The sequence below is a fragment of the Vanessa atalanta genome, chromosome 8 (genome assembly GCF_905147765.1).
Source record: "Vanessa atalanta chromosome 8, ilVanAtal1.2, whole genome shotgun sequence".
Classification (NCBI taxonomy): Eukaryota; Metazoa; Arthropoda; class Insecta; order Lepidoptera; family Nymphalidae; genus Vanessa; species Vanessa atalanta.
The window spans coordinates 2,997,500-3,126,410 of NC_061878.1; the positions used below are offsets into that span (position 1 = coordinate 2,997,500).

The window sequence follows — 128,911 nt, forward strand, 5'->3', positions numbered from 1 at the left end:
TTACTTCAATTAAAATTAACTGTTGCGATATTTGTTTCGATTATTGAAGAGAATTTGTTTCCAATCATTGATTTTTTTATAACATATCAGTAGGTGAACTGTCCGTTTAATGATAAATGGCAGGATTTCCCATATACATTGGTACCGTAAGAAATATTAATCATAAGGACGATATGTTGGAGTTGAGGATGATATGTTAAGTTCTTTGTTCCTGTAATTACTCTGGCTCACTCACCCTTAAAACTGGAACGCAACAATACTGAGCATCGCTGTTTGGCTGCAGAATACATGTTGAGTTATACTACTAAGATCAGGCCGTTATCTGCAAGTTATAGTTTTAGTTATTCTATTTTATTTATTCTTTATAGCACTTAGAACGTTAAGTCTTTTTTTTTTAAATAAACACACCTTCAGAGAGCTGTTGTCCCCGTTTATGTATCTACATACATACATAGTAGGTAGTTTGTTTTAGTTTATTTGTGTCACGACGTGGTTGGGTTATACAGCGTCAACTAAGAATGTATAGGTACGTGGAATTTAAACGCGCGCCTGTACACGCTAAATTATCGGCGTTTATTTGTATTGTGTGAAGCTTGTGCTTACGAGATGTAAGATAAGACATCTCGTATGAGTAAAGACAGGGAAAATTTATAAATTAGATTATATAATTACCTTCGTTTTTATGCTTAACGTGGAGGAGCGCAAGTGAGTTCCTGAGAGAATAATGTTGATGTCTAGCGAATTGTTTATCAAGGTAAAAAAATATTCCTTACAAAATAAACACATCTCAGTTTAAAAAAATGTCTCAAGTACCTTTTAGGTTTATAGGTTTGTATATGTTTGTATGTATTCGTAATAAATAAATTAATAATACTTAACATCAATAATTTGAAAAGCTGTTTTCGTGGTATTTGAGCAAGTGTGAGATGAGTATAAGTGAGGTGCGAACCTTTAGGCAAAAGGGACATAACACTTAGTAGGTATTGTTTGCAGTAGATGGAATATTAATACATTTTGTACGGGTTTAATATATTATATGTACGACGCGTCGTCTGCATAACGTCTACATAAATTAAACTAAAAGAAGATGCTACGCAATACTAGTATATAATACATAAGAAATGTACTTAACGTAACGGAATTGAAGGACGTAATGGGAAACTTAATAACACAGTACCCAAGTTCTTTATCAAAATGATTTTATCAATAACTCTTAAGAAGTATGTTTATCAAATCCTGTTCCTTGTCCGGTTAGAAATGCTTTGTTTTTGCGTGTTATCAGTATAAATGTAATTATTAGGAAAAAGGTAAATTTTGTAAGATCGATTTTCCAGGTTCACGAAGAAAGTAATCCGAAAAAAAAAATCCGAAGGATATTAAATTTTTCTTGTATTTAGAAAAATACAATCAGCAACAACGACATTGATGTTGCAAAAAAAATTTTTCTAGTTTTGTTTGTCAATCTGTATTAAAATTCCGACGGTATCCTCGTGGGAAATAGAGAAGGATTTCTATGTCATTTATTTTCTCGTGCAGCTTACAGACAATACTCAAAATAACCGGTATAAGGGTAAACACTAAAATAATTTAAAATTTATAAATTAATTTGACCTTTTTATTTAGATCTCATGACAAAAAACAACACAGTGATAAATCTCTTAATAGTATAAAACAAAGTAGCTTTCGGTTTCTATCTCCACGAACTCTAAACTACTCAACGGATTTAATACGACTTTCACTAATAGAAAGAGTAATAAACGAAGAAGGTTTGTACGTATAATTTATAAATATTTTATACAAAATGCGTGAATTATGGCTAACGCTGGCTAAACCTTAGGAAACAATAGAAAATAATGTACTAAGAGTTGGTAGGCCTCTAAAAGGTCTACAGAAGAGTCAAAATCAAAATATCATTTATTCAAGTAGCACAAGCACTTAGGAATCGTCATTTTACTAACTATATTAAACGTAAAGCTGCCACTGGTTCGATACATCGATTATATTTTCTCGGTAGTTAGTTTCTTTCAACATTTGAAATAAATAATCGCTGTAGCAGTCATCTACTACAATGTACCTTGAATTCGTAAAAAATATTTTTATCTGTAACAAATTATTTAAATTTACTAACGAGACGAAATTTACTAATCGGTAAACTCGAAATCAAATCCCTTTGTTCAATATAGAAGCTTACTTATTGATTGTTAAATTAAACACTACCATGATACCGTTATTAATGTTTTTTTCAGAAAAATATTTTTACCTTTTACATTTAATATAGATTAAAATTGTCTTTTGTTCTATAACATTTGAGAATATTTTAGATGATCCACCTAGTTTCTTAAGCCCCAATGACGTGATGGCATAATTTATTACCATAGTATGATGTTACCAATGTAACAATTTAATACCAATTATTACGCATTATGATCATTAATAACCAAACATTTGAAATAAAAACTATCAAGGAATAAAATATAAATAATAAAATATGAATAAATCTAAGACAACATTATGAATAAAATATATTTTTTACGTATTTTTAATGCAAATATACATTAAATTTAAGTACAGTAAATATAATATACGTATAATATTTCTTAAAAATAATAGATAATTTTAAAAAATGCTTAGTCCTTTGCCAACCCCAAGACTGCCTTACACTTAGTACTTTCCTATGCATTCTGTTGTTAATATTTTCGAAACTATGGATATTGTTTTTAAAGATTACCCATTTTCATCTCATCTTTCTCTCATCTCTCAGCCGAAGAATGTCCACCACTGGCCATAGGCCTCTTCCAAAGATCGCCGCAACGACCGGTCTTGTACAGCCCGCAACCAGCGGCTTTCCGCGACCTTCACCAGGTCGTCGGATCACCTTGAGGGGGCCAGCGCTGCGTCTTCCGGTCCGTGGTCCCCACTCGAGAACTCGTCGGCCCCATCGGCCATCGGTTTCTTCGATTGTACGCAAAATACAATCGAAGAACCGATTGTACGTACTCGCAATTAGTTAATGATCTTTTTGTTGTGTTTTTAGAAATAAAGATTACTAACCAGAAAAGGTCATGCACGATTTCAAGGTCGCATATTATTATACCCTAGGGTCCAGGAACGGGCTAAGACGGTCCTAGAAATATTGATCTTACCCCGCAACTGGCAATACAGTTCGAATTTATAGAATGATATCGGCTAAGCGGGGGATCTATCGAAAACCGAAAAATATAACAAGTGGTCTTGAAAACAAACAACTTGGAGACCTGTAGTCTGATTTGACAAGATTTTTTTTATTGTATATTTGTTTTTAATGTAGATTATGTAGATGTAAATATAAAACCTTTATGTGGTCTACATGTTACATCCTCATAGAGAAGAGAATGATTCGAAATTTAAATAAACTGGTTACGTGTCAAATTTTGTTTAATCTAACGTCATTGACTGAATTAACAAAATGACCGAGATCATATCATTCAGTGGGTTCAATGTCAAAGACCGTATAAATATTATTGGTCAATTACATTTACAAAATGGTTAGCATTCATCTGCATTGATTTTTGGATAAATTGATTTAAAAACAATTTCTATACAAAATTTCATATCCATGCTGTTGATCGTTGGGAAGTTCCATTGTCTGGAATCAAAGCTGGGTGTAGAATCGGTCATGGCGGTAATAAAAAAAAATGTATTGTCAACTTAACTGAACCAACGTGTACAAGTTTAACAACGTAGGATAAGAGAAAATGGTACTTTATGCTTAAAACATAATATATTTATAAAATATGCATTTCTGAGGTTCGCTTAGCGATGTAATAATCATTGTATAATTAAATAAAAAAGAATCGAATGATAATTAGACATATATGTGTCAGAAACATTAATAATAAAATTAAAAAAAAGAAAACAGAATGTTCCTTCCACTTTCAAATTTTGATATTTATAAATACATAGACGCTACCGGATGCTTCATTGACGCGAATACGCTACTTTTATTTTAGTTTGTAGTAATTAAAAGCCATCTCGGCTATCATTAAAAAAAAAAAACTATTTCCCGAGTAATAAAAAATATACACAATTATCATTACAAAAGTAAATAAATAATGATAATGCATATTATAAACATTATATAAATATCTTGATAAATTTAATTGTAATCTACAGAAATGATTTTATATCGTATTAAAACGAGCTAAAATTGCGTTTATTATCTAAAGTGATCCGCACCATAAATACATGCAGTTTGTGTTGCGTTTTAGCGATTTTATTTGCATTCGAAGTGTATCGCGTAGTGAAATGTAAATACAATTTAAAAAGGTAAGATTTTTTTATATATTTGTCGTGTAATCGTTGTATAATTATTAACTCAGACTAGAAGTAAAGTTGCAGTATTGAAGTTTAAAAATTTCATGTAATTAATGTTACATTTTGTATATTTTCAATAGAGTAGTCGTTAATATTTTAGTTTAATATTTCAAATAAGTATTAGTTATTTTAAATATTATATAAATAATATTAAACTGATAATAAAACGCTTTGAAAATAGATTAGGCATTATTAATAAATTTATCGGTTAATGAAAATCATAGAATTTTAAAAATATGTCGTAACGTATATATACAAATATTATACCTAATTACGGCACACAACCATTTATACATATTTTCGTAATGTGTTTGAGCAAAATATAAGTAAAATATAAATGATAGTCAAGGAAATCTTGCTTTAATATAACAGAACCTTTTTTTAAATTTATATAACAACGGACAACGCATTTTTATAATAGATACACTATGTATTCTTCACATAAACATTCTGATTTTTCTCATAGATGATCTTACTCATATGGACCGTTGTGCTGGTAGTGGTACTGACACTGTTTTTCCATCAGACGTACTCGAAGTTCAGTAGCCATGGAATCAAGCATTTGAGGGTTGTCCCATTTTTCGGCAATATGCTCAAAATATTTTTACTTAGGGAACATCTCGTTGTGGAAATGGAGAGACTGTACAATCAATTCTCAAATGAAAGGTAATAAGATAATTACTATCAACATTATAAATATAATAACAGTATAAATAAATCCCTTATCCTTTGCTATAGCACAACCCTATAGGGTCGTCACAAATGTTTTCAAAACCTGCTGTAATAAAAGAAAAAAAAAGTAGACATAAAAATATATATATAAGTGGTTTTGTTTTCACAGATTTGTTGGACGGTATGAATTTATCAATCCTGTCATTGTAGTACAAGATCTTGAACTAATAAAAAAGGTCACTGTAAAAGATTTTGAATATTTCCTTGATCACCGAGGCTTTACCGACGGTTCAGTTGAGCCGCTGTTTGCAAGAAATTTGTTCTCGTTAAAAGGTACGCATTTTTGAGCAACATATAAGTAATATCGCTAAATTGATGGAAATCATCCCAACCAACCGAACCCACCAGTTCAGTATCTTGGCAAGCCTCATTATTTTTAAGTTAAAATATATTTATGAAACGAAAGTTACTTGTTTTTATAAAAATATCATAATAATGTACTCATAAGATACACTCCTCTGCGTTATCAGCTAGTATTCACATTTAGAATAGATGAATATACACATTGTAAATTACTTTGGCATCATAAAACCCAATAATTTGAAAAAAAATTACAGGACAGGAATGGAAAGACATGCGTTCAACTCTAAGTCCCGCGTTTACAAGCTCAAAAATAAAACTAATGGTACCTTTCATGGAGGAAGTTGGAGAGCAAATGATACGAGCGATTAAGAAAAAACTTGAGGAATCAGAAAGTACGTTGATTTTATTTAAAACATACTTCAAAGTAATTATAATCTCATATTATTCATACATCTGAAATAATTAGTATAATACCTGAGTATTTGACTATCGTCTTTTAAGAATGTCCGCCATGTCCATATTTTTATAATAAATTAATGTATTTATTTTTAGGTGGTTCTATTAATATAGATGTCAAAGACCTAACATCGCGTTTTACGAACGATGTAATCGCTTCCTGCGCATTTGGTCTGAAAGTTAATTCCCACACCGATGAAAAAAAACAATTTTATGAAATGGGAAAGACAGCTTCTACATTTAAACTTCGACAAATGTTGTTCTTTATTATTCTTTCAATTTTTCCGGTTCTTGTAAATGTAAGGCTTTATTTATTTTATGAAGTATAACATTATAATGTATACGTATTTATTTAAAATAAAATCGTTTGTTCTTCGTCCATTGCAGAAAAGTGTATTACTAATCAAAGTGCCTTCTGTTCCAGATATTAAAATTGAAATTAATGTCAAATGAAACTAAGAACTTCTTTGAAAACCTAGTAATGGGTACAATGAAAGACAGGGAACTTCGTAGCATTGTCAGACCTGACATGATTCATCTACTCATGGAGGCAAAAAAAGGTCATAAAAATAATACTATCTTAGGAGTAAAATTTCAATAAATTATATTAAAATAAAAACAAATTGAGCCGACATGGCCCAGTGGTTAGAACGCGTGCATCTTAACCGATGATTTTGGGTTCAAACCCAGGCTGGCGTAGTGCCTGAATTTTCATGTGCCTAATTTGTATTTATAATTCATCTCGTGCTCGGCGGTGAAGGAAAACATCGTGAGGAAACCTGCATGTGTCTAATTTCAACGTAATTCTGCCATATTCCAATATGCTCCAAACCTTCTCCTAGAAGGGAGAGGAGGCCTTTGGCCCAGCAGTGTGAACATTTACAGGCTGCTAATGCTAAAAAAAGGAGTAAAATTTAAAAAAAATGATAGGACCACGTTCATTTTTTTGACGAATTTGCAACATGTTGTTACCCTTACTAATCCTCGTCTTTATCTTATTTGTCTACGGAATACAACACATTTTTTACATTTTTACTTTATATAAAACAGGTCGGCTATCCCACAATGAAAACAACGGTGTTAACAACGAACAAGATACAGGTTTTGCTACTGTAGAAGAATCGTCTGTTGGCAAGAAAACCATCAACAGAGGTTTGTGAGATTTACTATTTTAAATTACATTCTTAAATATTTTACAAGGAAAAATAAAGTCAATTTTTAAATGATTGAAGGGTTGAACCATATATTTAATTACTCTTAATCTTTTAAAGTTACTCAAATGAACTTCAACAACGAAATCTGAAAATATCTTGTGTGGAAGAATATTTTCATCAAAAAACTTTTGTAGATTGTATCAATTATAATGATACAATCTACAAACAATCTTCTAACTATCCAGTGTGGTCTGACAACGATCTCATCGCTCAAGCTGTTTTATTTTTTATTGCTGGATTTGAAACCGTATCAATAGCGATGTCCTTTACTTTGCACGAGCTGGCAATGCATCCTGAAATCCAGGATCGCCTGGTAAAAGAGATCAAGGAGTATGATGCCAAAAATGGCGGAAAACTAAACTTCAGTTCCATCCAGAATATGGCATACTTAGACATGGTAACGTCCGGTAAGTAACGATTTATTATTTTTGTGTTCAAAGAAAATTTTCACGTCAGGAGCCTTTTGACAGAAACTCTAAAGTTTTTAAAGTTAAATATTTTTATTTATAATATGGAATTTAAAATACTTATCGGATATTTTTTTTTCGCAGAAGTACTTAGATTATGGCCTCCAATTTTAGCCCTAGATCGAATTTGTGTTAAGGATTATAATATGGGAAAACCTAACCCTTCGGCGATCAAGGATTACGTTGTAAGTACTATATATAATTAAATTAATCACACTAGCTTCTTAATCTTGTTCTTAATTTAAAAATATTTTCTTCTTTAACATTATATTGATTGCATATTTTAATGACAGATGCGTAAAGGAGAAATACTTACAATCCCAGTTTGGAATATTCACCGTGATCCTAAAATATTTCCGAACCCAAACAAATTTCATCCTGAACGATTTTCCGAAGACAACAAGCACAACATTAATCCCATGACATACATGCCCTTCGGTATTGGTCCACGAAATTGTATAGGTAAGTTATTGTCTACATGTTTGTTTAAGAAGATGAATATTTACAGATATTTTCATATAGTGTAAAGCTGATCTACGAAATAATTGAAGGTCGAACTATATTTTCAAGGAGATATTGTTTATTACACAAATACCGAAACTTTTACAAATATGAACATTCAAAACATATGTTGAAAAACATTATCATATAAAAAAGGGTGGAGTTTTAAAAAGTTAAAATTCATTATTTTTTTTAGAAAGATGTTATATGGAAAATATATGTGGTAAAATTATTTGATGAGTGATTAATGAGTTGAGTAATTTGATCGCTGAAAAGGAGTAGCTGCTGAGTTTCTGGCACAATGCTTGTCCTAGAATTTATAATATCCATTGCTAAAGTTAAATTTGAATTTAATTCCTTGAATTTAAAATTATTTCAATATCTTTACATAAAATCATAAAACTATATACCGTTCAATTGTTCACGATCAAAATAACTAACTAATAATGTTAATCTCTTTTCTAGGTTCAAGGTTTGCTCTATGCGAACTAAAGGTATTGCTTTACCAAATTCTGCTTCATAATGAAGTATCAATATCAGAAAAATCTCATTTTCCTGTGAAACTGGCACCCGAATCTATCAATCTTAAAATTGATGGCGGTCATTGGTTAAAATTTAAGGCCCGTAATTAAGTGTTATTTGCATGTAAATATCATGATCGTCATCATCAGTCTGCGTTCCTCTACTGCTGGAAATATGCCTTTCATTGAACACATCATTGAGTCTGATCCACAGAATTTTGTTTTCCAACCACGACCATCGAGATTTTATCACTTGTCACTCCACCTAGCCTATAATATAAGTAAATGTGTTTAATATTATTTTTATAAAAGAAAATTTAGTTAAACTTAAAGGTGTTTAATTTGATTGTCATTTTCAGCTGTTATTTACACAAGTCTATACACTATTATTATTATTCATGTAATTATCCAAATTCCTAAAATACTCATAAATTATCCTTAATCTGTTACGATTGTTGAGCTGAAGGGCTTTCATTGAACGGGCTTATCTCAAGATCTAACAGTCCAATTTGTATAAGTATTTTTACGTTATAGCCCTTTTATTTAATAAGCTTATACACTATACATACATATATCGTCACGATATAACTTACAGGAGCGAAGATGTAACGATAAATACGAATGAAACATGTATAATATATTTCATCTTGTGTTTACAATAGGACGAAGGCTATTAACTAAATTGATTTACCATTATTACAACGATTGATTGATAGGACTTTGTGCAAGCCTGTCTGGGTACCATCCACTCATCAGGTATTCTGTCGCCAAGGATGAGTGAGCCAGTGGAACTACTTAGTTCCTAAGGTTGTAGTAATATAAATCTCTATCTATTGGCAGTGATGACCACTTACCATCGTATGGACCATTTGCTCGTCCTACGTTTCAATAAAAAAGAAATGTCGATCGTAGTGCCCAGTTTTATCTGTTAGGAATTACTAACAATGTCGTCGGTTTGCCGTTATTTTGGAGAATATTACAATTTATGGTATTTAATCTATTAACATTTTAGCTATATCTTGCCAGTGAAGGTAATTAGCTCGATGTTTCTACCTAGTCGAAAGGGAGGCAAGCAATCAATATCAAAGGCCGCTATCATTTTCCCTACGCTGGGGTAGGCTTAGCCAAATGTGTTCCCGGATTTTGGTTATACTTACAGTATATAAATTTTAAGATTTTGTATAGTATATACGGATTGCAGCATCATCAACTACTATTGAGCAGTAATTTGTAGTATATTGTTATGTTACAATGATGGAGCTGGTGACAGCACAGTCGTATATGACCATGTATATAGACGGATCACAGTTGAAATTACACTTCACGCGAAATTGCTAGCGATGAAACAACTGTGAATGGTTTATAATTGACAAAGTAAACTTTTTTGAGCTACGCTTTACGAGCCAACAACGATTACCTCAGAAATGAAATATTTTAAATCTACTGCGTAAGACTTAAAAACTCTGTACTTAAATTTTATTTTAATTATTTTATTTTATTAAATTTGTATCTGTTTATTATTGTCAGAGCATACACCATTGAATCAACTCAAGTATAGTTTTCTGTTATATATGTCACCGTAAAATTACAAACATCGTTATATTACAATTTATCTCGTCAGATTGTAAACTGTCGAAATATTGTGAACCGTGAAATATGATTGCAATTTAACGTGTTATTTTTCGCTATATTGTAATAAAAAATCGTTAGATAACGATTTTTGTAATCTTACGATGATATAATATATATAGATGCAATTAAATCAATTATCTACATGCTTTAAGTATCTTTGCATCAATTTTATAACGTCTCAATTTTTTCAAAACTAAATTAATTTTTATCAACGAATAATCAAATCAACCAAATGTAAGATTACGTCAGTTGTATAAAACACCTCAGTGAATCGGCACGCGTATGGTGTTTTGTTTATATTACGTTTTAAAATAATGAGTAAACAGTTCTATTAATATTTCAATGTGCGAGTATTCATAGTTCAATGTAAGCACAACAAAATTTATTAAGTGTCTGGTTTTTTGTTCGTGTCTAAGACATGAAAAGATAAATTTGTTTTTGTTAGTTTTATAATTTGATTGTGTTATATGTTTATATCGTCAGACAATATTAAATTTATCATCAAATTAAGGATCAGTTGTATTGATTCTTTTAATTTTAGTATATAAAATAGAACGCAAAAATAGGGTCCCCAATCTGACAATCAAGATTTTATCTTGATTATACAGTCGACAAGTCGAGCCAGCCTTTAATTACATAATTAGTTCAATGTCGCGACTATGCTTACTCAAAACTAAGCTAAATATACTATAAAGAAATCTTCAAATACTATACGGAACTCTTTTATCTTTGTTGGAAATCTATATTTTAAACAAATTACGGCATATTCAAAATGAATAATGCATTTATGACTTTATCTTTTTGTCAATTTAAGTGCATTGGCCGCGATTGAGTTGAATCACTTGTATGTGTATTGTGTTTTGGAATGATAGTAAATATTATCGCGGATTCCGGTGTTACTAAATATAACCATACTTTTATATGACATCAATGACCTCCAGTAGAGTTAAAAAATTTAAGTTTTAATTTTAATTACTATGAATTTATCATAAAATACTAAAAAAAAAAGAAAGATCTAGTAAATTCAATTCGAAAGAAGTAATTATAAACTATTTTTTTTGTTTATTCAGGACATAATAAGTGATAAGTTGATGGTGTAACTTTTCCAATAAATAAATATAATGTTGGTGTTCAAAAAAAAATATTTTAGGTTCATAGATATTATTAATTATACTCTAACAAAAAACCCTAATAACACTCTTAACTTACTCATTGTGCTGCGGCTATTTTTTCTTATTAAATCATATATTTTATAAATATATCAAATATAAGTATGTCTCTTAAAATTCAATATGAACTGTCAAAAAATATAGCATACGTTCAAGATATTAGACAAGTAGGTTGTCCATAGAGCTGGAAAAATGCGAACTAGAATTACCTTTCTATAATATTACTTTTTGACAACACAGATGATTTTACTCATATGGAGCGTCGTGCTGATCGCATTGCTGGCCCTGTATTTCAATCAGATATACTCCAGGTTCAGTAGCTATGGAGTCAAGCATTTCACTGTGGTTCCATTATTAGGAAACATGTTAAGTCTGGCTCTTCGGAAGAGATTTTTCGCCGAAGAAATGGATCGACTGTATAAACTCTACCCAAAAGAAAGGTACTGAAGTTTTTTCAACATATTACGAAACAGAAATTTAACTTCAAACGTCTTAACGACTAAGGTCAAGGATCAATTACCTAAAATATTGTAATAACGATCTATCCGACAATTTGTTTGTCTGATTTTTATTTATTCATGACACGCTTTTAATGTCTCTTAATCTTGCAAATGTTTTAAGAAAATTAAGAAATTCCATATATTTAAATGATAATACGCAAAAATGACAACTTGTTGAGTATTATCCATATTCCACTCCTGATCTCTTTCTCTTCTCTTAAGGAAAAGCAGTATGTCCACTGCGCTTCTCCAGTGTTTGTTGTTCTATGCGTGTGCAAAACTCTCGTTTTTTTCCTAATACTTAAAACTACTTTAAGGTTTGTTGGAAGATATGAATTTATGAGACCTGTTTTAGTTCTACAAGATCTTGAATTAATTAAAACCATTACCGTAAAAGATTTCGAACACTTCACCGATCATCGCCAATTTATCGATGAGGAAGTCGAACCATTGTTTGGCAGAAATTTATTCTCGTTAAGAGGTATTTTTTTAATACAATAATTGACTAATAGTTATATAATCATAAATCAAATATAACGTTTATAAATGGTTTTCAGGTGAAGAATGGAAAGACATGCGTTCAACTTTAAGTCCAGCGTTCACGAGTTCTAAAATAAAACTGATGGTACCTTTCATGGAGGAAGTGGGCAAGCAAATGATTCGAGCATTGAAGAAGCAAATTCAAGAATCTGATTGTAAGTTGAAATTTAAAAATAAGGTGCAAACAAAACAAAAGCAGTAGAAAACATAAATTAAGGAAAGCAAGAAAAAAAGAGATCTTTTTGCTATCTGGTCTGTTAATATTAGATTTGAATTTAATGATATACAATTGAATCAAAAATATGTAGTTTTTTTTATTATTATTATTAGGCATATCTAATTACAATAGCAGGAGGAGTCAAATAAATTTGACCTGAAATCAACAGCTAAATCCTCATCTCCTTCATTCTCAAAATAGATAGATTTATTATTACACATTTTTACGTTTTGAAAATTCCATGCGAATACTGAATAAAATAAAGCTATTTCAGTTTATGTTTATGTAAATTTCATATGTTTCACTATATACATATGTTATATATTGTATTTATAATATTATTTTCTCGACGTTTCGACAAACTAATACCTATAACTCCATGATCATTACAGTTTTGTTGTTCTTAAATTTCAAATACTTCGCGTACTTTGGGTCATGGAGCGCCACTGGTTTGTTTTCGAGTTTAATAGGTGAATATTGCGACGATGGATTTAATTTGTCAACGACGTAGAAACCGGTGCTACATAAATTTCATTAAATTAAAGTGCTTTGAACAACGTTAGCGCGGTCCAATTGTATTAGTGTAGTGTTTTCGCAGCATTATAGTAGAAATAAAGTCAATATAATGGCAACAGACGATGAAAACTCGCGCAATCGACGTCGGAGACGACCAACTCCTTATCCTGACAAGTACAAAGCTGTTGAAAAGCCAGGCAAAAACATGTGAGATCGTGATGAATCCCCAGTAAACATCGAATCTAATGGATTATTATTTTAAACTACAGTACTTATTAATAATTTTCAATTCTCTATCATACTAATAATTTTCCTATTTTTAGCCGGCTATATCGATGTGGATGTCAAGGACTTGACATCGCGTTATGCAAACGATGTAATTGCTTCCTGCGCGTTTGGTCTAAAAGTCGATTCGCATACAGACAAAGAAAATCAGTTTTATAAAATGGGAAAAGATATTTCATCGTTCACTTTAAAAAAGACTATGAGTTTATTTATTATTTCCATTTTTCCCTATTTTGCAAAGGTATGTTATTAATTAATTAAATTAATTAAAAAGCACCCTTATTTATAATACATATAAGGATTTCTATAACGTTGAATTATATATTATTATTAAACCGAATATTGCTCGTTGTAGAAAATTAACTTGAAATTGTTCAATAATGTTACGAAGAACTTCTTCATTGATTTGGTAATGAGGACAATGAAGGATAGAAGTAGCCGTAATATTTTGAGACCAGATATGATTCATCTCCTAATGCAAGCTAAGAGAGGTAAGCCTTTCAAAATATAAACGTCCCTATAAATAAACGTTAATAAGCGAGAGCTTAGTTTGACGCTAATTTATCTCTTTTTATCAAAATTGATTCTATGTTCAAACAATGAGAAAACTGTAATCATAGTTTAACTAAGGATACCCAAAAAAAACATTTATAAATATAGGTAAAACCGTGTATAGAAATTGTAACACATCAGCTACACACATATTTAGAAAATCATAATTATTTACTACTTTTAGCTGTTCTGAATCATCCTTATTGGCAATTTATTATTTTATTTTGGTAAACATTCATTAGTTTTCTCCAATCTATATATCTTATCTAGTATAAATATTTTATAATAAACTCTCATTAGTATATGCAAACAACATTCGCCAATTACAAATACCCTTCATTTTTAATCTTTATTTAAAGGTTTTAGTTTCCTCGTCTAATACTTAAATCACTTATGTGGCGTAATTTTAATGTAAAACTGTTAAAGATTTATTTAACCGCTAAATTAGTGAACGGTATATAGATCTTTATTTCATTAAGATATATGTATTCCCAATTAAATCTGATCTTCCAAGTGACTTATTATATTCTAGGTCAACTTACCCACGATGACAAAAATACAAATCATAATCAAGATACTGGCTTCTCTACCGTTGAAGAATCATCTGTGGGCATGAAAAAAGTCGACAGAAGTGTGTATATTATTAATTATTTACAAATTCTAACCGTGGCCTATGACATGCTTTGTCTTTGAGCTAGCCCATCTGGGTAGGTACCATCCACTAATCAGATATTCTACTGCCAAACAACAGTAATCAGTATCGTTGTGTTGAAGATTTAGTGAGCCTGTGTTACTACATGCACAGGGGACATAACATCTTAGGTCCCAAGGTTGGTGGCGTAAAGAATTTTCATTAGTGTAAAGAATGGTAAATATTTTTTACAGCGCCGTTGTCTATGGATGGTGGTAACCATTTATATCATAAAAAAATGTATATTAGAAGTTCTTAGAAGTGTCTTAGAGCAGCATATCTGTACATATCCTTTTCGAAAAGTAACAATACAAAAAAGTTGTTTTAAATCTTTCAAGCAATGTGGCTTAAGGTATAACGCAGCTGGTGTCACCACACCAACTAAAATCAAAATCTATAAATTACCATTCTACATAATATATTATGATAATTATAATATATAATTTTGAGTACAGTGAAGAGGTAGTGAAACTCAAAAATCAGTCAGAATTATGACTCTTCATTCTATTAGTCTTGTAGTCTGTGATTTATGTGAAGCTTCTTTTAAGTAAATCTTGGAATTAAGTATTGATTGATTAGTTTCAAACAACTAAAATACAGATACCTATAAATTCAAATTAAAAAAAAAAAACAGGAAAATAAAAATGTAGAATAATCTTCATATAATAAAATTATTTTTATATTCCAGTATGGTCTGACACCGATCTTATTGCTCAGGCAATATTATTCTTCATTGGTGGTTTTGATACAATATCAACGGCGATGACTTTCGCACTTTACGAACTGGCTCTTCATCCAGATATCCAGGATCGCCTAGTAGAGGAGATCAAGGAGCATTATCAAAAAAATAACGGCATACTGAATATTAATTCTATTCAGAATATGACGTATATGGACATGGTGACGTCAGGTAAAACTTGTGATTATTACCTCACAGTTATCTTGATTGAAGCCATTGGAATTAACTTAAATCATGTTGTAAGATGATATACATTCAAATTTTACCTATAAGAGAACATATGAAATCTGATTAAATAAAAAAGGCCTAAGTAGCTTCTGGATAAAATAACTTTCTAATGATGAAATAATTATTAAGTTCAGTTCAGTACTTTCAGGGTTAATCGATTACAAATTTACAAATATTTCCTAAAATTTTGAAAGTATAATCAATAAATTATATTGTTAGTATTTCAAACAAATACTACGGCTAAGAAAATACCTGAACCAGTTTTATATTTTTGAAACGCGATAAATCTTAATAATCTAGCTTTAATATGACATTTTAAGACATAGTTCGACTGGGGTTTCATATCAGCACTGCCCTTCGTAATGGCTAGTAGACGGTGTGGGGAAATATTAGGGTATCCTTTTTTTCTGTCTATATTATTTTCCAGTAAAACACGAAACTGAGTCAATCTTCATAAATTAATGAAGTGAATTGCATTATTTCGAATTACTTTAAAAAAGAAACAAGAGGGTGGGAACCTAAGTAATTTTACCTTAACAGACCTAATATAGACCCATCGATTGAGGTAATTATCATTTCGGAATTCCTCAAATGAGGATTGTTTTTGCAGAAGCACTAAGACTGTGGCCACCGGTCGCGGCTTTGGATAGAGCTTGTGTTAAAGACTATAACATGGGAAAACCTAACAACGAAGCAGATAAGGATTACATTGTAAGTATGACATGGCATTCCTTATAAATTAGCAATGCAGTGGCTCTGTAAAGTTGCACTTGAATGGTCACCACCGATTCACCATTATTTCCCGAAACAGTGTCCTCCTGTTTGAATAGTAAATAAGTCAGTTTATTACGACCAAAGACATACCATCTTATTTTTCATGGTTTTCAAAGCGAAGTATTTTATATTTCATTACATTATGTTTAATTTCACAGACATGTATGTCCCTGCTTTTTTCAGCCTTTTCCTTTTTTTATTTACTGGATATATTATAAAACCTAATATTCTTTACAGATACGTCAAGGAGAACTCGTTTCGATACCGACATGGTCATTTCTCCGCGATGCGAGCATTTTTCCGAATCCAGAGAAATTCGACCCTGACCGCTTCTCCTATGAGAACAGACAAAATATCAACACCTTAGCTTATATGCCTTTCGGATTAGGACCCAGAAATTGTATAGGTAACTTCAACCCATCGTTTTATATCTTATGTTACGATTTTTATTCAACTTCACATGGTAGTATAGATCTTGGTACTTTCAATCATACGACATATTTAACTAAAATTTTGTACCCTATTTTGATGCTTATGATATTATTTACAATTTACCAAAGTTATTGACTAGACAAATGCTTATTTTTAATGTTAAGTGTTACCTACACTTCTTGTTTCTTATAATAGCACTGCTTATACAATTAAAATGCAATTATAATATTATAAATGATTTTTTTACGATAGATATTTAATAGTATTTAAAATATAGGTTGCATAGAAGTATTTAATCTGAGATGGTCCAGTGGTTTGAACACGTAAATCTTATACGATTTATTTTTTTATGATATATGTACACGGACTGACAAATCAGCCACCTAATGGTAAGTAGTCTCCATTACAGACATTGGTGCTGTAAAAAATATTAATCATTTCTTATATCAATACGCCACCTTAAACTTTGAAAACTAAGATCTTTGTCTCTTGTGGCGTGCAGTAACATTCGCTAACTCAACCCTTCAAAACGGATTGGGTACCTACCAAGATGACGTTGGACAAAGCACTAATCGAAATTTGGAGCATATTCCACCACGCTGCTCCAATGCGGGTTGGTGGAATACACATGTGGCAGAATTTCGTTGAAATTAGACATGCAGGTTTCCTCACGATGTTTTCCTTCACCGCCGAGCACGAGATGAATTATAAACACAAATTAAGCACATGAAATTCAGTGGTGCTTGCCTGGGTTTGCACCCGAAATCATCGGTTAAGATGCACGCGTTCTAACCACTGGGCCATCTCGGCTTTTTTGAGCCTTCTCGGCTTTATATTACTTAGCAATCCTTTTAGTCATACTCTCATGTTATTATAACATACTCTTATGTTGTTGTAACTAATTTTGTAAATTGGTATTAATTAGGTTTCTCGTAGAGACTTTGACTATTGATTTTTATTTTGTATATATAACATTTTATTTTTTCTCCAGGTTCCAGGTTTGCTCTCTGTGAAGTGAAGGCTCTTCTGTATCAGATTCTTCTCCATATCGAAATTTCACCATCAGAGAAAACTTGTATCCCCGCAAAACTGTCGTGTGACTCGTTCAACCTTGCATTAGAAGGTGGTCATTGGTTAAAGTTTAAGATACGTAATTGACATAAAAGATACATAAATATATTTAAAGCAGTTTATTTTTAAGAATCTAGTGTTTTATTTAACTATCGAGCCTTTTTCTGTTAACTAACACGTAACATATGTATATAGATGACATTTTCATTATGATACACTGAAATATGAATCAAAACATCGCCCAAATTAATTAATATTAAGGGCACTCGAGCGTATAGTGCAATAATATGAAACTTAATGAAATAAATTGGTAGGAAGATTAATTATTTCTGTTATAAAAATGTGGTAAATTACTCTAAGACTCAATAGCGGAATTTACCATTCTTTTTTCAAATTTTCTATGCATAAATCCTCTTTGGTCTTTTTAATAACTTTTCGAGGCGATTATTTCATTCTCATAATCTTAGATTACTACACTCTTTCACTCACACTGACACTCACTCTGACACTCTTTCTAGATATATATCTAGAAAGAGTGTCGCATTACAAAAGAACTAAAACAAACGAACCAACATTATTATCTTGGTATACGTGATATACGCTTGACACTCGCCAAACGTCATAATACTTTACTAGTGTCCGTGTATTTAGTGGCCTAGGGTTTGACATTATTTTGAGACATATAGAGAGATAATCATAGCCCATGAAGTTTTTTTTCTTAAAGTCTACATAATAACACTTTCCACAAGAATGTCCTCCCACAATTTCTTAGTTTAAAAACGGAAATATGTTTGGGATATATTCTTATGTTTGGGATGCGGATAAATTGTAAAATCATATACACACACACTAAAAAAAAACTTAAATACTGTATGTAGTTTTTAGGGACATTTACACTACAATTAGACAATATTTATAAAAAAAATCGTAATATTTCATAAATATCTGTCGTAAACTATAAATTTATGTCTAAACATAGTATTACGACAGCACGCTTGGAACGTTTTAAGCGTAATTTCAGGTTTGCAAAAGTTAATAAAAGTTAGCTTGAAACTCATGTAAGCGTACTTTTAATTTCCATGCCTTATTTATTAATTTTGTCATTCTCATATTTCTTTATATTCACGTATACGTATATATATAGGTGGATTATCGTATATTGATTTTTACAATATTTCATTGGCCACGACAACATCTGTCTTATCCTTCTTGACAACTGCCATTTTTATGTTTTTCTAACGTGACAAAGAGTGATTGACTTCACTGGCCATCCAGAATCAAATCTCAAACTAAGAGATTACAATCAAAGTATTTAATTATCTGACGCTGCGACATATATATATAATGCTCAATTCTTTATAACCTTAAGCATGATGAATTTTACTTGATGCGAATGAGTTGCTTGACAAATTAGAACGAATTTAGAGTTTGCGAATTTGTTTTACAAAAATTCACGAATTGCGTAAAGATGACGATGTCTAATGACATTTTTCTTTATTGCCGAGTACAATGATACACATAATAGGCACACGTATTCTTGGTGATTTTGGGATTTGTACCCGCAATCTTCTGTTCAGTTCACGTTTTGTAACTAATATTTGGCTTATGCGTCGTTTTATACATTCATAGCGCGTGTATAGGAAATTACCATATTGAAAATGGCGATAATTCATACATATCTATATGTTTTATTGTTTATTGTATTCACAACTACATCGCTATCCCACGATTCTAAAAACGTTTGTCAACAACCAATAATAACAACAATGAGAATCAAAATATTATTTATGAAATTGAATGAATTTGAATAAAATCCCATATTAAATGTCACGTTAGGGGTTACAATTATACGTAAAACCACCGGTTGGTAATGTAACTCTTGTATCCGTAAAAGAACCAGTATCTTCACCTTTTTCTTACATGAAATACACAAACAGTCATCTATAAATATACAATCAAATATATTGTATATGGTCTGTATGGTAATCAACGAATACAATTTTTTATTATGTATATTCCTGTATTGTGTAATATGCCTTATCTCCTAAACAAATTTCGGCCAAGGCTGGTCGGTTCAACGGAGGAATATTATAGGGACAATATTATTGGGCATAAAAATATATACGCAAACACAAGATGTGGATTATCCATTTCATTCTGTCAATACAATGGGATGAAAATCTGATAATATTATGTGATCGTAGAGGTTAAGCAGAACCTATCATACACTTTTCGATTATTAAAATAGTTTTGTAATAGAGAGAGCTTCTATTATAAAATTAGTCGTGTATGACGTCATTGATTAATGGACAATAACGGATAGTCAGATAGACGGCTGGCAGGAGCTGGTTGCGAAGAAAGATCAGTGGCGTGCAATTGAAGAGGCCTATGTCCAGCAGTGGACGAATACGGGCTGCTGATGATGAACGGATAGTATGAATTAAAATCGGCAGTTTAATTTTAGAACAGTTTATTTTGTAGATAAATATTTAATTGTATATAGAAAAGAGTACGTATTGAAATCAAACTTCTATGCAAAGACGAGTTTTTATTTACTATTGTCTCAGTCGATTATATTGTTTCGGAGAATAAAGACGTATTTTTTTTTTATTCGTGATATATTTTTTACGTCACGATATAAAAGTTTAAAAGTATCACGCAGATAAACACCGTAAGTTTTTTAAGCCTTAACGAATACCTACTTTCAAAATAAAATTAATACTATTCATCAAAATAAGCGTGAAGCTTAAAAACTAGATCAGTTCAAGTGCTCAGGATTGAATCTGCGAATTCCACATTGCTAGACACCCCGTTTAGGTTGAACTGTTATAGTGTTTTTTTTATTTTTTATTTATTAATATTAATTAATTTAAGCACTCAGATTAACAATAAGAGTAACAATTCATTTATAATAATACTATATACTTGTTTCAACTTAAATCTTACTTTAGTTTTTATTTTAAACAACATTATTTTTTATGTGTCTTATCGGTTTACGTTCGAGAAAAAAATTTACATCGTATTTATAAATAATATTTTATAGTATGATAAGTACAAAAGTAACGCTAGGCTAGCAACGTATTATATATGATGTAAAAAATACAAAAAAAAAATAATTAAAAATGACGTCAAAAATAACAGCAAAGGCCCTTAAAAGTGAAAAATAGTAAATTCTTTATGTACTAAAAGAAATGTACGAAAAGTGTTTTCCAAGCATAAAGATTTTATAAATCCACATATCAATATAAGCAACTTTAATTATTATTAATATTTTTAATTATTAAAATACATAAGTACGTTTGAAATTAGTTAAGTGTCTGTTAAGTTTCGAAGCTTAAATAAAGTTTAGACATGAGTATAAGAATATTAAATTTTTGTTCCATCGTAAAAGAAAATTCTAGAATTTAATGAAATGCCACTTTATACGTCAAGCTTGAGTTGTATTAATCAATTAGAAAACGATTAAATATTATTAATAAATAAATTAAAATTGGTCCACATACATTGTTATCATCAAAGCATATATAAAGTCAATGATAGCGTTCAGTATTAAAAAAAAAATGTGTACAATTAAGTACTGGATAAAGATAATTAGTTTTAGTTATTATGTATTGAATTATTAGATTTGTTAATCTAAAGTTTGTTATTTAGAAATCTCTATTTAAATATATACAATGCAATATTGCTAATATCAGAGTCATATATTAGAGAATATATTTTTTAAATGAAAATATACAAAGTAAATACATAGCTCTGTCTTTCTTTACTCTGATTAACTGCGCTTAAATACATTTAAAAAAAAAAGAAACAGTTACTTTAAGAGTTATTTTATAAGTTCCGATTCAAATATTTTTGTATAGAGTTTAAATATGAATAATCATCGACATAGTTATTTTCCACTAGTTATTTTTAATTTAACTAAGAAATAATGGGTATTTATTTATAACATAAAAAAACGGAATATCATACAAAACTAGTTTAATGATAAGTTTTTGTTTCATTTGTGATAAAATATTTTTCAACATTAATTGACATAATCAATTATGATAATTAGTAAAGCTATTACATGAGAACAAAATATAAACTCACCACAAAACAATATCGCGAAAGAACAAAACGTCATATGCGTCATTGGCTATTAAAATTATAGCGTTTTAAAGATTCATCAAATGGCGTATCACGGTAAATTGGTTTTAAAGATTTGACGTATAAGACACAAAGCGATTCCATTCTGAATAATAGTAGTGCATACTCTGCTTATTTTGCTGTTGAATCATAAGCAACGCTAAAAATTGATAATATATCAATACATGCCATTTATCTCTTTAATGTATAAGTCACTGGAATGGTTCCATGAAATATTTCATAGAAAAAAATTACTTGAATGTTCTATCATGTTACTACGTTACTTGAATATTGTATCATATCCGGTTGTCTCCATGCGTGAATGCCTATGAATGATATTTTTTTTATCTCAGGAGATGAAAGCTGAAAGTCAGAAACTCTATCCAAACCCCAAATAATGAAGTCGTGTGAATAAAAAAGTGAATCGATTTTCAAAAACGATTAAGAACTTATTATTAATTCGTATTTGACGTATGCGTGTTGTTGTGAGCCGAGATGGCCACTGGGCCATATATAACGCGGTTATAACGCGTGTATCTTAACCGATGATTTCGGGTTCAAACCCAGGCAGGCACCACTGAAATTTCATGTGCTTAATTTGTGTTTATAATTCATCTCGTGCTCGGCGGTGAAGGAAAACATCGTGAGGAAACCTGCATGTGTCTAATTTCAACGAAATTCTGCCACATGTGTATTCCGCCAACCCGCATTGGAGCAGCGTGGTGGAATATGCTCCAAACCTTCTCCTCAAAGGGAGAGGAGGCCTTTATCCCAGCAGTGGGACATTTACGGACTGCTATCTTTAATTTTCAGATGATTTATATTTTAATATGGACCGCCGTTCTTCTGGCGGTTCTGACTCTATACTTCCGGCAAACGTACTCCAGGTTCAGTAAGTATGGCGTGAAAAATATGAAGGTGGTTCCCTTCTTTGGCAATATGACGAGGATGGCATTCCAGATGGACCATTTGGCTGAACAATTTGATAAAATATACAAAGCCTTCCCGGACGAAAGGTAAGATAATAATCAGACGTCTTAAAATATATTAATATTTATTTATAAACTCATTTTTATTATTATAGTTTTTTTTTTTAAATAATTAAGACATAGCGTCATGTTTAAGGTTCGTTGGAAGATTTGAGTTCTCAAAACCTACGTTATTTATACATGACCTTGAGCTGGTTAAGAAGATAACAATTAAAGATTTCGATTATTTCCTCGACCATCGCGGATTTACAGATGAAAAAGTTGAGCCTCTGTTCGGAAGAAATCTCTTTTCATTAAAAGGTTTGATTCTCTTTTCATTAAATGGTTTAAAATAAAATTTGCAAAATTAAACGCAGTTAATCCTATATTATTATGTATACATAGGTCAGGAATGGAAAGATATGCGTTCAACTTTGAGCCCAGCGTTCACGAGCTCGAAGATAAAACTAATGGTACCATTCATGGTGGAAGTAGGTGAACAAATGATAAGAACGTTAAAGAAGAAGATCAGAGAATCAGACGGTACGTTGATGAAATTAAATCTAGTTCAGTTAAATATCACAAAACCCCCGTATTCTCACTAGATCACTATCTCTCGTCTCATCGGATTATAAGAGAGAGGAAATATAGAGAAGATTTGTGTTAACTCATATATCTGTACTGTGTTATATCTCCTGCGCCGTCTAGCCCAGCAGTGGGAAATTTTGAAGAGCCTGCAAAATTTCCCACTGCTCCTCTCCTTTTGAGGAGAAAGTTTGGAGTATATTCCACCACGCTGCTCCAATGCGTCTTGGTGGATACATATGTGGCAGAATTTCGTTAAAATTAGACACATGCAGGTTTCCTCACGAGATTAATTATAAACATAAATTAAGCACATGAAAATTCAGTGGTGCTTGCCTGGGTTTGAACCCGCAATCATCTGTTAAGATGCACGCGATCTAACCACTGTGGCATCTCGGCTCTATCAATTTAAAATATGTGACTGAGAATTTGCGCGTAATGATAATCTTGTTAACTTAATATTTTTATTTAACGTAACAGGTTACATCGATGTGGATTGCAAGGATTTGACATCGCGTTTTGCTACTGATGTGATCGCGTCCTGTGCGTTTGGCCTAAAAGTCGACTCACAAACGGAAAAAGAAAATCAGTTCTATTTGATGGGCAAAGCCGCTTCTACTATCAAATTCCGACAATTGTTTCTTTTTTTCGCGTTGTCTGCTTGTCCGTCTCTTATTAAGGTGTGCCTCTAAGCCATACGTGAAATTTATAATTTTTTATTGCTCTCTATTAGACAGAGACTTGCTCTTCTCTTGAGAATCTTTGGAAAGTCCGAGCAAAGTAATCAATATATTATTATAAGTGGCGTTCAAATTAATTTACATGTAAATGACTTTTTTTAGATATTAAAATTAACGATGTTTTCGAACAAAACTAGAGATTTCTTCATCGACCTGGTACTAAATACAATGAAGGACAGAGAAGCTCGTGGCATTTTTAGGCCTGATATGATCCATCTGCTTATGGAGGCTAAGAAAGGTGACTATTATTTTTCATGCGATCATCTTTTGTTCTTCATATACATTTTAGTATAAAACATTATTCTAATTATCAAAACGGTTTTGTTTGTGTGAGACATCTATTCGAACCTCTTGAGGGTTAGATACATATACGTATACGATAGATACGTGTACAGAGCAGCAATCTACATGAGGTTCTCTAACGCCGTCATGCCCCATCTCTTCTCTTGCCTGTTTCTGTCTTTTTAATATATGATAATTTAATTCAACAATATCAGTATATGTATATTAGTAAGCAGACTCGGGCTAACATTTTTATATATTATTAGGACCGAACGAGCAACAACAAATACATTCCTCGAAGTTTCAAAAATAAATTATGGTGTTATTATGTAATGTTCTAAGAATGATAATAACATTTTATCATTAATAAGTAACAATCTTTGTATAAGTCTAAGCAAATCAATTTTTTTGGATTTTTTTTTGGAATTTATTGGAAAGACCAAGATTTTTAATTTAAAATATTATATATTACGCTCGATAATGATGTGTTGTACTGATTTTTTATCCTTAACAGGTAAATTATCGCACGATGAAAATGGTAGCGACGACAGTTACCAAGACACTGGGTTTGCTACTGTTGAAGAATCGTCTACCGGCAAGAGATCTATCGACAGAGGTGTGTATTTCATTACCATGTACGCTCATTTGCGCCTGAGTTCAATTTTTGAAATATATACTTGGTGGTAGGGCTACTAAGGCGATTAGGGCACTCATTAGATATTCTACTGCCAAATAGCAATACTAAGTACCGTTGTCTTTCGGTTTATTGGGTGAGTAAGCCAGTGTAACGACTCTTTCCTTATAGGCGCATTGGCGATGGAAGGAATGGTTTATATTTCTTATAGCGCCATTATATATGGTTGTTACCACTTACCATCTGACGCCCCATTTTCCCGTCCACCTGTGTATAAATTTATCAAAATAGAGAATTTTACGATCAGTGAGGTTTGAAGTAAGTTATAGAATAATGCTGCACAGGTATAAGCAAGACATGCGATTACGCAGCAATTTAGAATTAGTTAAGTTAAGCGAGTTTATTGTATGTATATTATTGTTGCAATTCAATGCTATTTTAAAATATATTCCGAGTTATCCCAGACATAAAATAAGTCAGACTTGAGCGTTATTATCCCTTTGTGTACCACTATTTATTCATATATTTAATTTCTATACTTGTAATAAGCATAAGTGATGTCTGGACAAGCGCCCTGTTTTTCTAAATATACTAGATTTGATATTAAACCGAAAACTTTCAATGCGGAGGGCATTCATCTCGTTATAACTACTGAACCACTGAATATATTTTGCCTACATGATTAATATGTTATATTCTTCATCACCAGCGTGGTCTGATATCGATCTCGTTGCCCAAGCTGTCTTGTTCTTCATCGGAGGCTTCGAAACAATATCAATATCAATGTCTTTTGCGCTGCGTGAATTGGCCCTCCATCCTGAGGTACAAGAACGACTCGCAAAAGAGATCAGGGAACATCATGCCAAAAATGGGGGAAAATTGAACTTTAATTCCATACAGAATATGACGTATATGGATATGGTGACTTCAGGTAAGTTTCAATTATAAGTGCCTTCCAAATTAGTTACAAATTTTTTTGGGAACTATTAAAGGGCGTTAGGTTAGGTTTAAACGTAAAGGTAAACACCATACAATCGATTTATAGGAAACTTAAAGATGGCTTAAAACGAATCCCTACCTTACTTAAGTCAAATCCCCATATCGCTTTTGAGATCTAAAGATAAAAAAAAAAATAACTCATGATATTTTGAATTTTACAGAAGTACTCCGCCTTTGGCCACCAGGTATAGGCTTGGAAAGGGTTTGTGCGAAAGATTACAACATGGGAAAACCTAATGACAAAGCTGAAAAGGATTTTATTGTAAGTTATGAAATTGACAACTATGATTGATTCTGTTACATTTAAAATTTATTTGAAATATTTCCAGATGCGAAAAGGAGAGCTTCTTTGGATTCCAGTGTGGTGTTACCACTATGACCCTAAATACTTTCCTAATCCTAATAAATTCGACCCGGAACGTTTCTCTAACGAAAATAAGCATAAAATCAATCCCATGGCCTACTTGCCTTTCGGTCTTGGACCCAGGAATTGTATTGGTAAGAAATATTTAAAATCATTATTTAATGTCTATAAACTATAATATTTAATGTGTATATAAATTACATATAAGTAAATAGTAGGCAAAGGTTACTTCTGTATATACATATCTAAGAACTATGAAAACTATTGATATATTCAACTAGTATTAGCAAACTAGTTTATTGAAATTTATGAAATATTTATTTACCAATAATTAATATACCATAACAATAAAATTTTAATTTATTATTCTCTTGTAATTTTTCAGGATCAAGATTTGCTCTGTGTGAAATGAAGGCTCTGTTATATCAAATTCTACTGCACATCGAAGTCTCCCCATCAGAAAAGACCGTTCTCTCCAGAAAGTTAGCTACAAATTCATTTAACATAAGACTTGCAGGCGGCTATTGGTTTAGATTCAAAATCCGCGACTGAGATTTTACGACACCATTACACGTTTTTTTTTTATTTGTGTCTCCATGAATTTCCTTGCTCAAGTAGTAATTATACTCAAAGTTAATATAAAAAATAACATCACAAGCTTTATTTAGATATGATCCCTTTTCTCACGCAGATGTTGTATTTAGCCCTAGACAAGTTTGAAATAAAGAAAATATTTCTAAAATTCGTAGTTGTAAAAAGACATTTATCGCGTGATAATTTTTAGTGTTATCTATGTTATATACCTATAAGTAAAATCGTTTCTTATGTTTAAATTACTTGAAATTTAACGAGTTAGCTAGCTCGCAATACAAGCAATCAAAAATTTGGTACAATATTTAAAATATTATCTTTTTTAATTCAGCTTAGGCACAGAGCCTGTCAAAATCGTCCACAGTTTATATAATTCGTCACAAACGCGATGTCTGTTTGCAAACGCTCGCTGGAACGTGAAATGCCGAAGGCAAATTGTAAAATGCATCGTCGTTTTGTGATAGTCCATGAAACCCAAATAACGTTTCGGATAGCGTTTACAAAATGCAGCGGCAAATTTTATGAACTAGTTCTATTTTCTAATACCTGTGGCGCTGTTAATCAAAACTATTAAAATCATGGCCTTAACTCCTATGATAGAGAAAAAATTGAAAATTTTAAAACCGTCGGCAGAGAAGATAATGTATCAGGCTGTAAACTCCTTAAACTAAAAACTCGCTGTCTAGGAAAAATGGCGTTTGACGGACTCCAGACAGTGTAGATAAGGCTAATTTTTCCTGTCTTGACTGATACAAACAAAAACTTTCCAATACAGATTTTAGCTTTACATTAAATTTAATCAATTTAAAAGCCGGCGTCTAAAGTGGAAAATTTTTAAACAACATTAAAATCAGGACCTTAAACAAGTAGGCTTTTACGAGCTTTTGCATCATAAGATAAGTTTGTTTTTTTTAAATGAAGTACATCACTAACTACGTAATGTAGTTGGAAATGTACTGATACACTTTTTAAGCTTTCTGATTATCGTGTTTGTCACAGGAGTTTTCTAACACTGAGTACTACTAACGATAAGAAAGCCTAATAACCGTTATTAGTTTGACCCGGGACTGGGGCCATAGTAGACCAAGAGACAATTAATTTCTATATAGTATAAAGATAGACCTAAATATGTACCAATAATTTTAAGAGCTTATAGTCACTTTTGTGTATAACTTTTTAATTGCGAAATAAATTCCTAATGTTTACTTACAAAATAAACTGCCATTAAACCCAATTATTGAGTTGTATTTATTCAACCCATCGTGTAGTTTTCACCGATCAACCAATTTCAAAAGCAACGAATCACATAATAATTGTACAAGTATGTTGACTAAGTTCTGTGTTTGTATCTAATTGATTTTTGTTTAAACAACATTATAAATGTATATTTGTCTCAGTTGATTGTATTGTATCAGTGAATAAGCACGTGTTATTTAATCGTAATATATTGTTTTTTACGATACGAACTACCTAACACAAAGAGAGACGTCGTAAGTATTTTATTTTAAAACGTATAATCATTTCATTTACTTGGTGCTGGGGCTTTGTGCAAGCCCGTCTGGTTAGGTACCACCCATCAGATATTCTACCGCCAAATAACAGTACTCTGTATTGTTGTGTTCCGGTTAGAAGGGTGAGTGAGCCAGTGTAATCACAAGCACAAGGGACATAACATCTTAGTTCCCGAGGTTGGTGGCGCATAGGCGATGGAAGGAATGGTTAATATTTCTAACAGCGCCTCTGTCTATGGGCGATGGTGACCACTTACCATCAGATGGCCCATATGCTCGTCCGCCAACCAATGACATAAAAAAAAATTAATATCCCCAAAAAAATGTGAACTCGTATATAGTTTTAAGATGTCAGAAGATGAAAATTTGAGTCGGTTATATTTTTTATTTACCAGATCATACCTACACCGTGCATTCCTCAGTGTTACAGTTTACCTTTCAGTACGAGTGGGTCAATTTTACACCTAATTTAAACCAATTTTACCCAAAACCCACCCACCTATTTAGCTAACAATTTAGACTATTTTTGTTAATGATAATTATATTTAAAAAAAATTACTTTGTGACTTATAATAATTGTTTACACTTAAGCTTTATTTAAATTTCAGATGATATATATTTTAATATGGAGCGCCGTGTTACTCGCTGTTCTGGCTCTATACTTCCGGAAAACGTACTCGAGGTTTAAAGACTGTGGCGTGAAACATATTGAGGTGGTGCCCTTCTTTGGCAATATGACGAGAGTGGCTTTTCGGATGGACCATTTTACTGAAAACTTTGATAAAACATACAAAGCTTTTCCTAAAGAAAGGTTTGATAATGAGACACGTTCAAATGTTTTTATAATTATATTTACAAAGGATTTCCCTTTCGTACGCTCATTTTAATGATTACAGGAATTTCAGAAATATATCTTTTGAGATATAATTTATAAATGTCGTCATGTTTAAGGTTCGTTGGAAGATATGAGTTCACGAGGCCTACGATATTTATACAAGACCTTGAGTTGGTTAAGAAGGTAACAGTTAAAGATTTCGAATACTTCCTCGACCATCGCGGATTTACAGATGAAAAAGTTGAGCCTCTGTTTGGACGAAATCTCTTTTCATTGAAAGGTTTGAGTCTAATTTGTAAATACATTTTGACACTTTTGATTTATTTAATCCAATATAATGTATGAATAGGTCAGGAATGGAAAGACATGCGTTCAACTTTGAGCCCGGCGTTCACGAGCTCGAAGATAAAATTAATGGTGCCCTTTATGGAGGAAGTGGGTGAGCAAATGGTAAGAAATTTGAAGAAGAAGATCGAAGAATGGGAAGGTAAGTTGATGAAATGAAATCTACTCTAGAGCTAAATATTATAAATAAACAGGAGCAAATGTTTGTCATTCAGAATGTTTTAAAACATTCAATCAATTTTATGGTTGATACTTTATTCAAAAATTCCTAGAACTTAATGTAATCAAGTCGTTACGTTTTTATATTTTAATATTGACATCGGTAAGCATAATAACTTCCCAGAATTCGAATAACAACTATTGAATAAAGTTTAAAAAATCTCAGATACATCAATCATCATTAGTGTTCAAATCGTGTTCCGTTTTTGCGTGTGGGTTGCCTACACTATCATACTTATAATATTAATAATTTATTTATTCAAATAGCAGAGAATAAATTAAAAACTAACAACACCCATCTTATGTTAATCAAAAAATTAAATATATTGACGAATATATTAAATACTACCTACTGCTACTGGAGTATAAACATTACAGTAGTAGTTTACCTTTAAACTTACGACTAGCATTTATGCTTAGGATTCAACAGCGGCTAACCCACACCTAAGGATGTCCATATTTTTCGTATCGAGCAATATTACGTAACAGTTGATATTCGCTTTAGTAATAGTATCAAAACTGTAACCCAATAAAATATTTAGTTCATCTTTCTTAAGTACCATGTTTAATGTATTTTTTATTTAGTACTAAATAACATATAACATTTCGATAATTCGACTAAGAAACTGCACAAAACGACGATCGTGATAGTATAATATTTTTATTTAATGTAACAGGCTTCATCGAAGTGGATTGCAAGGATCTGACATCACGCTTTGCTACTGATGTGATCGCGTCCTGTGCATTTGGTCTAAAGGTCGACTCACAGACTGAAAAGAAAAATAAGTTCTATGAAATGGGCAAATCAGCTTCTACTTTCAAACTCCGACAAATGTTGCTTTTCTTCACGTTGTCTGCTTGTCCATTTCTTGTGAAGGTCTGTTCATAATTTCTATAATTTACAACTTTAAATTACAAAATTTTTATATGTTGTTCCTACAGTGCGTCGAAAATAATACTTGATAAATAGCTGGATTGTAATCCACAATCAAATTTTCTAATCTAATTTTAGGTTCATACCATTATTCTGGTAATCCGTGGTAGCTCACCACATAATAACATGTGGCTTATATTTGACTTTCAGTAACACTCGTCTTAATCTTAAATGAGCGTTTACACCTTCGCGATTACTAACAAATATATGTTTGATAAGAATTGGTTTTATTTCCTCTAAAAAAATCGCTTCGTAGTGTAAGGCTAACGTTAAAATGCTTTGTGTTTTTGTTGCTAAGAACCTTATTCAGCCTAATACTGACATTATATTTATTATTGGCGATTAAACAACATAATTTTGTTTGAGTTAGAAGTTTATATCTTAATAATTGCTTTATAAGTAGTAAATTAAACACTTAACGTTCCTTGCCTAGTTTAAAGAGCTCTCTATTATATTGAATCACAAGACGTTAAGTATCTTTGTTGTATCTATGATAAATTTGAGTGGGTGAAGTATCTTAACATATGTGTTTGATTGCTTTAGAAATCTATAATAAGGAAATAATGACAAGAAACTCATACCTTATGGTTCGATATTGCGTTTGCAAAATATCTTCAAAATAATGCAATAGTTTAGAATTTGATTTAGTTGATTATAATCCGAATTTCAAGTATTAATATTCGAAGTGAACCCTTTCTACTTTATTTAATTATGATAAATGTCAATATAACATACAGACAATTAATTAACGTATGATTATTTTAAATAGTCCTTGGATACATTTTTTGTATGTTTGTTATTTTATACTTAATCTTGATTGGTTGTTTTTTTTCCAGATATTTAAAATAACGCTATTTTCGAACGAAACTAAAGATTTCTTTATAGATCTGGTGCTTAACACAATGAAAGACAGAGATGCTCGTAGCATTATCAGACCTGACATGATTCATCTACTCATGGAAGCTAAAAAGGGTAATGATGATATAGATTTATTAATAAGACATATTCATAACAATTAAACGTGTGTCTTCTCCATCCTACGTGACATTGGCGAAATAGTCTGTGCCCTGTGGCACAACTAAAAGCCATTAAACTAAGAATTGAATTGAGTTGAAAGTCTTATGCCTTTAGGCAGCCTTTCCCTCTCTTTCTCTTTCTGTCTATCTCTTTAAAGTAAATACAGTTTCATCTAACATAATTTTTTATTTCATTTATTATACACAAAAGTGTTGTCAGTCTGTTAAATACATGATATATAACGAAAACCACTTCGTTCCAGTGTGTGTCCCACGTCACATCTGTTTTTTTGATGTAGATCGCCTTTTGTTTTGGGATTAAGAGTTGTATGCCGTGGTCTCGAACGACATGATGCCGATTACATTTATCACTTATATATATTATACCTATTGAGTGGCTTGTCATAAAACAACAAACAACTTGAGATAACATTAATTATGTTATTTCTTTATTATTCAATGTTTTGAAATTGGTGATAATATTTTATTATTTATATAACATTGAAAATAACATTATAATATTTGAACATCGAATCATGGCTTTTTATTATATATATTTTTTTTAAAGAACGCGATGGACTATGTTAAACCAAGAATATATATAATATAGATAATACATATAGATTTAGTAGACAGAAAGGCAGATCCCTATAAATGGGTATTTGAAGAGAAATCATATACATGGTGCTTTTTTTCAAAACCTTAAATTGAAATGAAACACAGAAAAATTGTTTTTATGATGGAGCATAAACAATTGTCTTTATTTGGTTCGGGCAGTGGTTGTCGTGGCTGATACGTTCGTGGTAATCTTGTAGGTCTTACTTAGGTCTTTACTTAGGTAAACTTGAAAGAAGCCGTTGTGGAATAAAAAAAATAATTAAAGTCTAAGCAAATCAAACATTCATAGACAAGATCGAAGATATTTCCGCTACTGGTTACTGTTACTTATTATAATATGAATTTGATAATATTGTGCTGATGTACTTTGTTATTGTTTTGCTTTTAATAGGTCGATTGTCGCACGAAGAAAAAGGTAGCGGTGACAATTACCAAGATACTGGATTTGCTACTGTTGAAGAATCGTCCATTGGCAAGAAAACTATTGATAGAGGTTTGTTTTTTACCATATCGCTGCCTTGCGCATCAAAAATTAAAAAAAAAAAAAAATATTATATCAATCAAATATAAATGTTCGAAAATCTTTTTCAATTAAAACCTATTTTTTTCATAACTTACAAACAAAATACAAATGTAGGTACAAAATGACTATAATATATGTACCATGATAGGTAGAGTTTATTTTTAGTTTTTCGTTTTCTATGGTAGACTGGTGTTTCATGAAACAAAAGTTTTTGTAAGATCATACTTAAATGTAATTAATGTAATGACTTTGACGGCTCGCTACTCAAAAATAATCGGTCACTGATGTACAATAATGATTTTTTAATTTTTCTTGTGTAATTAAATTATGTCTTCGAATTGTAGTCCGAAGATTCAATTTAATTATTTCATCCTCTCGTTATAAATACTGAACTACTAAATGTATTTTGTCTACATGATTAAAATATTATATTCTTCATCACCAGCGTGGTCTGACATCGATCTCGTTGCCCAAGCTGTCTTGTTCTTCATCGGAGGCTTCGAAACAGTATCAACTGCGATGTCATTTGCAATGCGCGAATTGGCCCTTCATCCTGAGGTCCAAGATCGACTTGCAAAAGAGATCAGGGAACATCATGCCAAACATGGCGGAAAATTAAACTTTAATTCCATACAGAATATGACATATATGGACATGGTCATTTCAGGTAATGTTCCTGATAACTTAAAGATGTCCCAATTTTCTAAGGGTTTTCTAAAGAACATCGGAAATAAAATTGGTAAATATCAAAATTAAGCTTTCATATACAAATATTTTAATTTTTCAGAAGTACTCAGACTTTGGCCACCAGCAATAGCCTTAGATAGGATTTGTACGAAAGATTACAATATGGGAAAACCTAATGACAACGCTGAAAAAGATTTTATAGTGAGTTTTCTACTTAATCTTTATGATTTAATGTGTTACATTAAAAGTAATTTATATATAATTCCAGATGCGAAAAGGAGAGGTTCTTTGGATTCCAGTATGGTGTTTCCATCATGATCCTAAATACTTTCCTAATCCTTATAAATTCGATCCGGAACGTTTTTCAAACGAAAACAAGCATAAAATCAATCCAATGGCTTACATGCCTTTCGGTCTTGGACCCAGGAACTGTATTGGTAAGACATATCTATTACTATGTTATTTAAGATTTTACCAACTAACGACACGTATAAAAGTTAAGTATCCACGAAATAGATTACAAGCGATGAAGAAATAAGATACTTTGTGTTCGAATTTTAAATTCTTTCTATTATACTATGGTGTAAGATTTTAACGACTTACTCCAACAATTGCAGTAAGGTATTCGCCAAAATGGTAATATAGAGAAAATGAGATTTAATTCTTACAATTTTCTCTAGACTTATCTCAATTAACTGAACTTATTTCTTTCCTCTTCTCTGCACACCTTTGTTTTGGTGTATATCTGGCTTATAAGTGTACCGATTTTAACAAATTAGATACTTAAATACTTAAAATTAAGGTTTAGGTAGGTATTACCCACTTATTATATACTCTATCGCCAAACTAAAGTAGTATTGTTGTGTTCCGAATTGAGAGTTAATTAAGCTAATATCACTACTGACACTAGGAAAATAGGATTTTGTAAGGAATGGTTAATATTTCTATGAGCGAAGATAATAAATTGCAATCAGATCTAAACAAAAATTTGCCCGTCTGCCTATTATATAAATAAAAACAATTAAAATTTTGTATATTATTTTTATTTTACAGGATCGAGATTTGCTCTATGTGAAATAAAGGCCCTGTTATATCAAATTCTTCTGCATATTGAAATATATCCATCAGAGAAAACCGTCTTCTCTAGAAAGTGTGCTAATGATTCCTTCAACATAAGACTCGCTGGCGGCTATTGGTTTAGATTTAAAATTCGTAAATGAGATTTTATGACACCATCAACGTATTTTATTATTATAATTTTTACTTTAAATTGCTTTTATTAATATTTACATCAGAATTCTATGCGAAGCCATCACAACATAGGCCCAACATTAACCATACCATAATAATAAATGTTATATATTATTGCTACGGTCAGAATCACTTTGCCAAATGTCGAAGGTTTAGCGAAATGTCATGTTGTCTCCTAAGGTACATAATTACATTAAACTCAAAGTAGTCAATAGCCAAAAATTTCAAAGTTAAAGGTCAATTAAGCTAGTCATCAAAATGAAAACAAAAGACACGACACGAGAGATATGATTACACGATAAAAAATTGATAAGTACTCAAAATAAATTAGTTACCTGTTTTTCGTAAAAAAAGTTGATTCAATAATCACCATCTTTGATTGCAGTTGTTCCGGGATGGTTATAAATATATGGATACAGTTTCGAGGCAAATTGTAAAATGTCTAGTCGTTTTGTTTGATAGTCCATGAAACCCATATAATGATTCAGATACCGTTTACGGAATGCAGCGGAAAATTTTAGGAACTAGTTCCATTTTATGCCACCTGAAATAGCATAAAATAATGCAAGCCTTGTTTGAAAATAATGTTTTAATACAAAAATGTATCGAAAAATATTTAATTATATTTACTCGTGATAAACAGATTATTTGTGAAACTATGAAAAACAACTAACAAGGAAAAGTGAATAACCGTAGATTAAGTGTTTAAAGTTACATGGTACGGAAAAACTGCTAAGCTGTCGGAAAATGACGTTCGACGTTTCTGAACAGAGTAAATAGTTTTTTCTTACTTTGACTGACACTTACTTCAAAAATAATTGATAGGTACCGTGTTGTATAAAATGTATGTAACTTAAATATAACCTATATAATTATTAATAATTATATTTATATAACTGTAATGATAATATTAATATTGTACATATAAACTTTTGTTCTGCGTCGGTTGTTATAAAACATTATTTCTAATTTTGGCAGTCAATAAGTGATTGAATAGTTCATGTATTATAAAAATTTGGATAAGCTTTCTAACAAAACAAATTGAACATCCAATTTTGTAGTTAAAATAACTCAATGATTTTAATTGTTCGACCAAGTGTTTAATTCCAGCTGAAGCCTTATTAACTAGGTACTAACCTAACGAGGCAGTCAAAAGTAATAAAGTATTATGAACGGATTTCCTCTTGTTTCATTTAATCCTCTATCACTTTGGGCTTAAATAACAGTACCTCTTATTCCCTCATATTATAATACATGATCCACAACAGTAGGAATAAACCTAGTAAACATATCGGGTGACCAATTTGACAGTCTGCCATACCTTACACAAAACAAAAAAAAAAACAAATACTCAGTCGAAACGATTAAAATTTTTAAAAACACTTTTTATACAGAGACTTAATATATCAGAGATAGCTGTGTTTGAATATATTAAATTGGCTATTTAAATTACTTGATTACAAAATAAATATTTATTTTTAAATGTATTTATCAATTATATTAATTGCGTTGTTTTGAAACGTTATCTGATATTATGAATGTTGACATAATATTAGCAAATACCGTCGGACTACAAAACTGAAACGGCCTCGTGAGTAAGTCATGTGCATTTTGACTGAAACTCGCACTTCCATCTCTTATGCTAGGATCCTGATAAGATAATTACACCATGGTACTAATGAGCTTAAATTTGGGCTTATGAATTATTCCATAAATACTGCACAATACCTCTTGTTAGACTAAATTCAAATTATTCTTTTTAAGAGGTAAGAATGCCAACGGGAATCATGAGCAATTACTGGCATAATTTTAACTTACAATTTTTAATCATTGCTTCTAGAAAATTATGTCTTTGATATAAATCTTATTAAAATTCTTCCAACAAGATATTCATGTTATCCTGAAATGGACTATATTATTGTAAATGGTATGTATAAGCTGTACCTAAAAAAACATTGTATAGAACATATTCTTTTCGTACATGATTAACGCAAATAAATCATAAAAAAATTAAGATAGTGATAGGTACAATAGCGGTTACTTATTTTAATTTTCTCTTTAACGCATTGTTACATTTCTGAAATTACTAAAACTGTAAAGTGAAAACGGCAAAACAGATGACAAATGCAGCGTAGGGCCTCTCTAGCCCAGTGGCCCGATGACCAGAAGAATGTGGCGGGCCCTACTGGATGAAGGAGAAACCTATGTCCAGCAGTACATTACGATTGGCTGATGATGATATAAATATAGAAACATTTACTTTCTGATTTAATAAATAATTGGACGTTATAATTACTTTAATTTATACTAAATAATACAGTGCTCTGTTTAAGAATATATTACTAATGATTTTAAAGTACTGGTACCTCTAAAGACAGCAGTTAGGGAGTTATTTCTGAATACGATGAATAGCTTCCATGTACTCAGTAAAACATGATAAGACATGGTATAATCATCTTGACTTGTAGAATTCGTTCTATTTAATTTTAGAGGAAATGGTGAAACAAGGTCTATGAAATATGGGTATATGAGATACTAGCCTATCTGGACTCCATACGCGAAAAATTCAGAATGAAGTTAACTTAAGATATAGGACTTTCCATTAAATATCAATAGTCAAAAAGGACAAACTATTTTATTAGGAAAAATAATTTAAGTATAGTAACAATTTGTACGTTCCCAATGCTAGTATAAGACATATTTTTTTTTAACAGAAGCTTATGGTAGGTAGGTTACGTGAATGTTTACCGATATTTATGAAATTCCACCATATGCCATCCATATATTCTATACCAGAATTACATACATACAATGACTGTACTATGATAATCTAACATGTGGGTTGGTTATATCATTGCATATATAATATAATATACTTACCTATGAATACATAATTGATGCACGTTCAACGCGTCTTCCATAAAAACATACGCAACGTAAGATATAAAAAGAGTATTTGCTATGAAAATTTTGTAGATTCTAATTCGATCCATTATTTCCTTCTGCTCTTAAATAATGGTACTTCGATAGGACGCGGAATCCTCGTGATCAACATAACTTCGGTACAATTTCAGAGCGTTTAAGTTCACTGTAACTATCGTTTAGGTCTTAATGGGCGTGAAACAAGACTAATTGTGACCACAACGACAGCTTATAAGCGAATTTCGAAATTAGAATTAAAGTTGTGTTATAAATACGAACACATTATATCAATTACTTTAATAAATCTATCAATATTTATGAAAACTATTTTTTTATGTCATACATTTTCACAGTTAGGAAATAGGAAGTTTTCACTTAATACACTTACGACTACCGATGCCAATAGGATGATTGGGATTTGTTAATAATTCAATATGGTTTATACAATTTACTTCATTGGGCATGGGCATAAGGTACTTTAAATTAAAAGTAATGTTAAGTACAAGAGGCCAAGCTAAGGAGCATTTTAGATCATTTTTAACAAGTTGCCTTATTGTAGGTTCGGTAGGTTCGCGGAACCTGGGACATTGATTGACTGCACACTTCCTCAAGATGCTTTTCTTCTCCTTTTAACACTATATGTATACATAACACACGTTAATAGCTAAGGCGTCCTCTCCCTTTGAGGAGAAGATTTTGGAGCATATTCCACCACGCTACTCTAATGCGGTTTGGTGGATATACATGTGGCAGAATTCCGTTGAAATTAGACACATAGAGGTTTCCTCAATATGTTTTCCTTCACCGCCGAGCACAAGATAAATTATAAGCACAAATTAAGCACGTTCTTACCACTGGGCCATCTCGGCTCCTGTATTGTTAATTAACACTTAATGTTCCAATGGGCTAACTCGGATGTATATATTACTGCATATACATATAACAGCTACTATATAAAGCAATATAATATCTATTTGATTATGCTTTTACATTTCATCGTTCATATCAATCATTTTGATTTCAATATATTATCATGATATAGATTTTCCAAATAATATATATATAATAAACTTGGAATTTAATGATATCTATATGAAAAATATTTTGTATATCGTTTCATTCCTACATATATATTTAATAATAATTTCAATACCTCCTATTCTGTGTATTACGTCTGTAAATGGCGGCGAAGGTATGAGGTAACATATTTAAAATTCGATAATACTTGATGCACGTCTATAAAATTCTATAAAATTGAAATTTTTTAAACTTCCTGAAAGCTTTTCCCGTGACCGTACGCAGTAAATATTTGTCCTTAACTTTTAGTAGGTTAATCAGTTTTCCTTCACTTTGAGGGCCCGCCTGGGTAGGTATATATTCTACCGCAAAACTGCAGTATTTGTATTGTTGTATTCCAGTTTGAAGGGCAGTGGTGAGAGGAGGAGGTGGTGAGAGGAGCACAAAGGACATAACATCTTAGTTCCTAAGGTTGGTGGCGCATTGGCGATGTAAGGAATATTTAACATTTCTTTTAGTGAAATAGTACATAGGTGGCGGTGACGACTTACCATCAGGTGGCCCATTTGCTCGTCCGCATATAGGTATATATCATAAAAATAAATAAAAATCACTACATTTATTATACAAACATGAATAATGATAGTCACGTCAATAATCTAAATTTAAATCGGATATAACTGTGAGGCGTAGCTTCTTATATGTATACTAAAATTATTTACCACGACCTACTCCACGCCCTACATCTTTTGGTATAAGTTGTATATACGTACATATCATATTGGTTTATAAGATTTTGCGGTTAGGCATTGCAAAAAATGTCTATAATTAATAAAATTATTGATTAAAGTTTGCTTGCTGCAATCTGATAAAAGTATATTGTAATCGTCTAATAATATCGCTCAAATATATTAATCAAAGTCAAATTATATATACAGCTATTAAAATTAAATGTATAAAATCAAATCAAAATAAAAATATTCTTTATTCAAGTAGGTTCTTAAAAGCACTTTAGATCGTCGTGTTACAGTGTTGATTGAAATGTAAAACTACCGCCGGTTCGGAAAGCAGACTCTATCGAGAAGAACCGTCAAAGACTCAATAGTGACTCTTCCGTCCCAGAATAATCTCGGTTACCTTTATAAAACAACCTGTAAATATGCCACTTTTACCCAAATGACTTACTTCCCGCAGAAGAGGGCTTGGAACTTATTCCATTAAAATACCTCAATGCTAGCGGGCAAAATTCCATAATACACAAGAAGATTCCTTGTGATGCTTTATTCTAGCACCAAGCATGAAAATAATTTTAGCACAAATTAAGCAAATTAAATTTAGTAGTATTGTCCGAGTTTGTACTCACAATTTTCGGTAAAGGTTCAAATGTACCAGCTGCTAGACCACCTTGTAATAACGATATTGTATGACTGTTTTAATTTTCTCCGTTTACCTTCATGAACTTAAAATTTTATTGGCGATACCGACGTTTAATGAGCTGACATATTTTTATTGATAGCTCATTATCTCAGATGTTTAATTTGGAGTTTTATTGATTAAAAGTTTTTCTATTATCTATTATATTCTCTCATCGATTCTTTAATTAATATGTTTCAAGATTATGTTAAGGAGTATGTATATGTATAACGTGGGAGTACGTTGACAAAAAAAATCTGTACATAAATTCAGATTAATCGGAGGTATGGACTTTTCTAAAAAAATTAACGTCTATTAATGAAAAGGATAAAGTTCTTTTCATTAATAGACGTTATTTTTTTAACCTTATTTAGTTTAGAAAAGATTATCTGCTTATTTTTAGTCTAGACTTTCTGTTAATATAACAAAGATAACCACATAAATATGTATGTTGTCCACAACTTGGTATATACCTTGGTCATAAAATTTCTAATTTTTCTTTTGCCAACAAAATTAACCAAATGACTCAACATATTAACTAAGAACTAATTCAATTAGATCTAAAACGACTCCGAGACAACCAAGTAAGGAATGTTACTGTATTTTGTCACTTCAATTTAACGTGTAGTCGTAGTAGTCGTTAGTAGGGCTTTATAACGCCCACTCATCAGATATTCTGTTGTGCTCCGGTTTGAAGAGGTAACAGTCTAACTACAGGCACAAGTGATATAATATGTTAGCTCCAAAGGTTGATGGCGCATTGGTGATGTAAAGAATGTACAATTTTTCTTACAGCGCTGATATCCATGGGTGGTAGTGACAACTTACCATAGTGTGGCCTATTCGCTAGTCTGCCTGTAGTATCAGTATACTAGAAAAAATGTATTCAGAAAGTTATCATATTTTTTTATGCTAAAGGTGTCAAACGGGCATAAGGCTTACCTGATGGAAAGTGACTACCACCCCCCATGGACATCTCGAAACAATTCCTCGGAACACTCCCCGTGTAAGTGCGGCAGAAGATGCAGAATGATCTGAATTTGCGCCTTGTATAATTTTAAACACCAAGCTTGCCTTTTGCTTTTCTTGATGCCAATTTGTGTTTGCCATTCAATGGACCGCGAAACTGAATGAGGCGTGAAACATCAACACCAAGTATTCCAATACTAGCTGTGGTGGCAATGGGAATGTTCTCAAATCGTGGAGATATGACAAATGGTTATTTTAGCGGTTAACGCGTAAACCTGTGTCTTTTTGGGGTTGAATTGGAGTAGGTTTAGCCGGCCCCAGTCCGAGAATTTGTTTAACAAAGACTCTATTTCAGACACAAGTTTATTCCGGTGTTCTTCGACGTTATCCCAAGAAATATTAAAAATAAAACTATTCCTGGTCCGCCTTCTATCGTTTATCTGATTGAATTAGAATGTTGTACACTTGTTTGCACTTTCATTAAGGTTTCTACATACTCCTGGTATATAAAATTACCTAAAGGCGTGGCGTGAGACTCGCGTCGGATTTACTTTTTTTGAAAATAAAAAAAACTAGCTTATAATTGCTATTTTTATTTACAAATAAAATAAAAATAGCTACTGAAAATGAGTTTTATTTTGTTAATCCAATATCCAGAATTTCATTAAATAAAGTTGTGGATATATGTTTATTTGTAAACAACATAATTACGAAAACATACTTGACATACTTTAAAGCAATCCTTTGACTTTCAGAGTACCAGGCAGTCATGAGCGCAATATAGACTATAGGTACATTGGTATGTATCAATTTTCGATTACAGCAATCAAGCATTCGATAACGTTGACGTATCGCTGTAACGTCGCCTAAGCGAAGCGATCTTTTTATAATTTATGATAGCCTGGTATAATATTATTATTATAACAATTACTAAATAAACAATTAAAAAATTATATAATTTTTTTATTTTAAATGAAAAAATCCTTGACATTTTTTCTTATAAAATGTTTTAACCAAAAAAATATGAAGGTTAATAAACTAGTAAACAATAGAAAAAACGCGAGTCTATTTTTTGAAGATTAATTTTTTTAAGCCGATGTTTGTACACAATATATATTTATCATTATTATTTATCTTTTATCGATAACTTGAAATCAAACGTTATTGAAATGCTCTATAAATTCAAAAGTTTTAATTGGTTATCAGTATAATATGATTGATATCCGTGAATTGGTGCTTCTATCACAATAAATGATGAATTTTATACTGATAACCATTCGCAGAATACCTATGTTTTTAAGGATAAGAAGTACGGTAACTCCAGTACGCTACCTACCACTAAGCCATTGTTCTTTAAGCATCACATTTTTTTCAAATCTAGTTTCACAGAACTATCAGGTGGTTTGCTATTTGTCTGCACTCTCACGCATACCTGAAGTTTAAGACAATAAAGCATAGATTAGGTACAGATCGAAGTTCACAGGCAAGAAGCACTTAATTTTTTTTTCCTGTTTAATTTGTGTGTAATCATTTAACGTCGTAGTCGGAGTTGAAAGCAAATCGGAAATAAACATAATTGGTGGTAGGGCTCTGTGCAAGACTGTCTGGGTAGGTACCACCCATTCATCATATATTCTGCCGCCAAGCAGCAATTCTTAGTAATATTGTATTCAGGCAGTCTAACTCCAGGTTCAAGAGAAAAAACATATTCTCGTTTTTCAAGTTTGGTGTTGCATTTTTTTATTTCTAATAGTCAAGTGAGCTGTCAAATTTACCGATGGTTACCACTGCCAATACACATTGGTATTGCAAGATACAAAAATCATTCCTCTTATCAGCAATGACCCACCAAATTTGGGAACTAAAATGTATATCTTATAAGCCTGTTAATTACACACACCCTCCAAACCAGAACACAACAAACTTAAGTATTGCTATTTAGCGGTAGAATATATGATGGTGATACTACCCATAAGGGCTAGCACAATGGTCTAGTCTCTCTTAGTTCGTTTTATCTGACATTCCACTATCAATAAATCTCCTACCGAAACTTCCACCCTTTATTGAGAAAAAAAACAACATGAAAAATGCTCGTTAATTGTCTTTTAAGGATTAGTCGGAGTTAATATTTGAAACTGACTTTTTATGACTAAGAAATACATCTACGATCAGTGTTTTCGATAACTTTATAGACTTACTATTTAAATAGGTATATAGAATAATCCAAAATAAATTAATTTTAATAATATATTTATGATTAAATCATACAGCCTTATATTCATGGTTTAAATGGACAACTTCGTGCGGGTTTACGAGGCATTATTACGTAAAATAGCACTCAAGAGGCGCGTACAACTACCGTACGGTAGAGTTTACGACATTTTGGTAGATATTGCCATAAAAACTGGAATGTAAACTTTATTAATATTTAACAAACTTTACATTCGCCTTTGGTTATAAAACGTGTACAAAATAATGAAGCGGTTACAAGCTAATATCGCTGATGTGTATAGTAATCCAATCATAAAACGAATTGGAATTATCTTAAACTTTGAAACAAATTATCAGTTCTTAGGTTTCTTATAAATTATAATTTCGTATAATAAATTCAGACTTTATTTTGTGTATTCAACTGATAATATAATAATGAAAGCTACGTTTTTTTTTATGTTTGTAAAATAATATTTTCGTAAATAATATCTTAAGGTTCCTTTCACTCGATTTTCGTCCGAAATTAATATTAAATATAAGAAAAAGTATCTTGATTTAGAATCGAAAATTTAATCCATATTTCAGAGAGATGAGATTCATTTTGGCTTAACATTATTTTTATAACAAAAGATGTTTCGATCGTATTTTTACGCTATACAGGATAATATTAATAATTAAATTTAATCTTTAACAGTTTACCTACTATATTAAATTTTTTTTTTCTTTAAATTCAGACAAATTATTTATTAATATTATATTAATTAGGTTTAATCTTATAACTTTATAAGTTGCGGTCAAATATAACCACGGCGTTTTGTTAAAAAAAATATGTTTTCATACGCGTACATGGCTAACGCTGGCTAAGCCTTAGGGGATACTTCGAAACAATTTACCTAAAAATGTACATCATAAAAAGGCCTACAGAAAAGTCCTCGATATCATTTGTCTATTTTCTAAGTTACGCTCACAATATATTTTTTATCTCCCATAGATTAGTAAAATTATATACCTATTTTATCCTATATATATTATTAATCCTACAGATAAATATTTCAGTTTCCTTGGTCATTCAATATAGATAAAAACAGTCTCTTACACGATTGAAAATATTATCAATTTCAAATTACGTGAAACCATAAAAAAATCGTTCAGTTCGATTTAGGCTGCAACAATAAAATTACTATATCCTTGAAAAATTATCCGAATTCGAATCTAAAACCCATGACGAAATTTTGATCTATGTTTCACAATAGGACTATGATTCAAACCATATTTAATATTATATATTTTTATGTATACATGAGACACTTAAAAAATTAAAAAATAAACGCTATAAATAAATAAAACTCCTTCATATTTTCTATTACGTAACACAGTACCCCATTTCTTTATTAACAAATTACATCCCTGTGAAACGTATGTCGGTAGTTTTAAATAAAATAATTATTAAAATTATTTATAGAATGTTTTGTATATTATATAAAGTCGCCGATAAAAACTTTAGAAATGACCAAGCTATTAAATGATATTATTAAAAAATGGTCTCGGTACACAGTACAGTGGTAGCACATACGAGTATATTTGTATAACATAGACAATTATTTGCGCCGTAAATTTCATGCAACTCTAGCCTTCAACTATTTGGGCAAGGCAAATAAGTAACTCATAAACCGAAACAGGCAAGTAAATTAACGACTCAAATGTAATATTATATTACAGACGTTTACAGATTCTGAATTAGATTCTTAGCTAGCATTAAATAACGGCACGATTTATATTAATGAGTCAACACGCATTACGGGTTTACGGGTAAGGTGAAAAATTGCTCCAACGGAGATTACCGAGGATTACTCCCATTTATCAACATCATCTGACGCGAGGTTGGCGGTGGATCTGACACGCCAACTCTGATAACGTTGGTGGAAGATTTTAAATGAAATTCGTTTTAAATTGTATCTTTTTTATTGATGGTATTGGTTTATCTGATTTGTTTTTAAATGGGGATGTATTTAGCACCACTATTATTGTTACTGGTAAACAATTTTACAATATTATCTTTATTATAAGCAAAACTTAAACTCATTTAGATTAAATTTTAGCTTAGGTTAAAACATATCATACATCATATATCCTTATTTTTTTCCAATATACACAAAAAACTGTACGAGAAACTGCGCTAGAGTAGAATTTGAAGACTTATAGAGCTTAGTACGTATGGAAAATTTTATCGACAAATGTAGTTTTTTATCCACCAAATCGCATTGGAATCCACCATGCCGCATTGGAGCAGCGTGGTGGAATATGCTCCAAACATTCTCCTCGAAGGGAGAGGAGGCCTTAGCCCAGCACTGGGAAATTACAGGCTGTTAAGTAATGTAAAAAATGCAGGTTTCCTGACGATGTATTGTGAAACTAACTAAAGTACAAGATGAATTACAAATTAAGTACATGAAAATTATGCGGTACTTTTATGATTTCAAGCTGAAATCTAGAGGTGAGATCTTTTACCGTACATACCTTATTAATAGGAAAACTGTCTCACACTTAACACGCCCTTATTCTCCCTTACAGTATAATGTGTTTTTAGCGCAACATGAAATATTATTGGATTCTGGATATGAGAAGAAAATCTCGACCGTCACGTTTTAATTCTGTATCCATTTTAATGATTATTTAAAATATTGTCTATCCGATAACGAAAGAACGTCGTTTGTTGTACCAAAACCGAATTTTAAATTTAATTATAAATGAAAAATGAACGAGATCTGACAGGGATTTATTTTACAAGTTTAATACACCGATTTTAATGCTAGAAAAACCATAATATATATTAAAATAAGGATATATTTTTAAATTTATTTGTACTTATCTTGTATAATAAATAACGGTATGATTGAAACTGGAGACACAAACTGGTGCATGTCTGCGTAGGAAAATATTATAAATGATTTCGATTTCAGTCATGGAAATCAATCTCGAGCGAGATCAACCAGTTACCCAGGTTATATTATAGTGCACAAGTGTGAGCCAACACACGTGCACTTTTCATTCCTTAACTCTTATAATCCGATAGGACGGCAAATACGTCACGACCGAAAAGAGTTCAGAGTTCAGAGGCATGAGATACCAATACCCCAGCTTCCATACTCCGGGACATTGCTGAGAATATGTCGACAGAAAATCTAAAAACGTTTCGGCTTTGTCTGGAATTTGAACCCAGAATTAGATCCTTGGCCTTACATATAGACCAACGAGGAAGTCAAATAAGCTAACCAGAAATTAGGCGAGGTACTTTTTATAACGTCTTTATGTAAGTATATATTTAGTAAAGTCCAGAATATTATAAGATATTTGGAGCACATAGTTCGGAACTGTTCTCAAGGGAGACGTTCCCATTTTGGCGAATATTTATGCAATCGATGTTCCGTTACATGACCTTTTTCATTTTCATGTTAATTATGAATAAAATATATACTAAAACATAGTTTAAAGCAAAAAATATTATTTAGTAACATAAACGATATTTGTCACTTATCACTAATAATTTATTCTAAAGAAAATATAAAGCGTTGTAATGACAATAAGTACGTTACGCTGATCTGCAGTGGTTGCGACTGAGATTACAAGAAATTACAGAGATATACTCTAGTACTAAGGCAGACTTAATGAGTTCACATTACAAGATATAATCTACGTTTAGGTTAAGAATTATAAATGCTGATCCGTGATTAACCAATGTCGATCTGCGCATAGATACAATCCATAGTTACAATAGTTATAGCATCTTATGCCTTGCAGTGTCCAAAATCTTTTTTGTAAACATTATACCCGTTGCATCTCGCCCTCCTCTTATTGTACATTATTTTTTTATTTTATTTTTGTTATAGGGGGCAAACGAGCAGGAGGCTCACCTGATGGAAAGTGATTACCACCGCCCATGGACACCTGAAACATCAGGGAGGTTGCAGGTGCGTTGCCGGCCTTTAAGGAATAAGTACCCCCGAACAGTGGCGAGCGCAAATTGCCCCCGCCCCAGAATTCGGAGGGCAGCCTGGGCATCCCTGCTCAGGTGGTGTACGTCCTGTGCATGGATACCCAGAGAGGGATTCTCCACCGCAGTCGCTGATGGTACCCTCCTGGGGTAATATAACCAAATTCTGCACAACCATCATGTTTGGGGGGGGAGATCGGGCCTCTCACATACCAGACGAAACGCGGTAGCATAGCTTACCACTTTACGCCGGTTTTAAGTGAGAGAGTGGTACTTTCCCGGGCGTACCGTCCCATTCGGCTGCAACCCGAAGGTATGCAGTGTGGCACTACCACTCGAATATTAATACTATATATATGAATATTAATAATATTAATACCACAATTGTTCGATACAATCTTTTACGCACTTACAGTGTCATTTAATTGATTAAAAGAATCCCGGATGTTAGTCAAAACGAACAAAATATTTATTAATTAAATTACAAGTTTCCATGTAACACTTATATATGAAATGTAGCTAATAATTACTTTATAATAATATTTCCGTTTTTCCTCCTCCAAATATTTTAATTTCTATTTTAATATAAGCTTTAAATTTATCAAATGTTAACTGTGAAAACATCCTCTACTTGCCTAACCTAAAACGATGCAGTTCACGAATTCTGGCATATATCCAATGCCTAGACTGCTAATGTTTTAAACATATTGCCAGTAGTCTGACAGATCTAAGAATAAGTTTCTCTATTTACTCGTTGGAAATGTGGTTCTAACCTCATGGTCAAACATGAATTAACATCTAAGATTTTTATGGAACTACTGTGATGTGTAGGACGTGGGTTAATTTGTGGTCGTATTATGCTAGTCATTTATGTGTTAGTACAGTTAGTACGGCCAGATGTTCATTTTTTAGGCCAATTTCGAATTTTAGTTTACGCAAAAAAAAATAGCGTCTTTAGCGTCTTGTTTTATTTTCATTTTATTGTATGTACATTTATTGTAGGCGGATTTTGAACCGCTGAATTTATATTTTGCATTTCGGAATCTGTTGTGTAGGCAAACATTGTACGAAAACTTTCACCAAACGACAATGGAGCAGCGTAGGTAAAGCATGGATAATTGATTAGATTAAACTTTCCCTCAACATAATAAATAGGTCTTTGTTTTGTCCAAAAGTATAATATTTACAGGCTAGACTTTTTGTCACATTATATATAATGACAAATATATGTCACGACACTGAAACCATCAGATCGTTTCAAATTTTGTTGAGTTTTAATAACATTCTAAAAATAATAATAATAGAGTTGCTTTTACCAGTTATTTTTAAACGTAAGCAAGCCTGTTTTCTAGAAGTTATTTATACTTCTCTTTTTCTCTTCGATTAGGCGATACGTTTATGTCGCTTACATCAGAAGTGAGACAAAAACAGCGGTAAGATCAGTGGAGGTTAGTAACACTCCTGTAACCAGACCTCCGTCTGGTTCCTTTTTCACAAATAGAATGGGAAATTGCAATTCAACCACGCAGTCATAATTACAATCACTTTTTAAATTAAGTACTTTGTATGTAAGGTACATAAATTTAATTCTTAAAATGTAAAAATATTCAGAAGGTCAAACATGTTTAGACTGCAAATAACTTAATAAAAAACATGGTTTTATAATTTATCAGTGAACATATTCTGTGTCTAGCGAAGCTGCTTACTAACAGCAAAATATCAATAATTACATTTCAGAGCATGACCGTTGCATGCATATAGAATAATTAACTTTATAGACAGAACTTATTATGGCTTCCATTCGACGATTATCAAGGACAATTACTCGCTATGGTACATCAAAGTATAAGTTACTAAGAATAATAAGTAATCAAACAGCGACGACATATATTCGAGTCCGGAATTTAATGTTTCTAAGTTAATCGATTATTTGTTTGAAGTATGAGGCGTGGAAGGTTACGTTGGTTGAATACGAAAAACAAAAATGCTCATAATATTTATTTTTACTAAGCAACTGGACAGAAATACACTTTAAAGGATTTTATCAGTTTCTATCAGTATTACTAGTAGGTATGTATTGTTTCTTAATATCAATAATACTTTGTCCCATAGTTAAAACCTTATCCTAAAGATGGCCGATTATCATAAGGAATGATATTTAATATACTTATTTTGCACAATAGTGTATATATTTAATTAATTAAATAATTAAAACAACATTGTTAGAAAATGATTACTGGATACTACTGGAATGATATTAGAGTACAGAAATCTTGAGATGGAAACTGTGTTAAAGTTATTTGATTTATTATTAAATGGTTGAATCATAATCTGTTATTTTATTAAATAAATAGTAATTATTATTTATATTGCTTCTGTGTTATACTTTCTTTTAATATTTTTGTTATTATTGATTTCACTGTTATTAAAACACTTCACACTTATCGCAATGACCGACCGACTACGGTCACAAAGATAAAAAAATATTGTAACAATAACGTCAATTGTAATAGTTAGGTAAACCTTTAATATTAATAAAATAACTATAATCCGAACCGATACGACTTGGGAACCTTCAAGAAAAGAGCGTACTTATTTCTTAAAGGCCGGCAACGCACCTGTAACCCCCCTGGTGTTGCAGATGTCCATGGGCGGTGGTAATCACTTTCCATCAGATGAGCCTCCTGATCGTGTGCCCCCTATACCATAAAAAAAAAAAAACTTGTCTTATTTTTCAGAATTTCAGTTTCGAAACCATATTGCAATTTTTTCTTAAATCGGCTAATGATAAAATCAAAATTAAAATATACTTATTTAAGTATATGGCGTCATTTCACGGAACTATAATATATTAAAACTTAAGCTACATTATACCGAGAAGAACCGACAAACAAGAAAAACCGTAAATACTCTTTTTGAACATTTGACTATACATTTTGTTAGTTAAAAACATTTACGTATAATATATAATGCCTAAAAATTACCAAGTATTAGCTTCACGCTTTTTAATTATGTATATCATCTGCGTTGTTATTATTTGTATAATAGAATCATAATTGTTGATAATTCTATTTTTTTAAATAGTTATATTTGGATATGTATTGAATTCATAATTCACAATTTTACTGTATAACATGTTAATTTATTTTATTTTTCAACTTTATTTTAATATTTGCACGTCAGCTACTGATGAAATACGGAAAGACATTTTTTTTAATAGTCACCTAAATACACAATGTTCCCAGTAAGTATACGATTATTCTTATCATTATTAATTATGTACTTCTTTTTTTTAAAACATACTGTACAAATATATGTACAACTGTTGGCATGTAAATTTTGCGAGTGAAACTATGAAATTCCATAAGAAAGAAATGAAACGGTTCAAAAATGCAAGCTACTAAGTACGTAAGTAAGTAGAAATACTCCGATGACGAACGGTGTTACTGACACCTGACATGACACCTGACATCTGACACTTCACATCCCTTGTGTCCTATAATTGCGGCCACAAGTCCGTTCAGCAAAACGTCACGCTGTGCGCGGATTTAAAAGGGGTTGCATCTCGATTTGTGAGTATCGATTACGTTAAAATATCTTTAATTTTTTTATAAAATATGTTTTGCAAAAATAAACCCTTCCTTCCCTTTCCCTTAGTAATAGGCTACTTAATGTTCCAATGTAAATGAAAAATCTCGTGACAGACAGTCAAGGGAAAAAAGCAAATAATTATGAATTCAGACTGTACTTTTCATATTAATTTCTATCAGTTCTGATTTTTTTAAATATTATTAGAGAAGAAATAATGCTGTATAATGTAGGTTAACATATATTTTTTCTCAAGTTTTTCCTCATTTGACATATATGCATGTAAGATACACTTAAGCATGTAAGATACATACCCTTAAGCACAAATGAATCTTGACGCAAACAATCGCTTAGTCTCTCTCTTACTAAATATATATTAGGCCTTTACATGTTAGGCCTCAAAAATAATTTCAGATTTAGGATATGAACAAATCAAACGTTAAAGTTTTGTTAGCACTAAACTACTTTCAGATAAAATTATATATAAATCTTTTTTTTTTCTATATTATCATTTGCTAAATTATTTCTCATTACATGGCATTCATTTTTTAAATGAATTTCTTAATCTCAGATTACTCATAAAGTTATAAATAATATTAATAGAATTGCCGAAAACTGCTACATTATCTCGTACAAAAATACCTTTTTTTATAAATTACTCTATACATTGAAATAATTTTTTAAATAAATATTTGTAATTTAATTATTTAAATTTTAATAATTTAATTTACTTAATGTAATGGAATATATTATTATTTCAAATTTTAAGCCTCATATTATTTGTTTATTTATCTAACAGCTTACATAAATAGCTTGTACTTTAAGTATGTTATACGTTACCAAAACTAAAATAGTATTTACACTATTCGTTTGATATAAATACATTTATTATACTTGCATTCACGTAATATTGGTTTTTACAACTAATAGGATTAACTAAAAAGGAACATTAAAACTATAAACTCGACAAGGACCACAAAAAATACGATGATGGCTTTTATCACAAACTAAAGTGCCACGGTTGATAGCGTATATAAAAAAAGTTTACTCACGTTTCAAATCAGTACGTTGTTGCTTTTAACACGGTCAACATGGATCGAGAGGTTATGGGAAAAATTGTCGCTGTAACAGGCTCAGCGGAGGGCTTAGGACTAGCTATGGTGAATAGCTTTCTGGAACAAGGAGCGAAATTAGCGATCCTCCTCGATTTAAATGAAGAGAAAGGAAAAGAATCATTGAAAACTTTGAAAGAGAAATACGGAGACGATAGAGCGGTTTTTTACAAATGCAATGTTTTAAGTGATTTGAATGAAGTATATGAAAAAATTATAAATAATCATAAATATGTTGATATCCTTGTCAACAACGCTGGTGTTCTAGATGAGAAAAACATTAAGAAAACGATGAATATAAATGCAATAGCCGTGATGGAGTGGACGATGAAGTTTTACGAGAACATGAGATTAGACAAAGGTGGTCGAGGTGGTACCATCATAAACGTGTCTTCGGTATTCGGTTACAGGATAACAGCCTACATACCATTCTATCACGCTTCAAAGTACGCGGTACTCGGATTCTCGAAATCCTTAGGTCATGAGACCAACTTCAAAAAAGGGGGCGTTCGTGTGATTACGCTGTGTCCAGGACTAACATTTACAAGTATGGCTAACAATCCAAATGTATGGGAGGATGAAACGTTAGACGTATTCCTTGAAGACGTGAAATCTTATGATTGGCAGCATCCTAAAGATATCGGTGATGGTACGGTAGAAATATTCAGAAAAGCTGATAGTGGTACTGCCTGGCTTGTGGAAGGTTCTAGACCGGCTGAAAAGATAGACATTTAAGTATAAACAGTGAAGTTAGATATTCAGACACGATTTTTAAGAGTTTTTATACGTATTATGTATATGTGTGTTTTTCAATTAGTTTATTTTGAAATCAAGTGAGTCTTATGTTTATTAAATATAACGTTTTTATCGTTGTGGTTTTTTTATTTATATTTCGTTTATATTCTCACTATGTTAACCCTATAAATTTTGATTCATATTTCTCAATCGACCAAATGTTGTGACCAAGACTTTTTTGAACGCTTTTCTCTTATTTCTTTCTGTGTAATGTTCTAAGTGCAAATCGATAACCTTCATTTGTGTTAATGATATACGAACGAGTAGATTAATAAGAATAATCATGTCAATAATAACTACTACCGAGAATGCAGTTATACCATATACAAAATATCAAAGATATAAAGTAAACGATATAACTCGCAAATTAAAAAAAAAAATAGATTTTCCTTAAAACTACTTATAGTTTTAGCGTATGAAAATATTTACAATGTCATGGAAAAGTATTAAGTGTGTTATCTAGAAGATAATTATGAAGTGGGGTTTATTATATGATTTTATAATTCACTTACGTTACATAAAAAATCATATAGAGACAAGATTAAAAATACAAATCATCACCGCATGTGACGGCTATAAGAATACCTGTATTTCATCATTGAATTGCATTTCGAAAGCTTAGGCAAAAATAATACCCAGGTCTCCAGTTACAGGCGACGGCAACATGACGAGGTATTGTGATGTATTGACCGGGAAAGCGTAACAAGAGCTACTTTCACATTCGTACCAATGGTGCCGCATTGGCGACGTAAGAAATGGTTAATATTTCCTGCAGAGCCAATGTTTATTAGCAGTAACCACTTGCTATTAGGCGGCCCACTCGTTCCGCTTCTATGCTATGATGAAAAATCTAAACGAATTATATAAATAGCGTAAGAACATAGTTACGAAACTGCTAACTGTTACATCATATCTAGGAGATATATATCTTAAGTAATGTTACATTTAGATTACCAGTATTTGCTTGGTTCTCAGAAAAAACAAAATTAGATAACAAACGACAAACAAAAATCTTATAAAAATGTAAGCCATGTTTATGGTTTGCGCAAACTTACTCTGTCAGGGCGGTAAGGTTAATGACCTTCTAATACGACCCATACGAATAGACCTATATACCTTCTCCGCATGTTATATACTTATATATGTATAATATTTATAGGTTTCAATTTTACCTATTATATATTTGTGATTGGTCGAATAATATTGATCTCTTCTATTTTCATACATATAATATACTAATATTTATTTATATAATTAGCGACCCGCCCCGGTTTCGCACGGGTGCAATGCTGATACTAAATATACTACAGAATCTCTTTATATACAACTTTTTTTGTCATTAGATAATTCAAACCTGTTTTATTTAAAGGTTACTCTTGAAACAGCGACATAAAGGTAATTGACACGTGAAGAATACTCAACTCTCAAATCTAAGGTGAGAATTGTAGACTCTATTATTAAAGTTTTTAGTGATTACACCAGCAATCGCGTGCCATTACAAGGTTTAAGTGGATTCAGGTTTCTTAATAAAATAACAGGACAACCTACTTTCAACATAATTTAATAAGGAGGGAGAACAGACTATTATTATATGACAAGTCTTACAACTAATGTTATTAATTTCAGGATATACACTCATGTACTTACTTACTATAAGAGCGGTTTAAAAATTAACCTTAATACTAAAGTACGAGCATACAATTTCGAAAAAGGTGTCAAGCTGAAAAGCATGTTTTGTCTTAAAAAAATGTTCACTTGAGTATTTAAATACTATCATACAATTTCGAATTTATATATTTTTTATTTTTTTCGTAACGGAAGTTATAAGTACGGATTACGTTGTCGTGCTTAAAAGCTAGTCTGAGTAGGTACCACCCACTCCGCAATGCTCGCTAGCGAGGCGTGCTGGTCAGAAATGCGCTCCTTCTACGAAAACGTTATGTCGCAGAAGGAGGCAGCGGAACGGGAGCGGGAGGTGGACGCTGCTGCAGACCCGATCCGCCGAAGAAGACCGGGGAGGAGGAAACAACGCTACGTGCACCTTCTCCCCCCGCATAGGTGGGCTGACCGTCAGGGCGTCACGGTAGTATGCGAAAGCGATCCCGTGGCGCCTACCGATGAGACGGAGAGGGTACCGCTGGTTTTTTAGTGGGTATTCCGGTGTGCCGCTAACATCTTGGGCACCGGCGAGTCCCACATACCCCCCACTTCCACGGGGGAAAAGCGTAACGGGTTTTTCCAGCGAAAAAAAAAAAAGGTACCACCCACTCATCAGATATTCTACCGCCAAACAGTATTGTTGTGTTCCGGTTTGAAGGATGAGGGAGGCAGTGTAAGTACAGGCACAAGGGAACATTCCCAAGGTTAGTAGCGCATTGGCGATGTAAGGAAAGGTTAATATTTCTTAAAGCGCCATTGTCTATGTGCAGTGGCGATCACTTACCATTAGGTGGCTCATAGGATCGTCCGCCAACCTATGCCATAAAAAAAGAGTTGCCTCGTCAGGAATTATCCTTGAATGTAGTAGCTATGCTATGGTAGCACTTAGTACGGGACCGTGGGACCACAATTTAATTTAAGAACTTTAATTTTTAACAAATCACCCAATATAGTTAGCTTATTTAGGGTGTCTTTTTTATATAAATGGTGACATTTCGGCAGTGATCGCTTAGCTCCTTAACGACTTGACTGAAGGTCATAAACACACTAAATTATATATATTATTTTGAGGAGATGATTATTAATATCTAAGCTAAGTTTATGGTATAATTTGTTAATAGCTAAATTAATTAGCATTAAAATTCTATATTAATGGACTAATATTATTCATATTTACTTAACATAATGATGATGGAGCCCAAATGCCGCTTGTTATCAAGTAATTTACGTTTTATATTATACGACTAAATTTAATAGCTACTATTATTTTGGCTTCCTGTACAGAGCTGTCTGTCATTATAATGTATTTACATACCATTTGCAAATAATAGTAACAGTTCGTTACATATAAAGAAAAATAAGGCTTAGTTTAGATCAATAAGTTAGTGCTTCTATATTGAATTGACGTATTTGATATGATTTGATTGGACACAATTACATATTGTAGATTATATTAGTTTGAGGGGTACCACGAAAGGGGGAGGGGGGAATCATAACTTTATGATACCAGTTTTTTTCATAGTGTATAGCTATAGTTAAGAGTTTATGATCGGTACAGTACAAATATGACCTATGATAAGTGTATGATAGAGACTGTAAATAGATTATATTTATAGTGTAATATGATTTTTTGATATTTGTTTAAATGCTTTAATAAATCAATCGTCTGAAGAATAAAGACTTTTTCTTAATAAACATTGTACCTAATTTGGTAATAAATCCTCTTAATTCCGATATAAGTAATAATCATGATAGATCTTAACTATATTTGAATATACCCTTTTTTTTTATTGGCCGTTACAGTGACCGACCTAACATTATATCTCACCAGGTCTGGAGGACAGAGAAGACGAGCTTATCCTGGTTGTCTACCATAGCATACATAGCGTATACTCGTTCTCGAATCTCATCACCGTACTTCTGTACAACTACATCGATGTTATTCCGCGTCTCACCGATAGATATCCTTCAAACTGTGTTTACGAATCCTTTTATGACACCTTTGACCAGCAAGACTTCGTAAAACACTTATCGATGATACCCAGTACCTTGCTCTAGCCAACCACCAGCCTAGACATGTCCTCAGGAACTACAGTAATGAGCTTACGATAGTATGATCTTACATAACGGAAATATTTCTTGTTGAGATAACCTTCATTATTACAGAGCTCAATAATATTGCAACATGCTATAAGTATGACGTCAAGTTCAAGATCAGAAAGTCTATCAGTGGAAGCCGACAAATAATATAATCATTATATACATAATCGAGACTTATGTAACATCATTATTTACGCTTGTCACACCCTTTGAGATTAATACATATGAGGTTTACTGATTTTGCCCGCGGCATCACTTCTCAACGAAAACTTTGTGCAAGAGATATTGTAGGGCATGATGGTCTGCACATGTACTCACTATTCTCTCAAGCTAATAATCCGATTTTTTTTAAAGGTAATAATGGCCAACGGACAGGAGGCTCGTCGATAGAAAGTGACTGCCATCGCCCATACACATTTGCAACATTGGGATGTTTGCAGATGCGTTGCCTTCCTTTTAGGAATGATTAAATATAAGTGTAATGTAAATACGCAAATCGTACTCTTCCGCTTTGGTCTTCTCTCCTTTAAGGAGAAGGTTTGGGACTCATACTATGACGCTCTTATGCAAGATGCTAAATACACATAGAATAGATATTATCTGACATAATAAGGTTGCTAAACGACATTTCCCTCAGTCGCAGAGTATATGGTAGGTACTTGTATATAGAATATTACAAAATTTTATGGTTTATAAAAAATAACAGAATTTCATTAATTGTTGTTCCTTAATTATTTGGTTGTAGACAAATTTATCTCTGAAATAATAATGTAAACTTTTTCAACTAGTACATGGCTGTTTACAAAGTACTCTTTTGCGTATTTGGCGATTTAAAAAATGTAATAACTAGTACGCACTAGTTTAAATTAGTTTATGCGTTTGTAAGAAAATGACATTTTCCAAAAAAAATAATACAGTTTCTACAAAATATAACAAAAGTATTACTCGATTTGTTGACTTCACTAAAATATTGCTGTTATCAATTAATATAAATTTTTCCTGTGTAATCACACATTTTTTTATCAGATAACAGTGTATCTATCAAGATGACAAAACATTACAGATAACTTTTGATGTATTATTTACTATGTACATTATAAATATAAACATATTATTCACATAGATAGTTATATATAACGATTTGATTTCAGTGTCGTTTGAGACGCCTTATTATTTTATCGTTTATCAAGTTGTTCGTGATGTCTTCGCTTTTTATATTTTAAATGTTAAATAGAGTCTTAATCCTTTCTGGGATGATCTTCATCTGTCTGCAAAGTATTTTCAAAGTGACGCCTGGCATTTATCTAAATTACTTTTTCTCATAAATCTTCCTGACAGATTGCAATCAACAACGTCCATTCCAAATCCGTCCGATCTGAATAAAACGATACACCAGTATTTTCTTTATATGATTATACATATGTATAAAAGCCTTGCAATTATAATCGCTTGTCAGACTTCTGATCCCAAAGTTTCAGATTCAATTTCAAAATCAATAAAGAAACATTGAATATTTTCTCAAAAACTACCATGAACTCGGATTTATTTCCGAGGGTTTTCTGTTCCGAGTACTTTTCCGAGTTCCGACCTTAGACTTGAAAATAGCCGTAACAACTCACCAATTACATATTATTTCAAAAAAATCCGAATTGAGTCAAAAAAAATTAAAGTTCACGCACGAAAATCCGTCAATCCTGAGTCAAATATCCAGTCTATGGCACATATGGTTACGTACGTACTTGTGTATTGCAATGTCTCTTGCAGGTGGCTTGTTTTTGGGTCAGGCCATTGTAGCTGACTTTCAGCGAGTAGGACGTTATTAAAATATCATATAAATGTATATAAATTTCCAACGTTTGATTTATAAAGTAACTATAGCGTTTCTTGCCGGATTAAAGTTCTCGATTGACGACCACGAAACGAAAAACGCAGCGTAGACACAGTCGCGGAAAGCTACTGGATGCGGGTAGCACAAGACCGGCTGTTGTGGAGATTCTCGGATGTAGCCTTTGTTCAGCGTCTTCCGACTGAAATCATGAATTCTATAACATGACAATTTAAAATTACTTATAAAAGTTTACCTGGATGAGGGATTATTTCGTCTTCGTGTGTTGTGTTTTCGAAAGTAACTATTAAATTAGTGTTTACTTTTCTTGAATGTACTGCGCAGTTACTCTTGAAAAACAAACTTGTATCTTATGTTAATATATTAATTAATTTTATTTTAATGATCTTGGTCTATCATCGGTTGCTACCTTAATTAAAATAAACAGTATCACTACATATTATAAAATATTTTTTCTCCGCGGTGTCTTTCAGTCTATCTTATCGGAATAAACTAAAAAACAACCGAATGGATTTCATACAGTCATCAATGGACCACGACCGGTCATGAATTGAGTGATTCATGAATATGATTTAGGTGTATAGTTCAAACAAAGTTTTGCCTTAAACAGTTGATTGAATATGATGTTCACTGTTGAAGATGTCGGATAAAAGCATGACTTATTAAATATGGGAGCACACATCATGGGAGCTACAATGGCTTGGCACTTAAAACAATTGAGATATTTGTTTTGCCATATAAACATTCTATGTAGATCCCTATTTTATTCGTGCGAAGCCGGAAAGGGAATGTAGTATATTAAAATTTTACACATGTTAAATTATCGACGTGCATTAGTATGAGTAACGCTCGTGATAACAAAATGTTTAAGTGTACGTAAGAATAAAGTCATCGAAAAAAATACAAATTAAATATATTATTTTTTTAACTCGAGCCGATAATCAAACGCGGAGGAGTGCGTTTTCGTGAGTAAAATTTATCTATAATTATATGTTGACACTTACTTCAAATTAAAAAAAAATTTTTTTTTTTTAATTTATCATTTATTATAAGCAAAGAAAAACTACTATATTTGTAAACATCGAAATAACCAAAATCACTTATATAATCAATAATAATTTATAATTGTATAATGAACAGTTTATTTATTTGAACGTGCTATTAACGCGGGATTTTCCCGAACGATTTGAAAAATAATCATTATGCAAGACATTTATTAAGAAAGGTTATGAACTACATAACGTCACTGTGCGACCAACGAGGGCGGAAGAGTAATGATTGTCGCGGGCAAAACCACGATAAGCACCTACATTGTTGAGCTTTGTATTCTTTTGACTAATAAAACTAACCTTCGGATGGTGCTAAGTTGTCACACAAATACAAATATGAACTGGTCTATTATATCAGCCTACTGTACTTTAGAAGTTAAAAATAATAACTTGAATAAATCTTACCACAACAACCAATAACATTGTAGACGCATAGACGTGTATGGTCATCTGATTTATAAAATTTACATTATTATGTTAACATAGACAATTAGCAATAATTGCTATTCGCAGTTCAGCGTTGTATTTACAAATAGTTACGTTATGAGTAAACATTGCCTCGGCGATTAAAATAAACACGGCTTATTTATCTTGACATAAATGCATTAAGACCTTTGGCACTGTATCAACTACATTTATAGCCGGTTTCCGTTATGAGAACTCAATCTTAAATTGCAGTGCGTAAAGTTAACATGGCGAGAGATTTAAAAAATAAAGTCGTTGTTATCACCGGAGGTGCGGTCGGTATCGGTTATGAAATTGCCGATAGATATCTACAAAAAGGTGCCAAAGTTACCGTCCTACTAGATATCGATGACAGACAAGGAACGGAAGCAGCGAAAAGCTTATGCACTAAACATGGGGCTAACAGGGCTGTATTCATGAAATGTGATGTCACAAAAGATTTGGAACCCGTATCGAACAAAATCATCGAAACGTACAAAACTGTCGATGTACTAATAAACAACGCTGGAATATTAAATGATCAACTCGGAAAGAAAACAATTGATATCAACGTTTGGGCCTTGATTGAATGGTCTATGAAGTTTTGGGAGCACATGAGAACTGACAGAAATGGCAAAGGAGGTACTATCATTAACTTGGCCTCCATTTACGGTTTCAGAGTTGATCAATATTTACCGATATATCAAGCGTCGAAGTTTGCCGTGATGGGCTTCACGAAATCGTTGGGACACGCCTATAATTTCAACAGGTCAGGTATCAGGGTCCTGGGTATTTGCCCAGGATTTACTGAAACGAAACTAACAGCAGATCCCAAGACATGGGATGATCAGTGCTTAGGCAAGGACTTCGGTGTGTTTGTGAAGAAGCAGCTCTGGCAGAAAGTGGACTCGGTCGGTAAAGCTGCAGTCGATGTGTTTGAGAAGGCGAACAGTGGCACTGCATGGTTGATCGAAGGAGCAAAACCAATCGTTGAAGTTTAATTTATAAAACGGTAAACATTTTAATATAGAACGTTATGTAATTTATACTGTTGTATATTGTTTTATATAAAATATGATTTCGTTTGCTAACAGTTTTTTTTATTATAATAATCATATTCCCAAATCTCTCATTGCTAAAATTTTAAAATTAAATTTTGAAAGGAAAAATATTAGTACCTCTAAATTCAAAGGAGCATTGACTCCAGGAGAATAAACAGCAAACACATAGCCCGGGACGTAAAAACTCAAAAAAGCAAACGAGGAGACATTTAAAAAAGTAGGTCAACACTTATTTCAGACCAGAGAGCGCCTTAAAAATATTTCAAAAACGTGAACATTTTAGGTAGCAAAACGACAAGGTGCTCTTGGTTTGAAATACTTTGATAGATACAATAAATCATAATTGTTTCCTTCGAGTGTTCGAGTGTAATTTTGTTTTTTTTTTTAAGTACAATGTTATATAAATTTTCCTAGGGAGTATTGTTGTATCAGATGATGTTTATTTGCTTTGTTTTAATATATTCTAATTGATCAGATTATGTATACAGGCAACTTGATATTTATCGATCATTCAAGGTCAATTGGAGGTTCACTTACTTCAGATGTTTTTATACACGTTTAGTTACCTTTAATTACACTTGCATATTTATTACACTGTACTTTGTTGATCCAATTGCTAACTCCGTGGCATTTCGAAGTTCCATGTTCAAATTTCGGATCAATTAAAGCGATTGGATCTTATATCAAGAAACAATAACTTAAACTAACGCATTCAAAATGCAGCCTGAGGTTAGGAAAATGGTAATACTCCCAGTGTTAATACAATGATATATATACTCGAACGACGATAATACAATACAAATTAAAATATAGAACAATGCGAATCCTATAATGACCAAACGATCCAAAACCAAGCTATTGTATTGAGTGAAGCTTTGACGTAAACAGACGCCCTTATTCTTTGGAACGATCTTGCAAAATTTACTTTGTAGGTGTTTACTCATGACGTCATGCGAAAAATTCCTGCGACCACTTCCAGACTGTTGAATTGTTCAGGATAAATGATATTATATTGTATTGACAGATCTAAGATACAGTATAGTAAAGTCTCACTAAAATCTGTAACATTAATCATACTAATGGGCGCAAAGATAAATCTTTAGACAATAAGATTTGATTAACCAGTAAGAATAGCTTGTTCAAATTTAACGCGGTCTTTGAACAAACTTTCCATCCAGTGGGTCATTTCAGCTCAAACTGTGAACTAACTCAGATATTTAATCATTAGCACGGCAATATATCGCGGTTGCAGCTGTAATGAGCCATTGTCCGGGGTGGAGTTGAAAGCTTTGAAACATTAGTTCACATCAACTGCGTTTCAGAGTGAGCGAAACATATACGACGTAACGTACCACCGAGCGGGAGAACGAACAAATTTTTCATATAAATATTTTCAAAATACTTAACTTAACGATTGCTGGATAAAATAACTCGATCGATTCCAATGTGACAAGTATATATGTAAGTATATTTAACATCGAAATTGATGTACGATTGAAAGTCTTTTGAATAATGTTGTCTTAGATTTTCGCGATTATTACACATTGAAATAAAACTAGTTTTTTTAACGGATTTAATCGCGTATATTAATTATTTTATTTTAACATCCCGACGTTTCGAGCACTTTGCAGTGTTCGTGGTCACGGGCAGACTGTGACAGAAGTGCTCGAAACGTCGGGATGTTAAAATAAAATAATTAATATACGCGATTAAATCCGTTAAAAAAACTAGTTTTATTTCAAAGTCTTTTGAATTTTCAAATCGTTTTTGTTGATTTTTTTTATAAAATATTCATCTTCATGAATAGTTCATAATAAAAATAAAAACAAAAATAATAAAAAATAAATAAAAATAAAAACGGTCAATGCTTCTATAATCTTTATATTACTTACATATTTGTGATTAATTTTTTGTAACTAGTGACTATCATTTATAATTACAGGTCTTAAGTAATTCGATCCCGTATGTATTCAAATCGTAAAATGCCCTTTAGCACGAAGTCGCGCTTACACTTTTATTACTCCGTGTGTATACTGTGGGCTTGTTTACCGTAATTCTAAAGTTACGCGATAAAGAACAGAGAAAATCAGAAATGGTATTTGCATATAATTATATTAAAAGCTACTTGTAGGAATAAAAATAATGTAATAAATATATCAAAACAATGTCATTATCACGTGCACTCAGGTCAATCTTTTTCCTTGACATATGACATCATATCATTGTGTTTTATTTTTTTTTTAAAAGTACGAGATAGACGTATGCCAATATCAACGCTAATGTTGAATTGTAATATAAAATATAACCGCGTATCTTACTTAAGGCAAGTAAACAAAGGAATAGATTGATGCGAAAATCGACTTTCAGCTATACCTACTATTTAATAGATATGGCAGAAATACTTCAAGCCATTTCTGTCATAAAATATTCTGTGATAAACAGACCTTTATGTCGGATAGTGGACACTTCTTAACCACTACAGCGACAACTAGCAATGAACGACGTCATCTTCATTACCCCCTTCAGTCCGTGGTTATCCAGAAGTATAATTTTGTAAATGTATTTGTTGGTTTTCATACAGCGATAATAAGAAACCTCAGATACTTTTAATATTTTTTTAAATATATATTACGTATTCGGTATACTATAATTTAAGTCTTAATTTTATAAACCGAGAGTTCAAATTCATGTAACATCAAATAAAAACGTAAAAGTAAAACAACCGTTATCGGAAATATCTGTTTGCATATCTTTTCAATTTGATTTAAATATTGTTTAAACCAAAAATTCAATGTGAATTTAATAATTATTTTTGTGTTTAGTATAGGTATAATTAGGTAATTACTCTGTCATATTCGTATATACTTTATTTGCTTAAGAATTCTATCCTTTGAATACTTAAATAGACAAGAATGCTAACAGCATATTCCTGTTGAATCGTTATGCAGACTCCACGGGTGAAAATATGAACCAGTTTTTCAGTCACCAGTGCAGCCAATACGGCGGAGTATTATTATCATCTTTATATTTTTACGCTATTACTTTATGGTTCAAGTTTTTTAAAAACAAAACAAAGATGTAATTTTGATTTTCTTTTTTATCTCTCTCATAATTTACGTACGTAAGAAGAACAAGGTTGAGTTTATTCAGGATGAAATGTAATGCAGGCACGATATTATTATAAATCTAATTATAATCCCAAATAAAAATAAAACAAACAACGTAAAAAAAAATTGACATTTAAAAAAAAATACGTAAAAAAACGTACACATTCTAATAAAGTCACACATGAGCCATTACTTTGTTAAAACCCTAAGAATTTAGCCAAAAAGTTATAACGTTTCGAGTTAGGTCCACAGTTAAAGTGCTGCTAAACGCGTATCCTAAGGTGGGCTATAAAAGACTGAAAAATGAAGCGTATTACACAGATGCACTTTTCCCATAATCTCATAATCTAACGGGACGATAATTTGATATGACAAAAAGAAAGAGAGAGATATCATGATAAGGAACGACGGAACTAAGTGCATTTCACAACATGGAAGTGTGTAGTTTTTGGAAAAAGGTCAAATACCATAAAAATCTTGACAAGGAAACTCAATGATTATCTATTTATATATTTTTTTGTTTGATCTCTCTGAAAAAACACATTTACATACATTATGTAAATGTGTTTTTTGATATGGAACTCACCGGCGCCAAGTGTACCGGAATAATTGACTGAACATGAATTTCTCCATGGGAGCTACGGGATCGCTTTCACATTCAACCATGACGCTTCGAAGGAATTTTTATCCAAGATAAAAAGCCAAGACATGAGAGATCTCCTATCTTGGCTTTTAATCTTGGATAAAAATGCAGATGCATTATATCATTCCAGAGAATTATTATATAAATGATATTCTTAATAAATAAATTCCAAACGCAATTCACAAACGTACATTAAATATTTCTCGAAACTTCAAGTACCCAAGAAGTTCCGACTACATTAGTAATAATTTGCTAAGATCCACAATAGATCTTGTTCATTCCATTAACCAAAATTATTATTCGAAATTTACCCTAAAATATTCTCAACAATTAAGACTATACTATTATATTTTATTTTTCTCTTTCAAAGGCAAATAATTCCAACTTTTCTTATTAGAAAAAAAATATTTGTTAGTAAAAGCGTAGGTTCGTTAAACACTAATTTTATTTATGAAGAAAAGTAATTAAAATTTATTAAAAATACGAACCAAGGATGGGTACATGATGTTATATAATAGAATATTATATAATTTGACTACAATATGTAATTACTATGTATATTCTTCTCGTTATGTTACAATGTAACTAACCGAGGTAAGTCAGTGAATAAAGCATGTCAATCTAAGTGCCAAAAAAATGTGAAATTGATTTATCGTGCTCTTGATTTGTGTTTATAATTCATCCAAAGAATTATCAATATCGGTTCTTAAACAAAAAAAATATATCTGTAAGTATATATACGCAGAGCGACGAATTATGAATTTTGTCTCTTTTTACCGCAAGTAGTGGGAACTGCACTGCGAATCGGTAAGAAATAACTTCGAATCTCACTCGTTAAATGTTGACCGCCGATTTACGCTGATTTTTTAATTTTTATAGTTTTGCGTTGAGTTTCGAGTTCCTTGTTACAGAATTAGCCTAACTGCTCGGTGTTTCTCTCTCTACCATAAGATGTACTCGACATCCGCATGTTGAATCCATGGAATGCTCAAACGTTTGTCTCACCCTTACTATGAATGTTATTAAAATAAACAGTACCATCAATATCAGTTTTTAATAATAATATTTTTATTTCATTTTTATACTAATGACCTCCATATCTTATCGCTTAACATTGACTGTCATGAACTCATTCGACCCCATTAAAATTTTATTATATTAAAGTTTATCTAACAAAATGCACATTTCATATTATCAGCTGAGACCAGCGGGCATATTTCAGTGATTGGTGATTATTGTTTTATTCATTTGGAAGTGATTAAAAAACAGTAATATAGATAAAATAAATTAGTAAATAATGAAAATATTTACAAAAAAACCTAGCCAAATTTTAGAAAGACTAAGCTTGACTCGGTAACATGTATTAACCGTGAAGTATTTATTTGACTGAAGAATATATTCCACTAAATTTTGAAGAACTTTCTTCCTCTGTCGTCATTTTTATAATAACTTTCTAAAACTATATGGCACTGAAAAAAATCTCTAAAAACAGTTTTCGGTAATATCTATCCCAGTCACGAGTGGGGTACAAGGTATAATTTTCTGAATATTGGACTGACTCTGACTGGACTACTAGTCGAAATCATAGTTCATTCCGAGAAGAATACGAATAAAAATACGATTGAAAAGCTACACTTAAAGTTCAGCTTACATATTATTCCTAGTTCAAAGGGGGAAGAAATTAGTCATGATAACTAGGAAGAATGATTAACACATTTATCCACATAACTATCAAAAGAAAAAAAATATGTCAATCATCCTACGCAGCAGAAGGTTTACTATTACTAATATTAACTCGTTTATTGTAAAACTGTCTTTGAGATTAAATGAATTATAAGAATTTTTCATGTTGGATATAAAATGATCACTGAGTCCTTATTTCAACAAGTATGGCTTTTTTTGTGTCCGGGTAGGCATATGACTCCACTCCTCCTGGTGGTAAGTCGTAATGGAGTCCAAACGCGAAGACGGCCAGTACAGTCAGCGAGTCGAGCTAGTCGGTCTCACCATGTCGGCCCGCAAGATGCCTCTTCAGGCCTCGTTTGAAGGCACCCAGGTTATAAGAGTTGGGGAACACCCAGGTTATAAGTTTTGGGGTTTTTGGATGTTAATAAAATGAATACAAAGTATTCGCATTTTTTTAAACGAATTTGACTAAATTCATAAAGCTAGCATTTGCTTATTTCCTATCAAAATATAACACAACTTTGAACAAAACTTTATAAATGTATGCGTCGATTGCTGCCGATGAAGTTTTTCTTATCAGGGAACTTAGTTTAGTGGAACCATATTAGACTTCGAAGTTATTTCTAATACGTAACATGTTCAGATGTGATAAAAGAAACAGTTGGGGTGATTGAATTTATAATCTCAATCATTATAATCCATTTTTTTTATATTCGATTCGATTCTATTCTATTTTTTATTCGATTGCTTCGACCATACGATATCTATCAAGTGAACCATGAGTTCAAATGTATATTTAACGTTAACTTAGTCAAACAATTATTAGCCGTATAAGATATATGATTAGTTACGCTTGGATACTTGATTTTAAATGATGAAAGTCCCAGACAACACTGTTTTTATAGATTCATTTCTTAGAACTGTTGACGCTTCAGCTAACTACAATTTTAATGCTTTATTTGTTTATAAATTAATTCTAATTTATATTTCGTTCATATAATTGATTTTTTTTTAAAACACTTCTAATTTTAAGGTTTTTAATTTTTTTCACTTCTATTCAAAAGTAGGACCAACGAGTTCATGTGCTTCTCGAAGCATGGCAAACTACCAAATTTACTCAGCTGTTACTGAGAATCTCAGTTTTCTTATAAAATATAATAAAGTCCTTAATATTATCCTCTTGACCGATTTACGCGACGAATTAGCCACGGAAATTAAATTATAACCACGCAGGAAATATTGTAAGGTATAGGCGCAACAAACTTGCCGCATACCCTTTAATATATTTCTGTCATAGTTGGCAACATGTGATCGAATACGACTGGATAAAAATGTCATTCATTTCTATTAGTCCGACCTGATATTCCCTACACATAAAATAAGACAAATCTTTTGCTTACAATACAAGAATTTTGTTATCAAATGCAACGTTAAACTTGTAAACTTATATAGCAATGTTTTGTTTTTGAGTAATTAGTATTATTTCTATTATATTTTCCAGTAAGGACTGAGGACGACCACAGTCGAAATTTAGAATAAAACCTGCGACTTTTGCATCTGTATATAACCCTTATTATTAAAAGGATTCAAGTACTGGTATAAGTGGAAGCTTTAGAATTAATAATAATTTTAAAAACTAACAGCCACGATAGCCCAGTGGTTACAAGACGTGAATATTTTTTTTATTTTTTTTTATTTTATTATTAAGGACAACTTACAAAGCATACACCATTTATAGTTTAAAAATAAAGGTAATTACATTTTTAGCTTAGTGTTGTTTCAATTAAAAGTTATCACGGCATGAAAAGACCTTAATATTAACTGATAATTCTGAGTATGAATATACCACGTGTAGCAATCTATCATCCCGGACTGGAGCAGCATGGTGAAGTAAGCTTTAAGCCTTCTCCTAAAAAGAGAGACATCCAAAGAAAATGGCCTCCTTTTCCAGCTGTAGGACATTATCAGGCTGTGACTTTACTATTTACTTTTATATGAACTGAAAGAAGTATTCACGTCTAAACCAGTGTGGCAGCTTTTACATTCTTGCAATTGACATCGTAGACAAACAACTTTAAGGGGAAGAAGGAAATTGTTCTATTTATTGAAAAATATACGGTAATGGTCACAATTTTTAGTTATTAATAGCGGCACGAGTTCTCGACTATTTCTTTAAATACTAGGTATTTATATTTTCGTTGGCTCTTCGATCAGAGGTATATTATTCCAAACAGACGGTTGTTTATTTTAGCTTTGACTTGAGTGAACTGTACAGGTTTTATAACATTACGACTGACACAAAAAAATGGAATTTGACTCTCATCGTTTAATATAATATATTTGAAGGAATGTTACATAAACAGCCTGTTAATTTCCCACTGCTGGGCTAAGGCCTCCTCTCCCTTTGAGGAGAAGGTATGGAGCATATTCCACCACCTTACTCCAATGCGGGTTGGTGAAATACACATGTGGCAGAATTTCGTTGAAATTAGACGTTGAAGTTTCCTCACGATGTTTTCCTTCACCGCCGAGCAAGAGATGAATTATAAACACAAATTATTGTCATGAAAAGTGCCTGCCTGGGTTTGAACCCGAAATCATCGGTTAAGGTGCACGCTTTCTAACCACTGGGCCATCTCAGCTCAGGCGAAGGAATATTAACCATATAGTTGATTCGACTCTAATATTCCCAATTAATACTCTTGTGAAAGAAAAGACAGGTTGTAAAAAAAACAACGTGATTCAATGGTTTCATAATTTATTTAAAAAAAATTACTAAAAATAAAATTCAAATTTGTATCATATTTTTTTGTCTTTACTTCGTGATAATTATTTTTATAATTAGTGTGTGAGTTAAATATTCTAAGTTATTCTCACTTTAATACGCATATTAAAAATCTAAAAACATACTCTTAGTTCTCAACACCTTACTCGGGATTCTTCCCGAGTAAGGTGTTGAGAACTAAGAGTATGTTTTTAGATTTTTAATATGCGTATTAAAGTGAGAATAACTTAGAATATTTAACTCACACACTGGTGGTTTTAAATTATATATCGTGGTTATGGTTAAGTTTGATTAGTTTAAGTTAAACGGTAAAATGTTAAGTAATACATATTTATTTAACTATTTGGTGAAGATATTCTTATCTTCACCAAATAGTTAAATAAATATGTATTACTTAACATTTTACCGTTTAACTTAAACTAATCAAACTTAACCATAACCACGATATATAATATGGCTCTTATAATTTAACTGGTACCTATTAAATATTTTATTCTTGTAATAATCATTAATTACGGATCTTAAATTTTAACCAATGACCGCCTTCAATTCGAGGGTTGAATGATTCGGTTGAAAGCTTGGCGGGTAACAATGTCTTTTCTGAAGGAGAAATTTCTATATGCAGCAGTACCTGATATAGAAGCGTCTTCAGCTCGCACAGAGCAAATCTCGATCCTGAAAAATTACACATTTTTACTAAAAATACTACTAAAGTTTATTAAAGTCAACTGTATTAGACTCTTTTGAATCATCGTTATAGATGATTTTATTGAGAGCAATCGTTAAAAAGCATGGTAGATAGACTTTTTCAAACGAAATCGCCCGTATTAATTAAATAAAATTAACTATTTAGAATGATGGGTTTTAAATGCAATATCTTTTTTTATTATTATCAGGTATGTACCGTGAGAAAACTACAGTAACAAACCGGTAACTGAAATCTCATAATATTTAATATAAACGATCAAATAATAATAACTCCTAAAATAACTGGACCCATTATCATTACTCAAGGAAAAGGTCACTCGCGCCCACATTCATCATTTTCTTATAAAATAAATACAAAAACTTTTTTACCAATACAATTCCTGGGGCCAAGTCCGAAAGGCATGTAAGCTGTAGCATTGATTTTATGCTTGTTTTCGTCAGAGAAACGCTCAGGATCAAATTTGAGAGGATCTGGGAAAAACTCTGGATCACGATGGAAACACCAAGATGGTATCGAAAGCAATTCACCTTTTCTTATCTAAAAACAAAAAAAAATAAGCATGTTTATAAAAGGGAAGCAAAAATTTAAAATATCATAATTGCCGATTAATGTTAAATTATTTTAATTGTTTGATTATATTTAGAGACTTACAATATAGTCTTCGGTGGCTTTATCGTTAGGTTTTCCCATGTTATAATCTTTTACACACATTCTGTCTAAAGCCATAGCAGGAGGCCAAAGTCGGAGCAATTCTGTGATTCAAATAAAACGTAAGTTAATTAGTAAAAGTAAACTGAGCTCAAATATTTAAAGTGATGAATCGAGTGGAATGCTCTATTTCGAAATGATGAGGTTATTTTTGTTTGTGTAACTACATTAGGCAGATTGGTTGGTTGGTTGATTTTAAATGTATATAAAATATCAGATATTTTTTTAAAATAAGAATATTAATGTAATTCTGTGAAAAAAGTTAAGCAAATACGATTGTTTTAAGTTATAACATTCAAAATTTACCTGATGTCACCATGTCTAAGTATGTCATGCTCTGGATTGATGAAAAGTTCAGCTTGCCATTATTTTTGGCATTATTCTCTTTTATCTCCTGCACCAATCGTTCTTGGATCTCAGGATGTACGGCCAGTTCGTGTAGTCCAAAGGACATTGCAGTTGATATAGTTTCGAAGCCAGCTATGAAGAATAATACTGCCTGAGCGATGAGGTCCATTTCCGACCAAGCTGTAACAAAGAACGTAAACAAAATTAGTTTCTTGATACTGTTTGATAATGAAACTAATTTAGTATTTATTTATATGAAATCAATGATGAATACATATCATTAATAAAATTAATTATTAATAAATATATATAAATCCGAAATACTAACCTCGGTCAATATTTTTCTTTCCCACAGATGATTCTTCGACAGTAGCAAAACCGGTATCTTGAAGATTCTCATTTCCTGCTTTATCGTCATGTACTAGTTGCCCTATTGAAAATAAGGCAATGTTAATAAAAAAATGCAGAAATCACATTTAATATGCGTTCTTGTATACTACTCAATATATATTTACATCTTTACCTTTCTTAGCTTCCATTAGTAGGTGGATCATATCAGGTCTGACGATATTACGCGCTTCTCTGTCTTTCATCGTACTCAGCACCAATTCCATAAAGAAATCTTTAGTAGCGTTCGAAAACAATGTTAATTTCAATCTCTAAAAAGAAAATTAGAATTGTAACAAATTATATTTTTATGTCGTTTTTTGTTTAATCACATATTTGAGAAGTTTCAAAAGATCCACAAATTACAAACAGCTATTGTCTCCACTTATAAAAAAATAGGAGTTTCTGAGGTAATTTAAAAAAAAATCCAAATTTTATTGTTTCAGCCTATCAGAGATATCTATTAGATACTAAAATATCATTATCGCTGCCATTCAGTAAGTAATATATATTTAATTAAGTTCCTATACAAATCTCTGACTTTTGAAAATTTTGAATATGTTAATAAACAAATGATTCTTTAGAAACATTTTAAAAACAAATTCGTTTGTAAGGTTTGTTCAATTCAATTAATTATTTTAGAATGTACTTTTACATTTTATAAAGCTAATATCTAATATCTAATAACATATGTCAGGTATCAGATGTACTCGATACGTTGAATAAACTTACTCATGACGTATGACGCCTACTAATTTATTAATAGTGTCTCGAATTACGTTTTCTTCTTTCAGACCATTATTTAATACCAAATTACGATAATATGATACTTTGCCTATTAATTAACGTTAATTGATTGTAAAAATATATCAATTCTGTTATTTATATAAGAAAAAATAATTATCTATAATTTAGAGAGAGATGCGATATTATTGCCTAAATAAATAATGATCTTTCACAACGATGTGCTCGCAAACTTAGATCAACAGAAATAAATGTGTACCAAGCAACGACATTTGAGTGAACCTGGAACTTGGATTTACTAAATATAATTTGTTATTTTAATGTACATATATAAAAGATACCACCTTAAAATATTGTTTGTATATATTAATATAATTTTATAGCTACGATTTATCAATTTGACCAGTGATCAGACAAGATTACATTCAACTATCTACGGTAGCAGGATATGGCAACAAGTTTATTACGTGCAATTTTTCAATAGAAGTACTACCTTGAAAGTTCAAACGTCTTATTCTTACAGACACAAGTTTTACTGGACAAACCCGTAAATAACCATTCAGTACAATAATTTATAATACTTTGAATAAATAAACATCTATTGATTATAATCATCAACAGTTATAAACAAAGAAAGTCAAATAATAAATTCCATCAATTTAATTCATATGATTGTTACATTATTTAAGTTTTTAAAACATGACTCACCTTTGCAAGCACGGGAAAAGCAGAAGACGCAAAGAATAATAACATTTGTCGTAACTTAAATGTGGAAGCAGTCTTTCCCATCTCGTAGAACTTATTTTCCTCTTCAGTATATGAGTCTACTTTAAGACCAAACGCGCAGGAAGCAATCACATCGTTAGAATAGCGCGTAGTCAAGTCTTTACAGTCAACGTCGATGGATCCAGCTAAAATTTAGTAGATATTTTTATATTATCTAATCTTAACGCTTACCTTTATTGCATCTTAGGTTTCTTTGAGAGAAAAACAATAATTTTACTGGCGACTCTCACAAGACAACACACAACGCAAGAAAATCTCAATGTCCTGTCCATTCAACTACACCAACTAAGTTATTAATTATGTTTTATAAACTTACTTGGAGATTCCTTGATTTTCTTTTCCAAGGCTCGTATCATCTGTTTCCCTACTTCTTCCATGAAAGGTACCATCAACTTGATCTTTGAACTTGTAAATGCTGGACTTAAAGTCGAACGCATGTCTTTCCATTCTTGGCCTGTTTTAAGTAAAACACATTTATAAAGTATCGAGATTACCGTAATTAACTAAGCGAAACTTATCTTACCAACCTTTTAATGAAAATAAATTTCTTGCGAATAGAGGTTCAGTTTTTTCGTCAGTGAAACCTCGATGGTCCAGAAAATATTCAAAATCCTTGATAGTGATCTTTTTGACGAGCTCAAGATCTCGTATTACCAACATAGGCTTGATAAATTCATATCTTCCGACGAATCTTTAAATTTAAGAAAGAAATATTACTTTAATACCAAATCTAATTATATTGAAATTTTTCTTATCTTTTCTTAATGGAATTCGTTCCAAATTTGAAATCTTAATTAATTTGAATAAACTTTATATACGATTGAATAATATAAATAAAAATCAACTGGTAAGATATTTTCTTTCTATGTTTTTTGTATTTAATTTAAATACCAAAGGTGTGGTATACTACAAATTTAGAATAAAAATATATTATTATTACTATAAGATGTCAATATTTTAATTCAATCAGCAGTATATGACTTTAAAATTAAATTTAATTTAAGAAAGAAATGCGAATATAACGATAAATAAAATTAATTAACTCTGATTAAATTTTCATTATTCATTTAAATAAATACCTCTCTCCTTTGAATGTATTGTAGATCAGGTCCAAATCATCACCAAAATTATGTTGACGGAATATAAGTCTGGTCATGTTACCAAAGAACGGCACAGGTTTTAAATTCTTCACCCCATGCTTACTGAACCTCGAATAAGTCTGGCGGAAGTATAGAGCGATTGCTGCCACCAGCACCGCGCTCCATATCAGTAAAATTATCATCTGGAAATTATAATTTATATTCAAATATTTTAAATATCCAATTAAATCCAGTGGTCCTAAATAAAATAAGGGTTAATATTGAACTGAAAACGATCACGTCCTGGTTTTTATTACCACAAATAGCAGCTGAAGTTTGATGAATTTTTTAATGACAAATGGTATTAATATTTCTTATAATATAGAAGCAATTTTGAGAATTGGATTATTTTTAATAACCGCGAGTATAGCAAAAGTCGACTGGATTCAAGAGGTCGAGAATTAAGATTTTATCGCAGAGGATTGCGATTGGCTAAATGATAATGATAAAAAGCTATTTTAAGTAATATTTAAACCGAATACATATTTCTCTTTTTTATAAAAACTAGCAATACGCATATATGCAAAAGGATTAAATTATTTTGTAGAATTATTTCGAAACAATCATGTTTAAACATTTACGTCGGAGAAATAAAAAGACTGTTATTTGTGAGAAAAGTCAACTGCTAATTATCAAATAAAAATGGCTGATATCTCATATTTCTTTATACAAAATTAAAAACAAAATTAAAAAGTGAAATCTCATTTAGTTTTCAATAATAAGGTTTTATGTACTTTAAATTTTTATAATGTCGGTTGCCATTCATCATTGTATATTATGGACGGATTTTACTTCGCCAGTAATTAACTTTCACGTAAAGAATTAACACTTATATCACACTTTGATATTCTTTGTTATAGAAAATTTATCATATAATTATATGTGTCTATTTTATTTCTTAATATTTAACAAATAACTAACTAAAATAGATCTCTATGAAATCATATTTTGATTACAAATTTTTAAATTTTTTGTACAAGCAATTCGATATTACTTCAAATAAAATTAACATATTTGTTTCATGCTCGAATATATTCAGAAGTAATAATAGCTTAACAAATAATTAATAATAATCTACAAACAAAGAGAATGACCGTCAAGGGAACTAGCTTATTATAAGACAAGTATTTATTATAAAATATTTCGGCATTAGATTGTGTTACTTTGATTAGTTATGACGTGCTTAAACTCCTTATTGTGTCCTGAGTCAATTTTTCTACGAGAACAATAATCAACTCTAAATTGCTGTATTGGCAATGACCTCCAAGCGACTTGGATCAATTGAGCATATTTAGGAGTCAAAGGCATTAATTATAATGATTCTTTAAAAACCAAAACATTCGCATGAACCGGACTTGAAACAAGATTGATAACGACTCTTGATAACAATTGTTTTCTATGATAAAGCAATTGAGCTTAGCGTCAACGTTTTCACAATATTATCTCGAAACTCACCGCAAACTACGATCATTAAATGTCAAAAAGTGATATGTATCATCGATTATAATAATTATAACAATTAAATTATTCGTCATTAAATTAGCGTGTACTAAGTCGAATTTCACTATTTCATGAGTGATATATGAAGTGTTTTCAGAATAACTTCATAATAAACTTCATTTGATGATAAGCTTGATGCAATCCCGTCTGGATAGGTACCATCCTCATCATACATTGAACCACCAAACAGTCATACTAAGTATTGTTGTTCCGGTTTAAGAAAAGTTACACTGGCTCACTCACCCTTCAAATTGAAATGCTAGGAACCATATACCTGTGCTTAAGGGACATAGCATCTCGATTCGGAAGGTTGGTGCATTTGCGATGTAAGGAATAGTTAAAAAAATTACGTTTATGAATATTCTTATGTCTTTGGGTATTGTTGTGGTGACCGTAAATCATAAGGTGGCTTGTTTGCCCATCCGCTTACTTATACCAAAAACAAAAAGCACTACTGATCACGATGGTCTGAACAATTTTTTTTTTATTATATTTAAACGTTAATGGTTACTGCCTTTAGACATTGGCACTCCAAGAGATATGAACTATTCATAACACGGCCAAACCAATATTATATATCCTTTGAGCCTATAGTTACATTGGCTCACTCACCCTTCCAACCAGAACATACTAATACTACGTATTGCTATTTGACTAGAAGTACAAAGCTCTATCAAATATCTATACATATTATAAAATTGGAGTGTCTGTTTGTAATATTAAATTAACCGCAAAATTACATGCATATATATGTATATACACGGTTCATATACCAAAATAATATTTTTTTTTCAAATTTTTTCTGTCTGTCTGTTTGTTCCGGCTAATCTCTGGAACAGCTAGACCGATTTTGACGGGACTTTCACTGAAATATAGCTGATGTATTAAGGAATAACTTAGGCTACAATAATAATTTTTTTGTTAAATTCAAACACGCACGAAGTTGCGAGCACAGCCAGTAAGTTATATACCATATAATGTAAGTATTATTTAAAGTATACGTTACTGAACGTAAACACTAAATAATTATGTTATTATTATTTTTTTGTGGGCAACCAATCGGGTTATTGTCGTGCTTTGTTTTGATAAATAAAATCCTCGATACGACATTGTCAAGGTTATGTATGACTACATGTATAAATTAATTATGAAACGACGCTAAGAATACATCGTGTTTTTACAAATTAGTGATTTGTATTTAAAACGTATTGTAACGGCAACGTTATTTATTATTATTTGATTGGATTCTCATTAAAAATATTTTAAGTGTTGCGCATAAAGATTGCAAAAACATTCGGACACAATATTTTAACATTTAAATTTAGTTTTTTAATTTATCAAATTTTAATAAATTGTTGACACAATACGTTGATGTTGATGCTGAGTTTCTTTCACCGGTTCTTCTCAGGTCAGGATGTTATCTCTTCCGAACCGGTGGTTGTGTTTAATTTGACAATAAATAAGTAAATGTAATGCTTCGATTTTGAATAAAGGGATTTGATTTGTTTTGATTGCAATAAGTGCGTAATTAGTGATATTTACTTTTCTTGTTTTGTATGTTTTTTTAATATTTTTTTATTACTACGACACATGCAATATACAAATACCAAAACTAGTCAACCTTGGCCCGCAACCGAAAACCACAAATTGTATCATTATTATTGTTATTACAAAATGTTTATTTTAATTTATTTGCGTAACAAAAGTCTAAGGATTTACGTTTATTGATTTATACCAATTGCGCAGTTCGAATTTTCGTATTAGTTTTGAAAATCATCAGGTTTGTTTTTTGTTTTTTTTTTTATTGAGATTAAAGAACAATAGATTCAGATAAAAAAATATAAAAAACTATGAACAGGAAATATAGAATCGTTTTATAAAATAATGTATAATTTCTTATAATTAGATGGTTTCAAACTCGTGTACAATAATAATAGACGCAAATATTAAAACCTCTTTGCTGCTAGTAAACAAGGTCTTACGACAACAAGTTTGTTTGCGATGCTATTATTAAATAAAAAAAATACGGATTAAAAATAATAAACACTTACATTATTTGTCTTTTTTCACCTTTGCACCTTCCGGCACGATTTCGACTATTTTTAAATAAATTTATCTCTCGTTAAAATTTAAAACGCAAAGAGCGTGCTGTCTGTACGAAGCACTAGATCCGATAGGCATCAGACTGACTTGTTTTATAGTTTTATGTAACACTAGTGACCAGTTCTGGCGTTACGCTTGAGGTTTTATCAATATTATCTTTTTATCAAGTATTTACAATTATTTTGATTAAAATAATATCAGACAATTGTCTTGTGGATCTCTTTGCTAACTTATTCAATAGAGCTTGAGGGAACTGAGTACCCTTAAAAAGTCATTTTGTTTTTAATGAAGAAATTCTCTCTCAGTAACAGGCAGCAGTTTGAAAGTGTGCCACGCCTAAGAAAGCATGAAGAGTCGATGATCATACGCTAGGTTTGTATCAACTCGAGCCTATCGCCCGGAAGCCAATCCACGAGACAGCAAGATAGGTGATGAGAAAGTACACCTGTACTTACGCATGTGATGTCATCCTGGCCAATTTTGGTCACGGCATACTATATTGCACAACGATGTGCACAAACACAGGTTCATCTCTATTCGGTCAGTCTAATAGGATTATGGGACTGTCGGATTTACAGAATGTCGGATTTACCATCCTATAGGACGGTAAGGTGCATACGTACTTTTCGAGGCATACAAACTTTCAACTTCAAGGCACTAGACTCCGAAAAACCCACAAAAACTTATCGGCACCACCTGAGGTTTGAATCCCGAACCTCGGGATCTGTGGCCTTATATCACATCACTTGACCTACAAGGCAGTCTCATGTACTCGTGCACTCTAATACACATGTGCAAATTTCTATTAAAATTGGTCGTCGTTTCCGATATCTACTAAAACTACACTATTTATTGTAAACCCCAAACAATTTCTTAAACTCAAACATACTTAGGCATCACACTGCTAGCTACGTTACGCTTATTAGCAGTACATCTCACCGTGTACTACGAATAAGCGTATAATAAGCTTTTGTTTCAATGGAAGCTATGGAGTTATTCTGTAATGTGAAACTTGAAGTTCCTCGCAAAACACAATCGCAAAATTACAAAGTTACATGGAACTTTTATTATGATATTCGTAGTACTTAAAAGATACATCGAATCACTTAAACTGTAACCCGGTGAAGGTGATTTAAAAATTACATGAATGAGATGCAAATCCGTTCTTATATTTATTTATGGTAACTAAAATAAACCTAGTACCAAATATGATACCATTAAAATATTTGATTTCGTATTAAATATGAAATATTATTTATTTGTTTAGAATAGCACTAATGGTGTCTTGTATTCACTAATGTATTCGTTTTATATTATTCGTACATTCCTCAGAGGACCAATGAATGAATGCATCAAAATTATTTTTTTTTAATCCAAATACTTAAAAGATTTTATTACATCTCAGCCCGTCTTAAGCACAACAAGGGCTCGGGTGTTATACAATGTTCTGGCGATCTAATTTCCAATCCAAAAAATATTTCAATGGTCAGCGACTCCCTAACGTGCGGCGCACGGTTTTTTTTTTTACAGTAATTGCACCCTGGACTGAGATGGGCCTGTTGAATGTTATAACAAACTGTCAAATTTTAAATAAGTATTTTTTTTTTATTTATTGTACTTTAAATTTCACTGCACTCAACAAGTAAAACAATATATTGTTGATGTTTACTTTGGAGTAATTAAATAACGGTGGGCAATGTAGGTGTCACCACTGATATATTTGATATGTGATGACAGGTGGTACCCAGACAGGCTAACAAAAAGTCATACCACAAAGTAAAGAACAATCAAATACTACATAACATCCGAAGCTGAAAAACAATAATATTCCAAATTTTTTGTATTTCTTTTTCAAACTAATCGGTCACTCGATTTGTTAACGATACATGTATTTTATCGTTATACGTCAATTTATACAAACGTAACATAATACTATCAATGATTTTGGCGTCAACCGTGAAAATGCAAGAATATTCTTATTAAGAACAAAGCATCAATTCTCAAATATCTTCACTTATTAGTATTCAGGTTTGGCATCTGTGTTTTATAAACGGAAGTGTTTGTTTGTTTCAAGTCTCTTTTTTGCGCTTGGTAGCAATCTCAGTATCCAAATGAGTAAAAAATTTATATTTACGAGACGTAACAATTTTTTTATTTCAATCCGTAGAATAACTTTATTATACAAATCGATGTTAAATTTAATTGCTTTACATTATTATCATGACATCGTGAAAAGACGATTAGATGCATTTCGCGTTCGAAATTCCAATTTCCTGGATGAAGTTATCCTATCACCAGTTGAAGCGATAAATTATGGCATTGAGTACATCCTAGCTGTATCTCCATTATGTTAACATTTTTACCAGTTATACAGCACAAAATAACCCATTTGACCCATTGAACCGAGATGGTCCAGTGGTTAGAACGCGTGCATCTTAACCGATAATTTCGGGTTCAAACCCAGGCTAGCACCACAAAATTTTCATGTACTTAATTTGTGTTTATAATTCATCTCGAGCTCGGCGGTGAAGAAAAACATCATGAGGAAACCTGCATGTGTCTAATTTCAACGAAATTCTGCCACATGTGTATTCCATCAACCCGCATTGGAGTGCGTGGTGTAATATGCTCCAAACCTTCTCCTCGAAGGGAGAGGAGGCCTTAGCCCAGCAGTGGGAAATTTACAGACTGTTAATGTAAAAAAAAATGTAACCCATTTGATTTCCGTCAACGCTTTTTCTCAGGTCTGTTAGTTTTAAATTCAATTTTCAATAAATAATACAACGATTCTCAATTGAATAATTTAAATTTATTCCAAATACATAATACTCAAAACAATATCACTTATCTCGTAGATAACTAATACGTTATTGTATTTTAGCCGTTGGATGCAAGAGTAATTGTACAATGTTAATTAAAATTTCTTCAAATTTATAACCTGTCGCTTACGACCGTTTTATTGTAGTAAGTTACGGTTGCTATCCTTGTTGATCTGTCTCATATTTCCATCCTGTACATACAATTAAAAAAATACTAATACAATATTATGTTCACGATTAATATCAATCTCAACGAGATTTTAAAAACTTGCAATCCAATTTGAAAGAAGTGGAATTATAGTTAATAACAAAACACCTAAATATGTAAGTGTAGGATGTGCTTTAGACTCTGCTTGACTCTTCGCAATTTCACTGACTTTAATCAGACCATCTGATCCCTTCCACACTTTCGGTAGTAAACGAAAGTTGATAAAAATATAAAGGGTATTTTTTAAACTTAAATTTTCAAATCAAATCAAATATATATTATTCAAGTGAACTTTACAATAAATAATTGTTGAATCGTCAATATTTCAACTCTAACACCGTTTCGGAAAGCAGCCTCGTGAGAAGAAACGACAAGAATTTTGCGTAGTTGCTATTTTAAATAACCAGATTAACTATTATGTTAGTTTAAAGTAGTTTAAATCCGGCGTATTTTTCATTATCCAAAAAGTATTATTTTAATTAATAGTAAGATTTATTATTTTAAACTTTTTGGAATTATATTGAGTTGATACAATATATAATATTTGGACATTATTATGTGGACTTGGAATATCTTACCCAAAAATTATTATATCTTTGATAGGTCGATGTTCTCAAACTCGAACAAAGCGTATATTTTATCTACTCTAACGTCTAACCTCCAACTACAGAAACACTAACTGTAACCGAAACAAACCAAACAAGAAACCGAATTGTAATTGGTCGTTGGTAGCCGATGACGTAATAGGCGACCAATGAACGTTCAGTATTTCGTAAGATCAGTAAATTTGAACATACTCATCATTTCAGAAACGCCGCCGAAGGTTGTCTGTAACAAAACTTTACTTGTCTGTAAAATATGAAATGTTTGCGTGTAAAAGGCCTGAAAATGAAAATATATGCGTGATAAGATTAGTACGACGACTAATTGGTATTTGTCACACTGTTGTATCAGTTTATTGCACTTCCAATCGACGACGAATTCAATTTCACATGATTAAATGTCTAACAATAGTGACAAAGTAAAATATTATTTAAATTTATCCTAATCTTCTATCGGGAATAATCTATCAGAATATTAATAATCTATAATGAGTTCTCATCGTCGATAAGAAAATATGTAAGTAGTGATTTCCGATGATGTTCAAAAATATTAGAAAAACGAAGATTTTTTTATTTGTTATATAAAATTTAATCTTTAGTCTATTAAAAAACTTGAATCGTTGTTTCAGAAATACAAAATTAATCTGTGACAGGTATAGATATACTCAAATCTTATCAGACTTAGCTTAAATTGTTATATTTAAGGTTACTGTATTACGTTAAAGGTAACGTATGATTGATTTGGTTTTGTCATTTCAAATTTCATACCCTAAACTAAACGTTAGAATTAATTTGATTAATTCCTTAGATAGGACCGAACTTTGCTTAGACTTCGTTAAGCCTGAATCTTGTCTGCCTTAAATTAACTAACACTCATGTTCGACAATATTACAGTTTTTTCAAGGAAAACGCGACTTCTTCTAATGAAGGCGTTCAACTGGGAGATTTTTTGGGTCCAACTCAATTTAGCGTAGCTAACGCAACTGCATCTAAAATTTGAAATCAGAATTGAACCAAAATGATGAAAACGTAGAAGATAAAGTAGGTGAAGTTACTGAAGATACTTCGTCTTAACACTTTTACCGGTTACAGGAGGGGGAGGACATCTTAGGATCGGAGTTGCAAAAACTGTTTATGTACTAATACTACAGGTGTATTGGTGATTCTGTAAACTTCGTTGCTAAAATTCATACTAAAATGTTATTTGGAAGAACCACATTTGAGTCCAATATTGGTCGTTGTCATTTTGTCCACAGAATCACGATAACCTTGCAGAAGTAGAGCGTTATTGTAGCCAATTTCACCAGTATTTGTTCTATAATTTTTACGTCACCAAAGGCATCGATTGTTATAACAGATAAGCATTGTATTTGCTTTCCTTAATTGCGCTGTTACATTCATAATTACATTACATATAATTTATATTTATAGAATCTAATCGAGTGATATCAACCACTCCAACACCATATTGATAACTAATGATTTTAACTGAGTAGAGTCTTGGCTCTCTTGAATGTATTTTACTAATACAAACATATCAAATACCAATCTGATTTATATACAATACATTTAATTGAATTTGCTTGACTTCAATGTTGTTAATAACAATTTTAATTAAGGTTTTCATTTATCTTAACTTCAAGAAATATGATTATTAATATTTGAATTAATTATTACAGTATCATCATCTGTCATTTATAACGCCTATTTTAAATCAAACCACTGTGTGGTTACTTTTGTATTTCTATCTTAGATTATCTTAGATAAGATTAATCTATATTTTAGGATTAATAACTCTTTCCAACCACAACAACAATAATTAAAATGACAGCACTTTTGATGTGTTAACAAAAAGACGCGTAATTTCGCACAACCTTGAATTTGTATTCCCTTTTGATTATGTATTCGCTTACGATGTTTCACTGTGATGTTCCGCGCGCTGATTATTTCATTTAATCTTATTTTTATTACAGGTGCGTTGTATATTAAATATGCGCTTAGCTAAATTGTTACGTAATGTTGTTATCATTATCACGTGTGGTATATTTTTCCTATAATGTTGCGTGTTTATTTTGTTAGTGATCTAATACATAAATAGTATGACATACGTACCAACAAAAAGGATTACGTTGTCTTTTAAAAAAGTCCCGTGTTTACTGTCTTGAAACAATTGCACATAAAAAATACAGATGCAAATCGCAATATTATTCAACCACTAAGATGTGTCTGAAATACTAATAGGGCGCTTAATGTGTATTGAGTGTCATACTTACTGTATTTAGATTAGGGATTTATATCTTTGTATATTGGTTTTGATATTTATTAGGATTAATTTATGAAATTAATTCATATATTTCAGTTCTAACATCAATTATTAATTATAACAATAACATATTGCTTTACAGCGCCATCTATGTGAACTACTTAAAACTATATGGTTGATTTATATGTGTACTGGAAAATGTGTAACTAACATGACACGACATTTTAATATATTATTTACAAGAGTATCTAGTGACGAATAGGCATAACTATAAGTGTTATCTACTTGTCAATAGGTGGCGCTGAATTTTATATACTTGGAATACAAAATAATACTATTCATTAATAACTCTTTTAATTAAATAATTGTTGAAAGAAAGTGTAGATATCAATATCGACTGAAACTATTAAAAAACAAATACAATAAATGTTCTCGGTGTGTAAATGCAGTTCGCGCAAAAAGAGGATTACCTTTTGTTTAATTACACGATATAGTAAAAAATACATTTTATTTACATAAGTATTTTCATCCTAAAATCCTTCAATATATTCAAATACGAATTTAAAATACTTACTATATAAATCTTGACCACGTCGAATGGTGGCAAGAAATTTTTAATTACTAATTATTGTACTTGGAAAATCTAATATACTTTTCGACGTAAATAAAGAAAGTATCCTATACACAGACTAAAACTGCTGTATTTATTCATCTCAATAAAATTACGCCCTGCGTTAATTTATTTGTAATATTTACACGGAATTTATGCAATTGCTCCAGCTGCTCCAACTTCGATTTTAATTTTGATTCCAATGTGTGAACGTTTAGATGCCGATATATCTTTACATAATATGGATTTTAATGTAAACTGAAGGGCTGTTTTGTTTGTATAATATATGTCTATCCAGTTAAAATGTAGCCTAAAAATATTTTCGTAAATAATAAATTAACTGTTTATTCAATGTATTAATTTTTATTGTTCTTATTATTATTATTTATTAGCAGAATAAAATTATAATATACTTATAACTCCTCACGTTCACGAAAGCGTCGAGTAAGGTATTTTACTGACATTTAATTTCCCCAGCCTTACTCCGTAATTTGTATTGTTGTATTTCTTCTTATAACTGTTAATATATATATATATATATATATATATATATATATATATATATATATATATAGTGACAAATAAGAATAATTTAAAAAAAAACTTTATTAGTCCAAAATACCAGTGACGTTACAAAAAGACTCGACTAATTGACTTAATTATCTACCTAAATGAGTCTTAAGCGACTGCTTAGTTTATTTGTAATACTCGGCGGACTTAACGTTACAAAATTTAATTTAAATTTCGTAACGGGAAGTATTTGACTCAATATAACATTTTATAGTAGTATCTTCACTTATACTCATATAGTTTGTTAAATGACGATTCAAAAGTGCTTGTAAAGGCCCACTTGAATAAAGTATATTTTGATTATGCTTTTAATTTTTAATTTACCATGATTTTTATATCCAGCGAGTCAAGACAATTCTTAGGCGAAGACTGCCTTAACCCTTTGATGGTAAATAAAAATGTTCTGATTATGTAATCAATATTTTAAATTCAGAATACGGATGAACTTCTCAAGCAAGTCAGTATTTATTCTAAGTATATAATTCAGAAGAATGTCTCTAATTAATTCAAAGTTCATAGATTCAAAGTTTTGCAAAATAGGATTGCGTTCTGAACCGGTAATATATTAAAAGGGAGAATTTTATTAATTTTTTTTTCATACAAAATTCGTTGTCTTATTGTCTCAATGTTTACGCTAAACGGCGGGTAGTTTTGATGAAAAATGAAGGATTTTAATTATAAAAAAGTTGAGGGACGTTCTGTTAGATTTTAGTACTGAATTAGGGCGGAATTTACTCGGTGATAGAGCTTAGTGCAAGCTCGTCAAACATTAATACTTTAAATAAATACGTTTGCTGTTCATACACTTTTATTTTCATATGGTAACATTACAAAGGGCGGAGGCGTACTTATTTGTGCCCTCAAAAAATTGCGAATCCAACATCGATGTGAATGGACTTGCCATGGTGTAGAATCCTTATGGGTGACTATACCTGCTGAATCTCTGAAATCTCAAGGAAATCGTAAAATTCACGTCGGGTTAATTTATGCGCCTCCCGATAACTTATTACCTTCCCGGCTTGATTCAATCTCTTCTCGTTTAGCTGAAATCGCTATTAGCCAACCGAACGACTACATTATTCTAGCTGGTGACTTCAACTTACCCAATGTTGTGTGGTCAGATTGCGAACTAATTATAAAAAACCGTGAATCAAACGATTTACTAAATTCGATCAATAACGTCAAAGATATATGTAATCTGTCCGGCCTGAAACAACAAAACAATATTGTCAATTTCAAACACAATACCTTGGATCTCTTATTTAGCAACATAAACTTTGAAGTCAAGCATTGTCCCAATCCATTAGTCTCGGAAGATGCTTACCATCCGTGTCTTGAATTTAATCTTTCTAATTTATTAGTTCGTAGCATCCCTCAAAAACCTATCAAAAAACCCAACTTTTTCAAAGGAGACTATTCGAAAATAAATGAATTCCTGTCTAAAATAAATTGGCACGAAATTCTATCTGCAAATTCTATGAAGGATGTTATCGAGATATTTTACTCAATCTTAAGGGAGGCTATTAAAAATTTTGTTCCTGTAACGGTTAAATTTAAGTCTAATTTTCCAATCTGGTATTCCAAATCACTAATACACATAGTAAAAGAAAAACTTAAAAAACATAAATTATGGAAAAAACATAATAATCCTCGAGACTATGACGAGTTTGTTATACTAAGGGCAAGACAAAAAATGGTTCAAAGCAAATGCCACACATCTTACACTCAACGCATGCAAGCTTACATTCTCAAGGACCCTAAACTTCTGTTCTCTTACACAAAGTCATTAAAAATTAACAAAAACGGCTATCCTACAAAACTTACCCTTGGTAATACCACATATACAGATGAACCTTCTATATGTAAAGGCTTTAGCCAATTCTTTGAGAGTGTTTTTATAAAACCCGATAACTCATATGACGCATTAAACATCCCAAATTCAACACACAGAGAATCCCTTAGCAAAATAATTATTGACGAAGATGACGTACTTAAACTGCTTAAATCACTTAAGACCAATAAGGGTGCGGGTAGTTTTGGTATTCCTCCTTTTTTCTTAAATAAATGTGCCAAATATTTAGCGAAACCACTCTCCATAATTTTTAACCTATCCATCAATGTTTTCTGTAGCTTCCCTGACATGTGGAAAGAAGCCCTTATAGTACCCATCCACAAAAGTGGACTTAACACCCAAATAGAAAACTATCGACCCATATCAATCCTCAATGTGATGAGCAAACTGTTTGAAACTGCTGTATATAAACATATAAGCCCTATTATAGCGAGATCCATTCCTTATGAACAACACGGCTTCATGAAAAACCGCTCCACTGTTACAAATTTGGCGGTATTCACGGACTTTGTGCTTCAGAGCATGGACGAAAATAGTCAAGTTGACGTTATCTACACGGATTTTGAAAAAGCTTTCGACCGTGTAGATCACATCATTCTCTTACAGAAGCTCAGCGTCCTTGGAATTAATGGTAACTTGCTCCGGTGGTTGACATCATATATTAAAAACCGCATGCAAGCAGTAGTAACAGGCAGTGCTAAAAGTGACTTTGTATCCATTCCATCAGGGGTACCCCAGGGATCCATTTTGGGTCCTCTTTTATATAACGCATATCTTTTTGATATAGGAAACTGCCTGAAGTATTCACATTATTTAATGTTCGCTGATGATAAAAAAGTTTTCCTTAAAGTACGTTCTATTGAAGATTGTCGCAAATTGCAAGAAGACCTAAATGCCCTATCAGAATACTATGCTAAAAACAGAATAGTAGTTAATATAAAAAAATGTCACTATATAACGTTGACTCGTAAAAGACAATTAACTTCTTTCAACTATAAAATAAATAACACAAACATTTCAAAAATTAATACTATTAGAGACCTAGGTATCAAAATTGATTCCAAATTATCGATGATTGAACATATCGAAGTTGTCGTAAATAGGGCGTTTAAACAACTAGGCTTTATCAAGCGAGCAACTAGTTCTTTCAGTAACATCGAATGTATTAAGACACTGTACTATGTGTACGTTAGGAGTATACTGGAATACGCAAATAATATCTGGTCGCCCTTATATTCCAACCACATTCAAAGACTCGAATCCATACAGAAACAGTTCCTCAAGTACTTAGCATTTAAAGATTTCAAAAAATTTAACAGTTATGAGGAAGCCTGTGTCTATTATAGAATGGAATCTCTCGAACAAAGAAGAAACTTGAGTGATATGCTTTTACTACAGGCTATTTTGACTGGTAGAACTGATTGTCCTAGCTTAGTATCGTCTTTTTCACTCAATGTTTCTCCCTTTAGACCACGAAATGTAAACCTACTTTCTGTGCCTAAATGTAACACAAATTACGCCAAAAATTCTATTACTTTGCGTCTTGCGCGAACGTACAATAAAATATTCTCTCATTTAGATATATTTCATTTACCCAAAACACAATTTAAAAAAGAAATAATAGCTCATTTTCACAAAAAGTAAAATAATTACACAAACCACACATACATTCAAACTCACCACACACACACACACACACACACACACACACACACACACACAGACACAAACCAGCGCGAGACAACGCGAGCTCGTGCTTCCATTGTGAATATCGTTCAATATTTCAATATTTTAATGTTTGGTCTGTTATCGTTTCTATTTTATATTTTTTCTGTTTGAGTCATTCTGTTAATGTTTATTTTCAATACTTTAAACATTGTAATCTTTTTGGCCTTACATTTTAAATCAATGTAAAACTATAATTATGTTTTGAAAAACGCTGTTGATTACAAACAAATAAAATAAAAATAAAAAAAAAATAAAATTACTAACGCTGTTTAGAAACCGCGGAGATACATAAAAAAATATATACTTGAAAGTTTTAGTGAAAATACAAACAAAAAATCTAGTGATAGAATGTTAAATGACTAGTAAACAACTATAGAACATTTGCGAAGCTATTTTTTTTTTATTCTTCTTTTTCTTCCTCTAAATATATTAGTTACCTTAGGTATTTAATATAAGTTAAGATTATCTTTTACACGAAATCATTCGAATACTTTAGAAGTTATAACCGATTCGGAAATATGTCCAAGCAAAAGAATCGTTTGCTGTGAAACGGGTGCTCGAGTAACTGTCTGTAATAAAATTTTGACCTTGGCACTTAAGAACATCCAAATTTGAATCTGTTTCACAATAAAATTACGATTCAAACTAATTTTATTATTATTCATATTTATGACATAGTTATAATAACTAATAAATCTATTAACGCAGAGCCCAGATGACTCAGTAGTACGCGTGCATCTTAACCGAGGACTGCGGGTTCACACTCAGGCAACGACTGAATTTCTATGTGCTTAAATTGTGTTTATTCATTTCGTGCTCGGCGAAGAAGGAAATCTTCATAAGGAAACCTTCATGAATGCTATTTCAATGATAATGCACCATATGTATCCACCAACCCGCATTAGAGGAGCGTGGTAGAGTAGGCTTCTACCCTTCTCCTCAAATGGGAGAGAAGGCCTTAGCTCAGCAGTGGGATATCAACAAGCTGTTACAATAAACATTATTAAATAAAGTAATGTAACTATTTAATGTTAAGTTGCTAAGCGCAGTTTTTGTTTATATTTTTTAATAAATTGCATCCGTGCGTAGACTTTGTTTGTGTAACTCAATAACACAATAAATTATATATTTAAAGACAAAAAGACGAGGTTTCATATTATTCAAATAAGTCACAAATAACTTGAATACGTTAAGAAAAAGAGAAACAATAACGTACTTGATTATTTATGTTTCTATATAAATGTCAAAGCTGAAAACGCGTCGAAAAAAATAGTGGCCACCAGTTGACCACTAAGTACACGCACACGAGTAAAGTAGAATGACATTTGACGAATACCAAACACAGCTGTAACGCACTCCAAGATAGTAAAGTTGGCTCGTATAAGTTGGTTAGCACATAAATCTGTGGAGGTCTCCATTAGCGACGGTGACCATTAAGTGGGCGTCAGTTTTCGCCTTAGAGTTACAAGAAGCATTTCATTTCACCAATCAAGCATTTACACAAGCAGATATTACCTCAAAACTAATATATGTGACTTTGGAATTATAACGATACGAACGGCGAAATTGGACATTCCCGAAAATATTTCGTCATTAAATAGCAAGCAATGTATGTCAATAAACTAATATACACGCATCAGAGTAAAATATAAATATACAAATGGTTCAGTTCCAGGTGACTATTATTTTTGTATTTCCAAAGCATAAAAAAGCCACGCAATGTCCTTCTTGGACAAGCTTTCCTTATACCGAATTTCATCAAATTCAGTTCAATTTGGCCGTGAAAGAGCATCAGGCATACTGACAAACAAATGGACAAGTAATGTTGTCTTAGATTTTCGCGATTATTACACATTGAAATAAAACTAGTTTTTTAACGGATTTAATCGCGTATATTAATTATTTTTAACATCCTGCCTGTCTGCCCGTGACCACGAACACTGCAAAGTGCTCGAAACGTCGGGATGTTAAAAATAATTAATATACGCGATTAAATCCGTTAAAAAACTAGTTTTATTTCAAATGGACAAGTAGTTATTTTCGCATTTATAATATTAGTTTATAACCGATATAACATTAGGAGAACCATATGATATGATATTAAAAGATTTTAATGTAAATATTAGTCGTAATCTGCGCCACAAATTTTGTAAACGATTTTTAAATGAATAATTCTCATCTTACATTATACTAAATTATTCACTAGTGATTATTTATTATTGAATAAAATAAAAATTGTAGAATCTTTTTTGATAAAATTGAACTCTTTTTATATGCGGGTATAAAGATATATGTATGTTATTTATTTCAGTATTACTTTGATTTGTAGAGAACCCTTAATTAATTATCTTTACCTTTTTTAACAAAATGTTGTAAATAAATATAAAATAAAATAATGGTTGTAATTGAAACAACTGTTCACATTTATAATTCGTATAATCTTTCATCTATTCCGTATAATTCTGAAATGATACAATTAATTCAATTGCACGTGAAACAAACTTAAAATTATAATTCAAACAATTATATTGTAAATTAATAAAATAACCTTAAATTATAAACTGGATAAAAATATAGTACTGACTTTTAGGGTTTTGTACATTTTTTTTCCATAAATACGTATAAAATAAATTATTAAATTTCATCTTTTAAAAAAAAAAAAAAAATATTTGTATTTTATCTAAACAGAAAAAAAATAAAATGCTATAAAAAGTAATCGAACGGCTCTTATACCTCATTCCAATATAGTTCTTATTTTGAAATATATTTTAATAATATTCTGTATAATAATTTATTGATAAATGACAATGTTTTTCTAAATAATTCACGTATAAATAATATACTAAGATTATTTATTTATTTATTATTTTTTTTGCGATTTTTTTAAATAAATATATACATACTTTTTTATATATTTTTTATAATGGAATGGGGTGTCTTATAAATGTTTAAAGAGTACAAATAATCAAGTCTTATATTAATATTTTCAAAAAGTTATAAAGTGGACAAATCGACAAACATATTGTGATGAATTTTATTAATAAATATTAATTTGCATTTTTATATAATCAAAATATTTCGGTCCCATTGTAGACCGAGATAACAGTGTATTATTTTTACTAACTCACCTCACAATCTTTAAATTTTATAAATGACGTAGCCAACATTTTATTACTAACGCGATGAGCTCTACAATACTGATTTTATTTACGCAAATCAAATAAACTTAAATGATTTGAGTTTGACAAAGTAAAATTATTATACGTATTCTGAAATTTTGCTACGTAGATAATTAAAGCAATCACTGTCTTTTGTCTAATATATTTAGATAATAAGATCAGATATTATGCGAATATTATTTTATATAAATTACGATAAAACATGAATATTTCAATAAACGTCACGAAATATCCTAACATCTATTGCTTATAAGAATAATGTACTTCATCGTTTTATTACTTTTAAAAATGAAGACACAGATTTTGTACTTGAAGTAAAATTGACAACTGTTAATACTAGACGATTTCTATACGCGGAAATTCTTAAAGTAATTAATTAATAAAAAAAAAAAAAAACGTATTACGTGATAAGTCTATTATTTAAATTATAGTTAACAATTAAAAATGGATGTATATTAATTGTTGTAATTCTTAATTATATAATTCGTTGATTCAAATTGTAGATAACTATATACATAAATTAAATCGATTCAAAATTTACTTTAAATCACAGCAATTGCCTGAGAGTCACCAACTTAAAACTAAATTACATTTATAATATCAAAAAATCTATCTTCCTTAAATCAATAATGTACCGTTTCAAACTACATAATCTTTGGCCGACAGATCTTGACACTTGTCATAATTCTTATTGCACATGCGCGCCATTTCATACTTAGAAATTATTCTAAATTAAATCTAACACTGAGAGAGTTGATTATAAATAATCGTAGAAAAAAAAAATAATAATCTATCAAGTAAAATAACAAATTTGAAATTTGAATAAGTAATTTATACACACAGATGTAATTAAGTACAATAGATAATAAGTATGGCAACGATAACTACCTCTACGAATTAGAAAATTAAACTTTATATCAAATATATAAGAATTAATATAAATAAAAAAATCGGAATGTTTAAAATACATCGTTTAACTACGATAGTTTATTTAAACTAATCTTATCCATATGGTAACAACGATCGAAATCCTAAAAATACTTTATCAAAAATTCGTAACTCTGAACAACCATAAAAGTTCGACCACGAAAACTCCACGTCGAGGATAAAAGCATTCTTAGAAATTTAATAAAGATCACTTAAAAAAATAATATGGACACTTCAACGAGTCGGGCATACAACCTTTAATTGACGGCAACAATCCAACAATCATTTTAGTTACAACCTTCAAAACGAGACCGAATCGGACACCGAGCTTACGTTAATCACACTCATTACAATCTGGAAACACCTAATCCATAATCATTTCCAATATTCCTTCTAATTCCTATTCTTAATCATTTCAAACAACTTATTCCTGGGTGCGACCTCTCTGAACATTTAACTATCCTACCTTTATGAGGGAAAGGTCTTTGACATCCTCTATTGAGTCTTTTTTTTTTCTTTTTTCATTTATCTTATTACAACAGAGATTCGCATGACCGATACTAGTTTTATTTCAGTTTCGATAATCGCAACCAGGTTACAAACATCAAACATTAACTATCAACTTCGTCATGAGCATCGTTTTCCAATAAATTCCTTACATTCTAAAAAATCCACTACGAATTCGAATACGTCATGTCATGTAGGTCGATTTCTGACTTTACTTTGATGAAATTTGGGTTGTCTGTCTTGAAGTCGGGTCCCTTGTGGCCGAATTGGTACACCAGCCGCGCCGTGGGGACGGACACCAGGACGGACTGTCTGTAGTGATAACGCATGGCTCTGCTGAACTTCTCGAATGTCATGTTGTCGTTTTGCTTCATCTGGCCCCAGAGTTTTGCCACTTCGTCTGGCTTCACGAATCTGGAAATAAAGGAAACATTTTCTTAGTAAAATTATACAACATTAAGTTTTTTTTACCGTATTTTCTACTTATTGTTCAATCATATTGGTTACTAAGGTTCTTTTCCGATTTATTTTTAATTCAAGGTTTAAATGCAATAGGCAAGGTCGATTCAATGTTGATGATAACGATGTTCACGCAACAATTCTTATTAATTTGCTTCACGGAGTTTATTTACTCGAAAAACATCCACATGGAATCTTAATTATAAGCTAATATATACAATTTTGTATTGGACTACAAATAATATCATAAAATATTGTTGTTCAGACTTTTTTTTAAATCAAATCTGTTTTTTTACACTTCAATACAACTTCTTCTCAAAAATTCTTATTTGTGTTAACTAACGCTCTGTGACAATCTTAAGAAAATAGGATCGAATCAAGAGATTAGTGATGACTATTTTATAGTAGAACAAAACAAATAACATCTATACCATTACATATATAAATAACACACACACATACATCTGAGAATAATTAAGATTCCTCATCATCTACAATTCTTATAATTGCAACACGGACTATGCATAATAACGACCAATCGCATCTTATCAATATATAGGCGATCAGAAACGAGCCAAGTTCAACTGGCGTCTAATAACATACCCTCATATAATTTACTGGTCATTAAATAAATTCCCATCAACAACAAGTCTTATATAGACGGTGCGAATGAAACGTGTATTACGGCAACGGTGTCAAGTGATGCAAAATGTCCAGATAATTGTGATCGGAGTCAAGGTTTACTAGTTGCTGTCATTACCAGCTTGGCCGGCAACGTGACGTGCTGAGCACCGGGCGTTGTTTATAAAGACAATAATAGCGTCTGTTTTATCAATTGTAACAAACCTTTTTTGTAATTTTATTTAATTTTTTTTTTCTTGTGCCCGAGTGTATAGAGCGTAATCGGTTTTAAATTTCGAAGTGTTAAGATATTGAGTAGAAATTGTGTATTACACCAGTAGGGATAAAAAATAACGTTATAATTGAATTAATGATTGGAATAGAGAATTCATTTAATGGCACGCTTAAAGTCGCTAGTTTTTTGTCGTTATTTTTTACAATTCGACTTCAAGTCTTTTTAAAGCACACTCAACACTATTTATATTTCCATCTTGCCCATGAATGTTGAACGAAATGCCTAAACTAAGAATATTTTTCAATCCTGTTTTAGTACTTTTTTTTTTAAATTTAAATTATATTATTGTGTAATTATTGTAATGTAATCATTTTAAATTATCTTGTTAGATAATTAACAATAAAAGGAAATATTTAAAATTCAATACAAAAAAAAACATGATAATTCACTTTGATTTTCTTAACGTTTTCATATAAAAATATTATCCCTATTTTCATTCTTCGATGTTCAAAAACAAATTGTTACGTAACTATGTTACTTATTGGCTCGCTAACATAATTTTCAAGCCTAATATCAATTCCATTATAAAGTTCGGCACTTAAAGTTATTTAATTTAAAAACGCTGCGTTTTCACCGCATTCACTATGAAGGATGATAAAATCATAATTTATGACGCGTTAGTCAAGCGTCGCGACCTTGTACGCGACCAGAGCGAATGAAAAACGTTTCTGACGGACCAGACATTTTATAAATTGCTAATATATATGATCGCTGCGATATTAATTCGAAGAGCAATTAAATGTTAACTTTATACGGTCTAAAGACTATAAAGTCATTAGTTGTATTGATGATTTTATAAATTTATCCTTGCTTAATTTTTATCAGTATATTTATGGGCATGTTATGCGGAGGAATGAGGACCATGTTGTGAGAAAGATTTTGAGAACGGATGTGGATGGATATAGAGGTAGGGGACGACCAAAGAAACGGTGGATGGATTGTGTCAAAGACGATATGGTTAGAAAGAATGTTATATGTGAGATGACGTCCAACAGAGAAGTATGGAAGAAGACATGCTGCGACCCCAAGTAACATTGGGATAAGGGCAGAAGGATGATGATATTTGTATGTATATTCAGGTATAGATAGATCTGTTCAAGTCTTTAATAAAATGTATAACCCTCAAAACATGAGTTAACTAGTGTAAAAGTATAATAATAGTAATAACATATATTGTCCTTTTTAATCAAATAAGATTTATAATAGATTTCGCCTAGATTTGATTCGAAAAAAGGAGAGCTCTATGTATAAGTTTACATGAGCGCCACTTATTCTGAAAAAGACTCTCATATATTTACTTTGAATTTGCTGGTGCATTATTTTTAGAGACTATACATTTAAGTAAGAACTCGTAGTCATAACAATTGCTTCTGTCAACTAGTTTGATTTTTAGTTCTATTTTTAAAAACCTGATAAGGAATAAAAAAAAGAAAAATCTCGTCTTGAAAAAGCAATTAATGATAAGAAAAATAAACGATACAAATGACAGAAAATAAGAGACAATCGACTCCGTGATTTTGAAATAACTAGTTCTAGTTTTTTTTTATTTAACCTCGTCATTGTTACATTTAAATATTTATTTATAATTAGCAACTAATTGATAAAACAATAATCCGAAGGTCCTGAAAACAATAGATCAGGATATATTTGATCTTTATCGATAATTAATTATATTGACTAATTATTCAACAATTATTCAATATACTGACAGTTTTGTGCGATGTTTAACTACAACAACAACAACAACAACAATTAGATATACATAACATCAATATATTTAAAATAGCGTATGATGTTTTATACACAATATTTAAATTAAATTAACAAACTACACTTATATCTCAATGCATATAAAATATTTACATTACGTTAAATATAAATTCAAAGAAGTCGATGAGATTAAAAATTATTCCTTAAAGTCCAAAATCGTCAAAAACAAATCAAGAACATAAATCATAAGACATATTCAAGTTCTTCAACTTATTCACTTGGAAGCTGTATAAGGCAGTTATCAGAATACTACGTTAAGTCATATCAAAATGATTTTGTTTCAAATCGTAAATAAAAGCACCACATTGTGACTATTTACGACAGTCAGTCAACTCATAACGATAAAATAGTTATTAATATTTATTTACTTTGCAATATCGGATTATTCAAGTCCTTATTGACCTCACCACTCAATGCTGTTCGCGATTAATAACGCTACGAAGGAGAAATTATATAGTTTTATTTAATTATCGAAATATGACGCATCGTGTTTATTAAAATCATTGAAACTAAATAGAAAAGTTACATTTTTATTTATTTATAAAAAAAAATATCATACAAAGTAAATAATTCAATAAATTTATTTCATTTAGGTCCGTAATAAATTGTTATGTTTACGAGAAATTTTAAAGGTTGTCAGCCTTTAATGGGTGGTTATTCCGATGTACCGAGGATGCGTGTCACGTAGCGTTCCTTGGCCCAGCTGATGGTACGATCAGCAAGGCCGGGCCCCGACCTCGCGCGAGCGCACGACGCATCCAAATTCACTAAATATATGAATCACATAACGTTATATATGTAGTACGCGTATAACAGTGGGCCGTATGCATATTTATTTTATCATATACTAGCAATATATTCTTACATCTTATACATAAATATAGACGTTGATTTGTCTGTTAGAGGTTAATAAACTTCTACGCTGTTTCATAAAGCACCGTGAAAGTTGGTACGTATATTTTTTTGAATGGAGCATTTTTCGTGCCATCCATTGTGTCGTCGCCAGATGGCGCTGCAGCAGTTTAACTTGCTATCCATTCAACCTGTACATATTATATCAAGACTTGGTATATAATCTGCTTGTTTATGAAAGAAATGCCAAGCTCATTCTCACTGTAAGGGTTAAACTATTAGACAAATAAGATACTATAGGATGTCTATTTAATATAAATACTTAGATTTTCCAATAGTTCTGCTATACTGTGCGCTATTAACAGTTCTTGATTAATGTAACCTTATTTATAATACACATCCATCAATTTGTCCTCTTGCGGTTAGAATAATATAAATAAAAGTATTCAATTCAATGCATTTTAAAATTGTTTTGCCCTATACAATACTATTCAACGCACAATTGTGTTTGTTTTTGGATTAGTACCATATGCCAAAAACAATCACGATAGTGTCAACAACAGCCATTTAATCTGATAAATAACACATCCAAGCCATCATAAAAGCCGAGATTCATCAAAAGCTTTATTAATGGTTCAAGATAAAAAAATAAATTATTAAATTTATATGTGGCAAATTATTCAGTTACACGTATATCCACCAACCAGCATTGGAGCAGAATGATGGAATGAATTTCTACTTTTCTCTTCTAGAAGAGAGGAAACCAAACCAATGAAAAGAAACGCTTACGACATGGACATAAAAAAAGTAATAACCCGTTTATGTCTCACTGGAGGGCTAAGACTTCGTTTTTGAAAGGAACCTTTGGAGTTCCACCACACTCCAATGCGGGTTGTTGACAAAGAAACTCATTATTATATTATGTATAATATGTATGGATTAATTTAAATCAATCTGAACACAGACATTGCCTGATAAGTGTGATGTTAATAACAATCGAAGGGTTAATCAAGCAATTACAAACTTGACCTTTAACACATGTCGTCCTTTATGATCATATGATTGTGATTAGTTTATTTATTTATATTCATACTTTATTCCACACCACATGTTTATAGAAAAGAAATGTGCTTCGAACTATTATTGTGTGATCTTGTATCACACAATAATAGTTCGAAGATACAAGAGTTTATATTGTTAATTAGTAATTTATTTACTTTACTATATTTGTAAAAGTTAATTATTTCCATCATCGTTATAAAATAGATAAGTTAATGATATCTTAACTATCAACTGACATAAGCGACGCCATTTTTTATTTAAAGATTTTTTACATTACATTAGCTCCTCTCCATTTGAGGAGGTTTGGAGCATATTCCACCACGCTGCTCCAATCCGGGTTGATGGAATAGACATGTGGCACAATTTCGTTGAAATTAGACACATGCAGGTTTCCTCATGATGTATTCTTTCACCGCCGAGCACAAAATAAATTATAAACACAAATTAAGCACATGAATATTCAGTGGTGCCTGCCTGGGTTTGAACCCGAAATCATCGGTTAAGATGCACGCGTTCTAATCACTGGGCCATCTCGGCTCTCATTAAAGATTTTACTAACCCTTCTAATATACCTACTTTCTTTGTTTTGTTGCGCTTAGTAAGCGCTTCTAATTTGTTAAAGGTGGATAACATCATTAGACGCTCTGTATTTTGTTGAACTAAGGCTACAAATAGAGCAGATTATTAATAATTTAAAAAAAAGAACGGCAATTTTTTAAGCTTCGCTCTCTCAATTCTGTGCGTTAAAATAATATTTGTCACACGTTAAACATATGTTGGATATAAAATACAATGAAACGTTCAACTTAATGCAACACCAAAAAGAGCCACTCGAGGTAATACTTCTTTAATAAAATGGCTTTATTTTAAGGACGCAAGTATATTAAATATGTCACATTTTAAATTGTTATCATAATATTCGTGCCGTATATTCATTTCTACCGTACTTTATGGCTTAAGTTATTTATTACTTCCATAACAGGCTATTTATTTTGCTAAGGATATTTAGTAAAACTATTTTAAATATTACGTATATTTGGTATTTATTATTATAGAAAAAAAGCTTCCTGTTAAATAATTCATTATAATGAAAAATTCGATAATCAAGGAACGAAGCAGAACATTTACGATTAACTTCAACAAGAATTATATTTTGTTGTTTTTTTATCTTTTTTTTTTTTTAATTTTATATTGTATAAAAAAGCATTAATGTAAATAATTCTTATATCAAAATATAAAAAAAAAATCTATAAATGATCATATTAAAGAGCTCGTACAATAATAATAAATATTGCACTAAGAGTCCTCGTTCTAATACTTCAAAGTTACAACGTCATTATTTAATGATTGAATCAATTCGTAATTATCATTAAACTCATAATTAATAGTTGTTTTAACGCATAAAAGTATTAAAAGTCGTTAAATAGTTGACATCAACTTTCCTTGTCATTATTTTATCGAGGTTAAATGATTAAAGCTATAACCTTTTTCACCCTGAAGTATTTAGTTCAGATTCTTTATTCAAATTTAGGAAACGAATAAATGTTCGTTAAAAAAAAAAAACAACATAATTATCAAAATATTCGAGAACAGATTCTAAAACCTTACCTAAAGATGCAGCGTGTGACGGAGAAGTTATTTGTACATAAGTAACTAGACTACTAATAAGCCTGAATTTCATGTTCTTGTCTTAAATAAATTAGCCGAGTGCAACTGAATTGTTTGAAACACCGAATTGTTCTATTTGCTTGCTGAAAGCCCTTCAAATAGAACATGTACCGAAAAATGTCGTAAATAAATCTAGATAAATAATAATAATCTAGGTAATTAATATTTTTTCATAATTAATAAATTGAAATTATGAAAAGTGATTTATTGCTATATGTTCAAACGTCATAGCTATATATTCAGTGTAGTGCTAGAAGCACAGTTCTGAAGTTGGCCAGAACAAAGAGTATTTTATTCAAGTTTGCTGTATATCTTGGCATGCTATCAAATAACGCAATAGATTGCAATACAGCGACAACAACAATTTATTTCTCAATCCGTGAAGTTGTTTGTAAAAACTACTCCCTACTTTCCAAGTACTAGACTACTTCACAAAATGTGCTATAAAGTAAACTAAAAATCCGTAAATATCCCTTTCTCAGTGCAGTGTAGATTTTAATATGGCAGAATTTATTACACGTAAAGAATTTGCACTGAACACGAAAAAATTCTAAACCGAAATTAAACAGAGATTTTTATAGCGGAATTGTTTCATGAGTTGATGGGAATACTAAGTACATTTAATAATTTAACAGGAATAATTCCAGCTAGAAAATTAATTTCCTTATTTAAACCTGAGAACCTGAGAACCCACGATGACTGCCTACACATAAATAAAAAAAATGTAATATAAATTTTTACATAGAATGCAAAAATAATTTTGGCAAACGATAAAAATGAAGATTATAATAAAATAATTGAATGATGTTTTTAAATTTAAACTTGACATTTAAAATTATTTACGGCCAGACTTATAATCGTTCGATTTCTACGAATGTGTGTCACCAGCATAACGATTAGGAGATACAATATTGTTAAAACGTCGTATAGAAATATTTAACAAAAACATAAAGCGTGAGTCAGATGATTTTTTGATCGTAGATAGAATTCGTTTGGCATTCAGCCGGACTGACACACGACTGAGGAATGAAACTTAAAATTTTATTTATTTTATAAACCCGCTTCAAATATCAAAACTGTTTATTTTTATATGTCAAAATCATAATCACTATCACCCAAAATCGGAGGAAATATAATGAGATACTAACAGCAGTTAGTAGCAAAATATATTTTTATCATTGGAAAGTGAAAGTCGAATGCGAATAGTAGAGAATATAACCATACAGTTACAATTGTAGAGTACTTTAATGATGTGAAATGAGTCTTTTAATAATACTAATCAGTCTCTACTTTTATATCTTTTTTCTAAAAATTTGAACGCCAAACAGCAGCACTCAGTATTGTTGTGTTCCGGTTTGAAGGGTGAGTGAGTCAGTTTAACTACAGGCACGAGGAACATTACATATTTGTTCCCAAGGTTGGTGGCGCATTGAAGACGTAAGTAATGGTTCTTATTTCTTACAGCGCCGTTGCCTATAGGAGGTGGTGACAACTTACCACCACGTGGCTCATTGCTCGTCCACCCAATTATATTTTATAATAAAAATCTTAGAGGATCTCAGAGGGTCGATACATTTAGTTATTAAAATATATTATAGGTGAAAATTTAAACATTGTAATTTCAGCTTATGCCTTTTTACACTGAATAAAAAAAATGTTAATTTGCACAAGCAAAGCTGAAATGAACAGCCAGTCTCGAATATTTATTAAGATTTATCGCAATGCCAAGAAACTTGCAACTCATCGGAGTATAGTCGCTGCGTGATTCGTTAAAATTTTATACATTACGCTTAAAGGATATTCTACAAAATAATTTACAAAATAAGTAAAGGTAATTCGCTTACGAAGTTTTTGTGTATTTAGTACAAATAAACTACGGATTTTTTTAAAAAGAAAGTGCATTTTCTACTTCACTTAACAATGTAATCCCAATAGCATTAAATTTCGTTACAGATCTTTTTTTATGGCTTTGGTTGGCGGACAAGCATATGGGCCACCTGATGGTAAGTGGTCACCACTGCCCATAGACATAGGCGCTGTAAAAAATATTAACCATTCCTTACATCACCTATGTGCCACCAACCTTGGAAACTAAGATGTTATGTCCCTTGTGCCTGTGATAACACTGGCTCACTCACCCTTCTAACTAGAACACAACAATACAGAGTACTGTTATTTGGCGGTAGAATATCTGATGTGTGGGTGGTACCTACCCAGACGGGTTTGCACAAAGCCCTACTACTAAGTAAATCACCAATTTTCCCTTTAAAATCAATTATTAGACCGGCTCTATGTTACTGAGGTATTTTTATGCAAATTTGAATTCTAACTGTTTTAGGTAAAGCAGATTGTTTATTGTATATATAGTCGGGTAATACTGTATAGTTTCATCAAAAATCTACACATGTAGGCTACAGCTTGACTTTTATCTGATAATTAACTCATTGTATATACTTAGAAATATCGCAGGCAATCAAATTTTATTAACCATTTACTGTATCGCGTAACGCAAGTAGCTCAAGTGACAATATTTTACGTACAAAGGCAATTTCCTGATTCGTTTCCAAGTAGTATTTCTTATTATTCTTCAGTTGAGAATATCTTATTTAATGCTTTAATGTAACGCTTAAATTAAAAATAAATATATATATTTTAATTAAGTAATTTTCATATAATTCAACCATGATATAAATTGTATTTAAAATTACACTTATTCGTATATAAATTATTTTAAAATAATAAAAATCATAATAATCAACCCCGACCGAAGGAAACTGAAAATGGTCAAATACTTCAGATTACTCAAACGCAAAGAATATATGTGATATAAGATATTAGAATATATTACCATGAAAAATTTCAATGTTGCGGAGGAATCAGACGCAGGACTAACGACTTTACGTTCTTTGACACACGAGTTAAGCATTTCATTAACACATGAGTTTAACTGTCAACTTTTTTCCTCCAGGTAAGAAAGAAAACCTATTAAGAACTTCTTTGTAAAAAGGAACTTTAAATTATACCCCGGAATATAAAGCCGTTTATATTTATACACTAAAATACCAACTCGATACCGATGAGAGAGAAATGTTGTTATAATTCGCTCAATTACGGATGTCCCTGTTATAAGGAATTATAAATAAAAACTGGTGTTTTCTTAAAGTGCGGTGTTATGTCTTCAAGTTTGTCTAACTTGTACATAAACAATGGTTGTTTTTTCGAGGAAGTTGTCAAAGTCAATGTCCTTGTGAGGAAAAACTACAATTATTCTACGAGTACGTACACTTGACCGACTTAAGTCGGCCAAGGAGCAACTCGTAATGCGTTATGTTTATGCAAATCTTACGAACCTTGGACGGGAAATGTTTCTGATCTCGTTCAGCATACTTAAATTAAAATCTTATGGTGTTCTTTATTAAATATATATTTTTAAAATAAAAGATTATCAAAAATCGATATAATATTATCAAAGTTAGAATGTATATTTTATACAATTAGTACACAAACGCCTCTAAAGGCACACGGTAATTTATCATAAAAAAAAAATCCATTACCTTTTAATTTTCCTAATAATTTTTTTACCAATTACCAAAGAGCTGATATAACATCGCGAGGAAGCCTGCGAGTGTCTCATGATAATATCTCTTATTAACCACCAATGAGCATTGGTGTGGTGAGGTCAAAGCTCCAAACTATCTCCTTTAAATCCTTAAAATTTAAGGCTTTAACTCTATTGCGGAACATTGTACATAATAATGGTTTTATTGCGAAACGCCCACCTTAACCAACCACACACCATTAATCAAACACAAAAACCATTAAAAAACCACAGACGCATAGATTTCCGAACATTATAGCCCCTCAGATGATGTCTACTTTTTTTTTAATAAATGCTTATTCCCAGTCTAAAGTCAACAAACGCAAGTGAAAGGCACCTTCGAAACAAATATACCAAATCGACTTTTACTTCAGACCATGTCAAAGTAAGATCACGTTCAATAACTTCTTAAACTGTACATTTTATCCGTAATTGCTTACTGAAACAGGGTACTAACTTTAATAGAACTATTGATATATCTGGTAGTTATAAAATATAAAATAAACACTGTAATAAAACAGTACCTAAGATTCATGTCCAAGGCAATCGTCTGTTTTAAATGATACGTGTTTTGTTTGCAAATGTTATTTATTTTACAGAGAATATTAACGGGGCGTTAAATCTATAGGTAAAGGGGAACCACTCGCTTTGGTTCGTACCTATTTCAATATCCGAGGTCACTTTATATCATCTGATGTGTTGATAACAATGTAACATGTTCACGCGTACGCACACATGTATGATCGCCGAGTTGTGTTTGCATTCATTCAGTTCGTTTGCCGATATACTTTTTTTTAAAATTACATTTCAAATTAATTCCATTTTCAAACTAATAAGATAATAATAATCTTTGATAATGAGCATGAATAAATGGGAATTAATATTGATCTATTGTATGGTTTAAGAGAAATAATGACATAGGAAAAAAAATATATATAGATCAATCAGAGTACCAATAAAATAATTGCGAGATACATTAATACATATATGTAGTTATATGAAATGAGATATATATATAACAGTTTTGAATATAGCTTTCGATTTCCGAGTTAAAATATCTTATCGGTTACCGTTACGATGCCCTTTGATAAGTGGCAACAGTTTGCGTTATCTCTTATCAGCTGTAAGGAAATGTAGGTACATGTGTAAGGTTATAATGATGTAACATTTACTTTCGAGAAATATAATCAAGATTAAAAAAATATATCTTAATTATAACAAAAGCGTTATAGTTTAAAAATAGAATTCAATCAAAACCGTTTTTTACCGGTTTCTAACGGTTCGGAATAAAAACCGAGCCGAACACACAGCTAACTCTTAAACTAGATCACTAACCATTTAAAACGAAACCCGGGCGGAAATATTAAAAATCCTTCCACCGACCTAAATACTATAATGTAATAATGACAACTCAAATATAATGATTATAAAGGTTAACAAAAACAGTACCCACTAACATTGTATGACATAAATTTACCAATAGAGCTACGGTTAAATTACTATAAATTATTTACTTGATTAGTAAGTAAAGGGGGGTGAAAGGAGACTTAAAAAAGGGACATAACCGTTGTTTAGCATATTCATAGAAACTTTACATTCAAGGTTTCCCGATTTAATATATACATATAAAAGTTACCTCAAGTCTATTCATTGCTTAACTCTTCCAAGAATACTGGCAAACATAACTATATATTATATATCTCTGTTGAGTAGTAACGAAATCGACACGGGTATTTACCGCACATTTTTTACTGAATATTTTTACATGGAAACAGGTTCGATGAATTAAAAAAAAAATACTATCTGAAACAGCAAGCAACAGTTAAGATCACATGAAACAGCTACCTACCTAATTGCCTTGATAGCGTATTATGCGGGTTGAGGTTCTGATACACTGAATTATATGAATTATAAACTTTATTTTAATTGTAGTGGCTTCTAAATTATCTTTATAATAACACTTATTATTTTATCTATACATGCATGTAATAAAATTTGAGTGTCTGTTTGTAATATTAAAATAACCGCTTATTACTGCATAGAATGCATATGTGTGTATACACGGTACATATACCAAAATATATTTTTTTTCAATTGTTTACACTGTCTGTCTGTTTGTTCCGGCTTATCTCTGGAATGACTGGACCGATTTTGACGGGACTTTCACTGGCACATAGCTGATGTAATAAGGAGTAACTTAGGCTACAACAATAACTTTTTTGTAAAATTCAAACGCGCACGAAGTCGCGGGCACGGCTAGTTATGTTTATAAATGTATATATAAAAAAAAATTAACTAACTATAAACTCAGATGATCTAATATATTTAATTATAATTGGTAGACGATAGTTGTGTCGTAGTAATGCAAGGCTTAAATATAATATTTTGTCATCATAGGAATTCCACTTAATCGTCAACTTTATCGAATCGTCGGGTCAATTTTTTTAGAGAGGTCATTCATTTTATAAATAAAAAGTATGTATTGTGTATATGATAATAGTCTGACAGTAGGTCGCTTACAATACCTTTCACCGTGGTACCTTGCTTGGGTTCAGTTGAGCCTTTCGATCAGTTTTGAGCAACGACTCAAACAATATTTTTTTAATTTTAAATTAAAAATTTATCTATATCGGTATTGTTCTAGGACTATCTACTTGTTTTTGTCCATTGACATCTTATTTTCAAACGTAGCTAAAATTAGCACAAATGTATTTTCCCCCCGACTGTTTATACATTACATCAATTTTGGCAACGCCCACCTCTTCAAAACAAACCGAATTGATAGTTAAAAATATACTCTATTCGTTTGTGATTAGGTCAGTTTTAGTGTAATCGATCAAGCGTTGAGGCAGTTTAAATTCAAAACATGTCAGAGCTGATGGTTTCCAGGTATTTCGAGAAATTCGCACACAAAGAAAACATGTTTTGTTTCTGAAATTACATTTCTTATAATGTTTTTTAATCTAATTTTATTTTCGAAGATTAGTTAAAAAAAAATATGATATTATTTACGACTAAAAAATAAAACTAAAGCATTCATTATATAAATTGCAATTCTAAGAAATATATATTTATACATATAATTTATATCTTATTGACTGCAGAGATACATTCGTGTTATATCTGTTTCGTACTGAATCATCGGAAAACTTATAGGGTTCTGCGAAATCGTCGTCGCGCTAATTGAGAAGTATTTACCTGTGTGTACCTACACTTGTACTTGTACTTTTAGAGCAAGATTGCTGTGAAGATTATATTATAATTATTAAATTTTGTATTATTATATTTATTTGTATAAATATCAAGATTTACCAGTGAGATTTGTTACTGAGACAGATTAAAGAAAAAAAAACTTCATTATCCACGGTAGCGGACGCACGTAGAACGTACTACAAATAAAGAATGAATGATTCTTTCTTTGTCCCATATGCGATTTTAAACCATTCGATTAAGACATATTAACTTTGTTCATTGGTCCTTTGAAACACGTCACTGAACCACAATAGCTGAAACTCAGAATAGTTATTTGCGTCACCCAATGATTGATGCCGATATGTTGTTTGTAGGCGCGTAGTTCGATGTTAACTAATAAAGGTATTATATTATGCATGTATGAATGATTACTTAGTACCGCTTTATAAAGAATCATCTATATATAGATAGGTATCACCCACATCATATATTATTTTGCCAAACAGCAATACTTAGTATTGTAATTAGGGTATTTATATATATAATTGTAGTAAGGGTGATTAAGCCAGTGTAACTACCACACAAGCCACAAGGGACATAACATCTTAGTTCCCATGGTTGACGCACTGGCGATGTGAGGATTATGTAATATTTCTTTCAGTGCTAATGGCTGTGAGCAGTGGTGACCACTTACCAACACGTGACCTAAGTGTCTGTCCGCCAACATTTAAGATTTTTTTTATAATAATACGCGACATCTTAGGTCACTTCCGGTTTGTGTTAAACGAAAAAAGATAACGTGTTTTATTCATCATTTTTTTATAAACAAGTAAGAGTGGAATCACTCATAAATATTTATCGGATTAAAATGAGACAAGCATCTGATATTATTTCTGTTTTACTAAATAATAATGAATTTCTTCGTTGTTTGACTCTACGTGGAATGTTACTGTTGGTCAACATTTAAAAACTGGCCAGCTAAGATGTTCTTCATCTCGTGTTCACTGATGCAAAATCCAGAAAAAAAACAACCAAGTACATTGTAGGTTGATGGATATATTTACTAAGTGAAGTTTCTTGGAATAATCTAGATTCTAGAACCATCTTTAAAGAAAATGAGTTTTTTGCGAAACATTGGAACGTTTACTTTGCTTTTTAGTGCACTTAACCAAACACTTATATAAAAACGAATACAAAATAAAAACAGGTATATATTTCTTCAAACTGGTTGTTGTTATTTAATAATTACGAATTATGTAACATCTCAAAAAATGTATACAATATTTATTGAATTAAAAAAAATATATATTAATACATTATTACGTATTTAGATTATATTGTTCCTAGTCCGAACAGTATGCTAAATTTCAGAGCCATCATTTGTATGACAAGTTGAACATGAAGTTTCAAAGTGTGACTCACACATACAAACAGGTGATGTTAACTTCACTTGAGTCTTGAGTCACACAGTATAAAAGTTTGTTAAAAGCAATCGTATGCTTTCAAGTACAATGAAAACATAATTTATAAATTTGGAAAGTATTTACGTACAATATAATTATGAATTATTTAAAAACTTTATAAATCAATTTTATTTTAAGACTTGCCTCGTTAGGTTTTAATAGGTTGGATATAAAAAAAAATTATTACTATTTCTAAAGATTTTTTTTTTGTGCAATTTGGATATAATGTAAACTTTACGTCATATTGGAATGTATTTTATCCGTAATAAAGTAAAATCTTATTTCATCAAAAACACTCGCTAAAATTAATATCTTGAATTTATAATTAATAATATCTAGAAATATTACACATGTTCTTTGGTAGGAGTTCTGCTGTAAAACTATTTACACACACATACACGCGTATGAATTTAACAAACGTACTTATAAAATATCTCTCAATTTAGATTAGACTAAGGAAGCAAATGTTAAGAGGTACAAAACAATAAAAAAAGAGAAGCGAGTAGCCACATTTATTCATTCGTATAAATTAACGGAACAGCACAATACGGTACGGTAGGCTACATCGTATTACAAGTTTTTATTCGATTATACAGTCTACGGTAAAAATTACAAGCGTTTTTTTAGCACGTGGCCGTGTGTACGTTTGCAAACTTTTTACGTCGCTCACGAGATAAATCGCACGTTTGTTCCACGTTATCCTCATGCCGTCTCGCTCGCACAACTCGGATGCTAAAACGATACTTAATTGCATCGCATTCTATTTTTATCGATAATAGCATGTGTCATATTCTTATCTATTTAATCGATCTATTTTGACATTAAGTAACTTAATTACATTTTCAATTAAGTTCAATAAATTGATTAAGATTTTCTCATGTCATCAATAAATTTATTTCAGTAGATTTTATAAAATGATAATATAATAAAATTGTCTTTTTTTCTTTATAACATTTAACTACGATTAATAAATAAAAAGGTTATTTTAAATATAACTAAATTACCAAACTGTGACGTATTAACAATTCAACGATAGACTGTCTGGCGACATACGCGGTCAGGGATCCAATCCTTAATCGACCATAGACGCGTGGTTCTTTCACCTATTCCTCTGATCAAATTTAGTATATACTAAATCTTTGACAGTAAATAAGCAAGTGTAACACTTTTTTATTGATCTTCTACGATATACTCATTTCGTTGGATAGTTTTACGTAAATTAGGTCCAATACTTCAACGTTTATAATTGTTTAAGAAATATTAAGATAGAAACCTTTATATCATTTATTATTCATATATCTCATTATAGTTTATTAATAGCATGGTAAGTTATTCTTGGGTAGTATCTATGACACTACACAGCATCGTTTTCAATTGAACAAGGGTGCAAGAAGTATTCTAACGATCTCTTTATCCGAAATAGATTTTTAAGAGATTTTCTGGGGCTTTTTCAAGACTAGACCATCATAGGCGAGGCGACCCTCAATACGCGGAGCCGGATATTTTTTGTACCACCTGTACGATCGATTAAAGCGGGCCTGTTACTCCAGATAGTTTTAGTATTATCAGTGGTATCGTTAGTATGACTTATCACTGGATATTAATACGTCACGAAAAAAGGTTTGAAGCTAATTCTACCACGCTGATCAAATGCAGGTTGGTGGATAGACATGTGACAGAATTCCATTGAAATTACACACATGCAGATTTCTTCATGATGTTTTCATTCACCATCGAACACGAGATGAATTTTAAACACAAATTAAGCACATGGAAAATCATGGTGCTGGTGCATGCCTGGTTCGAACCCATAATCATTGGTTAAGGTGCACGTGTCGTAACCACTGAGACATCTCGGCTCATGATCTCAGTACTAACGTCATAAAAATATAATCAATATCAACACAATGGCAATGTGGTTTTATTATTTATTTTATTATTGAATATTGTCGTTATACATATTAGAGACGTATCAATATTTTTCTTTTAAAATAGTAAGTGCGGAGTTTATTATTAACAAAATACAAAAGCATATAGTGCCTAAGAATACCGGCATATCCATAGAACTTTGTCCCATAACACAATAGTTATATATGTAAATGTTAGCATAGTTATAAAACATTTTATTGCCATTTTAATACCGACGTTTAACTGTTTTTCTTAAAACATAACACGAGGACTAGACACTTATTTTTAAAGAAAACTATAATAATAATTGTTTCATCCATTGATTCGTTTATTATTTTGTAATAATATAATAAATATTACATTAAGATCATAAACTAATATTATTGATTTCGTATTATTAATAATAACGTTTTGTTTCTTATTAAATCAGATTGGCTGGAGATATAAAAGTAGCTTCCGTTATTAATTTAGAAGTCAAAACGGAGTACAAATAAAATAATGTTTACGTATTTGCAATGATTTATGAACAACATTTAAAAAAAGATGTGACAAATAAACGCCTTCGTGTCGTTATCGGTGCCACAGGTATCAGTGTTGTGTACCATGACGTCACCGAGTTAGTCGCTCGATTGACACCATTCGATTCTGAATTATCTCGATTTGAACGCGTACGAAATTATCCACTTCGACCTTGAAAACTGTAATAATACAATTGTTATAATATGAACGTTATTCTCATATTTTATATTCTGTAATGTTTTTATTTTATAATATATTCTATTTCATTAAGTTTATTCGATTTAAATTACCGTCTACGTAAATTGTGACAATGATTTTTAACTTATTAACGCGTTCGTGGAGTCGCGTGCGTCATGTTGTAGTTACTAATAAAAGCATTAAATACATCACAGTACATTTCTCCAACATTGAATTGCTGTCAAAATTCAATTATTTATAATATTTCATCATTTAATTCAAATAATTAGTTACCAGAAACAATAACAGTTACATTTTCATTAAGAATATCACATTGATATACTTAATGAATGGAAGTAAAAGTAGTTTTGACAAACGCTAATACATTTTAAAGAACATTTTCCTTGACAAAGTGCCAACGACACGAGTAGAAACTAGAACTGGTCTTTCATAATATTTCCCGAGATGCACATTCCACTGTAACACACGTCATTACTATGCACATAAATGAGTGTGTACGAGTGTTTTTTAGATGTGTGCGCGAATCGACCGCGGGGGAATCCCACTGTGTAAATTGCGGGCATGATATTTAGGGTTCTTTGAAACGATATTTGGTTGATTGATATTATAAAAAATATAATGGTATTGGAATTAATATTATGCACGGGTAAATCGATCGATCGATCCGATGTATATATTGGTTTTTGCCTTTTTTAATTTTTATTAGTTTTGTGACTTACCTATCAAGTTTTTATATTTTAATTATCTTAACCTGTATATTTGTGTGGGTATAATCTTGCGATTGGATTTTAAATTGAAATAAATTCCACCAAATCGATTAAACTGTAAAACTGACAATACAATTCAGTATACCATATACCTACTTGTTTCAGTATATATTATTAATGTTGTTTTGTGTGAGTAACCTCATATACCTATAACCTGTGTGTGTGTGTTTTCAATTTAACGTTTCCATCAAAAGCTAGCAGCAAATCTATTTAACTATTTAACAGCTGGGACAGTTGCTCGTTTCATTATTTTCTACATTTTTAATCAATGTTCTAACGTTGTGTCACTACAAATTTTGTACGAGCCTTTCTTTTTATATATATATTTTATAAATATTAGAGTCATACCTTATAATAAATATAACGAAATCTTATATTTTATTACTCACTTCTAATGATTTATAAGTAAGTTGAAAATTTTTGTCCGTATTTAGAACCAATGGTAGTCCAATAATTTATAGAAAATCTGTGTGTATGAGATTACAGCAAGCAGCCTTTAGAAGATTTACGCGTCATTAGAAACTATAGTATATAGATACAGTTTCAAGTATCGACTCTTAGATCTTATGTAGTCAGTCCGGCTCTTGCGTTAAAAAGTTTTGAGATCTCTGACATAACATACCAAGTTTTTTAAATTTATGAGTTCTTCCTTCATAATTCAATATCAAGATATTTCTTTGACATAATATGTTATCATAATATATTTATTAAAAACGAAACAGTACTCAATTATTAGTTTACTATTCAATCTGTGTTATAATTTTTTTTTTTTGTGTAGTTGGTTTTCCGAAAATCTGTTTTTTTGCGGTAGAAAAAATTTGCCCAAATGTTACATCTCTATAGAAAATTTAAGTTTGATCGTCGAAAATGTTATTTTATTTTACTTTAGTATTCCTATAACTTCTTTTTTCTAAATCACGGTAAGCATACGAGGAAATGGACTACCTTATGGTAAGTGGTCACTACTGCCTTATTAGTAGTTTTGGTTGGTTGGCTACCCAGAAGAGCTAGCACAAAGCCTTACCACAAAGTGTACCAATGATAATTTGTACAGAAGTTTGTGTTGTGACAGACCTAACACCGTGTGTTTGGCAAACGATCTTATCAAACACACAACAATTATTATATTATATTGTATTAAAATAACATTCATTTACTATATAACAAACTAGGCCAAACGTCGTAATGCGTATTTTTCATCCCACAAACTAAGAGAATAAACGAGGGAAAACAAAGAAAAGTGAGGAGTATTCGCAAAAGACGCTCGACCCGCACCCGGAAGAGGGAGTCTTACTAATCAATATAATAGAGGCACTATGAGAAAAAAATATATATAGGTTCCATCAACGCACAATTTTCCAGACAGACGAATATCGACCTTATTCGGAATGAAATGGAGTCGACTATGATTGTATCGCGGCAAACACGAGGCTGCCCTAGTTATAAATAGATTTTCACGAAAAAGAAATGTTACAGGGACTTTGGTGCAAGCGTTCCACAGAGTAATTTATAACAGAGTATTGGAATTATCTTTGTTCGTGATAATTAATTTTATTGTTTGTAATAAAAAATCTCATTGTTTTCTCTTAATTCAAATTAATAATCGTAGTATTATTTAAGACGACTATAATTTTTTTGTATAATTATTTCAAGCAATTTACCATTTAACACGTTTAAACTTTTTAATGGAAAATAACATTAAACATACGATTGTTATTAAAATAAATTAACCATTTATCTTTCGGTTAATTATATACCGGATGGACGTACCTATAATATGTTTTGTAATATTAATTAATGGTTTGTTGTTGCTACATTGTTAAATATTAATTAGAATTAAATTCCTGTCGTTGTAAATAAGGACAATTATATGCCTCGAAACTTATCACCTAAGGCACTGCATAATACCCATAACATGTATTGAATTTGATGTTTTATTGAAGTATAAAATATTTTTAACAGTTTACTTAAATGTTGTATGTCACGTATGTATTACATACATAGTTGTTAATATGAATTTATATTTCTTTTTTACAAAACTAATTAAATTATTTAACAAAATAGCGTGCAGCCTCTGCGCGCAAACTATCCTTGCTCTAATTTCTCGGGACCACACTCTCACAGACGCAATTAAGGCGCGTACACGAGGGGGGAAGGAGAAAAATGCGAGAAAAAATCGGAAGCTGCGACACGTGACTGGAAGCTTCCCGGCCGTTGCCATGGTAACGGCAGGGCTACATCGTTTATTTTTGTCCGTGCGTAGCGAACGGGGGCGTGCGATTTTTCTTAACCTTTCAAATTATATATTATGTCTGTTTGTTAATCAATTATTTTATTATCAAAATCTAAAAAAAAAAATGATAATTCCACACAAACATCTAATTATGTAATCACAATTCACTTAAAATAATAAGAACATTAAATATTAATAATAAATAAATATATTAATTAGTCGACATTTTTTATGTTACACTAAATCAAAATAAAAATATTATTTATTGATTGATCATATCACCGACAAAACATTTACTAATGCGATACAATACTGATACTTACCAAGTTGATTCACATCTATGAATCGTCATATATTGAATCAAATGTAAAGCTACAGATACCATCGAGAAGAACCGGCGGTTTTTTGTTTATCATCATTGATTTTAAACTCAATAAGAACTTCTGTAGTATGGCATCGTTCGATTACGATTATTCTAAATGAATATGAGAATAATTTGAGCTAAACAAATTATTTTTTGTTCTATGAAGCTATTACAGTATCATTCGCGCCTATTAACTTTCACATATTTCTACTAACACAATCTTAACATCAGAAGTGACTGGAAATAACCACGTACGTAAGCGAACATGAATTTAAAATATTATCATTACAAATCTATCACGCAAAAGATATCACGCACACAGACATACGAAAAATAATAAAAACCGAGTTTATTTTTTCGATTAGCTTTTGTTTATTACGGGTCTAAATAAAAGAACTAATAACTATGTCATTGTATTTTTATTAACATATAGTTGATATATAAAGTTGTTAAGTAATATTTAAACCTAAATAAATTGCGATTTTTATTCTCTAGAGCACTAGGCGTTCGAAGTCTGCAATAAATGCACTCATAGTGATAATTTGTTTAAAAAAAATTATGCGTCTAACTTATGTATAAGTTATTTTTCAGCGAAAGCCAAGTGTTTTGGCAAGTTTATGCTCCCACGTGTACGCAAGGAAGCGCAAGACGGAAGCGTCCTTGAGGCTGCGTAGCAACGAAAAAATCTATACCAGTGCAGGGAACCGCCCTCATGAAGCACTACTTTATTCTTTTGTTAAACATTATTAAAACTTAATTAATTCTTATTTGATTTAAATCAGACAAGTTTCATTTTTAAATTTAACGAAACTATTTTAGTTTATAGTTTTTAGAAGAGTTTTAATGTATAATATGAAATAAACATTGTATTCGTTTGTTAATGTTATTCTTAAATCTTATTAAATAATTTTCGTTACGATTAAATGCAACAATGGCTTTGAATCTGAATTCTAATACGAATCTCTTTAGAAATTCACCCTGTATCATAGTTTAAAATAACATAACAAGATTAAAAATTATTCTATGAAATAATACTATCAAAAATTTGTATTCAACAAAAAAAATATATATATATTTAACGTGTCTATCAATAATTGGAATAAAGATAACAATATCTTATAAGAAGTATTTACTCTTAAATAAAAACTCCCATAAGAAATTATAAAAATACAATAATACTGTCGGTTAAAGAGCGTTTGTGTGCTAAAGGATATTACAACACTAATGACTTTTTAGTTGACTGCACACCTTGGGAATGAAATGATCGCCTCCAGGCTGTTTCAAACAACTAATATATACTTATCATTGTACCTACATGGAAAATGGTTAAAAAAAATGAAAAAAAAAAATATCCCGCTGAGTTTCTTTCGCCGGTTCTTCTCAGGTCCGAGGTGCTAAATTCCGAACCGGTGGTAGATTTTTGACAATCAATAAGCAAGTGCAAACACTTCTATATTGAATAAAGATTTTTGACTTTGACTTTGACTTTGGTACCCATTCTTAATCAATTATTGTTTTTCTTAATCATACAAATATATTTTAGTTATATATTAAGAGTTCTAAAATACACTCGATTTACAATTCAATTTATCTGACTAATATTATGTCACTAATGTTGAGAGCATTTAACATAAAAGTACGTTTAATAGGAAGTATGATCCCATAGAAGCGATCGGAAAGTGATTTTATAGCAGTCACCCCCAAAGGGACTGGTAAGCTTTGAATTCGACTATGAGAGGAGCTATCTCGAATAAGAATAAAGCGATTGAAATCTTCATATATTTTACTTAGAGGGTGAATGGGACGAGATATTGAAGTTATTAGCGAGAATTTTAAATACTTTACCCAATGAGAAAATACTAGTTTTTTTTTTTATAGATGTACGGGCAAATGTTCCATATGATAGTAAATTTCATCCGCGCAACTTTGTATCTGTAGTTATACTGGCTCACTTACCCTCATGCCAAAACATGTACTATTAGTAACAATACTAAGTACTGCTGTTTGGGGGTAGAATATCTCATAAGTAAGTAGTATAGCCAGACGGACTAACAAGATTCCGATATTGAACAAGCATTAAAATATAGGGAACATAAATTCGAAGAGTTAAATCTTCATTCAATATGTAAGCTAAATATTTACCGAAACTAATATTTACATAGTATTCACAATACAGAGATACAAGCCGATTCCTCATCAAAAGCGGGTGTGAATTAGTCAATTGTATTGAAGGCAAATAAAAAATCTTCATGTTCACGATGATAGCAAGTTCAAACGTAAGGTTGAATCTGTCTAATTTGAATTAAATCGTCTCAGTGCCATAATTTGTGTATCATCCAACACTCATCATAAGGGCAGTGGTGAATTAAGTTTATAATCTTATCAAAGATATTAGAAGCCTTAGCCCATAAGTGGGAGAGTTAAAATCTGTTACTACTTTTAATCTAAATGAGAAAATTTTTGCTATTAAAGATTTCTTGTGTTACTTCCAAAAGTATTATATAATAAATTATAAATAACCTAAGACTGACAAAATTCGTATACACGTTTTTATCGTAAACAAATTAAACATTCGTATATATCGTAAACAAATAAAAAAAAATTAAGTTACATTGTTTGTTGGTCATACTAGAAAACAATGTGGCTTATTTTTTTTAAGTCATGAGTTACCATCACACGTACAATGTTAGATAAATATTTGCAACAAATTACTTCTAAATTTAACAAAAAATCCTAAAGAAGATTAAAATCATCAATTAATACCCGTCTCAAGAGTTAGTAAATAACAAAACGAATGGAAATACTAAAAAAAATCACAACGTATATAGCCTTAAGTAGTGTGTATATATTCTGTGAATTGTTTTACTTGCAAACCGGTCTCATACTCAACACTCGGTAACTCGGTTAATAATAATACATCGTCTGTATATTCTTGATCTTTTCAATTATACTTTATGTACGTTTTTTGCTTAACGGCGCTGCCGAGTTGTTATTGTGATATTTATATGTGTATTTCTATAATATTTATGTTTACCACTAACATAACCTAAAAATCTTTGGCGTTTTATAACTTGAAACGTCGGTTTTACAAGTTTTCCGTAGTTTGACAGCGGCTGACATTTTAAGACGAAAAATTTGTAAAGCAACTTGATTCATAAGTTAACGAGTCAGCTGTTTACGAATCATACGTTGTTTTTTTTATTTGTTTCCATTATGTACAATATTTCCAGTAAAAAAAAGGATTATAATTTATTAAACTGTTACCAGAAATGCAACCCTGCGTCTCTACAAATAAGATTATAGTTAGAAATTTAAATTACAGCGTAAGAACGTCAAATGATCGAGGTCTTATAAGAATTTTAAAAATGTTTCAATAGTTAGATCTCCAGTACAATATAAGTTTCTGCTTCTTGTAAGATAACGACAAAAGTAAGAAAGATATATATATACAAAATTATACATAGCGTGTACAATAGAAACTTACCATTTAAACATTTTAAGACCTAAATTAAATCCGTGTCAACAATATAGTTTCAAATATTTACGATATGGAAGACAAATTAGAATCTTTATTATGAAAACGAACTAAACGACTTCGCAACGATACGAACCCTAAAGATAAAGCGATAAGGGTCATAATGATAATTGCCACCTCCACTCTGAACGACGCAATAATGATTGAAGTCAAACAACTTCTAAGACTAAGCTGCAGTTCTGTCATGTAAAATATACTTTAACACTAGGGCCATAGAGGTTAAATAGTATGCATTCAAAATTTGCAAGTTAACGTGTGAATCAAGCAAGGACAAAGCCGAACCAGCAAGGTAAAGGTAAAACATAAAATAATGTGCTGATCTGCTTGAGAGCACAGACCTCACACAAAGAGGCGTTTTAATTTTTTTTATGTATTAAATTATTTTAAAACATTTTTTTTTTTATTATGAGTTCAATTATTGTACACGTTTTTTTTTTTTATTACAATGTAATTGCACATTTATTAATCAAAAAAGAAATTTGAATAAAATATATATTCATCTATCTTACATTCAATTTAACACTTGGTAAAAAATTTCGTTAAATTCAAATAAATTTAGTATACGAATAAAAAGATACGATTATATCCGTGTTGTTAGAAAGTTTTATAACTATGAGTTACATTCGTTAAATTGAGAAGAATCATAATATAATCTATCAGAAGTAAACACGTTATTCCTAGTACATATAGAAAATACCTACGGTGTTATTATAGTGCATGTTTATCCTGTTCTCAAAACGTGTAAAGAACGTGACTTGCAATGATCTAATCATAATTGATGTAACCTACGCCAACATATATATTGTTATGTGGAAAAGTAATGTACAATTAAAAAATATAATAATGATGGAGTGTATCTTTCCAGATCTATATGAGATTTAAGTGCTGTACGAATACAATGTAAATTTTAAAATGAATAATGTTTATATAATAAAAGATGCATCAGCTGAATTAAATATAACGCCGTTTTCTGACCACATGCTCCCAGGACCAGTCAGCAAAGTCACATTGACCGCCTCGCTGTGTTTTTATTCGGATGCTTCGAGGAAGGTCATATTCGAAGACGCTGAGAATTTAATAAAATTCTAAATGTTTGTTGCTATAAAACACATTGATACCCAAACGTATTTTTTTATTCTATATTATTTTATAATTAATCACGAATATCATTTCGGTAATAATGACGATTAAAATTTTTAAACTTGTTTATTTATTAAAAGATTTAAATGTCAGATAAAAAGTTATAATTTGATAGATTTTCGTATGAAATATTACAAAAAAAAAATCTATATATAAATAAGTGCGCGTTACGAGTTGCAAATGACCTAATTCCGAGTGATAATGGTGTGCAATTAAAATTCTCCGCACTAGCCTTTCAACATGATCATATTACACCGCACAGAGCAAGAAGCAAACCTGAGAAGAATCGATAATAATCCAATAACGTAAAAGAGCGTTATGTCTTAATATTATTAACACATGGAATATTAACTTATGTGCCGTAAGACACATACAACTAGGAGAAAATGTGACAATCGCATCTCTAAGCAATAATGGTACAAGAGCAAGCAAATTTTGATGGCGATTATGATACTGATGAAGAGATGGTTGTTCGAGTTGATTCCATTTAAATATATGGTTTCCATTAATACTTCTAACAATATTTACACGATATATTTTTGACCGCTGTGTTAAACAAATTACAAGAGACGTTGTTATCAAACAACGTCTCTTGTAATTTGTTTTTTTTTTATAAACATCATAACCTCTATCTCTTAACCGTTTTATTAAATATGATTTGCATTCTGCACCATCGATCTCTGAATAACTATGAAACGAATATTTTAGTAATTCTGTCGTGTACTTGAGAAATTCACTGAATCAATTTAGGTTGATAAGGTTGCATCGATTCTTTTTTCATTAAGGACTTTTCCACTCGTTCAAATTAATGTATATTTATATCGATTTTCAGTTGTTTATTGTAGCCTTAATTCTCAATTCTTCGTCTGGTAACAATTATACAATTTTTAGTAACAAATTTGGTATGATAAAAAAAATATGTTTTGTTTGCATAGTTTTTTTTACTTTTAATAAAGTTTGTTTTAATCGTTAGCACAACTACTGATTACAATTTAACTAAAATTGAACTGAAATTAACAAACATCATATAATATTAACTACTTATTAATTAGTACCATTAACGCTGTAGAAAAATGTAATTAATGATTTGATAAAGATAAATTAATGTAGTTAAGTATTGTTATTTATGTTTTAAATATAATGTGTATCTGGCGTACCTACCTATCTGCGTTTTATGTAGTTTTTATTTGATTACTCATGGAACTAACACGTAGTATTGCATTTTTACATTGTACAATAACTGTTTGTACTTTTATGAGACAATAGAACAGAAGTAAACCTTCAAACGCTAATGATCAATACGTATTGACATCGTATAGTTGAGCTGTAAAACCGTTTATTGGCGTTCGCCGATCCACGTGACTTGAGATGAGATAAATTATGGATGAACGGCGGAGATTCAACCGACGACAAATGACCAAGTCACGACATTGCATTGTTTTTTGTAATTTATTATAAGATTAATTATTATTTATCTTTATTAAATTAAAAGTTAAATGTAAACATAACTTACCTAAACTTTCCTTGCGAGTGATCTTCCCATTTGATGATAGACGGGCAGTACTTTTCGTCAAATAAGAGATTCCGGAGAAACTCTGGCACGGACACGCTTCTAGGGCGCTTGCATACTTTTCTGCCGCTGCCTTTAGGTCGTCCGGGTGGTCTTTTGAACATTTTTCTTTTCTCTTCCTCGTCACCAGATTTGCTACCATCACTACCGTATGAACACTCCGGCGATGCTGTTTCCGAGGAACGAAATACATCCTCGGCATCGTCGCTGGAGTCGGCAGCTTGAAACAAACTAATGTCATTTGGCTTATAACCCGAAGCATATAACCTGTTTTTATGATCAAAAGAGTCCAAATCTAACACTGTCTTCACTGGTTCATTACTTTGGTACGGATCACTCTCCGCGTATCTAAACACTGACGACTGCCGGAGCATATCTTCATTTAAACGATTCTGCAATTTGTCGAAAATTGTGTCACCTATCCTTCTTGATAGATTAGGATCGACGCTGGGATGAGCCATTCTCTGTTGGACTTCTTCTCGTCTCATATTTCTCAGTTCGATACCTGGGACATTGAAATTATAAAACGGTACATCATACTCGCAGAATCCGTGGGTGACGGCACACTCTATTATCCAGGATACAGTTTCATTGTCATTCCAGTCGATGACCATTTTTTGCTTCCAGTCCTCGTGACGGTACTCGCGGGAGCTAACGAGGTTGTGGTAAACGTTGGCGGCGGTGTCAATTTCTGGTTCCCCGTACATTTCGTAATTATTGTAGTAGTTTCCGTAGATGTGAGAAGGGTTACCCTTTTTGAAAACTTGGAAATCATCAAGACGCGCGGGCGCCGGTGGTGTGGGAGGCAGATAGAGATCGCACATGCTTTGATCGTAGGGACGCGCGTAATCAATCATGGCTGCGTGCGGCACGGCCGGCGGTTCGCGACGGAATGGGCGGCAGGCGTCGAGAGCGCGTTATTCATACTACGATATCCAAAGTTGTTTGTTTACACGCGCTCCCCGCGTTCGCGTCGCGGCTGCGTAGCGTGCATGGTAGTAGGGCGCGCTTTTCTTTGTACTACGTTGTTTATATTTATAAGAGTACTTAGACATATTGATAGTGTTGATATAGTTTTATCAACAGCCCTATTAGTATTGATCTTGAGCAATCATTTTCGTTGCGCTTGCTTAATCCTTTAATAAGTAATCTATAAATATAACGAAACCCTGTGGTAGATATTTTAACGTATTCGACTTGGTAAGAAATGACCAATTTTTAGATCTTGCTTTCAGTTTTACCGAATAATATATAAGAACAAATTGAAATTATATGATATATTATACTCAAACCCTTTTTTTATTCAGTGTATTATATTTATAATTGCGGCCAATATTATGCCTATATAATATGGATTACTATTATAACCCCCAAGCTTATAGAAGTATAGCTGTAATAAACGAAATTTCGAATATTTTAATAATTTTATTTAAAAACAATAAAAACATTGTCCTTTCAATTTTTTTTATAATTATAGCAATATTGCTCGCATCCGACAAACATTGTTAAAAATGTTAAATATTGCTTACGTCATTAACGTACTGCCAACGTGACGTGAACTAAGAGTCTATGCATTCCCAATGCATAGAATTGCACTGGCTCAGTTATCATTTAAAACTTCCTGTTTGACATAAAAATTACTGATAAAGAAGACGTAGTGGTACCTTAATAAAGACTACTATTAAGTTACTTGACTGGTGTTTTCTACCCCACTTACACCACTGTAACTCTACATTACTCTACCAAAACGGTTAATTAATTATAACATACTTTTATACTACAGTAGAAATAAAGTGCTTACCAATAAATAACTCGGACAGTTATATTAAATATGTACCTCTTAACAAATATATTATTATATAAGAATTAATTCTTATATAATAAATTACAATAAAAAACAATACAAATGTCAGTGGTAAAATCTTTACGTCACGACATTTTTCCGTTTTTCCAAAACGTAACAGAAAAGGATAAATGTAACATTTGTATAAGGAAAACTATACTAACGAACACATACGTCGACCCTATTAAGTGCTTATAAACGTTTAATTAAAAAATATATTTTGTTATATTGAGAATCTTCGATTATAAAACTGTAGTTTCCGAGGTGATAGAGCCTTGTTTCAGGCCAAAAAAAAAGATTCGGTAATCTGTTTTCAAATTCGCAAGAGCAACGTAGAGTTTTGTGGTTCACTGCTGTGCCTCAGTAGGCAGGTAAAGCCGTTGGTCTTGTGCCAAAGCTCTTTCTGGCCATTTTGAGTTTAATGTTTCATAGGAATATCTTATTTAAATAGTCGAGCATTTGTACTCGATGCTATTTCTCGAGCAATAAACTAGTTTGAAGAGAATGGCCGAATTATCATGGGTTTTTCTGTCAAGGAATTCTCAGTATCATCACAAAATACATGTTTGGCGTACTTGGCACCCAGTATGGTTATAATCTTTTATTTCGATTTATGAAAATCAGCCTTATCGATCACAAATCCTAAATATTAAATCTTAAATGGTTCACGTTTATCCTGTTTCAACCGTAACCGAGCATCATGTAACCTACTCAAAAAGATAGATCATCAAAGAAATTAATGTATCATCAAAGAATGTAACGTTCCCTGAATATCCGACAGTTATTGTTCCATAGTGCGCTGAAAAATGAGTGGAGAGGTCGCTAAAGCGAAATCTTTTTTTTTTTATGGCATTGGTTGGTGGTCGAGCATATGGGCCACCTGATGGTAAGTGGTCACCACCGCCCATAGACAGAGGCGCTGTAAGAAATATTAACCATTCCTTACATCACCTATGCGCCACCAACCTTGGGAACTAAGATGTTATGTCCCTTGTGCCTGTGATTACACTGGCTCACTCACCCTTCTAACCGGAACACAACAATACAGTGTACTGTTATTTGGCGGTAGAATATCTGATGAGTGGGTTTTTTTGAGTTTATCAGTGGGTGGTACCTAACCAGACGGGCTTGCAAAATAGTCCCTGATGTGTTGATACATCCTCCCCAGACCATTGCTCAGCCTTATATCTTTCAGTAAAAGTAAACTGAACTATAATATATTAAATTTTCAAGGCTAAATCTTTTAGGACGCGGTAAAAGTCCTTAAGACATTCAATAAAAGTGCACCAGGTTTGACACTGCCCTTATTCACTTCGTTAATATTATTAGCTGTACAAAATTGTTTTAAACGACTGTTTAAAATACTCTACTCTTGCGTGAAGTGAACAACCATGAGTGTATCGCTAACATCGTACTAGCTCCGGCATATGCCATTTTTCTAGTTTCTTTTTAGTATCGTATTCACATACAAACTTACAACAAATAACAACAATATGGGTGGATTTTGGTGCTCAACAAAGTTTAGTCTTAAAAAATAAAACATGGACTCAATATTAAAGTTTACTGCTCAGACACGAACAACCGTAACACATTCTTTTTAAATAATATCCATATTACATACACTATAACAAGGTATTGTTCAACGGTATATAATACCTCATGTCGCCTACCGTCGGCTTATAACGCCCAGATCCTTATAACTGGGGAGGAAATTAAAATATTATAAATTACCTGGAACTAGGTGTTTTTTAGGGAGGCATACGAGTTAATTGGGCATCTGATGTGCTGGCATGTGGACACGTTTTTAGTCTAGATGTTTGTTAATTTTAGACTAGCCCAAAATAGTGTAATCGTCGTCTAGTATACGATCATACATTTTTCCACGATCGTCCATAATTGAAAAACGTATTTAAACTAGTTTTGAATATTAAAACATATATGTGTAGCATTAGCAGCCCGTAAATGTCCCACTGCTGGGATAAAGGCCTCCTCTCCCTTTGAGGAGAAGGTTTGGAGCATATTCCACCACGCTGCTCCAATGCGGGTTGGCGGAATACACATGTGGCAGAATTTCGTTGAAATTAGACACATGCAGATTTCTTCACGATGTTTTCCTTCACCGCCGAGCACGAGATGAATTATAAACACAAATTAAGCACATGAAATTTCAGTGGTGCCTGCCTGGGTTTGAACCCGAAATCATCGGTCAAGATGCACGCGTTCTAACCACTGGGCCATCTCGGCCATATATGTGTATTGTTCTAGAACAAACGACAGTCTGAAAAGGTTAATTGGACAAAGTTGACGATTAACGTATGTATATACGTTTCATAAAACACAAATCACATTTGCACTGAAACTTCAATGGACCGAGTAAGTTTAATTTGTCACGTAGAGGTAAATATATTTCGCCTCGTCATCAAAACAACAATTACTTTAAAGGGATATAATAAAATATATGTATGATTGTATAATACATATATTTATGTGTATATTAAATCTCTGTTGTTTGCTACAACTTTAGAAAGAAACAAATTCAATCAATTATCGCATGTGAAAAAATAAGTATTCCGAGCTCAACCGTTCCAAGTTTCAAATAATAGAATTTAATAGCATTAGCTGCGATAAGAACAAAGATAGAGAGCTTAATTTAACGTTCCAACATTTCGGTACGAATGAATTTAAAAATAATTTTAATTTACAAAGTGTGCTTAGAGGAATATTTCAATCAACTAGTAGGTATTGTCAAGCAATGAGTAGACCTTTAATTTAAATATCTGTATACATTAACCACATTTGACGCAAATCCGTAACAGTACGTGACAATCAGAATAAGTACATTCATTTTATTGGAAGTTTTGTTATTTTTATTTAAATAGTACATCCATTTGTTTCATTGTTTTCATTCTCGAAGATACAACCAATAATCTGCCATGTTATACAAAAGGCGAAATCACTCTGTTTTCACGGTACTAGAGATAAGAGGTTTTTGTGACGTAAAAATAATCCCACTGGAGTTTTAGTAGATCCGAATCACACACATTGCAATGTCAGGAGTCCGATAGACGTATCGAAACTCTGTTATATGTCAAAGAAAGGATTCATAAGATGGTCAATCACAAAACCTCAACCCGAAATTAAGATTTTTTCGAGGCCCTAACATTTTTTTAAACAACGTAAATATTAAAAATCCTGACTCTTTTAGTGTCAAAGGATGTAAAGCTTTTCATCTCATTAAATGTCAGATATTTGATACTACGATACTGTTAGATATTACGTTTTGGATATAAGACAATTTAAGTAACGGTTCATATTAAATATGACCATTATTACGCTGCTCTCTGAATCATTCCGGGTTTATACGACAAACTACCAGAGACTAGCTGACGCCACAATAACCGTAATCATGATGCAATATTACAGGTATATGGTTCCAGTAACCACATCATGCATAATTATTTTAATGCCTTGTCATATTCACGTCCTAATTGTTACCTGTCGCCACTCTCGATCTGCAATTGTTTTTATTTAATTGAAACTGAACGCGCTGTGACTTTTTTACTTAATAGTATTTAACGAGTTTTCAAGAAAACATACCACATCGCCCAAGTAGTATAAATGCGCCCTATTACGAGACTCACAGGCTTATAACGCGACGTTACCACCTTTCATGAGAAAAAGGCTATTTAATCAAGGCCTTTGGAATGATGCTGGCTATAAAAGTAACCACATGATTATGATATCACAATATAACTCATAAAAAGACTATGACAAGCAAAGTCAAGTTAACCTATCATCTAGTTAACTCCTTATGTTTTCCTCTCATTCTCATTTTGTCTGACATGGCTGAACATTACATTACATTAACAGCCTGTAAATTTTCCACTGCTGGGCTAAGGCCTCCTCTCCCTTTTAGGAGCAGGTTAGGAGCATATTCCACCACGCTGCTCCAATGCGGGTTGGTGGAATACATATGTGGCAGAATTTTGTTGAAATTAGCCACATGCAGGTTTCCTCACAATGTTTTTCTTCACCGCCGAGAACGAGATGAATTATAAACACATACACATATACACATGGTGCCTGCCTAGGTTTGAACCCGAAATCATCGGTTAAGATGCACGCATTCTCTCACTGGGCCATCTCGGCTCTTATGGCTGAACCTTTTTTAAAATCAATAGGCAGATTGTTGAAAAAACAACACATTTTTATAGTAATTTTTTTTTACATATTATATAAACCAAGCCTGATATGTCGCTAATAACGATTAATTGCAGTTTATATAAACAAAAAAATATATATTCTTAATATTTTTAGTCGCTTCGCTGAAAATTTTAATTAATTTTACCATTACTAAATTCAAAGTCAAATTTAAGGGTATTCATCCAAGACTGGAGTAACGCTGGTGAATTAATCTCCAAGTCTTTTATTTAAGAAGAGACTCTCCTCTTCTCTCCTTTTGAGGTTTAGGCTTGGAGCTTTAGTCTAGCAGAGTGTCATTTACTGTCCATTCTTTTTTAAGTTTGTTCTTAGTATTCTATGTACAGTATGATATAATTGTTATAATGTATTCCCTTACTTAAAGATTGCTCGACATGTTTCGTCACTGATTGCTAACCGCCGTTCCGAGTGCTCGTTGCGTGATATTGGCGCTAGGTGATGTATGCGGGCGTTGTGGTGCGTACAACTATTTATTATTCCCATATATTATTTTATTATGAAACAACATCGTTTATTTGTTTTTGTCAACCCAAAGCCATTACCATATAAGGTAAACACGGCGTCTAGACTCTTTCATATTTATTGAAGTTACGTATGTTATAATATGTCGTATGTTTTCATTCATAAAGAAGGTTTCTTCCATTATGAGTGAACTTGTTATTTGCACTATTCTTACGATTACTTGCCCTCAGTCTGGTGTTATATATATCATCAACGCTATACTCGGTAGCGAAGCTTGCTGGTCAGAGATGCGCTCCTTCTGCGAAAACGTCATGTCGCAGAAGCAGGCAGCGGAGCAAGAGTGGGAGGAGGAAGCCGCTGTAGATCCGCTCTGCCATAGAAGACCGGTCAGGAGGAAAAAGCGTTACACGCACCTTCTCGCCCGCCTCAATAGGCACCGCAAGGACTAGGGGGTACTTAGTACCCCGGGAAACCCCCCTAGGAATTGGAGGCTAGCACAGGTGGGCTGACCGCCAAAGAGGGTACCGCTGTTTTTTCGTGGGTATTCCGCTGTACTGGGTCGCACTCGGCATGCTGGATACTGATGAGTTCCACTTACCGTTACTTCCACGAGAGGGAAACGCGTTACGCTTTTTTCCAGTTAGATCAAACAAAGTGTAACTACAGGTACAATGGACGTAACATATTTGTTCCAAATTTTAGTGGCGCATCGGGGGTGATGGTTAAATTGGCGTAGCACCAATGTCTATGGGCAATGGTGACCGCTTAACTTCAAGAAGCCACCCGATGGTTAGTCGTTTCTGCACGTCTGTTTACCTGTATAAAATATATATTATTCTTTAACATAAAATAATTACGACATACCATCAATCAGGATATATCGGACTATGCCATATATCGTCTCGACAAGTATCGACGTGTAACATATGCTAAAAAATATTTCACCGAAAAAAACCCAGACAATGTTAGTTATAATTAATACAAAAATTATTGCTATTCATTTAGAAACTATGAAATATTAACTAATTATATTCAAACAGAATTATATTAATATTACAGGCTGTTATCATCTTTTACGTTTTAAAATGGGACTAATGATAAGCGAGTCGGATATTTAATTTTTAACGAGGCAACACTACGCTTTCGTTATCGTCCAATAGATGGTTAGAATTGATGTTTCTGTTCATTATAAGGATATTATTTTATAAGGGTAAATATCGTACATACATCACTACCAATACTTTCGAACATTGAATTTTACTTTATTTAAGAGAGCTTATATAAGATCTTTTTAAAAATATTTTATTATTAAGCCTTGACTATATAAAACACAATACTTAAAAATTCGTTTTGAGTACGAAACGTAGAAGTTCCTAATTGATGTTTACACCTTTAAATTGAAACTGAAATCTACTCTGAATACGTTTACGCTACCATCTTACGCCTCGTAAATAATTCTACTATTCGTAATCAAAACGATTCGGTATCACCGTGAAGGAAGGCGGATACCACTACCAGCTTCAAACCAGTCCTTTATAATAATCTATTAGAAGCTACAATAACCTCAAACCGTTATAAAAGATACGATAATAAGCCCATGCACACCTCACTAAATTACTATAAATTAAAAGTAAACATTCATTAATAAACTGTAAATTTTCCACTTCTGGTCTCCTTTACTTAATGAGGAGACGGTTTGGACGGCTTACTCCACCACGCTGCTCCAATGCCTGATGGTGGATATAAATGCACAAGGCGTAACTACCTGTACTTAGATCGCATAGTCGCACAGTTTATAAAAAAAAATGGTTCTAGGTGAAATAAGTTGATCAAGTTAATCAAACAAGGACTTACAATTTCGAATACAAATAAATTCTTACATAATAATTGAAATGTTTATATTACTTTACTTTAACGATATAATTATATATATTTTATATTTATTAGTATATATAATTATTAGT

The 128,911-nt window shown here is 31.5% G+C and overlaps 5 protein-coding genes and 1 pseudogene across 5 annotated transcripts; 4 read left to right on the forward strand and 2 right to left on the reverse strand.

Moving 5' to 3' along the window:
• The first annotated feature begins 4,206 nt into the window (after positions 1 to 4,206).
• Positions 4,207 to 18,025, forward strand: LOC125065893 (annotated as a pseudogene).
• A 4,806-nt stretch (positions 18,026 to 22,831) lies between these two features.
• On the forward strand, positions 22,832 to 35,970 carry LOC125065894. The gene is made up of 22 exons (XM_047673749.1): positions 22,832 to 23,034; positions 23,144 to 23,307; positions 23,392 to 23,529; positions 24,052 to 24,251; positions 24,414 to 24,549; positions 25,108 to 25,209; positions 25,937 to 26,171; positions 26,386 to 26,488; positions 26,556 to 26,724; positions 26,976 to 27,134; positions 28,450 to 28,502; positions 28,767 to 28,814; positions 29,301 to 29,503; positions 29,644 to 29,807; positions 29,877 to 30,014; positions 30,769 to 30,968; positions 31,862 to 31,997; positions 33,051 to 33,152; positions 33,628 to 33,849; positions 33,970 to 34,070; positions 34,138 to 34,306; positions 34,923 to 35,970. Exons 1-22 carry the CDS (start codon positions 22,832 to 22,834, stop codon positions 35,087 to 35,089), a joined length of 3,312 nt encoding a protein of 1,103 aa, XP_047529705.1. The 3' UTR covers positions 35,090 to 35,970.
• Positions 35,971 to 52,284: 16,314 nt separating this feature from the next.
• Positions 52,285 to 53,214, forward strand: LOC125065707 (15-hydroxyprostaglandin dehydrogenase [NAD(+)]-like). Its single transcript, XM_047673481.1, has one exon. It carries the CDS (start codon positions 52,323 to 52,325, stop codon positions 53,076 to 53,078), a length of 756 nt encoding a protein of 251 aa, XP_047529437.1. The 5' UTR covers positions 52,285 to 52,322; the 3' UTR covers positions 53,079 to 53,214.
• Positions 53,215 to 60,419: 7,205 nt separating this feature from the next.
• LOC125065786 (15-hydroxyprostaglandin dehydrogenase [NAD(+)]-like) lies at positions 60,420 to 61,327 on the forward strand. Its single transcript, XM_047673607.1, has one exon. It carries the CDS (start codon positions 60,485 to 60,487, stop codon positions 61,235 to 61,237), a length of 753 nt encoding a protein of 250 aa, XP_047529563.1. The 5' UTR covers positions 60,420 to 60,484; the 3' UTR covers positions 61,238 to 61,327.
• An 8,544-nt stretch (positions 61,328 to 69,871) lies between these two features.
• Positions 69,872 to 78,034, reverse strand: LOC125066057 (cytochrome P450 9e2-like). Its single transcript, XM_047673955.1, has 11 exons — positions 77,891 to 78,034; positions 74,280 to 74,482; positions 73,728 to 73,891; positions 73,517 to 73,654; positions 73,123 to 73,325; positions 71,807 to 71,942; positions 71,612 to 71,713; positions 71,242 to 71,463; positions 70,879 to 70,979; positions 70,596 to 70,764; positions 69,872 to 70,193 (listed from the first exon to the last, which is right to left on the reverse strand). Exons 2-11 carry the CDS (start codon positions 74,480 to 74,482, stop codon positions 70,027 to 70,029), a joined length of 1,605 nt encoding a protein of 534 aa, XP_047529911.1. The 5' UTR covers positions 77,891 to 78,034; the 3' UTR covers positions 69,872 to 70,026.
• Positions 78,035 to 92,728: 14,694 nt separating this feature from the next.
• On the reverse strand, positions 92,729 to 121,405 carry LOC125065784 (ETS homologous factor-like). Its single transcript, XM_047673605.1, has 2 exons — positions 120,365 to 121,405; positions 92,729 to 93,621 (listed from the first exon to the last, which is right to left on the reverse strand). The coding sequence occupies exons 1-2, from the start codon at positions 121,276 to 121,278 to the stop codon at positions 93,375 to 93,377; spliced, it is 1,161 nt and encodes a 386-aa protein (XP_047529561.1). The 5' UTR covers positions 121,279 to 121,405; the 3' UTR covers positions 92,729 to 93,374.
• Positions 121,406 to 128,911: the final 7,506 nt, after the last annotated feature.

What these genes read in the sequence shown, in the direction of transcription:
- LOC125065784 (XM_047673605.1), bottom strand. Translation starts at nt 121,278, where the DNA reads ATGATTGATTACGCGCGTCCCTACGATCAAAGCATGTGCGATCTCTAT. An exon ending in CACTCGCAAGGAAAGTTTAG is followed by an intron (nt 93,622 to 120,364) that starts GTAAGTTATGTT and finishes CTTTATTTCCAG; the next exon opens with ATTCGTGAAGCCAGACGAAG.
- LOC125065707 (XM_047673481.1), top strand. Translation starts at nt 52,323, where the DNA reads ATGGATCGAGAGGTTATGGGAAAAATTGTCGCTGTAACAGGCTCAGCG.
- LOC125065786 (XM_047673607.1), top strand. Translation starts at nt 60,485, where the DNA reads ATGGCGAGAGATTTAAAAAATAAAGTCGTTGTTATCACCGGAGGTGCG.
- LOC125066057 (XM_047673955.1), bottom strand. Translation starts at nt 74,482, where the DNA reads ATGATAATTTTACTGATATGGAGCGCGGTGCTGGTGGCAGCAATCGCT. An exon ending in CTTTTCCCGTGCTTGCAAAG is followed by an intron (nt 71,943 to 73,122) that starts GTGAGTCATGTT and finishes TTTTCTTTTTAG; the next exon opens with AGATTGAAATTAACATTGTT. An exon ending in AAAGAAAAATATTGACCGAG is followed by an intron (nt 71,464 to 71,611) that starts GTTAGTATTTCG and finishes TCTTTGTTACAG; the next exon opens with CTTGGTCGGAAATGGACCTC.
- LOC125065894 (XM_047673749.1), top strand. Translation starts at nt 22,832, where the DNA reads ATGATTTATATTTTAATATGGACCGCCGTTCTTCTGGCGGTTCTGACT. An exon ending in GAAGATCAGAGAATCAGACG is followed by an intron (nt 23,530 to 24,051) that starts GTACGTTGATGA and finishes TTAACGTAACAG; the next exon opens with GTTACATCGATGTGGATTGC. An exon ending in GAAGATCGAAGAATGGGAAG is followed by an intron (nt 30,015 to 30,768) that starts GTAAGTTGATGA and finishes TTAATGTAACAG; the next exon opens with GCTTCATCGAAGTGGATTGC.